This window comes from Arvicanthis niloticus, chromosome X, assembly GCF_011762505.2.
Source record: "Arvicanthis niloticus isolate mArvNil1 chromosome X, mArvNil1.pat.X, whole genome shotgun sequence".
Lineage (NCBI taxonomy): Eukaryota > Metazoa > Chordata > Mammalia > Rodentia > Muridae > Arvicanthis > Arvicanthis niloticus.
Window position 1 is genome coordinate 102,752,371 of NC_047679.1, and position 109,913 is coordinate 102,862,283.

At 41.0% G+C, this 109,913-nt stretch overlaps 1 protein-coding gene, 1 long non-coding RNA gene and 1 pseudogene across 7 annotated transcripts; 2 read left to right on the plus strand and 1 right to left on the minus strand.

Moving 5' to 3' along the window:
• Nucleotides 1–8,636: 8,636 nt before the first annotated feature.
• On the plus strand, nucleotides 8,637–9,321 carry LOC117694720 (large ribosomal subunit protein uL14-like; annotated as a pseudogene).
• A 26,462-nt stretch (nucleotides 9,322–35,783) lies between these two features.
• On the minus strand, nucleotides 35,784–44,427 carry LOC143435465 (uncharacterized). The gene is made up of 3 exons (XR_013105799.1): nucleotides 44,301–44,427; nucleotides 39,626–39,843; nucleotides 35,784–37,211 (listed from the first exon to the last, which is right to left on the minus strand). It is a non-coding gene; the product is annotated as an uncharacterized LOC143435465 (long non-coding RNA).
• Nucleotides 44,428–54,383: 9,956 nt separating this feature from the next.
• Xiap (X-linked inhibitor of apoptosis) lies at nucleotides 54,384–109,444 on the plus strand. Of its 6 annotated transcripts, XM_076918268.1 has the most exons (12): nucleotides 54,384–54,649; nucleotides 55,236–55,338; nucleotides 62,552–62,711; nucleotides 63,539–63,681; nucleotides 63,914–63,976; nucleotides 64,271–64,394; nucleotides 90,601–91,500; nucleotides 92,999–93,098; nucleotides 95,340–95,418; nucleotides 96,532–96,574; nucleotides 98,306–98,506; nucleotides 104,458–109,444. In XM_076918268.1, exons 7-12 carry the CDS (start codon nucleotides 90,633–90,635, stop codon nucleotides 104,649–104,651), a joined length of 1,485 nt encoding a protein of 494 aa, XP_076774383.1. In that variant the 5' UTR covers nucleotides 54,384–54,649; nucleotides 55,236–55,338; nucleotides 62,552–62,711; nucleotides 63,539–63,681; nucleotides 63,914–63,976; nucleotides 64,271–64,394; nucleotides 90,601–90,632; the 3' UTR covers nucleotides 104,652–109,444. The 6 variants fall into 6 exon arrangements, with proteins under 6 accessions (XP_076774383.1, XP_076774385.1, XP_076774386.1 ...); XM_076918270.1 differs by lacking the exon at nucleotides 62,552–62,711; XM_076918269.1 differs by lacking the exon at nucleotides 54,384–54,649 and having other exon boundaries at nucleotides 55,193–55,338.
• The last annotated feature ends 469 nt before the right edge of the window (nucleotides 109,445–109,913 follow it).

Sequence of the window (109,913 nt, forward strand, 5' to 3'; positions counted from 1 at the left end):
CAGTTCAGGTTATGGGGACAGGGACAGGTCCCACATAGTCTATACGAGAAATAGCAGAGCATTGCAGAGCGTGCTGAACACGGTGATGTGTGGCTAGTTCCTTAGCTCTTGGAAAATGAAGCCAGGAGAATCAGGAGTTTGAAGCCAGCTAAGGCTTCATAGCGACTGTGAGGCCAGCCTGGGCTACATGAGAGCAAAAGAAGAAGAAAAAAAAAACAGTGGTGTCCTTCAGGTCAGATCTTTGCACATTTTTTTGCCCCCATACAATGTTTTCTGTCTCCTTTCACTTTCCCTTCCTCCCTCCCTTCCTCCCTCCCTCCCTCCCTCCCTCTTCTTCCCCCCTTCCTTCCACTCTGTTTAAATTGAGCCAAGATTTAAAAATGAGAAGATTTCACTGTTGAAAACACAATCTGGATTTGTTCAGAGTCTCTTAGAAGTTAGGAAATATGGCAGCGCTCAACTGCTTTCCTGTGCAGCTACATCACAATAGCAGCTGCCTCTACTTCGTTCCATTCACAATTCCGTTCCAATGTTGGCTACCATTTACCACTGTGCTTATACTATTTGTTTTTCTCTCATATTAGACTATTTTTTCTGAGTCTATGCTTCCATGGGGTTATGTTTTTGGGGAAAAATGGGAGTTGTTTTTTCTATTTATTTTTGAGACCGGGTTACTTGTATCCCAAGCTGGCTTCAAACTTGCTATATACCCAACCAAGAATGATCTTGTACTTCTGATCCTCCTGCCTCCACCTCCCATGGAAATGCTGGAATTCTATGTATCTACAAGCAGCTTTAGTTTATACAGCACTGGGGATACAGCCCAGGACTTTGAGCATGGTCGTAGGCAAGTATTTTACCTCCTAAGATGCATTCTCCCGCTCTAGAGATGATTTACTTATACAAATAATAAATGTTCATCCACAGTTAAACGTATACATGCCCAGTCTGTGTATCCATTCATTTATCTGCAGACATCTGAGTTACTGATTTCCCACTACTCAGCAAATATGAGCCAATTCCTCCAACGAACGTAATCACATATAAATCCTATGTCTGTGCTCATTCAAAACACATCAGTATCCCCCTATATTGTGGTCATACAATATATGACTAACCCACTGCCCTTTAAGCTCTGAAACAGTATCTTTATAGACCACAAGCTGTGGTTTAGATATAGTTTTAGTTTAGACATGTGCTAAAGGTGTATGTGCTAGAATTTTGGTCCTCATGATGGATGTCTTGTTACTGTCAGTCTGTCTTAATCCAATGTCTCTGAGTCTTATTTAGAGAAATGAAGGACGATGCATAAGTAGGGAGGCAGCAAGGGATTTTATACCGAAACATAGAGTAAATAAACAGCAAAGGAACAATGGACTCTTTACCCAATGGATTTACTCAAGAGCCCTGGTCACTGGGTCTCCATTTTGCTGGTCCAGAAAGAAGAGTCGATTGCTAGGTGTTTAGGATTTCTATTGCTGTGATGAAGTGTCATGATCAAAAGCAACTCGGGGAGGAAAGGGTTTGTGTGGCTTACACTTCCATATCACAGTCCATCACAAAAGAAAGTCAGGACAGAAACTCAAGGTGGGAAGTAAAGCAGAGTTCATGGAGGAGTGCTGCTTACAGGCTTACTCCCTATGGCTAGCTCAGGCTCCTTTCTTATACACCATCTGCTCAAGATTAGGACCACTCACAATGGGCTGAGCCGTCCCACATCAATCATTAATGGAGAAAAGGTACCACGGGCTCGCCCACAGGCCAATCTGTTTGGGGCATTTTCTCAGTTGAGGCTCTCTCTTTCCAAACGACTCTACCTTGTGTCAGGTTGACAAACACTAAACAGCACACTGGGTGTGAGGCATAAGTGGTTTTCTGTTTTGATTAATAGGCTAAGGTTGTGTAAGCCTTTGTTCACTGTGCATGCCCTTTTTCAAGTATCATATTTTAATCTTATGCTTGCACAATCATGCATAGGCATAGAATGCATAGGCATAAGTGCCTTTCCTGAAAGTACATTCAGAGGGTACAGTTTGTCTTACTATACACATGTATCTAACACCAGTCCCAGGCTCGATTGCCCACTGTCTCTAGTTTTAGGATACATTGCAGAATGTGTTTAGCCACAAAAGACGGAGGTGGTAATGTGTTGCTAGGAAGCTATCGGGACAGAGTGACCAGTTGTTTTGTTTCAAGCAGCTTGATGTAGGTGAGGGTCTTGGATTGCTAAGTGCCTTGTAAGAAAGGGATGGGGAGAGCTCAAGCTAGGCGGAGCTGCAGGTTGCCATGCTATCCCTATGCTTGTCTGTCTCCATATGGAGATGCAGTGGAAACTCCAAGGGGTGGGGTTTAAAGCTAGGTATGGTGGTACATGCTTATAATACCAGCACAGAGAAGACAGGGGCAAGGCCAGCAAGACAGTGACAGAAATGAGGCCCTATCTGAAAATTACAAAACAAAATAAAAAAGAATCAAGGTGCTGGGCTGTGGTGGGGCACACCTTTAACCTCAGCACTAGGGAAGCCAAGGCAGGCAGATCTCTGTGTTCAAGGCCAGCCTGGTCTACTGAGTGAGTTCCAGGCCAGCCAAGGCTATTACACAGAGAAACCCTGTCTTGTGGGGGGTGGGGAGAATTAGTGGGGCTTAGTAAAAGACAGTTGTGCTGTCATAGCAGTAGGCTTAGAAGTGGTTTCTGTTTGTTGTGCATTATTACTTGTGAGTATGGGTTACTTATAAGGTGGGTTCAGCATCCTCAGCTCTCTCTGGCTTCTTTCCTCACTATTTGATCTCTGTTCTATACTCATACCATGAGGCCATCTGTCATGCTGTGATATAGCCAGAAGGCCCTCACCATAGCTGAGCACATGCTCTCCAACTTCCAAAACTTAAGCTAGATAAACCTCTTTTCTGTATAAAGCTATGAGCTCTGGGTATTTTATTAAAACAATACTAAAGACACTGTGACATAGAAATATGACATATTTTGACAAATCATATGATGGTGATTTGATGGTGAGTCTGTTGTTGTTTGTTGTTGTTGCTTTTTTGAGACAGGGTTTCTCTGTGTAGCCTTAGGTGTCCTGGACTCTTGGCCTCAGACATCCATCTGCTTCTGCCTCCCAAGTGCTGGGATCAAAGACATGCACCACCACCACCCTGCAGGTCAATCTTGATGGTAATTGGATGAGATTTAGAATCACCACAGAGGGCCAGGTGTGGTGGCAAATATCTTTAATCCCAGTACTTTGGGAGGCAGAGGCAGTAGGATCTTTTTGAAGCCAGCATGATCTATATAGCAAATTACTGAACAGCCAGGACTACATTGTCCAAAACAAAAAATGGAAATAAGTCTCTGGGTACATCTGTGAGAGATTATCTAGATCAGATTGAGGTGTGGAAAACCCACTCAAAATTAGGGTATAATCATTCTATGGGCTGGTGTCTCAGACTGAAGACAAAAGACAGAGAAATACATCATCCTCTGTTCCTGACTGACTGTAGGTGCATTTGACTAGCCATCTCCTGATCCTGCTGCTTCCATGTCATAATGAGTTGTATCTTCTAGAACAATACCTAAGTCATCCCTTTCTCATTTAAGCTGCTTTCTCATTTAAGCTGCTTTTTACAGGCACGTGGTTGTAGCAAGAAGATAAGTAAGTAGTATAAATATCAGCAAAACACATTATGGGCTATACTATATAGCCCTATCCCAGTGTGTGAAGGTAGGTCCTTCAGTGTATGATAGACAAACACAGAATCATAGCTTCCTGTGATTTACCCAACTATAACATAAATACCGACACTGGTTTTATTGATGGCTAGTTCACAGCAAACTAAGTGGCAACATGATAAAAGGGTCTGCAATCTAAATAATTAGCTCAGCCTTCCCAGACGTGGAATATGCATCATATATATGAATAAATACATACATGCATATATATGAATACATACCTGCATGCACATACATGCATACACAAACACACATGCATAAACTATGCATAAATACACAATGCATACATGCATAAATATGCATACATGCATACATGCATAGATATGCATACATGAATACGTGAATAAATATGCATATATGAATACATGCATACATGTATAAATATACATACATGAATGCATGCATAAATATGCATACATGCATAAATGCATACGTGCATAAATATACATACATGACTACATGCATAAATATGCATACATGCAAAAATATACATACATGACTACATGCATAAATATGCATACATGACTACATGCATAAATATACATACATATGCATAAATATGCATACATACATATATGCATAAATATGCATAAATATGCATACATGCATAAATATGCATACATGACTACATGCATGAATCTGCATACATGCATAAATGTATACATGCATAAATATGCATACATTCATAAATATGCATACATGATTACATGCATAAATATGCACACACGCATGAATATGCACATATGAATACATACATTCATGCATAAATATGCATGCATGAATATATACATAAGCATGCATATATGAATACATGCATACATGCATACAAGTATAAATATGCATATAGGCACGCATACTTATGCATATATGAATATATGCATAAATATGCATAAATATGCATATTTGAATACATGCATATATGCATAAATATGCATATTTGAATACATACATATATGCATATATGCATAAATATGCATATTTGAATATATACATATATGCATATATGCATAAATATGCATATTTGAATATGTGCATAAATATGCAACATGAATATATGCATAAATGTGCATATATGAATATATGCATGGATATGCATATATGAATATATGCATAGATATGCATGTATGCATATTTATGCATGCATGCATGCGTAAATATGCATAAATGTGCATGCATATTTATGCATAAATAAATTATGCATGAATAGTATGCATAAATGCATAGATATGCATGAATGCATAGGTGTGCATACATGCATAATGCATAATGCATAAATGCATGTATGCATGCTTGTCTGATTGTATATATGCATAATTGCATACATGCATGAATGCATATGTGTATAGACACATGAATACATAAATACATGAATGCATAAATATGCATATATGCATATATAATTATATGTATAATTATGTATTTTATTATATTATATTATTATATTATGTTTATCATATTATATATTATTATATAATTATATTATATGTTATATGTTATGTTTTATGTTTTATATTTTATATTTTATATATAATTACATAATTATATGTATTATGTTATATATTATATATTATAATTATATATGCATATATATAATTATATTGACTATATCATTTTTTACATAGTCCCTAATCTTTGCAGGAGGCATCTCCTATAGGCTACCTTTGAACATGGACTATTATATAGGGAGAGTGGCTGTATCAATCAATCTAGGTATGTCTATGCTGATTTTTGTCTCTTTTTTCTTTCTCTTTTAACTCAATGATTTGAAATCACAGTGATTTGACTAAGAGTTAAATTCTGTTGGTAGAATGCTGAAGAAAGAGCTCAGTGGTTAAGAGCACTAGCTACACTTGCAAAGAACCCCATTGAAGTTCACAGTGCCCACATTAGAAGGCTCAAAACCTGTAGCTCCAGGTCCAAGTGATCTAATGGCCTCTTCTGTCCTCTGTCAGGGGCAGCCCTGCTTATACACTGAAGGCCTAAAATCAGCCATAGGCCTAAAATCAGCAATAGGCCTGACATACATGCCTGCAAACACAAAGTCTTGGGTCTCTGTGGAAAAACACTGAAACAGATAGCTATAAGATATTGTAAACAGGCAGCTTTGGTGGAAATTTACCAGCCGGGATGAGAACAAGTAGTCATAGGTCTTGTGGATAGTCATAGACCTTGGGTAGCCTTGGTGGATAGTACCAACTTAGATAAGGACAAATGAATCATAGGCGGAGTCATAGTGACCTGTCCCTTAACCTTCACCCAGCTGACACTGTTCTGGAAGATATCTGTACTCCCCCTGAACACCTGTGCTCCTGCATCATCCCCTTCCCCACATCCTGCCTTTTTGTGTATATAACCCCTGTGTGAAAAAAGTAAAATAAGAGATTTGATCAGCCTATAGACAAGCCACTGTTCTTTACATCTGCCTGTTTCCCCCCTTCTCTCTTTCAGGTGACCTCCCGGACCCCTGTTCAATGCCTTGCTGGCTGGGACAGTCCTCCATGGGAATCTGTACTCAAGGGCACACACTCCACCCGTGACATATGTACAATTATGATTTATTTGTTTGTTTGTTTGTTTGTTTTAACATTTATTAATTTGTGTGTGTATGGGTGTTTTGCCTGCATGAATCTCTGTGCACCACGGGTATGCCTGGTGCCTGAAGAGGGCGTCAGATCTCTAGAACTGGAGTTACACAGATGCTTCTAAGCCGCCATATCCTCTGGGACGACAGCCTGTGTTCTGAACCATCTCTCCAACCACACATATACATAAAAATAAATAAATCCAGGTGTTGGTATGCATGTTTAGGCCCAGCGTGGAGAAGTAGCCTGTGAGTTTGAGATCTGCCTGGCCTACAAAATGAATTCAGGCCAGCCAGGGCTACAAAGTGAGACCCTAACTCAAAAGACAAAGAAAACAGTCCTTAAAATACTTACTTTTCATTCCTATTATACCTAATGTAGTTCAGAAAAATGGACTCTGTTCATTGCATTCAGCAAATTACAACTAGGCCAAGGAAGTGAGCTGGATCAGTGGGTAGTATTTGCTGTGAGGTCTGGTGATGTAAGTGCTAAGCCCAGGATCACATGTGAAATCACAGTACACCAGTACACTTATCTCTACATGCCTCTACACACTCTTCCTTTTTCTACTCTACAGTTTGTAACTTCTGCCTACAACTATGTAGAAACAACACTAAACAGGGTTTAGTTCTGTCCAAAATCTTAACTGAGGAATGGGGATGGAGTTGGGACAGTACTTGCTTAGGCTACACAAAGCCTTGAACTTATCCTCAGTACTACAAGAATAATAGTGTAAAATAAACAAACCTCCTGGTTGAACTGTCTCATTAATCCTAATCACTGATCCGTGAATACTGTGGAGGTGTTTGCATGCATAGTTATCTCATATGCAAATAACAAGAATTTAAATTTATCCTCTAAGAACCTTGTATTATTTTTACCTGCATACCATGATTGTTGTTCATTTTTGTTTTTTTTCAAACAGGATCTCATGTGCCTCACATTGGCCTCAAATGCACTATGTAGATCAGACTGGATTTGAAACTCCTGATCCCCCTTGCCTGTCCCCCACAAGTGCTGGGATTCCAGGTGTGCACCACCACACCTGGATAAGCTTATACTAATTTTATCCTTATCTTGTCATTAGAGCTTGTAGATGATTTCTATTTACATGCGTGCACATGTAGGTGTGCGGGTATGCACATCTATGTAGGTGCCAACAGAAGACAAAAGGGGGTGTCAGATCCCCTGGAACTGGAGTTAGAGGCAGTTCTGAGCCACCTGATGTGGGTTCTGGAAATCAAACTCCGGTCCTTCTGAGGAACAGCAAGCACTCTTAACTGCTGAGCCATCTCTCTAAGTCTCAGAAATCGATTTTTCAGGACTAAGTCTGGCAAATGAGAGGGCACTTCATGGCTGAAGAGGACCATTCTTAAGGATCTGCCACACCAGGCTCAGCTGGGGAACCTTAGGAGTCACCTCAATACCCCAAGCCCCTTACACAATCTAACAACAACAACAACAAAAAGGAGGAGGCTCAACTGTGCAGTGACACAATCCCACTGTGTGCGGTGACACACAACTGGGGAAATGATCTGCCTATCTCTTACCTGCCCCTTCCCCCACACATATCCAGGCTATCCTTCTTTTGTTATTCTTTATTAAGAAGTAATGCCCACAAACACATCCTCATCCTCCATCCTAAGGGTCTGTGTCCTGACTTCCAGGACAATGCAATCATTGCTACTATTTTTTTTTTTTCTTTTCTTCAAAGAAGTATATTTACTTGGCCAGGGGTTGTGGTGCATATCTTTGATCCCAGCCCTCAGGAGACAGATGTAGGCCAATCTCTGTGAGTTCAGTGGTGGCTTGGTCTGTACATAGTGAGTTCCAGGACAGCCAGGGCTACATAGTGAGACCCTGTCTCAAAAAACAAAAATATATTACATTTATGTTTTTACTTGTATGAGTGTGTGTGCATGTGAGTGTGTGTCTGCGTGCATGTGTGTATGCATGTGTGTGTGCCTGTGGATGGATAGATGGATGGGTCGGTGGGCGCAAGTGTCATGGCACATGTGTAGAGGTCAGAGGACAATCTAAGGGCATTGGTTCTCTGGTTCTACTGTGTGAGCCCCGAGGATCAAACTCAAGTCAGCAGTTTTGGTAACAGGGACTTACTTCACCTGCTGAAACATCTCATGGGCTTCTAAGTCTGTTTCAGAGTGCTGCAAAAACAGCCATTCCATCTTCCTCTGCCATCAATCAGTTTGAATTTTGCTGAGAATCTCTTTGCCACGCAGAGGGCAAAGGGGAATGCATTTTGTCCCATTGCCAAGAATAGAAAACAACAATGGCGCCTTTCCAACTCTTTCCGGACACTCAAGATGTTGAAGCGAGGACGCGGTGGGTCCTCCGGAGCGAAACTCCCGATTTCCCTGGGTCTTCCGGTAGGAGCTGTGATCAACTGTGCTGACAACACAGGAGCCAAAAACTTGTATATCATCTCTGTGAAAGGAATCAAGGGAAGGCTGGACAGACGTTCTGCTGCTGGTGTGGGCGACATGGGGATGGCTACAGTTAAGAAAGGCAAACCAGAACTAAGAAAGAAGGTACATCCAGCAGTGGTAATTCGACAACGAAAGTCATATTGAAGAAAAGACGGGGTGTTTCTGTATTTTGAAGATAATGCAGGGGTCATAGTAAACAATAAAGGCGAGATGAAAGGTTCTGCTGTCACAGGTCCAGTTGCAAAGGCGTGTGCAGCCGGGCGGTGGTGGCGCACGCCTTTAATCCCAGCGCTTGGGAGGCAGAGGCAGGCGAATTTCTGAGTTCGAGGCCAGCCTGGTCTACAGAGTGAGTTCCAGGACAGCCTGGGCTACACAGAGAAACCCTGTCTCGAAAAATAAACAAACAAAAAAAAAAAAACAAAAAAAAAAAAAAACAAACAAACAAAAAAAAAAAAGCAAAGGAGTGTGCAGACTTGTGGCCCAGGATTGCATCCAATGCAGGCAGCACTGCATGATTCTCCAGTGTATTTGTAAAATATATTCATTAAAAAGTCTTTGCTCTGAAAAAAAAAAACACCACCAACAACAAAACAAAAGCTAAAATGGTACAAACATTCAAACGGTGCTCAGAGAACCTTTGACATTTCTCAACCTTCAGCATCCCATGGAAACGGCAGAGATACACAAGAGCAGGATCTATGGCAGCGGATCTCCCTGCTATCCCTGCCTGTCAAAGACACACATATCACACAACTAGCAAGAAGGAAGACCTCATTCAGAACTGCAGCTTACCTAGGGTAACTCAGAGCCCATGGTGACAGAAAAATACTTGCCTTTGACAGTAAGGAATGGAACAGGCTCTCCATTTGACCCAATGCAGGCACATGAGGAGACAGCCTCCCACTCAGGGCTCCATGTACACCAAGCAAACCATCAAGCCAACCTTAGTCCTCCACAGATACTGTCTTCTGGGCTCCTTGATGTGGTCTCAGAAGTTCCCTAGATCACACAACTTGTGTGGCCTGAGTCTGCCCACATGTCTCCCATCACCCAAGAATAACCTGGCCGTTCATTCCTCTCTGTCACAGTGTGTCAAGGTGATGATCCTAGTGACTCCACATTCTTATTTATGGACAGGAACCCCCTGTCACTCATGACAGGAACCCCCTGTCACTCACCTCCAAGTCTCCCAGGACATAGCTACACAGAACTGGGTTCCTCTCCAGCCAGAGACCTGTGTCTCTGAGTCTTAGAAGACTCAGAGGGGAGTGGGTACCTGTGACCTGCACAGGTAAGTCCTGAGCTCCTACAGACAGACAGGAGAGGACACACATGCCAACACAGTGTTGTGTGAAACCTGAGGAGGGAGGAGACAAGAGAGGCTGTGAAATCAGGGCTGAGCCCCACAAGTGGCAGGCATCAAGATCCTGTCTGCTGCCTCCATGTGGGCAGTCAGTGTGAGTTGAAATGGCTTAGATGCGTGGGTACAGCCTTAGCCATCATGAGAGGCCTGGAGGGCCCTTGAAGTCCTGCTGTTAATGAAGGTAATTTGACAGGCTTGAGGGAGCAGGGGTGCCCGGGAGGCTGGAGAGAGCACAGTTAGCTGCAGCTCAAATGGTTGGTAGTGATGGCCCTCCAATTCCAGATCAAGTGATCAAGTGATGGCTTCTGAATGCCCAGAGCAGCCCACTTGTGGGGCTCATCCTCTCTTGTCTCCTCCCTCCTCAGGTTTCACACAACAATGTGTTGGCATGTGGGTCCTCTCCTGTCTGTCTGTAGGAGCTCAGGACTTACCTGTGAGATTTGTCTGTTGAGAATTCTCTGTTTAGTTTTCTTAAGTGGGTTATTTGGTTTGTTGGTTATTTGGTTTCTTGAGTTCTTTATATATTTTGGATATAAAAATATCTGTCGAATATAGTGAAGATGAATCTTGAAATTAACCAGAGTATTCTATCAAGGTTCTTCCAAGGACCTGGTCCAAATCAAAAAAGGAAATATAATAATGTGGTTTTACTTAGTTCTAATTGCGCATAATTCATACTATACATTCCTCTGTTTTAAGATAGAATTCTTTTTTATTTGGGAGGTTGCTGAAGATGGCACCCATGGTTATGTGCACATTAGGCAGACATTCTACCGCAGACACACACTTGGAGGTCTGTTTCAGGTTTTTGTTTGTTTATAGTGTATTCAGAATGTTGTGCAGCCACTATCACCATTTAATTCCAGAATATTTCATTACTACAAAAAAGAAATCCTGTATCTCCCCAAGTTTGCTCCATTCCGTGGCAACTTCTGATTTACTTTTTCTCTTTGTATTTTACTATTAGATACATTTCATTATTAGTGAACCATAATTATGATGCCTTACGGAACTGACTACTTTCACTTGTGCCCTGATTTTTTGTGGTATGTGTTTAATTTTTTTTCTATTAATAGGATAAAACACCCTGAATAAAAATTGACTAAAGGAAAAAAAGGGGGGTTTATCCAACTTAAACTTCCAGGTGCTGGCCCATCATTGAGGGGAAATCAAGAGAGGAACTCTTGCAGCTAGTCATATCACATCCATCGTCGAAAGCAGAGAGAAACAAATGCATCCTTGCTTCCTGCTTGCTCTCTTGCTATTCGGCTAGTGTTTTCTATTCTTATAATCATTTAGGATCCCTTGCCTAGGGAATGGTACCACCCACAATGGCTGACTCCTCCAATATCAATCAAGAATCAAGACTCTTTTCCATAGATGTGCCAAAGACTAACATAATCTAGACAATTCCAGGTGAGTCTAGGTTATAGCAAGTTGATATTTCTGACTAACTAGCACAATATGGCATGATGCCTTCAAGGTTCATCCATGTTGTAGCATATATGAGTACTAATTATTTTATAGCTAAATTAATTTCCATTTTCAAATACACTGAATTTTGTTTATCCACTCATCATTTATTGCCACTTTTGGTTTTTAAGATAATGTTTCTATGAATACTAATATATACTTTAATAGAAACATATGTCTTTATTTTTCTTGGGCATATACTTGAGAATGAAATTACTTGGTTATATGAGAACACTAGTGTTTTGAGGAATGACCAAAAAGTGTCTCCAAAGTTACTGTACTGTGTCATAGCCACCTAAGCTAGTACCCTTTCTTCTTCATCCTTGCCAGCATTAAAAAGTTTTTAGCATATGCCAGTCGAGTATCACAATGAACCGGTTTCATTATGACATCTTTATACACTCCTTTGGTGTATTTCCTGTTCACTCCCCATTATTTTTTTTATTAGCCCATCCTTATTTGTATCTACCTCTTTGATTTTATTGTTGCTGTTCTGTTCATTTTCTTTTTGAGACTTTGTCTTGCCATATAGCACAGCCTGACCTCAAATTCATAACATTCCCCATAGGTGGGATTTATATAGGCATCCTCTTCTATGAACTGCTCTCTCGTTCCCTCCCTCTCTCCCTGCCTCCCTCCCTCCCTGCCTCCCTCTTCCCCTTCCTCCACTTGCTTCCCTGTGTCTGTGTGTATGTTCCTAGTGGGTCTGAAGTGCTATCTCGAGGCTTTGGTTATCTCTTCATTGATAACTAATGAGTATCTTTTCATGTCACTAATACTCATTTTGTCTTCTTTAGAAAAGTGACTTTTCAGATGCCTTGGCCAGTTTTAAATAGAGGTCTTATATTTGTCCAATTAGAAGATTTCTTTAGGTATTTTGGAAGACAGAGTGTTTGAGTTCATTAGTGGAGTAATGACTTGTACCTGGCTTAGCTGCCATACCTCTCTCCCCCAGGGTTCTAGAGTTGAACTTTTGTGGTTTCAGGTTGCAAACAGAAAGTCCTCCCATAGGAGGACTGGAGCTTGCCCCTGGTTTCTTCAGACCCTTGCTAGGCCACAGCCTTTGTCTGTGCTGGGGGTTCTATATTCTTGCTCCATTGCACTTTTCCCCTGTAACAACCTTTATGTTTTTATTTTTGTTTGTTTGTTTTGTTGTTGTTGTTGTTTTCGAGACAGGGTTTCTCTGTGTAGCCCTGGCTGTCCTGGAACTCACTCTGTAGACCAGGCTGGCCTCGAACTCAGAAATCCACCTGCCTCTGCCTCCCAAGTGCTGGGATTAAAGGCGTGCGCCACCACCGCCCGGCAACCTTTATGTTTTTAACTGCCATCATGTTGGAGCCTTCAGATCTACTCTCGCAATCTGACTCCTTTTAGGACCTGTAAATAGGAAAGTGTGCCTGTTATCGGGCAATTTTTGGAAGGAGGAAAGCTGTGATACTAAGCTACAGCAGCACAGTTAAGAAAACAAGTATAATGTGACGCCTAGAAGCAAGAAAGGCCCAAGGTCAATCCAATCCCAAAGCATGCCCCTCCTTCATAAGGCCTTTCTGCCTGTCTTCAATTCCTGTCACGAAAGCAATCTCCCCCACCCCCTTGTTTTGAGACAGGGACTCACTAGATAGCCTAGCTGGACCAGAGTCCTTTATGTAGACCTGGCTAGCTTCCAATCCTAAAATATACCTGCCTCTGCCATCCAAGTACTGGAATTACAGGTGTGTGGCTCGTTTGAACTGTCAACTTGGGACAGCCTAGAATGAAGATTTGTCTAAATCAGGTTGGCCTGTGCGCATGTGTGTAGGAGACTGTCTTGGTTGTTAATCTAAGAGGGAAAGTGACCCCTAACTGAGGGGGAGTGGCAATATTTTAGGAACTAGGCCCAGAGCCATAGCTGTGGAGAAAGTTAGCTGAGCATAAGCAAGCAACTGAACCAGGATGCATTATCCCCTCTTTGCTCTTAACTATGGATGTGATGTGACTACCAACTTGAGTTCCTGCTTCTTGACCAGGACTGACTGTAACTTGAAACTATAAGCCAAATAACCCTCCTTTTCCCTAAGTTGCTTTTTGTCAGAACAACAGAAATGAAGCTGGAAGGCTTCTCTTCCCCTCCCTGTCTTCCTCCATCTCCTCTGTCAGTTCCATTGCCTGTATCTTGTTCCTCTTGCCTCTCCTTCCTGGAGGCCAGGATCCACAAGCATAAACATCTGGCTTTCTCCCAATCTCTTTGTTGTCATCTTGCCACCTTAAATACCCAGGTCCCTTACCCCACTATTTTACAACATCCTGGATAAAAACTCAGATCTTTGCCAGTTGTAATGGTGCATACCTTCAATCACAGCACTCAGAAGGCCAAGGCCTTCATATCCCTGTGAGTTTGAGATCAGCCTGATCTTCACAGTGAGTCCCAGGACAGCCGAAACTACACAGTGAGGCCTGTCTCAAGAACAAACAACTTGGACCTTAGCATTGACCTCTGTGTCCTGCCAGTAGCTCTAAAGAGTCCCCCTCAATTGCTTGCCCCACGTGGATCTGACAGGAAGTGTGATAGTGCAAATTCCACTCATGACAAGAAAGTGCTGGATACCTTTTCTGGGTTCTCAAACTCCACTCTCTGCCTTTCTCTCCCTCGCCCCGTGCCCTGGAAGTTTAGAATACCACAGTCTGTAGCCCATGAACTCTCTTGGTCACTGCTTCCACTTGGCTTTGCTCTGTGGTAGGCAGCATGCAGTGGCATCATCAGACTGAGTGCAGGAAAGAGCAGTCTGAGGATTTAGTACTGCTGTTCTCTTCATGCCCAGCCATGTGTCACATTAACTTTTCCTGGGACAACACGAACAAACATCTAGTCATATCAAGTAGGTTACTAATGACAGAGGAAAGAGACCATTTGATTCAAGCCTAGCTTGGTGAATCACTGTGTTAGGAAGACAGTGTGCCGGAAACATATACAAACAAGCGTGTGCTTTGCCACAATGTCAGAACTTATTAAATAAAAATAAATTCACAAGGCTTGGAAGATTTAATGACAGAAAGTTGTCATAAAATCTGCCTACCTTGGTAGCTTGGCAGTGGAAAATGCAGATTCCTTTATTCCAGTCTTATTTGCTAATATTAACACTCATCACCTAGCACACAGTAAACTCTCTCTCTCTCTCTCTCTCTCTCTCTCTCTCTCTCTCTCTCTCTCTCTCTCTGTGTGTGTGTGTGTGTGTGTGTGTGTATGTGTGTGTGTGTGTGTGTGCATGCGCCTATGTATGTATGTGTTCCAGAATGAACTGTTAAAGCAGGGTGAATAAAATGTTAAAGCAACAGTGGTCAAAAGGATCCAGAAGTGGGCTGAGAATCCTGTATAGGGAAGATAGTGAAACAGACTAGTGCTGGAGAAGAGCTGCTGGTAAAACCTGCTGGTATGTGTTGACAGTGAGATTGAAAAATCGAAGGCGAAAAAGCCAAATCAGATTCAGAATGGGAGGGAAACTGGTCCAGTCCAGGTCCAGATGGACAAGCGGATGGGCAGACAGTAGAATAGCCTCCATGAACTGTGGTGGAAAAAGCCACATATAGGAGTCATCGGTCCTTGAATGCACACTGGGTAGCAGATGATACATTAGTGTTGGGCCACATCATCCCAGCATTAGGTGTCCATCCCTTTATGGAGTACAAGTAAAGGAGTTACACCCTTTCCTTGATCTGGTATGTTTGATAAGTTCTTAGGCTTGGCTTCCCTGATAAGATTTTTAATACACCCAGGTGCCCGCACAGTTTCAAGTCTCCCCAATAAATGTATAGGTTGGTTCCTTTGCTGTTCCCAGGAATAAGTCACTATCAGTCTGTACTGGATGGGTGGTGCCTGACAGATGGTGCAGTTTCTGGGTCCACCCAGTGGTTGCAATCTTCCTTCTTCTTCAGAATAGAGTCAAAACCTGCTTGCAAAATGGTGTCTCCTACAGCCATGCATAGCCTGAAAATCCACTGTTCTATACAATACGGAATCACTTAGAATTGGGCATAGTCTGTTCTTTAACATAGTTTCATTTAACCGGGCTACTTATAAGAAAGTAAGTGGTTACCCACAGGAGCATGGACAGTTAATGGCAGGCAACTATACCACCAAAGGAAATGTTTTCTCTCCCCACAACAACCATTAACTGCTTATAGATCCTCTGGGAGGGATGGAACCTCAAGGGTTGTCACAAGAGCTCCCCTCTTCTCCACAAGGAAATGTAAGTGGGCCAAACACTGTGAGGGAGTCCTGTGGGAAAACACATGAATGCAGAAGCTCTTATTTCAAAGCAACAATGAGGATGCTATCTATGATGCCCCAGTGGGCATAATGGTTATTGGGTATCCCTTTCCACAGTTTCCTTTCTCACAAAACGTTAGTGTTTATTTTTTTCTCCTTTCTAGGTGAGGGTTAGTGTGCTGTCTAATCTTGGTTGTCAACTTAATTCCATCTAAAATAAACTAAAATCCAAGCAGGTGAGCAAACCAGTGATGAATTTTCTTGAATGGAGCATTTGGAGGTGGGAAGACCCACTCCAAATTTGGGCCATGCTTTCTGGTAGCAATCTACATGAAGGGATGCAGAGGAAAGAAGCTTTTGGCTTTTTTGCCTGCTTGCCCTCACTTTCACTAGCAAGTTTTTCAATCCTGCTGCTGAGACATTTCTTCTCTGGTATTAGAACCTACTTATTTGGGATTCCAACATAGACTGAACTGAACAACTAACACATTTTTTTTTTGGACTTTCCTTTGAGAGATACCATTTCGCTAGCCTGACCCCAGCCTGTAGGCCACTCCAATAAATTCATTTTTAATATATATTCATTCTATAAATTATGTTCCTCTAGAGTACCTTAAAAAAGCTAGAAATAACTTTTTTCTATTATAGCCCAGAAGACATTATGAGCTTATAGTGATTGCCTTCTCCGTACCTACATCTGCATTCAACTCACCTCAGATCTGCCCTTCGAATGAGCCATCCTGCCAGGACCCTGCCTTATACAAACAGGACAAGGAGGGGCCATAGAACTGGGGCTGGGTAGTACCACTTACAGTGAGTCTCGGGGGTCTACAAGTACTCAAATGAGCCATGGATTGAGACCCTAAAAATAGGCAAATACAAATCCTAAACAATGATGCAAGAGGCATCGATTATTACTTTCATTATTACAAGGTTCCAGGGCATTTTGTGGAAAAACAAGACAAGGCAGATAGGCTTCGCTAAATCTACCAGACCCTAAACAAAGAGGATGGCACAGAACCACTATCTGCCCCTACTTTTCCAACCAGGTTGTGTTCAGGGAGCTTAAGTACTTTCAGTTTCAGATTTCCCAGGAATGAAAAGTCTTATCTGAACCAGAAACAGAAAAAACCAAGATGGCATGGATTTTTTAGTAGGGCAGTGGCAATACTGGGTGCTGCCTGTGGGCTTGGTGATGGCTTTACCTTGTTCCAGAAGCAACTGGATGGCACTACCATGTAGCCTAAGTGGCTAGATGTGCTCCTGGAAGGACAGTAGTCATCTAAGATGAGGACTGTGAACCTCCTGCTTTGTGTTCATTTTCCATGGTTGCAATTCAAGCATGTCTGGGCATGTCTCATGACTTACAGAGGCAGGCAACTCAAAAGTGATTTGGCATCAGTATCAAATTGCACAAAGCCCCCGAGTAAATGAAGTTTCAACAGTGTGCATCTGGGGAAAGGATGGTAGCTATTTTTTATGGGTATTGACTTCCCTGCCTAGCCTCAGAGACATATACGTTGGCCCTGTGGAACAAGAAGTTGATGACAAAAAGCAATGACAAGGGCTGCCAGCTGCAGTTTGAGAATGTGGGAGGAGGACACTCCTGACATCCACCATGTGCAATTTCAGAAAGATGAGCATGTTTCTTGTGGCTAGAGAGATTTCTCAGTGGTTAAGAGCACTTGCTGTTCCTCCAGAAGACACAAGTTCGGTTCTAGGCACCTGTATCATTATGGCTTGAAACCATTCAGTGGCTCTAAAATTCTACTTTGAGAGGATCCAACACTTTCTTCTGACCTCTGCAGGCACCAGGCACACATGGGATACATTTAAGCAACATGCTTATGTGCTTACAAATAAAGCAGATAGTCTTTTGTGGAGTTTTATTTTTAAGTTGCTTCAAAATTTTAAGTAAGGGTATGGTAGTTGGCAGATGGAGGCGGAAATGCCACAAGTTGAAATCAGTCTGAGCTTTAGAATGAATGAGTTCTAGGTTCATCTGAACTACAAAGTGAAACTCTATCTCAATGTGTCCTGAATGCCACCCTCTAGGGGAAAGATATTTTAAAATGCAAAAAGACTTGCTAGAGAAATGAATAAGTGGTCAAAAGTGCTTACTACTCTTTCAGAGGGCCCGAGTTTGGTTCCCAGCACCCACAGTGGCTTACAACCACCTGTAATTCCAACTCCAGAGGATCAGATGCCTTCTTTGGTCTTCTCAGCATCTGCACTCACATGCACAGATCCATGTACAGGCAGGCACACATACACTATTAAAAATATTAGTTTCTAGGATTTTGTTAAGTGAATCAAAATGATGTTGCTTTCTTATGAGTGGAACACTTTCTAACAGGCCTGTGCCATGATTATTTCATGTCCTAAAGAAATTCATCTTTTAAGGCTGCATGTATTCTAAGTATACAGCAGCAGACTATAGGCTTCATTCTGTACTAGAAGGGGGGAATCTATAAAGGAAGTTAGTGGATCAACTGCTGAAGCTGGAATATAAGACGGCACATTAGATTAAATAAAAGTGAAACAATGTAAAATTGACAAAATAATGTAAAAATGCTAAGAGTGATAAAAATGTAAAATGAGAAAAGTTGATACTAGCCTGGTTATGTGTGTGTGTTGTGTTTTGTTTTTTCTTGAGGCAGAGTCTCGTTATGTTGCTCTGGCTGACTTAGGATTCTTTATGTAGACTAGGCTGGCCTTGAACTCAGGGATCTACCTGCCCCTGCCTTCTAAGTGCTGGAATTAAAGGTGTGCACCACCATGCTCAGCAACACTGTACTTTTTTGTTTGTTTGTTTTTATTTCTTTTTTGAGACATGGTCTCCCTCTATCGCCAAACCTTGGCTACAGAGTGTAGCTTATATACCCCAAGCTTGCTTATTAATTTGGGGCAAGCTTCTGACCTCAGTGTTTCAATTGCTGGGATTACAGGCATGAGCTACTACATGTGGTTTACTTTTTAGGAAACATGCATGGAAATACTTTGGGAGGCAGAGCCAGGATATATGCTACATTCTAATAGTTGAGAGAAGGCTCACAGACAGACGGATGGATGGATGGATGGATGGATGGATGGATGGATGGATGGATAGATGGATGGATGGTCAGTGAGGCAGATGGCTCAGAGATAGAGACATTTGCCACCAAGCTTGACAAGGTGAGTCCAATACTTAGTACTCACACAATGGAAGGTGAGAACCAACTCTTACAAGTCTCTTACAAGTTGTCCTTTGACCTCCAAATGGGCAACTCTCTCTCTCTCTCTCTCTCTCTCTCTCTCTCTCTCTCTCTCTCTCTCTGTGTCTCTCTCTCTCTCTCTCTCTCTCTCTCTCTCTCTCTCTCTCTCTCTCTCTCACACACACACACAATTTGATTTTAAAGGGAAAGAGAGAACAAGCACAGAAATGATAAATCACCTAGGGTAAAGAGTTACTAAGAAGTGATAGCTCAGTGATTGGTGTATAAGCATCCTTCCTCCTATTTTTCTTTTAGCCTTCTTCCCATAAATTTAAAGTTTTCTTCAAAGCCTAATGTGGTGTCTCACGCCTATAATTCCAGCAGTTGGGAGACCAAGGCAAGAGGACCACTCATGAGAGTGTGAGGTAAGTTTGGGCTACCCAGTGAAAAAGGAAATTTTCTGAATGAAAAGTAATGAAACCAATCTACAGGGCATAGAAAGTTGGCTCAGTGGTTAAGAATGCTGGTTGCTCTTTCAGAGGCCAGGTTCAGTCTTCAGCAACCACATGGCAACTCACAACCATCTTTAACTTTACCTCCAGGGGATCAAATGCCCCTTTCTGGCCTAGCATACTGTGTGCTTCCTCCACTAAACTCCATGAAAATAGAGAAGTGCCAATTTATTTGTTTGTGTAGTCCATGCTTGCCTTAAAGTTGTTGTGTGGCCCGGGCTCATTGTAATCTTCCAACCTCAGCTTCCCAAACTTTGAGAATATGGGCCGATTATCTGTTGTATTCACTGCCCTGTCTATGAGGATCTAGACAATATTCCAGAAACAGTACTCACAAATATTCCTTTTTTTTCCAGTGTTGATGGTGGAACCAGACATGCACACGTTATATGCACATTTATGCAAACAAAGTCTCTACACATAAAAGTGAAGCTTAAAGCAAAAACCCAAACAATGCCTTCATGAAAGCACCCATCATAGCATACTGTGACCATAGCTCCACTGTCGATGTGGACTCCAGAGTCTATGAGGAATCACACACAGATTGTATCTTATTCATACCTCGGGGTAGGAGAGTTTCTTCACGGGAAAGGAGGCATAATGGTTATAGTATGAACATGTGTTGATTGGTCAGAAGCATTGAAAAAAGGAATACCCCACAGAAAGGAGGTGGGCTGATACAGGCTATTGCCTAGGTAATGGGTGAGATAAGGGTTGGAGTAAGCTAAAACCTCTGCTGGTGTTCCCACCTAAAGCATCTCTAGGTGGCCTGATATTGCTGCCTCTTCCCTTCAGCCTCCAATTGCTACTGCTGGCACACCCCTGTAAAGTATGCGCTCTGGATTTCTCAGCTCTGACTGTGTGAAGGCTTTCCTAAGGTTCAAACGATTCCACGCCTGCTGTGTTGAAATTGACCATCTCCTGTTATTTCTCTAATTGAGCAGACACCCTGAAGTATGTGTGAACACTCCCACACCACCTTCACAAGGAGATATGATTATAAGCCATGGAGAGGTCACAGGATCTTCTGAGAAAGATGTCCAAACAAGTGTCTGCCTCATTAAGTCTGTTGCTAACAAAGGCAGTGACTCATGAGGAATCCATCCTGATTAATTGCTAATACTGCTGCTTTTAACTGTTTTTATTCACTCATTATTATTATTTTTAAGGCTTTCTAACCAGTGGTCTCTCTCTTTATTTTTTACTCATATATTAATTTTTTTTTTTGAGACAGGGTCTCATGTAGCCCAGGCTTAGATTCTCACCCTGCTGGTTCTACCTAGCAAACACTGTGGTAATAGGCATACACTGTCAGACCTGGATTTCACTCAAAAAAATTTTTTGAAGGTTTTTTTTTTTTTTTTTTTTTTTTGATCTGGAAGTATATGACTCAGTGGTAGTACACCTGCCTAACATACACAATACTCTGAGTTCATAAATGTTTGTGAGTATTGTTTGAGGGATGCTCTCCTTATCCTTATGGACATTGCAGGCAACTCCACAAATAATCATGGCTGTAAATTCAATACTTGGGAAGCTGAGGCCGTCCTCTCTACTGGAAGATGACAATGAGCTCCAGGCCAGCCTGGGCCACACACTGACTTCAAGGCCAGCATGGACTACACAGAGAGACCCTTCTGAAATTAACAACAAATAAAGCAGGCAAGTCTCTATTATCATGAGCTTTAGTGGGGGGAGCAGAGGGTACATGAGTGAGCACAGCAGAGATTGACTTTGCATGACTCAACATTTTGAGCTGGGGTTGTAACTTAGTTGGCAGTGTTGGCCCAGCATGCAGGAAACTAGTGAAAGACCCCCAAACAAGGACCCTCACCCAAGTCCGGACCTGCACGAACCCAAAGACACATGAGAAACCATCTTGATGCAATTGCAGAGGAGGTTTAATGACGCAGGAGATAGAGATTCTGACCCGGACCCAGGAAACTTGGGATATTTATCGGTAGGGGTTGGGGAGAGCGGGAAAATTTGGCGCGGTTACATATGATTGGTTGTACTTTCGCGAGGCTACACATGATTGGATATTTCAAACATCAGCAACTTGCAGAACTGGCAGAACTTGCAGAACCTCGGACCTCCCAGAAAAGGGAGGGAGAGAGAAGTAAACACCAGATAGCCCATTACTCACTTGGGCTTGTTTGGACTTGTCTGGGCACACCCTTGCATGCCTTTATTTTTGGTCACTCTGCCCTGCAGGGACTTAATATTTTATTATGACTAAATTTAACAAATTGTTGGTGGTTTTTGCTGACCATGAATTTTGTTATTGTTTCAATGCTGCTTTCAAATTTTATTTTCACACCAGGAGTACCATCCCCAGTACTGTACACCTGGACTTGAGAGATAGAGGCAGGAAGGATCAGAAGTTCAAAGTTATCTTCAGCTACACAGAGTTTGAGGTTAGAATAGAATACATAAGACTTGTCTCAAATATCATGTTAAAAATCTGAACATTTGAAAAGAATACGTATTCCTAAGTTGAAGACTCAATATTCTTAAATACTTTTATTTTTCCTTTTCCTCTCCTTCTCTCCCTCCCCCTCTCTCCCTTCCTTTCTCCCTCCCTCCCTCCCTCCTCCCCCACCTCCTTCTCTGTACTGAGGATTAAACTCAAACCTTGCCAGCATGCTAAGCATGTTCTCTGTCACTTAGCCAGGTTCCAAGATGTGATTTCTCTAACATAATATTTATTGAGAATTTCATACAATATATTTTGACCATATTCAGCTCCCACTACTCCCCCTAACTCTTCTTCCCAGACCCAAACATACCTTCCCACCTCTTCCTAACTACGCATGCTCTTGTCTTGTCTTGTCTTTTCTTTATATATTGTTTTATTGACAACGTCTCATTCTGTAGCCCTGGAACTTGTTAGACACATTAGCCTTGATCTCACAGAGATTTACCTACCTCTGCCTTCCAAGTACAGGATTAAAAGACTATGCCTACCTCGATATTTTTGAACGACGTGTCTTATGAAGCAACCATTTGCAACACCTAGGCAGGAGGCAGAGAAGCCACAGCTGATATTGCAGAACACAGGCTAACAAAGTAACCGGCTGTGAACACCCTTTTGCCTGACATGGTAAAGAAGAGATGGGCTTCTTGTACCTGCACTGGGAAACAGCAAGTATTCTCTGAAATGAGCTGGCAGACAGGAGGAGCTTCTTAGACTCAGAGGTGAAACAACCCACCAAATTAGCCCTGAGGAACTCATCCCAGGACAAGTCCCTGTAAATGCTGGCCAGTCCTCTCCAAAGGCCAAGCCAATGTGACAGCCAGAGGGTATGGAGCACTTCAGATGGACAGTAGATCTAGAGGAACAAATCAATAAAGGATATGCCTCAGGCACCTGCTGTCCTTTCCCCTTCACTTCAGCTCTGCTCTTTAATTCAGCCTGTCCCAGTTTGTGTACAGGACCTGGCTATGCAGGCTTGGTTGGTCCAGCACTTACTGTGCAACCCAGGTAGGCTTCAAATACATGGAAACTCTTGCCTCTGCCTCCTAAGTGCTAGAATTAGGAGCCTATGCTGCCATACTTGGCTTCTCAATCTGTCCTACACTGGACTTCAGCAGCTATAACTTTCCCATGTCATTAATTTCATATTATAAATTGAAGACCAAGCTCTGAAATCTCTAGTTCTTCAGTTTCCTTCATCCTTCACCCTATTGACTGAGATTTTTTTTTTTTGGTTTTTGTTGTTGTTGTTGTTGTTGACTGAGATGTTTTCATCGGCTAACCAGTTTAATTCCTGGTTCAGCAAGTGCCATGGAGTATGGAGGTCAGACATCAACATGTAGAAATACGTTCTTTACTTTTACCATATGACTCCTGGGGATTGATCTGAGGCCTTCAGCCTTGATGGGAAATGCCCCTACATGCTCAGCTATCTCCCAGGCCTAAGGAGCACTCATTTGTGGCTGACATGACTCCGTCATGGCTCTAGGTCTGTACAGCACTAACCCTCCCTCCCTTGCTGGCAACCACACTCATGAATAAATTAGAGTCATCAAAAACAAAGACACTGGACCCCAAACAACCTAAGTAAACCTCCCTCAATCAAAGTAAACCTCATCAGACGCCTAAGGAAAATGATTGGAGGAGTCTACATGAACTTGAAAAACTAGTATTTCTTGCCCTTGCTGGATGATGAAATTCTGAAAAGAAAAATAAAAAGAAGACTAGCTAAGAGCTCTGGCATGTATGGGAAAGATAAAGTCCAATTCCAGGGTATAGTTACCTCTGGAGTTAGGAGAAGTGATCAAAGACATTGAGAAGAGGCTTCAACTGGGGCTTGTCATCTTTATTTTTTGTTCGTGTTTCTTTGGGTGGGTGGTATTTTGTTTTGGAAAGCATCATGTGATATATCGAAGGCTTGCCTTGACCTTACAGTGTAGGATATGATGCTTGAATTCCTGACCCTCCTGCCTTCACTTCCTGTGTGTTGGGATTACAGGTATTTGCGCCATCAGGCTTGGCTTATTCAGTGTTGTGATCAAATCTAGAGCTTCGTGAAAGCCAGGCAATCCACCAGCTGAGCTGCCTTGCCAAACCTATATTTTTTTCAAAACATCTATATATTTGGGAGAATTATAAGAGTGTCACAGTTCACATATGGAGGTGAGAGAACAGATCACAGGAGTCTTTTTCCACCATGTGGATCTCAGGTTTCAAACCTAGGCCTTCAGGCTTGGTGGCAAGCACCTTTACCTTATGGGCCAACGTGCTGACTTTCCACACATTATAGTGTGCATTATTATATTTATTATTATATTTCCTTAAAGCAGGACCTACTCAAAATCTTTGCATTTAAAAATGGTCAGGCATCATTCTGTCTGTAAATTCAGAAGCAATCGCATATCTGGTTACATACAATTTTCTCATCCTACAAAAAAAACTTCAGTTTTTTTTTTTTAAAGACAATATCAGTTAATTTTCATTAAAATATTGATACCTAATTTTCATTAAAATATTGATACCAAATCTCATTTTTAAAAACATAGGAAATGTTAAACATCCAAAATGTGTCATTATGCATAATAAAATAAACTAATTATTTTTAAAAGGCCTCAGTTAATTGTTTTCTAAGGTCTAATTAGGGCAAATAGCCTAATATTAGCCATGTATTGACCAAACTGTCAATCAGAGAAGTACAGAGATCAGGCAACTTAGCTCTCCTTCCTGGTGGTTACTTGATCTTCATGTAATAGAACCGGTAGGTGTCAAAGCGAGAATTTCATTACTGCAACAGATGACAGTATATTTGAGAGAAGAGTTCCTCATGTCCCACAGCCTTTACTGTTCTACAGTACAATCCTTCCAATTCCACGTGTATTGGCAGAAGGGGCTAGGAAACAAAAGAAGGTCAAGACAGGTTTATAAAAGGGAGTGCCAAGTTAGCCACATGGTACAAAAACCTCATCTGAGGTCTGTCTGCCCAGTGAGCCAAAACAAGCAGGGCAGAGGTTACTGCCACTTTCACATGGTAATTTATTTGTTTGGGAGTGTGGAAAAACTAGTCTGGATAAGAAATAAAATCAGTTCTTTCCTTACTAGCACAAAGAACATCAACAGGAATTTCCGGCTGTGGAACAGAAAAAGTGCAAAAGTAATACTTAGAATACCTCCTAATTAGCCCCAACGAGCTAAAGAAAATGTCTTTCAGATTAAATATCTATGTAACTATTCCACTGTAGCAACAGGTTTGTGATTAAAAGAAAAAAAACAATCAAAGCCCCTTACGGACTTTTTATAAGAGAACAAGAAGTAGTGTATCATAGCAACGCGGTTTGTATTTGACAAGCAACTGCACTTTGTGATTCGTTTTGCTGTTGGTCACTTGTGGGTCCTCGATTTGACTTTTCAACAGTCACTTCATCTCCATGTGTGGCCTCTGACATTTCTTCATCTTCCTCTTCATCATGTATGTCTGTTGAAATGAACCGTCTAGCTAATTACATATTCAGTCCTTCGGCTTCCAATTCATTTCGAACTTTGCTTTTCTGGTTCTTGGGGAGAACCTCTCCACGGCCTTCTTGTTTTTAAATCTGATACTATGGGGATCTTACCTTTGGCAGCAGCTAAGAGACCTGCTGCAGTCATGACACCTTTGGCTTCTAAATCGCTATAGGTCTCCTCCTCATCACCTATCATATTACAGTGAGGAGCACTGGGTTCATCAATTTTCATCAGGAGATGCGTTGCCAGGGTATTTACTTCACCCCACTTCTGGGGCTTTGTCCTCAGTTCTTCCCTTGGGTCTATTCTCCCCAGGCCACCCGAAGGCGCAGGCATCTTGTTCTTCAGGATTTCCTTAATTGGTCTATTCGAGGCCATGGAGATCGCCTTCGCTGGTTACTCCAGATGTTGGCTCAGGGTCCCTGCTGGCATGGGGACCTGGAGAAGGGGTGGCTGCAGCTGAGACCCTCCAACCCACTGTGGAGCTGGCGTGTGTGCTGCCTCAAGCAGCTCCATCTGTTGTCTTGGAAACCATACCGGTGTCCCCTCACAACACAATGACCTATTTTACAGCCCACTCTGCACCTAAGCAGCTGGGAGCCCCTTGCTGCTGCCTACACTGTAACCCACGAGTCCACAGAGCAGGCCAACCTAGAGCCCCAGGATAGGAGTGACATAGACTCTGAAGCCCCCTTTATTATTTCTTCAGATGAAATTCTGGCGTCAGGTACAGTGGTACATTCTAGTAATCCGAGCAGTCTAGAGGTAGAGTTAGGAGGCTAAAGGGTGCAAAGCCCTCCTCAGCTATTTACTGGAAGCATGAGACCCTGTTGCAAATAAAAACTAAACAAAAACTTTGGTCATTCAAAACAAATGAAAACAACATTAAAAAAAAAAAAAAAAAAAAAAAAAAAAAAAAAAAAAAAAAAAAAAAAAACCAAGAACAGGTTCCCCTTCGTCCTGCTAGGGGACAGTCGTAGGCCATTTTCTAATCTCTAGCATCTCTCGGGGGGATAATGCTAAGAGGGGTTACATCATGAAACATCACTCCCAATGTTATGACCCACATATACACCAATATAAAACATTTCCTAGACAGACAATAGGTTATAGGCAACGTTTAGCCTTCCTTCAAATACTGCATATGCCTCTGCTGCATAGACCAAACTTCACTGAAACTGACACATGACTACCTCCCCTCTCAACACACATGCCCCTGGCTGCAAACGACATACCCACAGCAAACTCAGTCTATAGTATGGAGCTATGCCAAAATGAAGGTATTCCCAAGACAATAGCGGGGCACACACAGACCTCAACTGAGAACCTCACAGTATGGTATGAGTCCAGCCTCTGGCCTTTTGTGAATATACCAATTAGTGTCCCCAAATAAGAGCTGAAAGAAAATGTCTATGGTGTTTTTCTACCCAGATGAAGGCTTAAGACATGCCACCTCAAGGGCTAAATGGGGCATGGATTCATGGTCCAAAGGCCACACAATGCTAGGCTATTCCTCAGAGCAAAGCCTCCTGAGCTTCCTCTGCTCAGACACTGTCAGGCTTTCCAGTGTCACCTAGAGGGGGGTATATGCCCCTCTGTGCAAGGATTTTCCTGATCTCTTTTTGTTGCTGGCTTATAGCAACAAGGTCTCATTTTGTAGCCCAGGTTGGTCTTAAACTCCTGATCCTCCCCACCCCACCCCCTCAGACTTCCAGTGCTGGGATTACAGGCTTGTGTCACCATGCCTGTCTTATGCTGATGTTTGGAATGCAAAAGCCTGACTCCTGTAGCCTGGGCAGTTCTCCAGGCTTGGAGAGCTGGTAAGGTTGGCCCTGTGTCTCCCAGTGATGGGGCATTGCCTTGCCACTGCTCAGAAGGGTGCTGGGCCCTTGCATGGAGGGAGAGAGAGAGACAGAAAGAGAGAGAGAGAGAGAGAGAGAGAGAGAGAGAGAGAGAGAGACAGAGACAGAGACAGAGACAGAGACAGACAGAGACAGACACAGAGACAGAGACACAGAGACAGAGACAGACAGAGTCCTGGCTCCTGGCTGCTCTGGGCATTCAGAAGCCATCACTTGATCACTTGATCTGGAATTGGAGGGCCATCACTACCAACCATTTGAGCTGCAGCTAACTGTGCTCTCTCCAGCCTCCCGGGCACCCCTGCTCCCTCAAGCCTGTCAAAATTACCTTCATTAATAGCAGGACTTCAAGGGCCCTCCAGGCCTCTCATGATGGCTAAGGCTGTACCCACGCATCTAAGCCATTTCAACTCACACTGACTGCCCACATGGAGGCAGCAGACAGGATCTTGATGCCTGCCACTTGTGGGGCTCAGCCCTGATTTCACAGCCTCTCTTGTCTCCTCCCTCCTCAGGTTTCACACAACACTGTGTTGGCATGTGTGTCCTCTCCTGTCTGTCTGTAGGAGCTCAGGACTTACCTGTGCAGGTCACAGGTACCCACTCCCCTCTGAGTCTTCTAAGACTCAGAGACACAGGTCTCTGGCTGGAGAGGAACCCAGTTCTGTGTAGCTATGTCCTGGGAGACTTGGGGGTGAGTGACAGGGGGTTCCTGTCATGAGTGACAGGGGGTTCCTGTCCATAAATAAGAATGTGGAGTCACTAGGATCATCACCTTGACACACTGTGACAGAGAGGAATGAACGGCCAGGTTATTCTTGGGTGATGGGAGACATGTGGGCAGACTCAGGCCACACAAGTTGTGTGATCTAGGGAACTTCTGAGACCACATCAAGGAGCCCAGAAGACAGTATCTGTGGAGGACTAAGGTTGGCTTGATGGTTTGCTTGGTGTACATGGAGCCCTGAGTGGGAGGCTGTCTCCTCATGTGCCTCCATTGGGTCAGATGGAGTTCTTATTTCTGACTACAGAGCCAATAAGATGGATATAGTAGTCCACCCTGGCATGTGTGTCTTCTTGTATTTTGAGCTTGCCCAGGGGCGTGGGCCCACCTGTAAGTAAAGCCTCTACCCTGCCCCTCCCATTTCTCCCATTAAGTTGCTCGCCATTTTGGAATACTGAATCCAAATCTACTCTCAAACCATGTCTTTGGGATTTCTGCCCTGGCCTCTAGAACAGTGATTTCTTTGCTCTCCAGTCATTTTTTAAAAAGTCAGGTACTCTAATTTCTCCTGTAGGCCTCTCCCTTGCCACAGTAATTAAAAGTACTTAATTTGCAGATTTCCAGTGTTCATATTTAGAAGTAAACTTCCAGCTTACATGCATGAGTTCTAGGTATCACATGAAGATATATTTTTATTTCACTGAATTGTATTTATTATGTATGTAGGTGTTCATGAAGAAGCACACTTGTGGAGGGCAGAGAACAACGTGCAGGAGTTGGTCCTCTCCTTCCACCAAATGAGTCTCAGGCAATTGATTGGACTAAGCACTTGACAGCAAGAACTTTTACCCACCGAGCTATCTTTTTTGTTTCTTTGTTTTTATTTGTTTTTTTAAAGTTTTCCTGTACTGGGCCTTCTTGCCAGCCCTAGATATTATATTTTCTCCAACATTTGTATCAGCATATAGTAATTGTACCAAGTAATGTGTTTCATTGTGATGCTTTCATACATTCAAATAATGGACTTTAATCATATTTATGGCCATATTCTCTCTCTTGCTCCCTCCTCCAGCCCCTAGTACTGAGACCTGGGGCTTTCTGCCAGGTAAGTGAAGCTCTAATACAGAGTTGGATCCCACGACTTCTGTTTGCTTTTTATTTTGAAACCATCTCTCAATAAGTTGCCAAGTCTTGCCTTGAACTTGCAATCCTCTTGCCTCTACCTCTTGCAGAGCTGGAGTTAAAAGCCTGTATCATCAAACCTAGCTTCCTTCTTTCTTTTTTTTTAAATGTATTTTTAATTGGATATTCTATTATTTACATTTCAGATGTTATCCCCCTTTCCCCATCCCCCCCCACCCAGGAACTCCCTATCCCTTGCCACCTCCCACTGCTTCTATGAGGGTGTGCCCCCACCCACTCACTCCCACCTCCCCGCCCTCGAATTCCACCACATTGGGGCATCCGCCATCACAGGACCAAGGACTTCCTCACCCACCTATGCCAGACAAGGTCATCCTCCCCTACATATATAGCTGGAGTCATGGGTTCCTCCCTATGTGCTCCCAGGCTGGTGATTTAGACCCTGGGGGGCTCTGGTTGGTTGGTATTGTTGCTCTCCTCATGGGGTCACAAACCCTTTCAGCTCCTTCAGTCTTCTCTCTAACTCTTCCATTGGGAACCTCATGATCAGTTCAATGGTTAACTACAAGCATCTGCCTCTGTATTAGTCAGGCTCTGGCAGACCTCTAAGGAGACAGGTATATCAGGCTCTTGACAGCATGCACTTCCTGACATCCACAACAGTGTCTGCATTTGTTGACCGCACATGGGATGGATCCCCAGGTAGGGCAGTCTCCAGACAGCTCCTCTTCCAGTCTCTGTTCCACACTTTGTCTCTGTATTTGCTCCCTTGAGTATTTTGTTACTCCTTCTAAAGACTGAAGCACCCACACTTGGTCTTACTTCTTCTTGAGCTTCATGTGGTCTATGAGCTGAATCTTGGGTATTGAGAGCTTTGGGGCTGGTATCCACTTATCAATGACTGCATACCATATGTGTTCTTTTGTGGTTGGGTTACCTCACTCAGGATGATATTTTCTAGTTCAATCCATTTGACTAAGAATTTCATGAATTCATTGTTTTTAATAGCTGAGTAATATTCCATTGTGTAAATGTGCCACATTTTCTGTATCCATATCTCTGTTGAAGGACATTTGGGTTCATTCTTTCCAGCTTCTGGCTATTATAAATAAGGCTGCTATGAACCTAGTGGAGCATGTGTCCTTGTTATATGTTGGAGCATCTTCTGGGTATATGCCCAGGAGTGGTATAGCTGGGTCCTCAGGTAATGCTATGTATAATTTTCTGAGGAACCACCAGACTGATTTCCAGAGTGGTTGTACCAACTTGCAATCCCACCAACAATGGAGGAGTGTTCCTCTTTCTCCACATCCTTGCCAGCATCTACTATCACCTGAGTTTTTGATCTTAGCCATTCTGACTGGTGTCAGGTGGTATCTCAGGATTGTTTTGATTTGCATTTCCCTGATGACGACTAAGGATGTTGAACATTTCTTTAGGTGCTTTTCGATCATTTGAGTTTCCTCAGTTGAGAATTCTTTGTTTAGCTCTGTACCCCATTTTTAATAGGGTTATTTGATTGTCTGGTGTCTAATTTCTTGAGTTCTTTGTATATATTGGATATTAGACCTCTATCGGATGTAGGATTGGTAAAGATCTTTTTCCAATCTGTTGGTTGCCGTTTTGTCCTATTGACAGTGTCCTTTGCTTTACAGAAGCTTTGCAATTTGATGAGGTCCCATTTGTCAATTCTTGATCTTAGAGCATAAGCCATTGGTGTTCTGTTCAGGAACTTTTCCCCTGTGCCTAGGTATTCGAGGGTCTTCTCCACCTTCTCTTGTATTAGTTTCAGTGTATCTGGTTTTATGTGAAGGTCCTTTATCCACTTGGACTTGAGCTTTGTACAAGGAGATAAGAATGGATAAATTTGCATTTTTCTACATGAAGACCACCATTTAGACAAGCACCATTTGTTGAAGATGCTTTCTTTTTTTCCACTGGATGGTTTTAGCTCCTTTGTCAAAGATCAAGTGACCATAGGTGTGTGGGTTCATTTCTGGATCTTTAATTCCATTCCATTGATCTTCCTGCCTGTCTCCGTACCAATACCAAGCAGGTTTTATCACTATTGCTCTGTAGTACAGCTTAAGGTCAGGGATGGTGATTCCCCCAGAAGATCTTTTATTGTTGAGAATAGTTTTTGCTATCCTGGGTTTTTTGTTATTCCAAATGAATTTGAGAATTGCTCTTTCTAACTCGGTGAAGAATTGAGTTGGAATTTTGATGGGGATTGCATTGAGTTCCTTCTTTCTTTCTTAAAATCATAGGCTAGCCTACAAAACCCTCTCCCTTCTTTTGCTTCACAACATATTAATGCACACTCACACACATACAGAGAGAGAGAGAGAGAGAGAGAGAGAGAGAGAGAGACTATGCTCTTCATTTTAAATTATTTATTTTATTTTATCAGTATGAGTGAGTGTTTTGCTACATGTATGTAGTATGTGGACCATATGAATGTCCATGGAGGTCAGAAGAGGGCATATGGGTCCTATGGAACTGAAATTAGAAGTGATATGAGCCACTATGTGGGTGATGAGAATCAAAACTTGGTCCTCTTCAAGAGCAGCAAGTTCTCTTAATTGCTGAGCCATCTCTCCAGCCTCCAAATACACCCCTTTGTCTGTTAGGGGGCAGGGCCTCATGTACACTAAGTTGGCCTGAAATGCACTAGGTAGTCAAGGCTGGCCTGGCCCCCATCTCCACCATCTAAGTGCTTATTTCAGGCATATGCCTCTACTCACAGTCAAAACTCGGCCATTTACTATCCTAAAGTCCTTCATCCCGTTCTCCTTCTTGCTCATCAACTCCTCATTTCTCTCTTTCCTTTTCCTATTTACTGATGTATGTAAGAGACTTAATCATACAGCCTAGACTCTGGAGCAAAGTGAGACCTTCTAGAGTCTGTAATGGATCATTAATGGATGGCCCTCAAAGACCTATCCAGGAAAGAACCTTTGGGATTAAAGCAACCTGGTTAGGGAATAGTTGGCCAGCATCCACACTTTTCTTAAAACTTGCTATTTAATCCATGTAATAGAATTTGGGCGCTTTACATAAACTTTTGCGGCTCACAGGCTTCTGCTTTTCCAGATCCCTGCTTCTGTCTGTTCACTTACCCTGCCTAGGGCACACGTCCACCACACCTACTCCACCCATCCCACACTCTCAGTAATGAAGCCTTGCCCAACCTTTGTAAGTTTCCTCCACTGCAGCCATGTCCAACCAGGACTTTAACCTCTCCATGACATGTAGGAAAAACACTCATACATAGAAAAATAAATAAATCTTATTTAATCTTTTTTTTTTTTTTAAAGAGATGCCTACGAGGGTGTAGATATGGCTAAGTGGTAGAACACTTGTTGTTTTGGTTTGTTTTCCGTTGTGTGACAAACGCCATGACCAATAGCAACTTGGGGAGCAAAGGGTTTATTTCATCTTATAGTCTAAAGTCCATCATTAAAGGAAGTCAGGGCAGGAACTTGAGACAGGAACTTGGACTAGGAACTAAACTAGGCACTGTGGAGGAATGCTACCAACCAGCTTACTCCTCATAGCTCACTCCCAGCTTAAATGGTGGCACCAGGGCTTAAACCTGGGACTTCAGGCATGCTAGGCAAGCATTCTAGCAGTTGAGCTACATACTAATCACTTTAATTGCCTTAACAGTTTAATATAAACCATTCATGTATCAAGTGACAGTGATGCCCATGGTAAAAGATCATTTGGGAGGTTTGGTTTGGTTTTGGAGACAAGAGTATTGCTCTATTGTTGTCTGGGCTAGCCCGGATCTCAAGGCAGTTTTTCAGTTTCTCCCTCACAAGTATTGGCATGACAGGCCTCAGACACCATGCCTCGCTACAATTGTTATGTGATAGGTTTATTTCTTTTTATTGGATGTTTTGTTTGGTACTTATTTTTACTGTTTTGTTTTCTGAGGCTTGGTCTCATATAGCCCAGGCTAGTCTTGAAGTAGCCAAGGATGACCTTGAACTCCTGATCCTGTCTCTACCTTCCAAGCTCTGTGATTATAGGTGTACGTTGTCACACCTGGTTTCCGCATTACTAGGTATTGAACTGAAGGCTTTATGCATGATAGACAGACATTCTACCAGCTGACCTGCATTACCAGCCTCCTCCATTTTATTTTTAAGAAAAGATGTCATATTCTAGCTCAGGTTTCCCTTGAACTCTAAGCAATTCTCCTGTTTCAGCTCCCTGAGTGCTGGGATTATAGGTGTGAGCCAGGGTGCATTTAATGTTGTGACATTTAAATGAGATAATTCCTTTAAGCAAATAGCTCACATTAGGTGGTCAGTAAACGATAAAAGTAGGAGGCCCCTGTGAATTCTTCTGCACCTCACATGTCTGACCACCAGGTGGCAGCCTCCCACAGCTAAACCCTTCTAGGCACTAGAGAGGGGGCAAAGTACAAGAATGCAACTATTTTGTCCTTCTCCTGCTCCTGGTCAGAATACTCTGGTGCAGAAATTTCACAAGATAGATACTCTGGTGCAGAAATTTCATAAGACTGCTTCTGAGTGAGGACTCCCCTGTCTGAACAGTAAGCCCAACTTAAAGCCTTCTGACTCTAAGCATCATAATTCGGAAACAACAATAAGGTCAGGGAGCAGGAAAAACATTCAAGGTAGAGATGCAAAAGTAAGGTAATTTAGGCAAAGGCCGAGGGGAGAATGAAATCTATGGGAGAAAGTATAGGCTGTGAGAGAAGGAAAGAAAACGTTTTTACTCAGTCACCTCTCACAAAGCTTTATCTCAGCCCTTTCATTTAAGCCACTAGCAACCTGAAAGCCCCACCTCCCGGCCCCTGGCCACACATCAAATCCCCCTTTCATCTCTTTAATCCCACTGATTCTATAGCTGGCATTTTTCTCAGATACGTTTCAGAAAGAAGAAGAATTACAGTCCTTAGTAAAGAAGTCATCATTCTTTCTGAGTTTGTGCCTTTTCCCTTAGTATCCGAGCTGCCATGTTTCTCTAATCTCCCACTCTCCCCATCGGAAACTCTAGTTCCATTTTTGAAAGACCATCTTTTTCCTTTTTACAATAGCTTCTTTGACGTTACAGCTAACTAAGCTGCATATTTAATTTCCCAAGTGCCTAGTATTTTTTTTAAACGTTGGCGTATTTTTTTTTCAGGCTTCCAACAGGTTATTTTATTTTTAAGCAACCCACAGGTTTCCTGTGGGTTATTGACTTTGTGAATGTTAGCCTTAATTTTTCCTAATGTCTTATAACATGTGGCATACCTAAACAGGAATGGGCCTTGTTCAGACAGCATCCTGAAGAGGAAATATCGATTTAGTCTGCTCTATCTGGACAGAGACGTGGCTGTAACCATTGGTAACGCCCAACCACGTTTTAAGAGCCTTTTCCCTCACCCGAAAAGATCTCCCCTCCATGTTTTTCTTTTGGTGCTGAGAACGGAATGCCAGGGTTTTCATATGCTAAGCACAAGGCTCTACCACTCAGCTACACTCCTGCCTAAAGCCTTCTAAGAAATTCAGAGAGGTTGATTGAGAAAGGGGAGCCTCTCTGCTCCAGAAAGAACAAAATAACAAAACCGAAATCATCAGAATGCAAAGGCCAAAGCTGTCAACTTACCACTAATTCCTTCTCTTTCTCTCTCTTGACAAGATGTGGTGACTGGAGGAAGCAAATCAATTTCTAGAACAACATAAAGACGCTAAGAACTAAAAGCCAGTTACCTGAAAATAAGGTCTTATATTTTCTGCAAATCATAATGGACCAAGGGAGGTCTGCATCCTTCCTTTCATCCAAGACTTCTGCTGGCATTACTATCGTGAATAAAGAAATAGGCCTGTTGTGGGCATGGCTCTAAAGAGGATGTATCATCCCTTGTAAGGCTCAAGGAAAATTATGGAAAGTGGGGATAGGAAGTCTGTAATAGCTGGAGGCTAAGATGAAGGGGTATGAAATGTCATTCTCTAGACTCTATACAACTATTTTGGCTATTGACTGACAACTTAGTTGCTTGTACTGGGTCCATACAAGACAAGCTGTATCAGTAAAGGAAGGGGGAGGGGCTCCACAGGACTCCATTCTTGACCTCTGAAATACTGGCTATTGATAAGACTCTGCAAGAAGGGGAGCAGGAATCTTCTGGCAAGAACCAAACTAAAGAACTTGGCAAGAACCTACTGCCAAGTCCACCAGACTTCAAGAGATAGCTCAAATCTGAGGTCACACTGGAAAGCCCTGGTTAATCCCAGTGGATCCCAAAACAAAGAGTCAGGAATGAGCCAGAAAACTTCTGTGGGGAGATAAGGAGGAGAGAGGTGAAGGTGGTCAATATACACGTGCAAAACTGCCTTTCAAATTAACAGTTCAAAATGTATTTAGCTGCTTGTATGCATATGAGTGTTCTGAGTTACGTATATGTGTGTAGCCATGTGTGCCTGGTACCTGCAGAACTTACAGGTAGATGTGAACCACCATGTGTGTCCTAGGGACAGAACCCAAGACACTGAGCCATCTCTCCAGGCCAGAAATTTAATTCTTAGTGAGGAAAAAAAATAGGATTATAGGGAAATTACTCCATCACGGTGTCCTAGCCTTGCACATATCCACATAGGTAAATGTTGGACCCACACCCCACCTGAGTTCTGGCAGAACACCTTGTCCCCTGCTTCCTAAGAAAATGTCATGAGGCAGTTTTTCGTTGTTGTTGTCTGTTGGTAGGTTTTATGGTGTTTGTTTTGCATCCCAGGTTCTGATGAGAAACAGCTATTGCTGCCCTGTTTCCACAGAATTACAAAACTGCTTTCATGTGTTCATAAGAGTTTTGTGTGACTATAAAGTTCAAATTTGTATAAATGGATATTCCATAGAATGTAAAGTCCCAGCATATGATCTCTCCAAAGGTAGCCTCAATTGACATCCCCCAAAGAAGCACACCTCAGGTTCATGCTGCAGCCCCTTCCAGTTCACTGTAGTCCTCATTAGGATGGCGGGCAGGGGTCACAGGGAGAGGGCATTAGGTTGACTCTTATTTTTGCTATATATCTTAAATTACATAAACGTAGAATTGACTCGCATCTTTATAGACATTAATATACTAAAAGGCTTGGCTCTGCTTTGTCTTGAGTGTAAACTTTACAAGTCTTCACAGAGTCCATCCAGCCAGGTGTTAACTGTGTCCGAGGCATGACTGATTGACAAGCTCTGAGTTATCCTCCATCCTGGAGACTGTTGCTATTTTCACCTGAGGCTTCATTCTTGACAAGTATTCGATGTTAGTGGGAAAAAAGAGTGACATGGTCCATTTTTCTTGCTGTCATGCAAAATAGTCTCATTGCTTTTCAAATCTATGTTCTTCCTATTTTGTCCCTGTCACCAACTAATCGTGGGCTGAGTGACCTTTTACTCCCACACTCACTTAGCCTCTTCCACAGAGTCACGTGGTTGCAGGCATGTAGTAAGTAGTCCATTCACGCTGCCTTCTTACACTTAATACATTTCAGGCTCTGTGATGGCTTTCCCTGCTTTGGTAGCTTATTTCATTTTAGTGCCAAGAAGAGCCCATTGTCTGGATTTTGATTATTCATTTAACGATGAAAGGGCATCTTGGTTGCTTCCAAGTGTTTTGGAAGTTATGAAAAACACTACCTCATAAGGCTAGGTACAGTGATACAGGCCTTTAATCTGAGCACTTTAGAGGTGGGAATAGAGGGATCAGGATCCAAAGTCATCTTCAGCTACGTAAAGAGTTCAAGACACAAGAAAAAAAGCACTGCTCTAAATAATACATGTACAGTTTTTGTGGGAGCATCCTTTTTCAGTCCATTTGTGTTGCAGCCGGCTCCGCTCTACCTGGCTTGAGACAAAAGACTTTAAAAGCCTGGTTAGTTACTATGTTGTGGCCTGCTCCCCTCTGCCTGGCTTCAAACTGCCACTCCGGCCGGCCTTCCGGTCAGGGTCTAGACAGAGAGAGAGTGAGGATGAGGAGAAAAGATGCAAGGAATGGAGACAAGACAGAGGTTCTGATCAAGTCTCTTTATTTGAAGGGAAATCTAGGGTATTTATACACTTTTGCCACGCCCCTTGTAGGCACGTGGATATGACATAAGCCTTGGAGGCGTGGCTAACATGTGAATAGCTGCTTTCTAGCCGCTTTCTGCTAAAGGTCGGCTCCCAACACATTTGGGTAAAGGTCAAAGACCACGACTGCTGAGTTATACAGTAGGACAGTGCTTAGTTTTATAGGAAACTGAAGGACCCAAGCTCAGGAGATACTTTAGTACCCTGGGACCTACATTTGCTTTTAAATTATACACACATCCCTCCCTTGTCAGATTGCCCTTGGCAACCCTACTTCCTCTGTCTGCACTTAGTATATACCCTCAACCCTCTCCAAACAATGTATCTAGAAACTTCAGAACTCAACCCTGACTCCTGCATCAGACAACATGCACTCCTGTCTCTCAACGATGGTTTAAGTATCAATCAAATTTGGACAGGTTCTATTCAGGTGTATTCTGAGCATATTTAGATATAGAGAATGGAAGGATGAATCCAGTGTGAACTGGTTTAGGGTACATGTAAGGCAAAACTGAGTCCTCTAGTAACACTTTCAGGGAGAATCCTCTATCATCTTATACCGATATATAATTGGGTGTGCATATGATTAAACTAGGATGTATTATGGGAAGGGACACACACTGCAGAGAAATTATTATATAACTTTATCTAGAAATGAAAATAGAGAGTCACTCAAACTGTGTTCCTTAGTAACCAACTCTTCCTTCTCTCGAACCCCATAAAAGAAAGCTCTGAACAATAATTGGGGCCCTTGGGTGTCCTCACCCATGTAGCCTGATGCCAACATTTTAAAATTTTTATTTTTTTATTTTATGTTTATGAGGGTTTTCTCAGAATTTATATATGTGCAGAAGAGAACATCAGATTTCCTGGGACTGGAGTTTCAAACAGTTATGAGCTACCTTGTGATTACTGGGGACCACACCTTGGTCTTGTGTAAGACCAGCAAGCCGTCTCAGCAGGAGCACCAAGTCTTGACAGTGGGTATCTTCCTTGAATCTCTATTGTCAGTTTGCTTAATACAAAATGTTTTTTTTTTTTTTTTTTTTTTTTTTTTTTTTTTTCTTCTTTTGTAAATCTGTGTGAGCCCTTATTCCCAATAATTCTGAACAAGAGGCCAAGAAAACATTTGGCCCAGTTCTTCACCACAGGTAACAAAACATCAACAGTGAAAGAGAAAGTTCACACTACCCCCATCCCTGCCAGCATTTGAGGCTGTCCAGCTCTGGATTTTAAAAGGTTTCTCTCTCTCTCTCTCTCTCTCTCTCTCTCTCTCTCTCTCTCTCTTTGGTTTTCTGAGACAGGGTTTCTCTGTATAGCCCTGGCTGTCCTGGAACTCACTCTGTAGACCAGGCTGGCTTCAAACTCAGAAATCTGCCTGCCTCTGCCTCCCAAGTGCTGGGATTAAAGGTGTGCGCCACCGCTGCCTGGCTTGGATTTTGACAGTTTTAAAACAGGCTCAGTTATATTGAATTTGCACTACATGTGAGTTACAATGTCTGTCTTTCCACCCTGCTCTGGCATGTGACCTCTTCCTTGGCTAGGTAGCATTCAGGTCTGTGGCCTGTTTTGAGTTGAGGTGTTAGTCTCATACAGCTGATTTTTTGTTCGTTTGTTTGTTTTGTTTTTCAAGACAAGGTTTCTTTGTATAGCCTTGACAGTCCTGGGACTCTGTAAATCAGGCTGACCTCGAACTCAGAGATCTGCCTGCCTCTGCCTCCCAAGTGCTGGGTTTAAAGGCCTGCGCCACAACCACACAGCTGTTTTTCTTTTTCCTCCTCCTCCCCTTCCTCCTCCTCCTCCCCCTCAACCTCCTTTTCCTCCTCCTCCTCTTCAACCTCCTCCTTCTCCTCCTCCCTTTTCTCCTCCTCCTCTTCTTTTTTGAGACAGGGCCTCACTGTGGCTGGCCTGGAACTCAACCCATTTGCCTCTATTCCTGAGAGTTCATTGCATAGTATGGATCTCGATTTCAATCTCCACCCCACCCCCTTTTTTCTTTGCAAATATTTCCTCCTATTCTTCAACTTGTCTCACTCTCTTGACCCTGTTGTAGAACAGAAGGGTTTTTGTCTTGTTTATTGAAGCTTTGGGATTGAACCTAGGGCTTTGCACATGTTAAGCAAGCGCCCTCACTTTGCTGTTGAGCTATGCCCTCTTTTCTTTTTCTGTTTCAAGACAGGGTCTCCAAATGTTGCTTAAGCAGGCTTGAAATTCTGGTTCTCCTGCCTCAATTTTCTAAATAGCTGTGATTATAGCCCTGTGACACCAGGCCCAGTCAGAACAGATATCTTACCTTCAGTTAGATCTTTCATGGATTACGGTTTTCTATCTAAAAAGTCAGTAGCAGGGCTGGATAGATAGCTCAGCAGTTAAGAACACTGATAGCTCTTCCAGAAGGCCTGAGTTCGATTCTGGGCACCCACGTAGCAGCTAGCTCACAATGGTCTGTTCCAAAATGATACAACGCCCTCTTCAGACCCATGTGGTCACTGCATGCACATGGTGCACCGACTAAGGGAAACACATACATAAAACAGAAACAAAACTCAAAAGAATATAAGTAAAAAGTCAACAGCATACCTAAGGACCATCCAAATTTTCTCTCATGTTAGTTTTTTTTTTTTTAAATTGCATAGGACTATAATCCATTTTCAAATACTTTTGTATCTAGATTATTTTAAAAGAGTTGTTCTTACTTTAAAATTTTTTTATATTCATTTTTGTTTTATGTTATGTTTGTGAGTGTTTATCTGCATATATGTATGAACACCCAATGTTTTCCTGGTCAGAAGAGGGTGACAGATCACCTAGAACTGGAGTTAAGATTATTTGTGAACCACCATGTGATCCAGGGAACTGAATCCTAGTCCTCTGCAAGACCAGCAAATACTCTTAAACACTGAGAAATCTCTCTACCTCCTATTCTTAATTCATCATTATGCACATCTTTATGTGTCTATGTGGGGGCATGTGCAAAGGAGTGGAAGTGCCTTCAGAGGCCAAAGGCCATCAGAGCTACTGGAGTTGGAGTTACAGGAGATTGTGATAGCCAGACACTGGTGTTGGGAACTAAACTCAAGTCCTCTCCAAGAACAGCAAGCTCTCTTAACCGATGAGCCATCTCTCTGACCCCTAGTCCTGTATCATTTATGGTTCCTAGATTTTAATAGATATGTAAAATCATACATCTTTGTATATGAGACAGAGAGAGAGACAGAGAGATATAAAGAGACAGAGTGTTTGTGTGTCTGTATATTTGTGTATATGATACGTGAAAGGAGAAGAAAAACTGTCTAAGGGAGATAATGAGAGAAAAAGGAATAGGGGATAGAGGAGAAAAGGAGTGATAGGAACACAAGGTAGAATAGACTGATGTGTGTGTATGTGTGTGGTGTGTATGTGTGTACATATATAGATAGATATTAGAGCTTAAAAATTGAAAAAGTCGATGTTATAAAAAGCACACACACATACATGCATAGGTAGATAGATAGATAGATAGATAGATAGATAGATAGATAGATAGATATTTTCAAATGCTTTGTTTTGGGCAGGAGTACAGTTTGGGTTTTATGAGGCAGGTCCTCACACATCTCTGGTTCAGCCTCCAACTTGGTATGCAGCTCAGAATGTCCTTGATGACCGCCAGCCTCTGCCCACAATATGCTGGTATGACAAAGTGTGTGACACCAATGGCACCCTGAGATGTTTTGAAATTAGTGTCAGTGGGGCAAACCAAGTTGCAATAAACATTTCTGCACATGTTTCTTTGGGCACATGAAATTGTGTGTTATACTCTGAGATGCACTTTGTGAACCACCAAATCTGGACCCCTTCAGCATCACTAGCTATTGCTAACTTACTCTCCAACACAGCTTTGCCACTACATCCCTGTATCATCAACGCTTTGCATTGTTGGATTTTGTGTCTGCCACGCTAATGACGTGAGCTTATCTCTCATCACTTCTCTCAATATTTTACTATGTGAAATTTTAGACACAGGTAAAATTTGAATGCAGGGAGTAACTAGTAAGTATTCTGTCTTAGTTGCTTTTGTGTGTAATCCCACTAACCATAATTCAGTCTATTTTATTTTGTTAGAACTTTCAAAGTAAATTAAAACATCGGTGCTTTTTTGTTTGTTTTGTTTTGCTTTGCTTTGTTTTGTTTTGTTTTGATTCAGGGTTTCACATATCCAGGCTGGCCTCCAACAAGCTACATGGCAAAGGATGACTTTGAATTTCTGATCCTCCAGTCTGTGCCTCCCAAGTGTCAAAATTACAGGGGTGTACCACTATTCCCAGTTTATACTTGCTAAGGCTGGGACCCATGGTTTTGTGAATGTTAGGCAAGCACTCTACCAACTGTGCTAAATTCTCAACCTCTTTTTTTCAGATTCAGACAGGACTTTTGGTATGTAACCCTGGCCAGCCTGGAACCTGCTGCCACCTGAGTGCTAGAATTACAGGTATATGCCATTTTACCAAACATCAGTATGATTTATCCCTAAACACAAGTATATGATAAACTTGTGTGTAGTGATTGACACCTGCAATTCCAGCATTACAGATGCTGAGGCAGGAAGATCACAAGTTCAATGCCAGCCTGGTCTATATCTTAAGATCTTGTTGGAAACAAACAAAAAGACAGACATGGTAGAGCAAGCTTATAAATCTGCATGTAGGGTACAGAGGCAAGGGGATCCAGAATTCAAGGTCATCCTACTACATAATGAAGTTAAGGCCAGACTGAGCGATATAAGATATTTTATATCTATATACTGTCATAGAGATACACTCAATATCAATATCTATCTATCTATCTATCTATCTATCCCCCCCCCGTGTGTGTGTGTGTGTGTGTGTGTGTGTGTGTGTGTGTGTGTGTGTGTAGAAAATAGTTTGGATAATATACTGGGTTTTCCTGTTCTGGATACTGTGTACTGTTTTGTGGATAGTTTCTCTCATTCAGTGTAATGTTTTTGAGATTTGTCAAGGTTGTCACATCTACAGGAACTGATTCCCATTTACTGTTGAGTAGAATCCTACTTTATTAATATTCCAGGTTGTTTATCTGCTTTCCCAGTGATGGACACGCTTCTCTTTTTCGTTTTAGAGTATGATAAATGAAGCTGCTTGTCATTCTTTTTGTAAAAATCCATTTATTTCCTGTGTGTGTTCATCTGTGTGGGTATGTGTACACCATAGTTTGTCTGTATATAAAGGTCAGAGACTAACTTGTGAGGGTTAGGTCTCTGTCTCTGTCTCTGTCTCTCTCTGTCTCTCTCTGTCTCTCTTTCTTTCTCTCTCTCTCTCTCTCTCTCTCTCTCTCTCTCTCTCTCTCCCCCATGTGGGTTCCAGGAATTAAACTCTGATCATCAGGTTTGGCAATAAACTCCTTTACCCCTGAGCCATCTAGCTGGCCCACCTCATCATTCTTGTAACCCCTTTTGAGGACATAGACTTTCATTTCTCTTTGGTTTATTGTGTGAATTTTGCCATTTATCTGCTTACTAGTAAACCTGACCGTATTTTAGGGTATCCAGAATTCACTCTGTGTATTTTTTTATCCATATGCTTTGCTGGCTTTTGATTGGGTTGTTTGTCTTTTAACATTTTTATTCTCTGAAGCTCTTCTTCTGGATGCTAATCATATCATGGGTCGCTAATAGGTTGTACATATCCTGTCGTTTTACTTTGTTTATGTACTTTTCTTATGTAGAATTTAAAATTTTGAATGCAGTCAAAATCTATAATTTTCTTCCATACTTTATACTTGAATTTATGTAATATAAAAAAATCTTAAAATATGAGGTATATTCTTAATATTCCCAAAGGGTATATAAAGACTTTCTAAGGTATACAATCACACAGATGGCTTAGCCTACTGTAGTAACAATCACTACATATACTAATCCTACCACTGGGGGAGCAGACAGAGGAGAATACGAAGTTAAAAGACAGCCACAGGGGCTGGTGAGATGGCTCAGTGGTTAAGAGCATTGACTGCTCTTCCAAAGGTCATGAGTTCAAATCCCAGCAACCACATGGTGGCTCACAACCATCCATAATGAGATCTGATGCCCTCATATGGGTGTCTGAAGACAGCTACAGTGTACTTACATAAAATAAATAAATAAATAAATTCTTTAAAAAAAAAAAAAAAGACAGCCACATACATAGTTAGACTGGAGTGTTTTACATGAGACCCTACCTCAAAAAGGACAAAAAAAAAAAAAAAAAAAAAAAAAAAACATCTGGGGCCACAGCTCAGTTGGCACAGTGCACACCTACCCTGCACAAGGCCATGTCTTCGATCCCAGAACTCCATAAAACCGGGTGAGGGGCTGGGGAGTTGGCTGAGCAAGTAATGTGAGTTTGCCTGAGTTACATCACCAGATCTCACATGGCGAAGGAGAGAACCGACTCCAACAAGCTATTCTTTGACCTCCACGTGTGCAAAATAAATAAATATTAACAAACAAACTAAACAAAAAAATGGGAAGTGGAGACGGGGGAATCAAATGCTCATGGTTATCCTTGAATCTTTAAGTTCAAGGCCAGCCAGGGTTTTTCCAGGTGTTTTTTTTTTTATTTATTTATTTGTTTTGAGTTTTGTGTAGCATAGGCTGGCCTTGGACCAGCTACATAGCTGAGAATGACTTTGACAGGCAGGTACCACTGTGTATGCTTTTATGAGGTACTGGGCTTAGAACCCAGTACATTGTGCATGCTAGGCAAGTGCTCTAACAACTGAGCCATATCCCCAGCCCCCTTTTCTCAGCAGAGCCTGTGTGACGTCCCCATTCAGTTTCCCTTCTCGTCCCTCTATTCACAAGTGAGCCTGCATCCTTTCCCCACAAGTTGAATCATGCTAAACCTCTGAAATCACACTCGAATCAGATGTAAAGCCTCTAACAAACTAAACAAAGGAGCAAATCAATATATCGATGTTCAAAGTGTACATACTGTCAGGCCTGGTGGCGAATGTCCTTAATCTCAGCATCTGCAAACACGAGCCAGGAGGCGCAAGAGTTCAAGGCCAGTCTGTCAACTTCTCCATTTGTTTAAAATGTTTCACAATAACACATCAAAGGGATAAGGAACAAACAGTATTGATGTAGAGAAAGCTTCCCCCCCCCCAGTTGCATCCCCCCCTCCCCCGACACAGTGGAAGAGAACCGACTCTGGAAAGCTGTCCTCTGACCTCCATAAGACATGGTACTTGTACACACATGAGAGAGAGGGGGCAGAGGGAGAGGGGGGGCAGAGGGAGAGAGAGAGAGAGAGAGAGAGAGAGAGAGAGAGAGAGAGAGAGAGAGAGAGAGAGAGAGAGAGGGAGAAATGGCTAAGCAGTTAAGAGCGCTTGCTACTGTTCTAGAGGACTAGAGTTTGGTTGTAGCTCACAACCTCCTGTAACTCCAGCTCCAGGGGATCTGAAACCCTTTGCTGTTTTCTGTGGGCATGCATATACATGTGAACAAAAATAAATCTAAAAAGGTCAGGGATGGTGACACATGCCTTTATAAAAAAAAAAATTACAGGCCAGCCAGGGCTACATAGTGAGACTCTGCAAATATCTTTAAAAAATTATTCTTAGAGCTAGAAAGATGGCTCAGCTGTTAAGAATCCTGGCTGTGCTTCCAAAGGATGCAGGTTCGATTCCCAGCACCCAAATGTTAGCTAGTAACTTTCTGTAACTCCATTTCCAGAGGACCCCAGTCCCCTTCTGACCCCTTCAGGACATGCATGCACACAGTATGTAGACATGCAGGCCAAGCACTCATACATATAACATGAACAATACATATTTTTAAAAATTAAATTTAAAATAAGCAAAATTGAATGAAAATAGACTTCATAAGTGAGCTAGTAGTAGTTGCTTACAAAGGCTATATTAATATGCTTTCATTTGAATTGAAAATAAAGTTAGATTGTTTAAAAATGCAAATCTCAATTGGCAGGATTTGTTCTGAACAGTCAGACTGATTCTGTCAATGAGATTATATACTGTGCTATTTCTATACATTAATGAATGTAAGCAAGCAGTTCCGAGGCATTAATGAACATATATTCAAAGCACAAGGGAAGATGGGAGCATTTTATTTTAAAGTCTACAGCGGTAAAGATTGCTTCAAATTATCAATAGCTTCTTTTCAACACTATCTGACTATATCACAGGAATTAACCGGTCTCCAAGTGAGACGTCAGAGGAACTCAACTATCAGTCACTTAATTAGCTTCTTGGTATAGCTCCTAGAAACTGTAAGTCCATGGAATGAGTGACAAATAGTTTGCAGTTCCAGTGGATTCCATTCATTTCTTTTCACCAAATTTAAGGGAAAGTCTAATTAAGTAGATAACAAAATATCATTTCTGATAGGTCACTGTGTGTCTTTTGTGCTTTCTTTTTTGCCAGAAGACTCAGGAAGAGTTCAGATAGGTAAATGGCATTGCTGTTACAACATGCTATTCCCATTTTCTTATGTGTTTGAACAGGTCTCTTGATGAACTACGTCTAATAGAAACAAAGGTAGGACCTGCAGCGATGGCTCAGTGGTTAAGAGCACTGACTACTTTTCCAGCGGTCCTGAGTTCAATTCCCAGCAACCACATGGTGGCTCAGAACCATCTGTAATGGGATCCAATTTCCTCTTCTGGCATGTCTGAAGACAGTGACAGTGTATTCACATACATAAAGAAATAAAAAAGTAATACATACATAAATAAATAAATAAATAAATAAATAAATCTTTAAAAAAAAAAAAAAAAAAAAGACTGCCTTTGTTCTAATTGCCATAACCAAATATTACAGACCGGGTAACTGAAAGAAGGGACAGTTATTTTCTCATTGCTGTAGAGGATAAGGTACAGGACAGAAGCCCAGGCCTAATCACTGTCAGGTAATGGTGCAGGCTTCTGATCCCTGTGTCCCCACATACGGATTCTCACACAGATCTTTTTACAGGGGCACCAATCCCATTGTAGCCCCTCCCCCCACACACACATACTCTCAGACCTCTCATTTAAACCTGATTATTTCCCAAAGGCCTTATATTCACACACCCAGGGGCAATCATGCATTCAACATATAAATTTGGGGAAGAAATAATTCAATCCATACATTTCTTTTATAAAGCATAAAATCACAGTACATTAAGATGAAATCCCATGGGGTAAATATAGTGGAAAAATGAATTAGACTTAAAGGTGATTTATATAAACTTTCTATTATTGTTATTGTTTTGATGATGATTATGTTTTTGAGACAGCATCTTGCTATTATGCATCTCTATGTAGACCAGCTGGCCTCAAACGAACAGTTTTGCCTGCTTTGGCCACCTAATGCTGGGATTAAAGGTATGTACCACCATGCTCAACTTATTTTTGCTTTTTTTAAAGTTAGCTTTAGGTAACCCAGGCTATCTCAAATTTCCTATGTATTGAAAAGAAACTTGAACTTTTGATCCTCTTGCTTCGCACATCTCCCGAGTGCTGGAATTATGAGCATAGCCCAACTGTGCTCTACTGTGTGTGATTGGTTTTCAGAGTAGTAATATATTTTTCAAAGTATTAGGCAGGGTGCGGTGGTACATGCTTGTAATTCCAGCTCTTGGGAGATAGAGGCAGAAGGATCAGGAGTTCAGGTTCATTCTAGGGTAATTTAAATTAGATGCCACCCTGGGCTATAGGAGACTTTATTTTATAAGAAAGAAAAACTCAAGTGTGGTGCTGTGCTGCACATCACTACTTAAGGTCCAGATAGCTCCTCCGAGCTTGGTGCAAAATGGAGGGCTCCTTGTTCTTAGTGAGGCTTCCTCTTCTCTGCCTGATCTGGGGAGCTGGGCCCCCAATCTTCTACCTAAGGAATGTCACATAGTCCTTGGCAAACTTACAAGTTCAACTTCCTCTTTCCTGATAAGAACCCACCCAGTAAGTACTTAGGATTCCTGGAATGCCTCTTCGTACAAATGAAGCATTCACAGTGACTTTAAACTCAAGCCAATGATTTCATTTACCCTGAAAACTGCTTTCCACTCTCCAAGATTTATATATAGCCCTTGGTCACCCCAAATAAAGTGTGTGTGCGCAAGCTAATATTGTCTAAGAGAGCTGTTTCATTAAAATCCTTGGCAAAGCCCCCCCCCCCCCCGCTCCCCCCCCCCCCACACACACTGCACTCACTCCCAACCTAACCAGGATCCTGCAGACCAGACCGGACCTGTTCTGTACTCTGCTTCATCCTTCCAGACTGGTGTGCAGCAGTGCCTGGATACCCTGAAGGCTGAAGGAGGAAACAGGACACGACACAGAACCACAGCGGAATTCCAACACACATAGCACAGTGCAGCATCCCTGTAATCATAGCACTTGGGAGGTTTGTGAGGCAGGAGGATCACTAAAGATTTGAGGCCAGGCTGGTCTACAAGTACTAGGGTAGTCGAGCCTGCCTACGAGGCTGCATGTTAAGACTCTGGTTCAACAGAATGAACACAAAAATATCTTTACCTTTTATAGAACTAGGGGTTGAACTCAGTCCTTCACATATGCTAGGCAAGGATTCTCCCACTGACCAACAACCTTAGTCCTTTACTCAGCAACTGGTTATTGCTATGTTACCTAAGTTGGCTTTGAACTCCTGAACCTAGACAATTATCAAAATCCTGAGAGTCAGAACTATTGGCACATCCTAACGCCCAGCTAAACTTATTTTTAACTGATATATAAAAGCACAAAAGTGTGCATACTTATTGGACATCAAGTGATAACTAAAAGCATTTTATATGTGTTTAAATCATGATAAACTATATCTTCTATCAGTTTCACTTTTTTAGTGAAATTTTTCAAAAGCCTGATTTGTTTTGTTTTGAGACAAGGTCTCATTGTGTAGCTCCAGCTGCCTTCTACCACACAAAGATCTTTCTGCTTTAGCATCCAGAGTGCTGGAATGAAAGGCATGTCATCACATCTGACACACTAGAAGTTCCTATTCAAATGCAATTTAGTCACCCATTGATTAACCCTTCCCTAGCCCTCTCAATCTTACTCTCTCCACTCCCTGCTAACAACTTGTATGAGACCAATTCTGTCTTCTCTGTGTGGCTTATTTCACTTAACATAATTATCTCCAGTTCCATTCATGTTGTTACAAATCACATTTTTATTCAATCATCAGTTGAGGGTTAGAGAGCTAGCTCAGTGCTTAAGAGCACTGACTGTTCTTCCAGAGGTCTTGAGTTCAATTCCCAGCAACCACATGGTGGCTCACAACCATCTGAAATGAGATCCGATGCACTCTTCTGGTGTGTCTGAAGACAGTGACAGTGTACTCATATACTCATATAAATCTTTTTTTTTTAAGATAGCTACTTCCTATAAAAAAAATCATCAGTTGATAGACACTCAAGTTATTTCTGTTTCTCAGTTATTATGAATACTGCTGCAGTTAATGTGCAATCTAACATGCAATGTAGATGGCCCAGCAGTGGCATTGCTAGATCATATGGTTGTTATATTTTAAATTCTCTTAGGAACTTTCTTTTTCTTGTTCTTGTCCTTGTCCTTTTCTTTTTTCTTTTCTTTCCCCCAAGACAGGGTTTCTCTGTGTAGCCCTGGCTGTCCTGGAACTCACTCTGTAGACCAGGCTGGCCTTGAACTCAGAAATCCGCCTGCCTCTGCCTCCCAAGTGCTGGGGTTAAAGGCCTGCATTACCACTGGCAGGCATTTGTTTACTTGAAACTGTGTAACTCAGCATAGATCCTACTGTTCTGGAACTCACTGTGTGGACCAGGCTGGCCTTGAACTCCGACATCTGCCTGCTGGGATTAAAGTCACAACACCTGGCATGTTAGGAACTTTCATAATGCTTCTTCTTTCTTATATTTTTGGTTGTGAGCCTAGCCTCTCCAGCCCCTCTAGCCCTGCTTCTTCTTTCTTTAGATATGGTCTTATCCTGCAGATTAAACTGGCCTGCAACTGATTATGCAGCCCTGGCTAGCCTTAAACTTGTAGCAATTCTTCTGCCTCGGCCTCTCAAAAGCTGACATTACAGGCATGTGACCATGTCTCCATGCCACTTTCCATAATGACCATGCTAGTTCACATTTATGCCAACATTGGTACCACCTACATAAAAAGGTTCTCTTGTCCCTATATCCTCATCCTCATTGCTAAATTTGATTTTTTTTTTTTGAGACAGGTTCTCTTGTATCTTTGGTGAGCCTCAAGCTCACTATGTAGCTGAGGATCTTGAACTCCTGACTCTCATGCCTACATTATACTAGTGCTGGTATTGCTGGCATGTGTCACTGTGCACAGCTTTAGGAAGTGTCAGAGATTAAGTCCAGGGCCTTGGGCATGCCAAGCAAGTACTCAACTAAACCCCAGCCCCAACCCTTGATAGTTTTTAAAATAATTATGTGTAAGGGTCTGAAGGGATATCTCGTTATGGCTCTGATTTCATTTCCTGATGATTAGTGATGGGGAGGGTTTTTTTTTTTTTTTTTCCACATACCTTTAGCCATATTTTTGAGCCAGGGTCTTACTATCTTACTATGTAGCCCTGTATATCCTAGAACTCACTATGTAGACATGGCTAACTTCAAATTCACAGAGATCCTCCTGCCTCTGATTCCCAAAACCTGTGCCTTTAGCCATTCTTGTATCTTCCTTTGAGAAACTTCTGCTTAGACATTTTTTTTTTTACATTTTATAATTGAGTTGTGTTCTTTTTTGCGTATTTGTTTTTTGAAGCAGAGCCTTACCATGTAGCCCAGGCTGGCCTCAAACTCACTAACTTTTTTCAACAAACTGCCAGGTGCTAGAATTATAGGTATGCTTCATCAGGCTCAGCTTAAGAGCATGTCTTTTAGAAACACTGCTACTCTCTCTCCTGAGAACTTTCTTATTTCCAGGGTTACTGCTAAATTCCTTTCCATTTCTTCCCTCAAATCCTTTCACTATATTATGCTGTCATAGTGATTTTCTAAAAGGTAACTTCGATTTAAAATTCCTTGTGATGAGCCAGGCAAAGTGGTTCAGGCCTGCAATCTTAACACTTGGGAAGCTGAAGCTTTGGGATCACAAGTTAGAGCACAGCCTGTCTCAAGGAAACAGAAAATACAACCAAACAAAGCACAAACCTAGGGATTCTTTGGATGTTTTTGTTGCTATAGAAACACTCCTAAACCTCACTGCACTTTAAGCCAGGTCTGGTGATGGATACCCGTGCTCTCAGTTGCTTGGGAGGCTGAACCAAAAAGGTGAAGCCAGTCTAGGGTATATAGCAAGTTCAAGGGCAACCTAGAGACACCTTGTTTCAAAATTAAAAAAAAATTAACTTAGGTGTGTGTGTGTGTGTGTGTGTGTGTGTGTGTGTGTGTAGGTCAGAGAACAACTTTGAAAGTCAGTTCTCTCTATGTACTATGGGATCAGATTAGGGACTGAACTCAAATCATCAGGCTTACAGGGTAAACACTTTTTCTATTTTTATGTTTCTGAATGTTTTGCCTGTGTATATGTATGGGTATGATTCGAATACAGTGCACATCGAGGCCAGGATAGGGAGTCAAAATACCTGGGACCGGAGCCACTGTGTGATTTCTAGAAACCAAAACTCAGGTCCTCCACAAAAAGAGTGAGCTCTTAACTGCTGAGCTATCTCCCCAGCCGAATGAAAGAAAGAACTTCGGCCATAGCTGTTTTGTTTTATTTTGTGGTTCTGTTTTATGAGATAGGAATTCATAAGGGCTTACCTTGAATGCTTCATCTTCTTGTTTCTACCTCCTAAGTGCCGCAGTGGTCCATACCTGCTTTACTTGATGCTGGCACAAGCATTCTACCAACTAAGCTGTATTGCATCCTCAGTCATTCTTTTTATTCGTGCTCTGATCACAAACCCACCAGAACGCCAAGCATGCAGCATGGTCTTTAGTTTGGTTCTCTTTAAAGCGATCTACCACTCATCTACCAGAGCCCACTCCTGCAGTGACGTCTGTCCGGGGGAGCCAACAAGAGGGGTCTTGGACACAAATCAAAGGAGACTATATTAGACTTCATTCAGCATTAATCTATTTTTCAATATAGGGTCTCATTAGCCCAGGATGACCTTCAAGTTGCTATATAGCCAAGGGTGGCTATGAACACCTTTTTTAGTTCTGGATTTGTCAAGACAGGGTCTTACTGTGTAGCTCTGGCTGTCCTGGAACTCAGACAGACTGGCCCCGAACTCACAGAGATCCACCTGCCTCAGCCACCTAAGTGCTGTGATTAAAGGTGTCCACCATTAAGCTGGGCCGTGGCTCTGAGCTCTTGTTATCCCTGTGTCTGTTTCCCAATCACTAAGATTATAGGTGTGCAGCATCGAAGCTTGCTAAGACTTCCATCTTGAAGGACAACTAAGAATTGGGTAAATGAAGCAGTGAAATTTAAGCTGACAGGTCAGAACATAATAAAGCATAGGAATGGAGCAAAATATCTTGTACACTGGAATGGCAGTTAATGACTAGAGTAGAACTGCTGACATTTACTGTGTGTTTACTGTGCTCACATCATGTTAATTGTGTTACATAGTGACAAAGGCTTAGTCCTTAATCAAACTGGGGTCTGCCTCCTCTCAGACACTGGATGGTGTCCTAAGTCCAGTTAGTCCAGCTTTACTAAGAATTTGAGTCTCTAGCAACCTCCACCCTCAGTATCTGATCAAATCCTTCTGTGCTCGTCACTCTGGTCAGCCTGCAGCAAGAATACCGGTAGATTTTACATTTCCTCTTGGTAGTTTTCCGTTTGTTGACCCCTAGCCTTTCCTTTGGCTACATACTGCTTTTCTTCCTTCCTATGCTTGAAGCTGAACCTAACTTCCTTCCTCTGCTACAAAATTCCCTTGCAGTGGTCACCCCATGCAGCCTTTCTTTAACAGATACCATGAAAAGTATTTTAACAATAGAAGATCATGTCTGTTCTTCATGTAACCTCTATGAGAGGCATAATTTGTTAATAGCATTTCACTAAATAGAATCCTGGAGATCGAGAGTTGGAGTTTCCTGAGGATTCAATATTTAAAATCGTTGAGGGGGAGAGAGGATACGAGTGGCAGAGGCTGGAAAGAACTACTCGGGGCCAGACTCAAACATTTTGTTTTAGTCCTATTTGGGCTGCCATAACAAAAATACCAGATACAAAACTTGTTTGGTCTTAGGTCAGAAGGCTAGAAGTCTTGTTGTTGTTGTTGTTAAAGGATGAAGTCTCAGATCAAGGTGTGAAAGTTCACATTCTTTCTAAGGTCTTGGTCCTTGGCTTGCACATTGCCACCTTCTTTCCTAGGTACTCATATGGTCACCGTTTATGTGCATCATTGATATTTCTTTTAATGGCTTCCTCTCTTATTATAAAGACATCAATCAGGTATTATTAGGCTCCACTATGACAGTCACACTTTAACTTAGATACATCTTCAAAGGCCCTGTCTCTAAATGTAGTCACATTCTTAAGTACTAGGAGACAGGGATCCAATATATAAATTGGGGGAGATACAACTAACTGCATCGATACATGGCTCTGTAAAGGATTTGAACTTTAATCTAAAGACCAGTTATTCTGAAGCCTGCTGGTGAGTCAGAATCACCGGAAGATCTTTGGGGAAACGACTAATTCCAGGATATGATTCAGATTCAGTCACTATGTTCTGGGGAAAAGTTTAGTTCCTCGGTCATTTCCAGTTGATTCTGGTGCAGTCGGGTTTTTCTCTCTATCCCCACTCCAGGTACCAGGAATTAAGCGGAGGCCCTTGCATGTGTTAGATAAGCACTTACCACTGAGTTATATCTTCAGCCCTTTTTAAAATTCCGAGAGCCAGGCTGAAGAGATGGCTCAGTGGTTAAGATCATTTACTGCTCTTCCAGAGGTCCTGAGTTCAACTCCCAGCAACCACATGGTGGCTCACAACCATCTGTAATGGGATCCAATGCCTTCTTCTGGTGTGTCTGAAGACAGCTATAGTGCACTCATAAAAAATTATTTAAAAAATAAAATAATATAAAATTCTGAGGTCCAAGCCAGGTGGTAGCAGTACTACAGAACTCTGGAGGCAGAGGTAAGTGGATCTTTATGAGTCTAAGGCCCGCCTGGTCTACAGGGTGATTTCCAGGAAAGCAAGGGATACACAGAGAAACCCTATCTTGAAAAACAAGCAAGCAAGCAAACAAACAAACAAAAAAATCTGAGGACCAGCAAAGTGGCTCAGTGCAGTGGGTGGCTCTGTGGAGAACAACCACTGGACTTGCAAGCCCGATGATGGTCTGAGTTCAATTCTTAGATTTCTAGATGATGATGGAGGGCAAGAATCAACTCCTGAAAGTTGTCTTCTGACTTCCAAACCCAGAGCATTGCACACAAACACCCATACTCACACGCCACATGCACACAATCACAATGACATAAAAAAAGTAAAAGTTGTAAAACGAAAAAAGGTGACAGACCGAAAGAACAAGTGTCTAAGTGTTAGTTAGCAGACACCAAGTCAGTTAGCACACACTAACTGAGACTATTCACATTTAAGATATGAATCCACTCAGCTCTTTGGCTTCTAGTTCATATTCTTTCTATCTAAATACACATCTCATTATCCATATTGACCCCCAATAAGCCATCTTTCCTCCTGGATTTTAACTCCACTAGCTTTTGCCTTCCAGACTCACAGGGCCAATTCTCTGACCTTGGGTCTGTTGTGACATTGTTGGCTCTTTGAACACTGAAGAGATTGGGTATAGCCATAGGACTGGTCTAGTATATAGAAATCTTGGGTGGACTTTTCCCTTAGTTTGAGATGACTCTAGGAGCTTTTCTCCCCACCCCCAAACTGTATGACCCTGGAAGATAAAGGCAGGGAAGGAAAGGGAGGGCTAGGGAGAGACAGCAGTTTTGTCAGCACAAGATAAGGAATTTTATGACTACACAAAGAGAGGAAATTGCAGTAGCAAAGAATGTGGGAAAGGTTAACAACGCAGACACCAGAGCAAAAGTCAGGAGACAACTAGGTACAATTGGTCCACACCTATAATCCCAGAAACTCAGGAAACTGAAACCGAAGTCACAGGAGGAATTCTGAACCAGTCTGGACTAAATATGAGAGCTTGTTAGGGAAAAGAGAGAGAACAAGAAAGCAAGAGAGGGAGCTAGGGAAGAACTAGTAAGAAATCAAAAGGGAGAGAAAGGAAAGGAAAGAAAGAAGCCAGGAGGCAAGAAAGTAGAGGCCAATTGATCACCATGAATGATCTTCACAAAGGCTGCCCTCTGACTGATACCAGCTTGATCCTTGGCAGGTATGTACCGCTTCCTGGAAAAGGACACAAGACAACAGTTCTAAGGGCAAAGTGTAGGCTCACTTGGCTTCACTTAAAGCAGTTCTGCTTTCCATCTACTATATTTGGGCTTCATCATATAACTTTTTGCATAAAGGTTTCAATGCTAAACCACTCTGATTGTTCAGAGCAGGTAACTGCTGAGCTTGACCTTTGATAAAACCCTGTTGTCACTGAGGTCTGGTGAGTTCTGTCAGTTCTCTCTCTATCTCCTGCCTTTAGTCTCCAAAGCTGTGTCCTGTCTCCTATGTACAGCAAATGCTTCTGGTTGCATTTGATTCTATCTTTTACCTTTCCCTCATTTCCTATGAATCTTATGCCATCCATTTTTTTTTCTACTGTGTGACAGCATAGTAAATGTCTGTTCAAATCATTTAGTGGGCCTGTAGTGGTTTGAATATGTTTGGCCAGAGAGTGGCACTATTTGGAGGTGTGGCCTTGTTGAAGTAGGTATGGCCTTGTTGGCGGAAGTGTGTCACTGTGGGCCTGGGCTTTAAGACCCTTGTTCTAGATGCCTGGAAGCCAGTCTTCTCCTCTTTGTCTTCAGAACAAGATGTAGAACTTTCAGTTTCTCCTGCATTATGACTGCCTGGACACTTCCATACTTCCACCTTGAAGATAATGGACTGAAACTCTGAACCTCTGAACCTGTAAGCCAGCCTCAATTAAGTGTTGTCCTTATAAGAGTTGCCTTGGTCATAGTGTCTGTTCACAGCAGTAAAACCCTAAGACAGGGCCACTGGCAGGGTTTTCTCTATTTTTGTTGTTGTTGTTGTTTTGTTTAGCTTTAAGGTCTCATATATCTCAGACTGGCTTGAAACTTACTATGTAGCCCATTTTCTATGTAGCCTTGAACTTCTGGCCTTCCTGTCTTCACCCCCTGAATAATAAGATTACATGTGTATGCCATCATGCCTAACTTTGGACACTGTCACTTTTATCAGTTGCAGTCTAGTACCTTGTATACCTTTCTCCAATATTTTCCTTAACTTAGAAAAATTCCAAGCAAATATCCTTGTACAGGGAAGGGTAAGCTCTCAATAGATTTTTTTTTCTAATTTAACATTTCTATGGGTCTCTGGACACAGAACCTAGACATCACATTTCATAAGATCATAACCCCTAAGGGACAACTCACTAAGTGTGGTGGTTTGAATATGCTTGGCCCAGGGAGTGGCACTATTAGGAGATGAGACCTTGTTGGAGGAAGTGTGTCACTGTGGGCGTCGGCTTTGAGAACCTCCTCCTACCTGCCTGGAAGAAAGTCTTCTAGCAGCTTTCAGATCAAGATGTAGAACTCTCAGCTCCTTCTCCAGCACCATATCTGCCTACATGCTGCTGTGCTTCCTGCTATGATAATGGACTGAATCACTGAAAGTGATTCAATTAAATGTTGTCCTTTATAAGAGTTGCTGTGGTCATGGTGTCTCTTCACAGCAATGGAAACCCTAACTAAGATACTAAGTATTTACCAAGGGTATGAAATAGCCATGAAATGCTTGTTCATTCATTTTACAAATACCTGCTGAACCCATACCATGTCAGATGCTGTTGTGAGTACTTGTATCTGTGAACAACAGAAAGATCTCTGCTCTTTGTAATGTTTTTTTCCCTGCTTTCTTCCTTTCTTGTCTCCTTATTTGCATATACTGCCTCTTCCACAGATACAGATACACAAAATTAAAACTATTTTTAAAAGAAAATAGTAAAATATACAGTATATCAAAAAATGTGGGAGATGGATAAAAAATAGCAAAGGATTATGAACAAGGCACATAATATTGTAAGTATGAAAATGTCAAAATAAAGCCTCTTATTTTGAAAGTTAAATATAAAAATATTAAAAAGGAAAAGACCAGAGCATGGTGGCACGTCTTTGATCACAGAACTTGGGGGGGGAGGGTAGAGGCAGAAGGATCTCTGTTAGTTTGAGGCCAGACTGGTATACTCAGAGAATCAGGCCAGCCTGAACTATGCAGTGAGACCCTTTCTCAAAAACAACAACAACAACAACAAAAAACCTAGAAAGAAAATAATAGATTGTGGGGAGCCGACAGAAAGTGGCTTGAAGCCATCCTTGAGCCATATACCCTGATAAGAGACTTGATTATATCAGCCTGCAACAGCTGAGCACACTCTGATACCATCTTGCTTTAGATACCCAGGATCTTCTCTTGGCTGTGTGAGACTTAAAGGTGTGTGACTTAAGGGCGTGACTTAGAGATCAGAATTTTTTGTTTGTTTGTTTGTTTTCGAGACAGGGTTTCTCTGTGCAGCCCTGGCTGTTCTGGAACTCACTCTGTAGACCAGGCTGGCCTCGAACTCAGAAATCTGCCTGCCTCTGCCTCCCAAGTGCTGGGATTAAAGGCGTGCGCCACCACTGCCCGGCCTAGGGATCAGATTTAGAGACAAGCCCTAAGGGCATGACTTAAATGTGTGACTTAGAGGCATGGCTTAGAAGTGAGACACATAAAAGGCGAGAGGCAGACAGAAGAGTTCAGTACAACTTGCAGTTAGTTATTAGGCAACAGATTATTAGGCAGACAGAAGAGACAACTTGGAACTAGGAATTAGGTTAGAGAGTACAACTTGGAGTACAACTTGGAGTAGGAGTTAGGCATTGAGGAAGAAGACACTTGGACTAGAGAACTCAGAAGAAGATTATTCGGTATTAGGCACTTGGCACTTAGAGGAAGAACTTGGAATTAGACATTAGGCACTTAGCACTTGGAAGAAGTAACTTGGAACTTGGAGGTACTAGGGACTAGGATCTAGGAACTCAAGACTTGGGACTTGGAGAGAAGAGAGACTGAAGAATAAACGGGATTGAATCACACTCTGTCTGGTCTCCATTCCTCACGTCTGTCCTCACTCTCTCTCTTGCTGAACCCTGACCTGCAGACCAGAGCAGCTTGGGGCAGTGTGGGCTCTAACAATTTAGCCCCCAAGGCTTTTGTCAGTGCAGCAGAACGGTCCGAGACATTTTGGCCCCCAAACATGGGGTAGTGCAATTATCAACATTTCTGGCCCCCAAGTGTGGGGCAGCTCGGGCCGTGACAATAGATGCTGTTGAAAATGGAAAATATACAGTAGGGGAAAGAAGACTAAGGGCACTGGAAGGGGAATTATACATTTATTTCCATTCCTTGGAACAGTCCTGGGGTCTGATGGACCACTGCTACATGTCTAGCTTTATTAGTTCTAAATATGGTGGTCACTGTGGGCCTTGTGGAGATGGTGACAACCAAGTCAACATGACAAAGTAGGCGATAGGCCAGCCATAGAAATATTGGGCTCCATGAGAAGTCAGTGTTCCAGGCAGAATGAGCAGCAGGCACTGAGGCATGAAAGCAAACGACAAAAAGGTGAGGGTGGTGGGAGGTGAGGACACGGAGATCACAGGGGTGAAGTCTGCATAGGAGTTTTTATTACGTGTCTATTGCTATGTAATAGATGTAATAAATTACTCGGAAACTTAGCTACTGAGAACAAAATCCAACATTGTCAGGCTAGGAGAGAGGATAACTCAAGAAAAGTGCTTGCTTCACAAGCATGAAGACCCGACTTCAATACCCAGAACCTATGGAGGTGACATGGCATGGTGACTTGGGCTTGTAATACAAACACCGGGGAGGCGGAGACAGGTAGATTCCCTGGAGCTGATTGGCATAACGGTTAGCTCCAGGCAAAGTGACTATCTATCTCCAATACCAGCTAGGCAGCTCCTGTATTAGTTTGCTCCTCTATTGGTGTCATAAAACCATGACCAAAAGCAACTTGGGGACACAGGGGCTTTTTTTCATCTTACAGTTATAGCTGCTCATGGAAGGCAGTCTGGCCAGGAACTCCAAGGCATGAACCTGGAGGCAAAACTGAAGCAAAGACCATAAAGGAATGTTGCTTACTGGGTTGTTCTCATGGCTTTCTTAATTTATTTTTCTTTAATAAAACCCAGGCCCATCTGCCTAGGGGTGGCACCACCCACAGTGGCCTAAACCCTCCCACATCAACCATTAGTCAAGAAAATACCACAGAGATTTGCCTATGTGCCAATATGATGGAGGCATTTTCTCAGTTGAGGTTATCTTCCCAGGTGATTCTAGCTGTGTCAAACCTAGCCTGAAGTTGTCCGGCCCACATACAAAAGAAAGGAGAAAGAAAAAAGAAACTGCATACAAATTCAGGAGAGAGGTTCATATGGATAGTTCTAGCTTTGGTTCTCAAGAGGTTATATGATTTTATTTGGGAAAGTTAGTCTGCTTTTTTGTTTTGTTTTGTTTTGTTTTTGTTTTTGAGACAGGGTTTCTCTGTGTAGACCAGGCTGGCCTCTTTCTCTGTGTAGTCCTGTATGTCCTGGAACTCGATTTATAGACCAGGCTGGCCTCAGTCTCAGATCTGTCTGTCTCTGCCTCCCAAGTACTGGAATTAAAGCAGTATGCCACCACACCCAGTTTATTGATTTATTTTTTTAAGACAGGATCTCATCTGTATCTGTATCTAAAGCTGGCTTTGAATTCACTATGTCATTGAGGATAACCATGAGCCCGTACCTCCCAAGTAATGGAGTTACAGGTGTGTACCACCACACTAGATTTATGTGGTGCTGGAAATCAGACTCGGGGCTTCATGCATGCTAGGCAAGCAATTTACCAGCTGAGCAACATGACAAGTCTCAAGAGATTGTAGTTATTTAACTGAAGTATCCTCTTCAAAGTGTCTTACATGGTCAGGAAGGTGTGGTTGCTAGCTGGTCCAGAGAGAGAAAAGATGAGAAAAGCTTAGGACTTATTTTCTCCTCATTAGGGTTATTTGGATCCTGGGATGCTCTCTTGCCTTCCTCCTTCCCTTCCTTTCTCTTTTTCTCTCTTTTGAGTGGGGTTTGAGATTGGTAGCCCAGGTTGGCTTCCTATGCAGGTAAGACCAATCTTGAAATCCTGGTCTTCCTGCTTACAGCTCCACCTCCAAGAACTAGACTACAAACATATGCCAACTGTCTGTCCTTTCTGTCTGTCTGTGTCTGTCCTTTCTTTCTTTTCTCTCTCTCTCTCTCTCTCTCTCTCTCTCTCTCTCTCTCTCTCTCTCTCTCCCCCTCTCCCCCTCTCCCTCTCCCTCTCCCTCTCCCTCTCCCTCTCCCTCTCCCTCTCCCTCTCCCTCTCCCTCTCTCTCTCTCTTTTTCTTTCCTGTTTTACTATGTAGAGCAGGCTGGCTTCAGATTCATAATCCTTGAATAAACCTTGGCTTCCTGAGTGTGTTGGGATTACAGTCATGAACCATCACAGCTGGCTTCACCTTCTGTTTAAGTACTCAAACCAGGCCTGGCTTACTCCATAGCAACCAATCCCAGAGAGGAAGGCAGAATGCACAGGCCTTCTATGTCCTCACCTTCTATGTCACCCACTGCTACTTCTGTATTCTATCAGTCACACAAGCCCTAATTCTATGCAGAAAAAAAAACACATGCAAGCACATGACTACTGGTGACTACTGAAAGATGAAGATTGTTGGACATCATTATGGTGGCTGGCACCATAAATTTTAGTGGTAATAAGAAATCTGGTGACTTTTTTTTTGAGTGAAATGGAGAGCCAGTGAAGAAATCTAAACAGAAACAATGATCTGGATTGTGGTTTATGTGCATGCATCACTGGCTGTTGTGGGAATGAAGTGGAAAGAGAATTGAGAAGAGCTGTTAGGAAGGTTCTGCATGCAAGGAGAGAGGTGGGCTCGATGAAGTGCTGGTGACGTTGATGAGAACCTTGGTATTCTGGACATGCTTTCCTAGTATGCACAAAGCCTGCATTCAATCCTCAGAGCAGCATAAACTGGGCATGGTGGTGCACACCTAGAGTCCAACAGCAACAGGGAGGTAAAAGGTGGCCTTAGAAGATGGCTCAACAGGTAAAAGCATCTGATCTTATAAGCCTGGGAACCTAAGTGTGACCTGTGGAACTGATGGGTGAAGTGAAAAACTAACTACTGAAATAGGCCTAGAGGCCTCCATATCCTGTATAAGCCTGCACTTATGTCTCTCACATACCCACATTAATAATAAAAAAGAAGAAGAGAAGTTCCAGCTCCATCTGAGAGTCATGAGACTCTGTCTTGGGGAAAAAAAGAGCTAGAGAGAGGGAGCAATGGGTAAAGGGGCAGAGTTTGATCCCTAGAACCCAAATGGATGGGGGAAAAGGGTCATCTAGCAAGCTGTCCTCTGACCTCCACACACATGCATGTGCTTTCATGAATCAATGTAAAACTTGTAAAAGATGACTCAGTGGTTTTCCAAAAATGACTTGGACATAGATTCTTTCACGAGTGAGCTTACTCCATAAGACAGCCCAAACATTTATCCAAGTGGCTGTATTGTGTGACATAGCACACTGTGCACTGTAAGAAAGCACTCACTCTAATGATGGAGTTACATGAAAAAAAGTGCTAAAACTGGACAGTGGGGATGGTTACACAATAATGGAAATGTCCTCGATGCCACTGAACTATGCACTTACATCAGGTCCCAAAGAAACTCAGGAAAGTCTCACTCAGTACCCGTGGCTCCTCTCAGCACGTCAGACCCCACCCTCACTCTCAACCTCTCCGGTCCAGAGGCTGGACTTTGATTTCCTTCCTCCTCCCTTCCCCCTGCTTCACATTCCTATACAAAGCTGTCATTTTGATCATGCCCTTTCTCGATCCCGGACTACTCTTTGGTCCACTCGCCTTTTTCCTCTTCTTTCTTCTCTTCCTCTTTCCCTCTTCCCCTCTCTCCTCTCAAGGCCTGGTTCAGTCTGAATTTTTCCAGATGCTTCTAGCTGAATTCTCCAATAAAATCCTTCTCCTTAACCATCCTGTGGAGTAGTCATGTCCCCATCTTCATTCACTTACAGTGGTTAAAACAAAATGGCTAAAAGAGTGAATTTATGTACATTTCACAGTAAAAACAGTGTTAGCTCTTTGGGTGTAGTGGCTTAAGATCATCTTGGCACTCAGGGGGTTAAGGCAGAGGATTGCCATGAATATAAGCCCAGCTTGGAATATGTAGCCAGATAAGGCTACATAGCAAGGCCTTGTCTCAGCAGATATGGTGGATCACTCCCAATTCTCAGGCAAGAAGAACAGGAATTCAAGGTCATCCTTGGCTACATAGCAGGTTTGCAGCCAGCCTAGGATACATGAGGTCTTGATTCAGAAAAATCCAAGCCAAACAGTACTAGCTAGGTGACATAGCTGGAGCTTGCAATTCCAGCAGTCAGAGACTGCTACATAAGGTTTACTGGTTTCAGGCTGGCCTGGTCTACACAATGACCTCTGAGATAGCCTGGGCTATTTAGTGAGATCCTGTCTCAAAAAAACAAAAACCAACCAAACAAAAAAACAAAATAAAAAATCCCAAAACAAAATAATAAAGATTCCACAACAACACTTTAAGTTTAAAGAATAAAAGATAACAGAAACTGAGAAAATATAATCTTCAGGTAAGGGAACTAGTTTCAATAAATCACTAGAAGGTAGGCAAACTGGTAAGAGCCAGGACAAGGTAAGTAGTTCTCTTAGAAGACACCATCTCTTACAAGACATCATATACTGTCTTGGATGAGAGTGGACTTAGTTAAGGCTAAGAAGATTTACTCTTATCCTGAAGTCAGAATGGAAAGATTTAACTCAGCTTTATGCAAGCTAGACTGGGGGAAGGGAGAGCAAGCTGAAGAACAGAGAAATCAGACTGAGCAATGGTCAGGAAGACCTGGGGTTGAGTCATACTATTCAGCTCCCACAGAGGCGAGTACAATTGACTTCAGCCTCTTTTAAATGAGGTTTATCAAGACAAACGAGGGTAGCCTGGGACATTTTTTTTTTTTTTTGAGACAGGGTCCCTTGCATCTCAGGCTGGCCTCAAACTTCCAACTGAGGATGACCTTGAACTCCTGATCCTTCTGTTGATAAATTTGAAGGTGGCTTCGTAAGACTTCCATCTAAAGAGAAAAAGATAAAGCTTTACTGGCTTACATACTTAAGAGTGTTCTGAGAGGTGAGATCAATATTTGCTTGCAGTTGTTTTGTTGGCAGTGGTGGGGTTGGAATTCAACCTTGCATGTGCTGGACAAGTGATCTACTACTGAGCTACAGTACCAGCCCTTGGTTGAAATTACTTTCATTGTAGTAAGTCAGATATAATTCTCAGAGTTATACGAGCACACCTCAGGGTCTGGGACACAGATGGCTTAGTGGGTAAGGGCATCACCACCATGTCTGAGAACATTAGTTCTTTTTCCCTACAACCCACATGCTGGGAGAGAACAGACAAGTTGTCCTCTGACCTCACACAGTAAATCAATGTTATAATTTTTTTTTTTTAAAGATTGCATTAGAAGGAAGATCACATTAACAAAAGTTTAAGAACCAAATGTATTTCTTTTTCTTCTTTTCCAAGTTCCTTTTCATCAAGGGCAGCATTATTTAATCAGGCAGATGCTACTCATGATCTTCTCCTTTTAAATATACCCAATCCATCTTAGTATACTAGCCATTAAGAGTCGAAATTCCTGCAACCTAACTATATAGGTTTATCTGACAACCCTACAAGCAGATAGCATGATCACCATTTTGTGTACAGTCTTCTTGTACACCCTTTCCATCCTTGTTCTATTATCTCTCTTTGTTCTTCACAAATGATCTCTCACTCTCTTTTTGTCTCCCTTTCTTGTCATTCCTTCCATCTTCCTCTATTTGGAAACAACCGACTCTCTAATCTCAGTTTACGTTTTTGTCGGGCGGGTGATACTGGGATAATTATTTCCACCGGGTCTCAGTTTTCCACTGTAGGGTGGAATTTAATAGAGGTGTCCTGCCTTCCAGGGTTTTCAAAATAACAGCAAGGAACATGTTATATACGTAGCAGAGACTCTGGTATCCGGCGAGAACTCAATGTACTATTACCTTTCCCCCTCGGTTTTTAATCTTCTTACCTGTATTCCCCTACTCCTCACCCTAGAGTCCAGGTAAAAGCTGGGGGCGTGGGGGGGGGGGAGGAAAAAAGTCCTGGATGCTAAAAGAGGAAATGCTTGACTTGGGGGCGGGGACTGTGAAGTGACCTGTGCGCATGTGCAGCCGCTGGGTCAGGCTCTGGCTTGGAGCTGGGGAGGCGGGGGTGGGGGGGTGGGGGGGGTCGGGCTGCATAATGAGGAGGGTTGGGGATTTTTTTTTTTCGATGCCCCTTTCCGGCTCCGGGAGGCGGCGGGACCTTAGCGGTCCCCGAGCGGGCGCGACGCTAATAGAGGCCGCTCGGCCTGAGAGGTATGTTGGAAGATGGCGGAGTGGGAAAGAAGGAGGGGCTCTGCCGGGCGGGAGCAGAGCTCCGGGAGGGGGGGTGGAAGGGGGAAGGACATGGCCTGAGGCCAGTGGCTGGGCGAGCCCGGGAAGCTGGCGGACTGCATCGGGTGTTTTTTTTTTTTTTAAAGCCCTGACGTGGATGCACTTGGTTCCGGTCTTCGAGTTTTCTCAGACGGGACTGTCCTGCCTGGGAAGGCCAAGGGAGGGAGGGAGGGAGGGAGACAGACAGACATAGTGACTTCCGTTTCCTTCTCCTAGGCCGGGGGCCCGCCGCCCAGCAGAGTTGTGTTTTCCTGATCCGGGCTCGCCGCCCCTCCTCCGGGACCCTCCCCTCGGGAACCGTCGCCCGCGGCGGTTAGTTAGGACTGGATTGCTTGGCGCGGTGGGTACAGCTCTTGTGAGTTTCCCGCCCTCCCCTCTTCTCCCTCTGCTCCCCTCTCCTCCCTTCCCCTCCCTCTTCTCCCCAGCCTCTCCTCCTCTCCCCTCCCCTAGCTCTCCTCTCCTCTCTTCTCTTTTCTCCCCTCCCTCCTCCCCCTCCTCCTCCCCCTCCTCCTCCCCCTCCTCCTCCTCCCCCTCCTCCTCCCCCTCCTCCCCCTCCCCTCCCGCGCCTCTCCTCCCCCGCCTTCCTTCTCCCCCTTCTCTCTTTCCCTCCCTCCTTTTCCTTTCCCTCCTTTTCTTCCCCCCTCCCTTCCGCTTGGGCTAGCTCTGCCTTGTTGGGCGGGAAGGCCGCGCCCGCCCGAGGGGAAAGCTGGACTGGGCTCCTTGTCCAGGTTCCCGGGATTGCCCGTGGAAGCCGTGGGTAGGGTGGCTGGCTTCAAGCCTTCGGGTCAGCCTCCTTAAACTTCGTGACACCTAAGGTAAATCTAGTTAAATGGTTAAAAAAAAAAAAAAAGATACGACCAACCTCCCTGCCCCCCAATCTGATGCCTTGTATGGGGCAGGGTGGTTTGTTTCTGGCAAGGGCATGTGAACCCGAAATAATGAGGGCCAAAGAGCTTCCAGAGGAGGAAGTAACTGGCATTTTTGCCTCACCTTGGTCACTTCCCCAGCATATTTCTGAAAGCAAAAATGTCACTTTGGACTTTCATTTCCATTACTTTTAACTCCACAGTTTACTTGAGTTGTAGAATGTTTTTTTCTTTTAAGCGAGGGGAGTGGTGATTGCTGAAACTAAGCAGTGGCTCTCCATCTCCAAAAAAGAAAGCATAAGCCTTGGGCGAAACAAACCTCTCAGATTTTAATAATCTACTTTGCCTTCAAGTACAATGATAGCACTACTTCTGACACCCCATCTGTACCTTGATAGTGAACAAATCATAAAAATGTACTTTTTTTTTTTAGACTGGAAAGTGCTATAGTATTTCTTTTTTCTTCCCATTTTCTCCTTAATAGGATTATTATTATTTTTTTTTTTGTAGCCAGTTCAAGAGAACACTGTTAAGGGCCAACCATCTGAGAATTACACCATTTTTGAGTTGGGAAGGATCTCAAGTCAACTCTTGTTTTACAAAGCAGAAACTAAGACCCAGGGTTTCGTAACTTGTCTAAAATCACCATGCTAGTTAGGTTAGAGCTCAGATTTTCTGGCTCCCTGGCCACCCCACTCTTGTTGCTTCATATAAGCTCTAAGCAAAAATCGTCTAAGTATATTTAACATTTCTGTATAGCGTAATACTACTTTGTCTCAATGTCTGCATCATTTTCAGTGTACTGAACATATACCTGGGATTGTTACACCCCCCCCCCCCATTAAGAATGGAAAACATTTTAGGCCACATAGATTTATACCTACAGACACAAAACCACAAGCTTATATCTATTTGGATTGGGTCACATGGTTCCTCGAAAGAGATACAGAATAAAAAAATGGTAACCTTGGTCACTTCTGAAGAAGAGGGATGGAAAACTTTGCTTTTCTCCTGTGCCTTCTGTGTTTGAATATTTTATTATAAACAAGCTTGATTTTATTCCAAGAGATTTTAAAGCTGATATAGATGTATATCAACATAACTATTTGCAATTGGTATTTCTGAACATCCATTTGTCAATAATTTTTATTGTAAAATCTAGTGTGGCTTATGTTGTCTTTAACAGAACAAGCTTGAATTCTTGAGTGTTTATGTTTCTCTTTTGGCTTTTACCTATTGTTCTGAATTCATGTGAAATGGTAAAAAGGTTAGTCTTTGTTTTTTAAAAATATGGTAAGCTTTGTGATTATCAAATAGTATAGAAAACTATGGAATTCAGATATTAAATTTAACATATAGATAACTCTGACTCACAGAATCTTTTGGATTAACATCACTTTTGAAAAAGGTTATGCATGTAAAGATTATATTGGTGTATATAGCTCAGTGTGGTACAGTAAGTACTTGCTTACCATGTACAAGGCTCTGGGTTTGACTTTTGAGCATGTCAAAGAAAATGTTCAAAGTTGATCAAAATACATTATGTGATTTGTGACACTAACATAACCCAGTAGTTTGTACAATGAATGTACGCCAGTAGAAGAGAAGAGGAGGAAAGCAAGCTAAATGTGTGGCTCTTACCTGTAATCCCAACACTGTGGAGTCAGTGCAGGAGAGTTGCAAGTTCAAGTCAGCCGGGGCTATGTAGTGAGACCCTGCCTCAAAAGCAAAGTTGGGTTGGACAGATGACTGTTTAAATGGCCTGGCTGCTCTTTCAGAGGACACAGGTTCCGTTCCCAGCACTCACACAGTATCACAGCCTGCAGCTCCAGGCCCAGAGCATCCAGTGCTGCTTTTGGCTTCCATGGGTACTGCGTGCATGTGCTACAGATATATGCATGCAGGCAAAATACCCCTACGCATAAAATAATAAAACAGACACAGGGCTCACACTTGTAGTAACCTGTGCATTTGGTAGGAAGAGGATGAAGAGTTCAAAGCCAGCTTGGGCTACGCCATATCCCGAACAAGCAGAATCAATAAAACTTGTATATTGCAGGGCCTTGTTTGGTACTTAAGTGTTTGCTTTCTGTGCCCTTGTTATCCTCATGCATGTTATACAGTTTTAAAAATGGTAAATGTTTTGAGTTGGAAGTAAAAGCCTCAAAGGGTTTAGGGGTGTATATCAGTCCAGCATAGTATATACTAGGCTCTGAAGTCAGTATCTAGAACTAAAGGGGAACAAAAAGTAAGACTGGACAGACATATCTCCAGTGTTGAGTTCTGTTAGGCTAAGGAAGACTCCGGTGAAAAAATGAATTGCTCATGTTAGCAGACCGGTGCCTCCATCCTAGTCAAGAACTCCCACAGTTAATGGTATTGCTTTCTAGTGCATTCAATGAGACCAACTAAGGTAACAAAGTGATGCTAGCTAAAAGTTACTCAGACATACTTTAGTGGGCAAGCATTCTACGTAATGTGCCAGTTAATTCAGTATAGCACTGAGAATTTTGACATAAATGCCCCCCCGTAACTTTCATTTTGTACATTAATTTACTTAGCATATTCCCTGTATTTAATGATTGGAGACTCTAAATGTAACAATGAGATTTCACTGGTTTTGCTTGATCTAACAGTTCAGTCTAGCAGTAAGTTGTGGTAGGGGTCTAAAGATGAGTAGATACCACATACAGTGATACACATTTGGAATTTTTGTACTTGGCAAACTGAGGCAGGAAGGTAACGTTTTCCAGGACAACCTAGGCTTCGTATTGAGAGCTCCCATCTCAGAAAAAAGCACTCAAAGATGAATATGGTAAAGTGCCCGTGTTATTTTGAGGCAGGAAGATTATAATAAGCTGTCAATTCTAAAGTTGATCTCTGGAGTAATCTGTTAATAGTGTTATGTAAGCTGTTAGCATTGTTTAAGGACAGTGTGCATGTCCATTTGAGTAGACAAACAGAATTAGAAAATGAGAGATTGGTATGGAACTTAATAAATAATCATATACAGTGGAAAATACCCTGAATTGGATGCCATGGGACTTTCCTTTGCTCTTCGCTTTATTTCCACTCAGACTCAGCATCTCCCATGTTTGTTTTGTTTTTCACAAAATATGTTTATTCTGTTTAATTCAGAACATTAAAAGGGTAGTTTTTTACTCCAAAGATTCTAAATTAATTAGATTTTAAATTATTTTATTTTATTGAGACAGGGTTTCTCTGTGTAGCCCTAGCTGTCCTGAAACTCCCTCTGTAGATCAGGCTGGCCTTGAACTCACATATCTGCCTGTCTGTGCCTCTGAGTGCTAGGATTAAAGGTGTGTACCACCACCAGTACAACCACCGCCACCGCCACCGCCACCGCTGCCGCCCTGCTCTTAGGTTTTAGTTTGCTTTTTGTGGCAAGGTCTTGCTTTGTAACTTAGGCTGGCATGGTCATGTAGTAATAGCTGTACTGGATGTGGAAGCAGAAGGATCTAGGTTTTGTTTGTTTTATTGTTTTTTTTTGCAGAAGGATCTCTTGAGTTTGTGATTTTAAGAACAGCTATGCAACAGTGAGTCCATGCCATTTTTTTTTTTTTTTTTTTTTTTTGAGACAGGGTTTCTCTGTATAGCCCTGGCTGTCCTGGAACTCACTCTGTAGACCAGGCTGGCCTCGAACTCAGAAATCTGCCTGCCTCTGCCTCCCAAGTGCTGGGATTAAAGGCATGCACCACCACCGCCCGGCCATGCCAATTTTTAAAAAGCCTTATATCAGTTATATTTTAAAGAGCCAAAATATAAGAACAAGGTGGAAGTAGAAACCTTAGTAACTTATGGTTCCTCACGGTGACCTTCAACCGACCCTACCCTCCCTTTGCCTTACTCAGGCTTTAGTTTCCTGAGTGCTAGGTGGGTGCTACCACACCCAGCTTTCTTTTGTTTAATTGTATATATTTAATAATAATGATGTTGTTGGCATTTTGAGGCTCTGAGTCTTCTCTGTATAGTCTTGGCTGTCTTGCTGTTTACTGTGTAGGTGAGGCTGGCCTTAAACTCACAGAGATCCTCCTGCCACTGCTTCCTGAGTGCTGAGATTACTCCCAGCTCTCTGGCATTTAATTTTAAACTTGTTTTTTTGTAAGTCTCAATGGCAGTTGCTGGCCTGTTCTATTCTGTGTTATAGGATAGATTCTGTGTTCTAGAATGGGATTCAAAGGGGGAAGAAGCAAGCTCAGGGGTTTGAGATTAAGAGAATTTTTGGGAGCTCGAAAACTGTGGGCAAATAAAAAGTTTGTAGAGGTAGTGCCAAATATTAAAGCATAGGTAAATATCAAAGCACAGATACTGAACTGACTTTCATATAGCCCCATATGGTGACGCACACCTTTAATTTCAGCGCTCAGGACGCAGAGGCAGCTGGATCTCTTGAGTTTGAGGTCAACCTGGTCTACAAAGTGAGTTTGGGGCCAACCAGAACTATCTAACATACCACCTTTTCTCAAAAAGACATTGACCGTCATATCTAGTTCTTGGTAATAAGAATAATTATTGGGCTGGAGAGGTGGCTCAGTGGTTGAGAGCACTGGCTGCTCTTCCAGAGGTCCTGAGTTCAATTCCCAGCAACCACATGGTGGCTCACAACCATCTGAAATGGGATCTGATGCCCTCTTCTTGTGTGTCTGAAGACAGCTACAGTGTACTCATATAAATAAAATAAATAAATCTTTAAAAAAAAAAAGAATAATTATTAAGCCAGGATTCATCGCTAAGAGCACTTGCTGCATTTCTACAGGACGAGTTGGGTTCCCAGCACTACATTATGTGTGTCACCTTCCTTTAACTTCTCGGGGGCCGCTCCATACTCATGGCATAGATACACATACATTTAAAACCTATTAACTGAGTGGTTCTGGTTGTACAAAGAAATTTCTTGGATTAAAGTGAAAGTTAAAACTTCCAAGGTGTTCAGAGTAATCCAAAAAAGAGTGTTTTCTAGATTCTGATGAAGTAAATTATTGTACTAGACATAGCAGTTTAAGCCCAGATGTGAGTTATAGGTTTCATCAGTTTTGTGTAGCAAAACCAGATTTGTCTCCATTTTAGTGGATCTTAGCATGTTTTTTTTAAAGTATTTTTTGTTATAGTATAATTTTAGCAATGTTATTTTGATTTAATTATGATTTCATATACATTCTTATTAAGAATGCATTAAGTTCACCATATTTTTAGGCTTAATGTGTTGTGTGTGTGTGTGTGTGTGTGTCTGTCTGTCTGTGTGTGTCTCTATGACATGTACATGTGGGTACATATCCCATGGTATATATGTAGAATTAGTGCCTTTCATCCACCTTTATGGTGATTTTAAGGCAAGCTGTTTTACTCAGTGAAACATCTTTCAAGCCCTGTTTGTGTTTAAAAGTATTTTGCCTGCCTGGTTTTCACTATATACCTCAGGGAGGCCTTGAATTTGGGATCCTCCTCCCTCAGCCTCATGTGGTGTACTTTACCTACTCTACCTGGTTTATGATCTGGTTGTATGGTTATTTTCAAGAAGATGGTAGATGGTGAAAAACAATTACTGATCGTAGAGTGCCTTAGAAATAAGTAACTCTGATCCAGACGGTTGGACTGAGTGAATTCAGACTTTGTAAGTTTTGAGGATGACAGTCTGCTGTGTAGCCCAGGAGGTACTTTTTTGAGACAGCGTCTTTCTGTGTAACAACTTTAACTGTCCTAGAACTCATGGAAATCTACCTGCCTCTGCCTTCTGAGTGCTGGGATTTTAATTTTAATCACCATAGATGGAGAAAACAAGATACTCTTCAACAAAACCAAATGTGCATTCCACCACTGCTAGGACTCGAATTCTTAATCTTCCCTTGTAGCTTCTAAGGATTATTTGTTAAATGGAGAAAAGGATGGGAATTACAGTAATTCCATTATTCATTATGAGCAGAGACAGGAAGACCTTGAACTCATAGACAGCCTTAGCTACATAGTAAACCCTGTCTCAAAGTGAACAGGCTAAGCCTCTCACCTTCCTTTTTTTTTTTTTTTTTTTTTTTAAGTTTTTTGAGACGGGTTTTTATGTGTAGCCCTGGCTGTCCTAGAACTCACTCTGTAGACCATGCTGGCCTCAGAAATCTGCCTGCCTCTGCCTCCCAAGTGCTGGGCTTAAAGGCGTGTGCCACCACCGCCCAGCAGCCTCTCACCTTCCTATGTCATCTGACTTTTCATGCTGTAGAGCATTTCCCAAGCACAGAAAGGTTAGAAAGCATCCCATTCTCATATACCTCAATAGAGTCTGCCAAGAATATTTATAGGAATTTCTTTATAATTCTGTTAGTCACAAGACCTAGGTTTGCACCTCTTTTCCTTTTTGTCTTTCATTTGCCACATTACCTGCAGGTAAGCATTTAGCTATATTATGGTATCAAGGAAAATAAAAATTTCAAGATAGTGTTTGGTACTCAGGGACATTGAATGTGTACTTTAAAGTCTAGGTTATTTTTACTGAGGTAGATTACTTTGTTTATAAGTTAAACCCCAGACAGAGCTAGGCCTGGTGGTGCATGCTTATAATACAAGCACTTGGTTATGAAGGCAGGAGTTCTAGGCCAGCCTGGAACACATAGTAAGTTTTAAGTCAGACTTTTTTTAAAAAAGTAAAATAAATTAAGTGAAAATAAAACCTAGACAGGATAAACCTATCAAATGTTTTTATAGTGGGGAAAAGAAAAAAAAGAAAGTTCCCATTAGGAATTTGTTTCAAAGACCTGACATGGTGGTACACACTTGTCATCCCAGCACTCAGGAGACCTAGAGAGGAAGATCACAACTTTTGAGGCCAGCCTGCTACATACATATGTGGCACCATCACAAGGGGATGGGGGAGGGACTCTATGAGGGGGGACCAGGAGTAAGTAAATAGACATATAGCCAGGCATAGTAGCACCAGTCTGCACATTCGTAATCCCAGCACTTGGGAGGAAGTGGCAGGTACATCAAGAGTGCTGATCAAGATCAGTGCTGGGGGAATCAGTATGAAAAGTTGGTTGCCAGCAAGCCTGACACCTGAGTTAATCCCGAACCCACGTGGTGAAATTGGGAGCTGGCAACTGGAAGGTGTCCTCATTTGCAGTGCCCCACCAATAAATACAAAAGTAAATGGGACTTAAATCGTTTTAAGTTTATGACCTCCCTCCTGCTGTAAAACAAATACATGGCTAGCCTGGACTATGTGAGGCCCTGTCTCAAAAGTAAACAAAATAATTTGTTTCAGTACTTGCTTGAAAGTGATTCCTAGCATGAACATAAAATAAAAAGACTGTATTCCAGGGTCTAAGACTACAGCCCTAATGGAATGTTTTCCTCGTGTGCATGAGCCTTGGATTCTATCCCAAGGATTGAATAATAATAATTTATTATTATTATTTATTCTGGGAATTTCTAGGGTGAGTAATATAACCCATTTACCAAATCATCCACTAAATGAATACCCAAAATGGCATTGTGGAATCACCCGATTGTAAGTATTGTATCTTAATCTGTGAAAGGAGTGATTTCTGCTATCCTGTTCAGCACATAGTCAATTTTATGAATTGTTTTTTAATATTTTGAGACCATCTCGTTTTTTTTTTTTTTTTTTTTTTTTTTTTTTTTTTTTTTTTTTTTTTTTTTTACCTCCGACTGGCCTGGACTTCACAGACGTTTGCTGTCCCAAGACATGTCCCAGCTCATTGTGTGCAATTTAGTTTGTGAATGTCTATAAATGTACAATAGACATTTGAATTTTCAGTATAATTGTATTTCAACCACTGCCCCTTTATAAAAAGGGATATGGGGAATAAAATGAAAAGTAAACAAAGATAAGGTTATTTGAGGTACATTTTTGGCTAGAAGAGACATAATCCTTTGTGCATATTAAGTCTCTAAAATCATGTCCCCCTTTTCTTTTTCTTCATTCATTCCTTCCGTCTGTCCGTCCGTCCGTCCGTCCTTCCTTCCTTCCTTCCTTCCTTCCTTTCTTTCTTTCTCTTTTTGGAGACAGAGTTTCCCTATGTATTCCTGGGGGAGTGCCCTAGAACTCACCATGTAAACCAGGCTACCCTCAGATCCACAGATTTGCCCGCCACTATCTCTCTAGTGCTAGGATTAAAGGTGTGCATCACCAAGTCCTCCTAATTATTTTCTACAAGGCAATAAATGAATGGTTAGAGATCAGTTAAAAATACTTTTCAACTTGAAAACTAATGAGCTAGATTCAAATGTGACTTAGACCTTTAGTACCAGTATTTTGTAAGCTAAAGCAGGGGACATTGAAGGCCAGTCTAAGCTACATAGTGAGTTCTAGGCAAACCTGTTCTACAGAGAAAGATCCTATCTATCTCAAAAATAGATTTCCATCCCCTCCAATAAAGTAGCAATCAGAAAGTAACTGGTCTTTTAACCCGTTTTATGTCTGAGTTTTTCCCATCTAAACAGTGGATCAAAAGGCATTTGTTTCCTGACAAGTGTCAGAAATGTGACCTGTTCATCACTGAGGCTTTACATTTCTTTATCTTCTCTGTCTCTTGTCTAACCTGATGATCAACAATATTGACATCAATTTACAATTTCTCCTCTTGTATGTTTTCCTCCTAGACAGTAGCAAATTGGCAACAAATCCCAGGTAGCAAAGTAAGGAACCCATCTTTCTCTCTTCTCATAATTTATGAAAATTGTCTTCAAGAAACAGTCAAAGCCTGGCAGTGCAAGGTCTCAATACTCAGTTAATTTGGTTAATGTATTCACAGATGAAGCATTTTGACATGGACAGTAGCCAGATGACACTCTATCTGGTAGGCAGGATTGTACAATGGCCCCCTGACAAATTAAGAGTCTACCTGCTTAGTCTTTTGATTAGAATTCAGAATGCTTGCTGGATAAAATTTAAATGGTGACAGAAGGAAACAGAAGAGAATAAATCGGCAATAGCATTACTCAGAGATACCTTTTTGGAGGTGGAGGAGGAAGAGTTTATTGCTTTACAGGTTGCAGTCCATCATCCAGGGAAGCTGGGGCAGGAACCTGGAGCTCAGCCTGCTTTTATATTAATTAATTAATTAATTAATTAATTCACTTCAGACCCAGTCACATCCCCCCCGCCCCCCAGATGGCTCAGCTGTTAAAGGCTGGGCTCATAATCAAAAATATAAGAGACAACATTTTTTTTAATGATAGGGTCTCATATTGTGGCCCAAGCTGGCTTGGAAATCACTGTATATCCTAGGCTCACTTCAAACTGAGCAGTTTTTCCTCCTTCAGCCTTCTCAATGTGGAAATATGCTTGGGAGTCACCATGCCTTGCAACAATAGAATTTCAGTGTATGACATTGCTACTTTATGCTTTTATTATTGGGTTATATAGTTTATTTCATCATCATCATCATCATGCTGGGGCTCCCAGGACTTCATGCATGCTAATTAGGCATTGTACTAATTAGGCATTGTACCAATTAGTTATACCCATCCTTTTTACTTAATAGAGTATCCTGACTATATGTCTGTTATAATTTAGTATTCATCTAAAACCTGAGCTTTTGGGGGCTTTGCTGTTGTTTGCTGCGTTTCTGGGGGTGGAATGCTTATGCATGTGGGGCAGATGTTCTACCCTGACTACAGTACTCCTGATCCTACAGTCTAGGATTTGAGTATTTTTAATGTGTGTGGTTTATAATGTTTTGCAGGGGAGAAGACGGGTGGATTGGGGGACATATGTGCCACAACGTGCATGTGGAAGAAGAGGGATACTTTATGGGATCAGTTCACCCCCTTCCTTTCTTTCTGCTTTTGCCTAGGAACTGTAGATTAAACTAGGTTACCTGAGGAGCCATCTCACTTGTCCAACCTAAGTTTATAGTGGTTTATATGGTTCCATATTACCTTAGTACTGTCTTCTGTTTAATGGGGGGGGGGGGTAGGCTTTTTGTTGTTGTTTTTAAGAAAGGATTCTCTCTCTCTCTCTCTCTCTCTCTCTCTCTCTCTCTCTCTCTCTCTCTCTCTGTGTGTGTGTGTGTGTGTGTGTGTGTGTGTGTGTATGTAGACCAGCTGGCCTTGAACTCACAGAAATCGGCCTGATTCTGCCTCTTGAGTTCTAAGATTAAAGGCATGTGCCAACCACTGCCCAATGAATATTGTGGTTTTGTATGTTTATAAATAGCATTTTTTTTTTTTTTTTTTTTTGGTTTTTCGAGACAGGGTTTCTCTGTATATCCCTGGCTGTCCTGAAACTTACTCTGTAGACCAGGCTGGCCTCGAACTCAGAAATCCACCTGCCTCTGCCTCCCAAATGCTGGGCTTAAAGGCGTGCGCCACCACTGCCCAGCTAAATAGCACATTTTTGAGCATTTTTACATGTACCTTTTACATTATTTCTGGTGCTGACAATTGAACCCAGGCCCTTGTATATGTTAAGCATACTTTGTAGTGTTAAGATGAGCCTATATACTGTTTTTTTTTTTTTCTTTTTGAGACAGGGTCTTCTTGCAGTCCTCACTAGCCTCCACTTTAGCAGGACTCAGCTAAGTTAGCCAATATGGTGGTTTGAATGAAAATGGCTACCATAGACTCATAGGGAGTGGCACTATTAAGAGGTGTTGCCTTGGTTGGGGAAAGTGCATCACTGTGATTATGGGCTTTGAAGTTTCTGAAGTTCAAGTCAGGCCCAGTGGCTCTCTCTTCCTGCTGCCTGCTGATCCAAATGTAGAATTCAGCCGGGTGGTGGTGGCGCACGCCTTTAATCCCAGCACTTGGGAGGCAGAGGCAGGCGGATTTCTGAGGCCAGCCTGGTCTACTGAGTTCCAGGACAGCCAGGGCTACACAGAGAAACCCTGTCTCAAAAAACCAAAAAAAAAAAAAAAAAAAAAAAAAAAAAACAATAAAAAAGCCATATGTAGAATTCTCAGGCTCTTTCTCCAGCACAGTATCTCCTGGATGCTGCCATGCTTTCTACCTTGATGATAATGGACTAAATCTCAGAACTCTAAGCCAGCCCCAGTTAAATGCTTTTTTAAAATAAGAGTTGCCTTAGTCACAGTATCTCTTCACAGCAATAGAGCACTAAGATAGCCATGATCTGGTTTTATTTCCCTGAGTGTAACCTATTAGTGTGTTTTTGTCTGTTGTCCCATACCTTTACATGTTTTTGAGTTACAGTGATTTGTGATACTGATCTTTGACAAATAAGGTAAAAATAGCATCATGTCACAATGAAACCCATCACATTGTATAGGAATTTAAAAATTGTTTTGACAACAAATGAGACTTAACAGTTTTGCATACATTTATGAATCTTTATAGTACCTTTGTGCAAATATTTTGATTTTCTGTTTACATGTTCATCTCTTTCTTGTAGAATTATAAGTGAATTCATGTCTTTCCTTAAAGCCACTTTTGGTTAAAAAAAAAAACCAATAGATTAAAAGAAGGTACTGACTGATACAGGATCCCTTTCTACCTGAGAGCATTTAATATTGGTGTGAAAAACAAATAAAATAGAAACAGATTTAGACAGGGTCCTCCCTTTTAAAATTGCATTTATTTAGAGAGTGAGTATACGTATACGCACCCACATGGCATGGCACTAATTTTGGAGATCTGAAAACAACCTTTGGGAGTTGTTTCTCGCCTACCATGTTGGTCCCAGGGATCCAACTGATACCACCAGGGTTGATGGAAATTGCCTCAGGCCATTCTATTTGTATACATTTTTAATTCCTATACAATGTTATGGTTTTGTTGTGACATTTTCATACATATGTATGTCATTTTACTTTGTTTCTATTCATCCTTGTCTCCTACTGTCCCCTCTCCCCTCCCGGTTTCCCCAGTCACTTCTCTCTCTCTCTCTCTCTCTCTCTCTCTCTCTCTCTCTCTCTCTCTCTCTCTCTCTCTCTCTTTTTGGTTTTTCAAGACAGGGTTTCTCTGTATAGCCCTGGCTGTCCTAGAACTCACTCTGTAGACCAGGCTGGCCTCAAACTCAGAAATCCGCCTGCCTCTGCCTCCCAAGTGCTGGGATTAAAGGTGTGCGCCACCACTGCCCGGCCACTTCTTTTTTTAGGAGAGTCTTACTATGTAGCTTTGGCTGGCCCTGAATTCACAGAGGTCCACCAGCCTCTGCCTCATGAATGCTAGGATTAAAGGTGTGTGCCACCATAGCCAGCTCACATTTACTCTTGATATTGTTGATAGTAACAAGAGCAGGTGTGCTGATTCACAGTTTGTAATCCCAGCACTCAGGAGGCTGAGACTAAAAGGTAACTTTGAGTTTGAAGTCAGTGCATGCTAAACAGTGAGTGAGTCCTATGCCAAGCAGAATTATACGCTAAGTCCTTTCCCCCGAGCTCAAAGTTCCGCAGTGAAGTGCACAGCTAGAGAGTCGGGAGCTCTGCAGTCCAGTCAGTAATTGGGCTAATGAAATCAATAGATGGTTCTCAAAAGGGGAAATATAAATAGCCAATAAACTCAAAAGTGTCCACTATCAGCCATCAAGAAAATAGAAATAAAACAGCACTGAGATCCCGTTTTACATTAGTCAAAATGGCCATTTTCAGTGTAGATTATTTTTAATATTTCCTCTAGATAAATTCATAGACAAAGTGTCTAAGATGACAATATTCATGTTTAAAGTTTGTTTTTTGTTTTTTACATATACTGCCAGGATACTTTCCAGAATACTGGGCCAATTTTATTCTTTTTGTGGTAACTATTTGATAGAATGTTTTTATTAATTTGAGAATATCATACAGTATATTTTGACAGTATTCACCCCTACTCCTCCTTTTACAGAATGACAGCTAGTAAAACAAGAAAAAGTAGGAAATGTTGAGACTTGGAGTATGGAGAGAAGGGAGCCCTCACTTGCTGGGGGTGGGAATGCAAATTAGTCTAGTCACTATAGAAACCTGGAGGTTTGGACTAGAGAGATGGCTCAGTGGTTAACAGCACTGACTGCTCTTCCAGGGGTCCTGGGTTCAATTCCCAGCAACCACATGGTGGCTCACAACCATCTTCAATGGGATTTGATGCCCTCTTCTGGTGTGTCTGAAGAGAACAATGGTGTACTTATATACATAAAATAAATAAATAATTTAGAGACCTGTAGGTTTCTCAGAAAAGTAAAACTAAAATTGTTCTTTTCTTTTATTTAACATAGGGTCTCTGTGGTCAGAGATGTTCTTGAATTCCTTATTCTCCTGCTTCCACCTCCCACGTGCTGGGATTATAAGCATGTGTCGACACCCCTCACTTTATTGAATTATTTGCTTGTATGTTTATTGAAGCAGGTTCTCATTCTGTAGCTCAGGCTGCTCTGGTACTCTCTGTAACCCTGCTGGCTGGGAGCTTGTGGCTCTTCTCCTGCCTCTGCCTCCCAAATAGAGTTAAAGGTGTGTGCCACTACTGGATGTCTAAAGACTTTTTAAATACATATACATGCTTCTGTATTCCTAGAACATTTCTGGAAGATTACATAAGAGGCTTGTGAGAGTGATTGCTTCTAGGAAGGGCCCTGGAGGTTTAAGGTCTGGAGTGGATAGATAGAACTTGAATTGTTCAGGTAGTTTATGTCTACTTAATGGCTGTTTTTAAAGTCAAAGTCACACTGTAAAACAATTAATTAGTCTTTTTGTTGTTGTTGTTTTTTTTTTGTTTTTTTTTTTTTTTCGAGATAGGGTTTCTCTGTATAGCCCTGTCTGTCCTGGACCTCACTCTGTAGACCAGGCTGGCCTCGAACTCAGAAATCCGCCTGCCTCTGCCTCCCAAGTGCTGGGATTAAAGGCGTGCGCCACCACCGCCCAGCTCAATTAATTGTTGTTAACCTTATTTGAAAATAGGGTTTTCACAGAATGATCAACTTAAGATGATGCCATCAGAGTGAACTCTAGTTTCCTCTGGCTTCCTTGGCTGTCTTGGAACTCCCTATATAAACCAGGTTGGCCTTGAATTCACAGAGATCTTCATGCCTTTGTCTCCCAAGTGCTGAGCTTAGAGGTATGTACCACCATTCCCAGCAAAGTTACTTCTTAATATATTTTTAGCATATTGAAAAAATATCCTTCAAATTTGAATATTTTGTTCATGGTTTTAAATAGCAGACAATTATTATAGAAGCATCCATACATAATTAATAGACCATAGGAACATTTGTTTCTTTCTTATATTCTTATTTTTGTATGTAATTATATTTTATTACTTGTATGCATGGTACCATAAATATTAAAGCGTTATGGCAAAAAGAAAGGTATTCTAAGTGTGTATTTGGGGAGTGACCTATAAACTATCAATGACAGGTAGATACTACATAGTTAATATTTATTATCTTATTATTTTATGTATTTGAGTGTTTTGTTTGCATGTATGTGTGTGTATCACATGAGTAACTGGTATCTCCAGAGGCAAGAAGAGCATTGGATCTCCTGGAACTAGAGTTACAGACAGTTGGGAGCTGCCGTGCTGGTGCTAGGAGCTAAACCCAGGTCCTCTGAAAGAGCATCCAGTGCTCTTAATCATCATATCTCATGCCTCCTATGTGTTTTTGTTTAAGTTAAGATAGTGTTTGTAGTATAATATTACTAAAAGTCAATCCAGTCTGGCTGAGAATATAGCTCCATGACAGAGCACTGGCCCCCAATATGATCCACAGTAGATCATACACAACAAAAAGAAGAGAATACAAAGTCTTTGTGTAAAAACATATACCAGATTTTCATTTGTAAAATTATTTTTCTGTTGGTAGATTTTGTATCTAAAAAATTATGGTGCTGGAACTCATTAAAAGAATAGAAATGTATGCCAGGCCGTGGTGGCGGCACGCCTTTAATCCCAGCACTTGGGAGGCAGAAGCAGGCAGATCTCTGAGTTCTAGGCCAGCCTGGTCTACAGAGTGAGTTCCAGGACAGCCAGGGCTACACAGAGAAACCCTGTCTTGAAAAACCAAAAAAAAAAAAAAAAAAAAAAAAAAAAAAAAAAAGAATATAAATGTGTTAGACATAGTAGTCTGCAATCCCAGTTTATGAAAGGCTGAGGCAGGAGGATGGTGAGTTTATTGCTAGCTCTAGACAAACCTGGGCTGTATAATAAAACCTTGTTTCAACTCTCTCCTTGCCCCCATAAAATAAATGCACACCAGAAGCTTGAAACTATGCTGTAGGCCTATAATCCTAGCACTTAGCGAGCTTAAGAAGTGGATTACAAGTTCAGTAGCTTGCTTGCACTACAAAACGGGGTCAAGGTGAGTCTGCTGAGTGATAGCTACCCAGTTTCAGAATTTAGAATGGACTAGTGAGATGGTTCCACAGGTAAAGTATTGCTGTGTCAAGACTACATATGGAAACCCAGACTCTAAAAATCAAACAGAAAAGAAATAAAAATGCAACCAGACATGGTGGTGCACATCTTTAGTCTCAGCACTCAGGAGGCAGAGGTGGGTGGATCTCTGTGTTCAAGACCAGCCAGAGCTACATAGTGAGACCTTGTCATAAAATAAACTAAACAATGGGGGCTGATAAGATGGCTCAGCAGCGAAATGTGCTTTGCTGCCAAGTCCCTGAGTTCAATCCCTTGGGCACACATGATGAAAGGAGGGAACTGATCCCTGCAAGTTCTCTGATTTCCACATGCATGTTGTGGCGCAAGCTCCCTGACCTACAAAATAAATAAACCGAATTTTTAAATACAGTGTGGTACACATCCTTAAACCCAGCGGTAAGGAGATGGCAGCCAAAGGACCCAGAGTTCAAGGCTGCCCTGGACTACATAGGATCCTGCCCTCCTTCCTCATTTCCCTGTTTCCCTCAAAAATAAAATAATAATGATAATGGTGGTGGTGGTGGTGGTGGTGGTGGTGGTGGTGGTGGTGGTGGTGGTGATACTTGGAAACATAAGAGCAGAGATTCTCAGTACTATGAGAAAGAGAGATAATTTCAAGCTATTTCACACTAGAATTTATGTGTTTAAGAAAAAAATAACTGGGCTCTGGAAAAATCAGTTAAATATGCAAGCACTTAGGTCAAAGATGTCATAGTCCTTTCAGCATCATTCTGAAAACACCGTACTGCACAGTTTCCACACCAAAGACAACAAATTAAAACACAACTAATTTATGTGGTAAAGGCACATAATTTTAAGTCTTTTTAGACTTAAAATTGACCTTTTAATAATTGCTAAATGATTTTAATATTTTAAAAGCTTTATTAAAATGTAATTCAGCTGCTATAAAATTAAAGTATACATTTGTGGAGCTAGGTGTGTAGCTCAGTGGTAGAGCATTTGCTTAGCATGCATGAGCCTATGAGTTTCATCTCTAGTACCATTAAAGGGAAAATACAAAGAAGTGTATGTGCTGTTCTATGGGTTGAGTGTGTTCACAGAGTTGGGAAGTTAGCAGCACGATCTAGGGTTCAGCCCTGCTGCTGCCAGCACCTGCTTTCCACTTGCACTTACTCCCAGTTCATCCTTCAGTTGTCAGTAGCCACCAATACAGCTCGTATGCTTGTGCTGGGTTCCCATACCTAGTCTGGGAAACTGGTATCCAAGTTCAGCTTGAGTTTATTTTCCTTCTCATTCCTCCTTTTTTGGAAGGACTGGGGACTGAACGTACACAAGTGCTCTACAGCTAAGCTCCACCCACTTTTGTTTTAGTTGAGACAAGTTTGCTATCTCTCCTTGGCTGCCCTAGAACTTATTATGTAGCCCAGGACTGGCATCACAGTGCTGTCCTGCTTCAGCCTCTTGCATGGTGGGATTACAAGTGTGACATACCACGCCCACTCTGAAGGTCATAAAAGATAATTTTACAAGACCTGTGATATTCTCACTTAGAAGACAACAGTGGTTTCATAATGTAATTGTTTTAGCTTCTGATGTTTTATTGGGAGCATATGTCTTAAATTCTGTGCCTACACCACTTGTTAAACTCACTTAATGTGAGGCAGGGAAAGTATTCTTTCAGTCTCAAAACTGAATTTATTCTTCTGTTAGGGTTTCTAGGCTTTCAGTTGTAGGAACACCTTTAGCCAGTAGCATACTACTATTTTCTATGAAAATATGATTTTCCTTTCTGGTTGACATAGCGTTTTATATAGCTCAGGCTACCCTCAAAGTCGTGTAGTGGAGGCTGGCTTTAAAATTGGTATGTAACCCAGGCATGCTTTAAACCTGTGGGCTTGCTGCCTCCGTCTCCCAGGTGGTTGTACTTCTATGCATGAGCTTAACATATACTATTAACTTCTAAGACATAAACAGCTAACATTCTTCTGTTGTGAGCCAGACCTCTTGAAACAAACTGAGATATAAGGATCCCTGAGTTTTTTTTGCCTAAACTCTGTGTTCTATTCCCTTAAGCTGAAACCATTGCAGATAGTATTTACCGCATTGATTATAAGTGGGAGGCGTATGTTAAGTTTATGGGAGAGCATCCACATCTATAATAGAAGACAGAAGTCTAAAGACTTAGAGCACACCAGTGACTACATACTGGCTTTCTGTGGTTAATAGAACAAAGTGAACCAGTTAAAACATGTTCTCTCCCCGACCCCCACACCATGTCTGCGAGAGTGCATGTGTAGAGGTCAAAAGGCAACCTTGATCCTCTCCTTTCACCTTGTTCAAGACAGGGTCTCTTTGTTGTTTTTCCAGTATGTGTGCCGGGTTGGCTGGTCCGTGAATTTCCAGGGATTCTACCGTTTCCACCTTCCGTCTCACAGTAGGATCCCTGGAATTCCAGATGCTTTCCATATATTTGTCTCACTTTTATGTGGGTTCTAGGAATTCAAACTCAAGTCATCACATTTGCATGGCCATCTCCCAGGTCAAGTTAAAACATTTTGATTTTCTAAATAACAACATTGTATCAAAGTAACTGTTTACTGCTTCTCTATTCCTCTGTATAAGAATCCTAAACAGTAGGTTGTAAGTAGCTTTAAGATAGGTAGCTTTAAGTAGGTGAATAATAGCTTTAAGATAGTTATCGTTATTAACTATCATTACTAATTATTACCATTATTAAGTCTTCCTGGATGTCTGCATGACCGACTAAAATGTTAACAGATCTCTTGTGAACATTTTACAGTAATCAACAAATTGCTTAAAATTTCCAGGTTTTGCCTTTTTTAAGTGAAATTTGGTGCTGACCTTGTTCTTGACATCCACAGTTAATGCTAAGCACTCCCTTAGGAGTGACGGGCAGGCTTACAAGCACCTGTAATGTATGTGCCTGCAGATGCAGCACCTTGGCTTCTACTCTTCTACTAGCACTTTCCTTCCTTCCTTCCTTTCCATCATCCATCCATTTGTCCATCCAGCCATCTGTCCTTTTTTTTTTTTTTTTTTTTTGGTTTTTTCTTTTTTCTTTTTGTTTTTTTGTTTTTTGTTTTTCGAGACAGGATTTCTCTGTGTAGCCCTGGCTGTCCTGGAACTCACTCTGTAGACCAGGCTGGCCTCATACTCAGAAATCCGCCTGCCTCTGCCTCCCAAGTGCTGGGATTAAAGGCGTGCGCCACCACTGCACAGCTCTTTTTTTTTTTTGAAGTAAGGTCTATATCCCAGGCTGGCCTATAGCCCTGGTTGGTCTTGACCTCCCAGCAATCCTCCTGCCACAAACTCCCAAGTGTGATTCAGGAATTAATCACCCTGCCTGCCTTTAAAGGACATTTTGAGATAAAGATCATGTGTTGTATTGTGAGCATTACAGTACACACACACACACACACACACACACACACACACACACACACGAGACACAGGTCTCATAATATAGGTTTGTCTGTCCTGGAATTCACTATTGTAGACCAAGCTGGCCTCAAACTCACAGATACCCTCCTGCCTCTGTCTTCCCTCCTAACTGTTTTTCTATTAGCTATAATCATGTCCCAATAAAGTTTATCATCTTCAATACTGCCACTGTGATACTGTCATTGTACAAAGCTAACATAATTTTCAATTTATTGAATATTATATCTTGGGACTTGATCATTAGTATGCTTTAATATAGAAGCAATCTGTTTTATATCCTGTCTTATATCCTTTCTCACATTCAAATAATTTTTATTCTACATGTTATAATAAAAATCTAGAAGAAAAAAAAACATTTGTATTATTTGCAAGTAGTAAATTGGCAGTGGTTTTGTTTCTTTATGTCTCAATCTACTTCCTTTGTTTCTTCTCTAGGTTAGCAATCAGTCCTCTGGTCTTAGCACTTGCCCATAAGTTTTCTTCACACAGCTGACTAGGATGTGTGTCTGTGTATTTTACTTTAGTGGGGAAGACAGGATCTTGTGTAATCAAATTGATCTTGAACTCACTAGTAACTTAGACTCCTGACTCCACCTCCTAAGTAGTAGGATTAAACATATGTGCAACTAATTCCAACATTCATGTCTGTTTTAAACATATTATACCATCATTATAAAATCTTCCCAATCTGTCACAAAGGCATGTACCATTGCTCGCTATTCCATTATGTTACATTGTTGACTTCCATAGTACTGTTTTCCCCAATCATTTCCCTCAGGATTTTTGTCTGTCTTCCCTCTTATGGCAAAGCTTTCTTTGACATGTGTTCCCTGCTTTTTCCATTTCTGCTTAGTACAAAGCCTGAGTATACTGATAACAGAGAAGCCTTAAACTATCTCAGCATACTCTATTGCATATCAAATCTTTTTCTCTTGTTATGTTTTTCCAATAGGCATATACCCTGTATTTTCTATATTCACAGATCTGTGATTTTTTTGTAGAATTATTCTTCTCTGCCAACCCCAGGTTCCCCCACACACACTTCTCTCTCTCTCTCTCTCTCTCTCTCTCTCTCTCTCTCTCTCTCTCTCTCTCTGTGTGTGTGTGTGTGTGTGTGTGTGTGTGTAAGTTACTGCATGCAATATTTGAGAGGCATACACAGGCGAAGTGTGTGATTAGAGGTGCAATTTGGTGGAGTTGTTTTCTGACCTTTACTGTTACATTGATTGTCAGGATTTAACTCAAGCCACAGACGTTGTGGGCTAAGTGCCTTTACCTACCAAGCTCTCTCTCGCTCTAGCTCCCCAGGTTTCTCTTGTTTGTTACTTGTCTTTCACTTTTAGCTCATGTGGTAGCTCACTTTTGGCAGTCTTCTACACCCTACAATGTACATGCAGTATTCATTCAAATACTGCTTTCTAAGCCTGTGGAACCTAAGCCAACAGCACGGGGTTCATCCCTGAGGAAGTGGTGTCTCCATTGATTGACTGATTGATTGATTGATTGAAACAAGGATCTTAAACTCACCTGAAAGTCACCATCTTCCTGCCCCAGACTCCTGATTGCCAGGATTACAGAGTGAGTTTCTATATCCACTTTAAAAAGTCTCCTCTTGGAAGCTTCACAGAACGATGCTCCTATAAGAAAGACAGAATTTCACATATCTAGAATGGGATGAATAATTGAACTCACAAATGTCTGCCATGGTGAAATGAGACCTTTAATTTTATGTTTTGATTGTATCAAGAAGTAAAACATTACCTCAGAGAAGATAAATTTCATCATTTTGTTTATGTTGGCCATTTTTCAGGAATATTATAGACTTGAAATGCTTAGTCTTCTAGTCTATACTGAAGTCTCACTTTATTTTATTCTATTTTATTGTTTGATTTTTTTTTTTTTTTTTTGAGATAGAGCTTCTTTGTATCAATCTCTGCTGTCCTGGAACTTGCTCTGTAATACAGGCTTGTATGGAGAACTGCCTGCCTCTGCCTCCAGAGTGTTGGGGTTAAAGGCGTGTGCACCACCACTGCCCGGCCTGAAGCCTCTTACTGATGGAAAGGACTCATATTCTCAACGGCAACCCAACTCATTTTGTACTGCACTTGACTTTTAAAAGTTCATTCATATGTGGTGCTAAAATGTTTTGGTTATGAGGCAGCCAGAGGGTTCATCAGGTAAAACCACATGCTGCCAAACCTGATGACCTGGTTTTTTTTTTTTTTTTTTGGAGTCCATTTGGTAAAAGGAGAAAACTGGCTTCTGAGAGTTGTCCTCTGACCTCCACACATGTGCTGCACGTGCACGCGCACACACACTTTAAAATGCAAAAAATAAGTAACATGTATTAAGTATATACATCGGCTTTAATTCCACTGTAAAGATACACTGAATTTGAATTTCTTTCCCACATGTCAACCTTCCTTCTTTTGGGATAAATAGTCTTGTTTCTTCCAACCATTCCTTGTATACTGTTATCTTGAATGTTCCTCTAGGACTTGAGAAATTGTCAGTGTCTGTCCTAAAGTGTGTTAGGAACTGGAGGTAATATTTATAATGTATCTGAATTGCATATGAATGTTCCACATCTGGAGACTAACATAGTTTGAAGGCTGTGGGTTTTTTTGCAGCCATGTAATGTTGGCTTGTAATGAATTTGCAATTAACTAAAATCCCAAGGTTTTAAACTGGAAGTTCGCCTTTATGTGACTTCATTCTAAATCATTTGTTGATTTCCTTAGTTATGCAATACTTTTTAAAAAAGCAATATAAAATGTTGCATATTTCTGTAGTAGGTTTCATCTCACTAGCTTATCAACTAGCCTTTTGTTTCTTTGAATCTTTTATATCATTATCCAACTTACCATGCTGATTCAATAAAGAACTTTGAACATTATTGTCAGAATATTTTGAAACATCTGGAAAATGATATTTAAAAGTATCTAAAACTGTATTCCAAAAAAATTTCTCAGAGATAGATAAAAGCCAGCTCTTAAGGGAGATATGAATACTAGTGAAAATTGGCAAACCCACACAAGCCTGAAGGCTATTGTCATTTTTCAAGAGAAGCGTCTTTTAAAATTACTCAAAGGGAATTGATGTTCTAAGACATATTGTGCTTATATAATGCCCAAAGTTCTGTATAAATCTTCCCAAGATTCCAAAAACAAGACAGTGTGACCATTCTGGGTTTTTTGTTTGTTTGTTTTTTTCAGACTTGGTCTCATTATGTGGCCTAGGCTGGTTTCTAATCCAGTGTTCCCTGCCTCAGCCCCGTAAATCCCTAAATGTATTCTTTTAAATATATATCACCCACATGGCAGCTTACAGTTGTTTGTAACTCTAGTTCCAGGGGATCCAACATCCTCATAAATCATTTTATTTTTATTTCATGTGCATTAGTATTTTGCCTGCATGTATGTCTGTATGAGGATGTTGGATCTCCTGGAACAAACAACTGTGAACTGCCATGTGGGTGATAGGAATTGAATGAACCCAGGTCCTCTGGAAGAGCAGCCAAAAACTGAACTGCTGAGCCATCTCCCCAGCCCTTGAAAATATTTTAAATTGACAGCAGTAATTGTATAAGTATGGGATACAGTGTGGTGTTTCATTACATGGGAAATATATGTTAAATAAGATCAGTAATTTTCATTGTCTCTTCAGACATGTTTTTTTTTGCATTAAGAATATTCAAAAAGCTTGTCTTTTAACTATTTTAAAGTAGTCAGTTAATTATTGTCAATCATAGTTTTCCTAGTTTACTACAGAACATTTAGTAACAATGGCTCAGTGGCTAAACCTTATGCTACACAAGCATGAGAACTTGAGCTTTGATTCTTAAGACCCAAATAAAAAAAACCCAGGAGGAACCAGGATCTCCAGAGCAAGCTGGCTAGTTGACTAGACATATCAGTGAGGTCTAGGTTTTATTTAGAGATCTTGTCTCAATGAATAATGTGGACCAAAAATTTGGGGTGATTCCCAACATCAACCTTGGGCTTCCACATGCACAAGCCTGCACCTATTCATATTTACCCCACACATGAAAACATGGAAAAAAGAAAAGTTCCATATCCTGCAGGGCTTATTGTTACATACCTGTAGTCCTAGGACTGTAGAGGCTTCGGCAGTAAATATGAGGCTGGCCTGGGTTACACAGTGAACGCTGTCTCCAAACAAAAAGGAAAACATTGTAAGGTACTTCTGTTCAGCTACAGCACCCTTAGGCCCATTGACCATCCTGTTTCCACTCAGTCTCCCTCCATCCAGGTTCCCTTAAGCACTGTTCTGTGAGGTTAACCTTTTAGCTTCCACATATGTACCTAACATATTTCCCTTCACATAATGTCATTCATTTCCATTCATGTTGCTGCGAGTGGCAGAATTCTAATCTTTTTAAGGCTAAATATTATCTGTGTATACCACATTTTCTTTGTCCATTCAGCAGTGGTCAGCCAAAGCTGATCTCACATATACACGGTGCTATGATAAATGTGCAAATGGAGGTGTCTCTTCAACATACTGATTTCATTAGCCTGGACGTATGCCCAGTGGTGAGACTGCTGGATCCTGTTTTAGAGCTGTCTCTGCTTTGTTTGTTTTTGAGATTGTGTATCGTCGGCTGGCCTAAAACCTTGTTATGTAGCTGAAAATGAGCTTGAAATTCTGATCCTCTGACTTCTACCTCATGAGTTCTAAGATTATAGGTGTGCTGCCGCACCCAGTTTTTGTAGTGCCCAGGGCCTTTGAGCATGCTAGTTAAGTACTCTGCTACTTGAGCAATGTCCCCATCATTGTCTACTTGATTTTGAAACTTTATACTTTTAAACAAGTGTATTTGCCTGTGTATGAGTGGGTGTGTGCACATGAGTGCAGGTGCCAAGGCCAAAGGGATTAGATCCCCTGAAGCTGAACTTCCAGGTGATTGTGAACAGCTGGATGTGCCTATGGGTGCTGAGAGTTGAACTCGGCTCCTCTTAACTGCTGAGCCCTCTCTCTAACTCCTAACTCTGTCTAGTCTTTGAAGTGGCTCCATTTAGGCCTGGAGAGATGGCTCAGTACATGTGGAGGCAGAAAAAAATTCCTTGGAGTTCATCTGAGAGATCCTGCCTCAACAAAGTGAAGAGTACTAGAAGATGATAGCCACTCACATGAATGCATGCCAGGCACACCTTCATGTTGTATTCCATAATGGCTGTTTATGGAACTGTTTGCAGGTCCCTGTGTTCACATCCTCAGCAGCATTTGATAGTTTTGTGTTTCAGATAATAGCTATCCTAATAGGTGTGGGTGATACCTCACTGCGGCTTTAATGTTTATTTCCCTAGTGTTTGGTGTGATATTGATGTGTTTTCATGTGTTATTTGGCTGTTTGTATGTCCTCCTTTGAGACTATACCCAGTGCTTTCATTTTTACATCAGAATCTTTCATTTTTTACTATGTAATTATTTGAGTTTTAGCCATTTGTTTATTTTGCATTCAGCAGACATACTGAGGACATTATGGCAATGTGAAATATTCTAGAGAACCAGTTTTTTTCTGTAGCTAGGGTGACCGACCACATGCTCTTCTGCTTTGCCTAAGGCGACCATGATTTATGCTGCTGTCCTTGTACAATTATTAGTAGCATTATTTTCTACCTTCAGACCTGTTGGAGGACAAACTATCTTGCCATTCTTCCTAGAGCCCAGCTGACTTCTTTTGGTATGTTATTTGGGTTAAACATTACACAGTTGTAATTTGGCAGCTCCAGTGAGGCTGCTAAATTCTCTTTCATTCAAACAGATTGTTCCTTGACCAACAGAAGTTGATAGCAAAAGTAACTTCAATTAATATCTGTAAATATTTAGAACGTTTCTTAAGGCATTGTCTGCCTGGCAGTTTGGATGTGTAAGGTATGTCTGTGTCTGTGTTTCTCCCCTCTATGTGTTGTATGTATATGTGTATACACATAAAATAAGGAATGATCCACTTCATGCAAAAGTGGACTCTACACATGAAAATGAGAAGCATTTGATATTCTTAACATGCTGAAACCAATATTGTAAATACTTACTTTTTTGTTTTATAATATTTTTAGTCCTTTGAGAATTTTATACATTATATTTTGATCATAGTACCTACCTTCTCAGGTTCTCCCAGATCCACTTTTTTAACTTTGTGTGTGTGTCCTTTTTTTAATACATCAAGTTTCATTTGTGCATCCTATGTACTCTTAAGCATGGCATTCACTAGAGCACCTTTGTTTTGCGAAGCAAGAAAGTAAAAATATTTTTTTTAATTGATGCATTAACATTCTAAACATCCATCTGTTTTTAAATAGTAAAAAAATTGAACTTTGATGCCTTGAATATGTAATGATTCATTATAACAATTATGCATAGTCTTTAATAATCTGCATATTTTATGCTGCTCTCATGTTTTTCCTAATTAATGACTTCACGTGTTTAATATTTATAATTTTTCTGTGTCATAGTTTCCATATTTATATGAAATGAATAATTAAGATCAGTAATTCTGCTGTTTGTTTATATACTATTTCCATCAAAAGACAAAATGGGACTCAGTTGCGGCTCATTGGTAGGGTACTTGCCTAAAGTGCAAAAGGCCCTGTGATGGCTCCCCAAGACTACAATAAATAAGCAAGAGAGAAACAGGCTGGGGGTGTAGTTCTGTGTTAGAGCATGTGTTTGGCATTATGTGAAGCCCAAACACTGAAAATGGAGAACAAATAAAAGCACAGACTTTAAAACTCAAGTGGTTTGGTAATGTACAACTCTAGTGTTTAGAATTAAAATGTGTCTTAGTGATTGTGCCATTATTTTTATCTCATTACTGGATAACATATTAGTTCTTAGTATCAGAAATATAGTCCTTATATTTTGTGTTTTGAAGTTCCTAATGCAATGTTCTCTTTTTAGAAAAGGTGGACAAGTCCTATTTTCCCGAGAAGATGACTTTTAACAGTTTTGAAGGATCTAGAACTTTTGTACCTGCAGACACCAATAAGGATGAAGAATTTGTAGAGGAGTTTAGTAGATTAAAAACATTTGCTAACTTCCCAAGTAGCAGTCCTGTTTCAGCATCAACGTTGGCACGAGCAGGCTTTCTTTATACTGGTGAAGGAGACACTGTGCAGTGTTTCAGTTGTCACGCGGCAGTAGATAGATGGCAGTATGGAGACTCAGCTGTTGGAAGACACAGAAGAATATCCCCAAATTGCAGATTTATCAACAGTTTTTATTTTGAAAACGGTGCTGCACAGTCTACAAATCCTGGTATCCAAAATGGCCAGTACAAATCTGAAAAGTGTGTGGCAAACAGAAATCATTTGGCTCTTGACAGGCCGTCGGAGCCTCATGCAGACTATCTCCTGAGAACTGGACAGGTCGTAGATATTTCAGACACTGTATACCCAAGGAACCCTGCCATGTGTAGTGAGGAAGCCAGATTGAAGTCATTTCAGAACTGGCCAGACTATGCCCATTTAACCCCCAGAGAGTTAGCTAGTGCTGGGCTCTTCTACACAGGGATCGATGATCAAGTGCAATGCTTTTGTTGTGGTGGAAAACTGAAAAATTGGGAACCCTGTGATCGTGCCTGGTCAGAGCACAGGAGACACTTTCCCAATTGCTTCTTTGTTTTGGGCCGGAATGTTCGAAATGAATCTGGTGTGAGTTCTGATAGGAATTTCCCAAATTCAACAAATTCTCCAAGAAATCCAGCCATGGCAGACTATGAAGCACGGATCGTTACTTTTGGAACATGGATATACTCAGTTAACAAGGAGCAGCTTGCAAGAGCTGGATTTTATGCTTTAGGTAAACTTCACCAGTAAATTACTTTCCAAATGTCACAGGGCTCCTAAAAAGAAAATCTTCTTTGGTTTGCTCATTATCAATACCATTCTTGGAACTCATATGTTAAATCTTGAATGTAACTACTGGATTTATGTTAAAAGGCTATGCTTTTATGACTTAGATCTGTGTTCAAGTAATTCTTGATTGGGGGAGGTTACAGTTGAGAGAGAAAAGATAGAATGAATTCCTGATAGATAGTGGATCTATTAGTAATACCAATTGCCATTTATTGAACATCTACTTTGTATGCTCAAAATACTACATGGATTTTCTCTAAGCTTCACCACAATCCCATAAAAATAGGTAGCATTAGAGAATTTAGTTTGATTCATGGTAAATTGACATCAAGCCTAGCATGGTACCACATACCTGTAATTCCAGCCATCTGTCAGCTGAGGTAGAAAGCATGAGTTTGAGGGCAGTTTGGGCTACACCGTGATACCATCTCTCAAAAAGCCAACCAAACAAAAATGAATGTTTACCTTTAAAGTATCCACCACATATTTGGAAGCTGCCTGTACTGCTTCAGAGTATGTTTCCAACAATTCCTGTGCATGTCTCAAGAAAAGGAGGCAGTGTTATGGCTTCTAGGATTGTTTTAATCTGCATGTCTGACTCAGTTTAGAGAAATAATGCCAAATTCAAAATATAAAGTGTTTTAATTATATAACATAGTAATCTTTTTTTAGATTTATTTTCTATATGTGAGTACACTGTCGCTGTCTTCAGACACAGCAGAAGAGAGCATCAGATCCCATTACAGATGGTTGTGAGCCACTATGTGGTTGCTGGGAATTGAACTCAGGACCTCTGGAAGAGCAGTCAGTGCTCTTAACTACTGAGCCAGCTCTCCAGCCCTAAAACATAGTAATCTTTTTTTTTTTTCAAGACAGGGTTTCTCTGTGTAGCCCTGGCTGTCCTGGAACTCACTCTGTAGACCAGGCTGGCCTCATACTCAGAAATCTGCCTGCCTCTGCCTCCCAAGTGCTGGGATTAAAGGTGTGCGCCACCACCGCCCAGCATAACATAGTAATCGTAAAGGTCTCTTTCATATCAGAGAGCTGTGTCCTTAAAGATAGTTACCTTGTAATTTATGCTGAACTTTATTATTGTTAACATTTAGAATATAACTTAAACAGATTTCAGTTTGATGAAGTAAGTTTAATAGTGATGGTCCAAATGACATACACTAAAAAGAATGTAACAATTGTAGTTTCTAACATAAATACTGTGATTTTACTTTTATTGTATTCTATAAAGCACATTATATTGAAGATGATGAATTTGGTATGTATTTTCCTTCAAATGACAAAGATCGTATCTAGATGGAATGTGAATGTTGTCTTTTAAGTCATGAGGTTTTCTGTAACTTAGACACTCCTTAAATGTTAGAATGGACATTTTTCTGAAAACTTACACTTGCACAGAAACGCATAGTTTTACTTGTGTATTTTCTTAGGTGAAGGCGATAAAGTGAAGTGCTTTCACTGTGGAGGAGGGCTCACGGATTGGAAGCCAAGTGAAGACCCCTGGGAACAGCATGCTAAGTGGTATCCAGGGTAAGATCCTTAATTGTTCATTCAGTACTAGGCAAGTTGGACATCGTGCAGTGGAAATATTTGAATTACTTTTCACCTCAACTATTTTTGCCTTCACTATGGCTTGAAATTCACACCAAGTTTACAGAAATGGGGTCACCTACTTTGTAGGCAAAAAAAAAAAAAAACCCACCTAAGACTTCTGGTAACCAAAACATTCACTGCTTATATGTCATATGATACTTAAGATGATTCTATTTCTAAAAACCAAATTATTAAAATGTATACTTTTTATTTAGCATAGTATATAAAAATATGTACTTTTTATTTAGAAGTAGGCTCTTTGGAGATTGGCATGAGCCCATGGTGTCATGAGAAGTCCTGAAGAATGGTCATAATGTTTGTTTATTTTTTAATTTGAGACAAAGTCTCACATTAGTTCATGTTGACCTGAAATTGCCTATGTCTTCCATGCTGGCCTCTATCTTGAAACCCTCTTGTCTCGGTCTCTTTGTCATCTTGCCTCTGTAAAGTAGGCAACTCTGTAAGTTATGTGAACTTCTAATGTATAAAATAATGCAGCTTTAAACATTAGAACAATAATTTGAAAAGAACCTTTTTAAAGCAACATTCAAGTTAAATCAGAAAGCAAACACTAAAGTTTTTAAGTGTTCAGTACTAGTTTAAAAAGGTTAACCATTTTGAACTTGTAAAAAATGTCAGTATTGCCCGAATGGTAGTGGTGACAAATGGCTTTAATCCCAGCACTCAGGAGGCAGAGGCAGGTGGATCTCTTGAGTTTGAGGTCAGCCTGGTCTATGGAGTTCCAGGACAGCCAAAGCTATACAGAGAAACCTTATATCAAAACAAACAAATAAATAAGTAGTAACAATTCAGTGTTAGAGTACTAATTTAATAGCTTCTTTTGCCTGATTTTAGTTTTGTTTGTTTGTTTGTTTGAGATATGGTCTTGTTATGTAGCCTTAACTGGCCTGAAAATTCCTATGTAGATGAGGCAGTCCTCTAGCTTCTGCCTCTTGAGTAATCTAGAGGTGTGGTACCATGCTTGTCCTTTTTGTTTGTTTCTTCTTTGGGATAATATCTCTTGTAGCTCAGGCTGGCAAGAATTCACTATGTAGCCAAAGAAGGTGCTAAAGTTCTGATCTTGGTTTAATCTTCTAAGTGCATATAATTCAGGCTGGGCAGTGGTGACGCACACCTTTAATCCCAGCACTTGGGAGGCAGAGGCAGGCGGATTTCTGAGTTCGAGGCCAGCCTGGTCTACAGAGTGAGTTCCAGGACAGCCAGGGCTACATAGAGAAACCCTGTCTTGAAAAAACAAACAAAAAAAAATGTGCATATAATTCAGGTGCTTGCCACCATCCCTGGCTAATAACTTCTTCAACTTTTTTTTTTTCATTTTCTTTTTTGTCATAGACTATATATATAGCCCAGAGTAGCCAGGTTTTTATATCAATCTCCCAAGTGCTGAAATTACAATCGGATGCCACCATACTTGGCTCCTAATTTAGTAACTCTTACTTGAAAATTGAAAGTTCTCAAATTGCATGTGTAATAGCATTATTTTAGTCTTGAAGTTACAGATGGATAAGGAATTGGATAGTAGTGCTTTGTGGCTCCTCAGAAACAGTGAATGAAGTTGAGGCTTTTAACCTCAGCTACTTAGGAGTCTGGTGAGAGTGGATGGGAAGTTCAAGGCATACTCAAGGCCAGCCTGGATTTCCTAGAAAGACCCTATCTCAAATAAAAAGCTGTTTTTAAAAGACTGGGTGATTTATGGTTATTCCTGCTTATCATCCTAACACTTGAGATATGTAGGCAGGAGGATTAGAAATCAAAGGTCATGTTTGGCTATGGAGCAAATTTGAGGCCAGCTTCAGAATGGCCTCTGATGGGAACTGATGTTATAGTTCAGTGATGGAGTACCTGCTCAGCATGCTCCCCTGTAACACATACAAAAAGACAATAAGAATGAAAAGATTGGTTTTACTATTTGTTGGTTTGTTGCATGGGTGGGGGATGTACATGAAATAATGCACAATTAGAGTGTAAATATAGCCTGGAGGAGTTTGTTCTCTCCTGTGAGCTCCTGAGATTGAAGTCAGGCATCAGACTAGTCAGAAAGTGCCATCTCTCTGGCCCCAAAAAGATAGCTAATGGAATTTATATGCTAGAGCCTGCCTTCACTAATACTTCACTAATTTATCAGCTAGTAGAGTTTAATTTTCTTTAATCTTTTAGGTGTAAATATCTATTGGATGAGAAGGGGCAAGAATATATAAATAATATTCATTTAACCCATTCACTTGGGGAATCTTTGGTAAGTTGCTTATTGTGCAATATATTTTCAAACTCTATATCATTTTTTCTTTTGTTTTCATTATTTATTCACTTTACATCCCAACATCCACCCCCCATTCCCCAGTTTCTCCTTCACACAACCTCTCCCCCCATTCATTCCCCCCCTTTTCCCTGAAAGGTGAAGGCCCTCCCTGGGTATCACCCCACCCCAGCACAGCAGGACTAGTAGCATCTTCTCCCACTGAGGCCAGAGAAAGGAGGGCCAGTTAGGGGAACAGGATCCATAGGCAGGCAACAGCTTTTGGGACAGCCCCCACTCCAGTTGTTGGGAGACCCACATGAAGACTAAGCTATACATGTGCTACATATGTGTGTATGTGTGTGGGTAGGTTCAGCCCATGCTTGCTCTTTGGTCTCTGGGAGTTCCCAAGGTTCCAGGTTAGTTGACTCTGTTGGTCTTCCTGTGGTTTCTGTGTGTGTGTACATACGTGTACACACTGTTTGTTGTACAGGCAACTGAGGAAACCATAAAAGGGCATCAGATCCCTGGAGCTAGTGTTACAATAAGCTGCCCAATATGAATTCTGGGAACTGTGCTCTGATCTTCTAGAAGAGCAGCAGGTGTTCTCAACTGCTGAGCCATCTCTTTAGTAACCTTTTAGAAGATTATATAATACTTAAGATTGCAAAAATAAGGACAAGGATATACATAGCTTTTACCTTTTCTGGCTAGTATAAGCAAGCCCCTGGGTTCAATCTCTACTAGGACAAAAGATGTGCTGATGTGTCTGAATTGACACACAGGGAAGTGGCAGTCAGAGCATTAGGAAACTAAGAAGAGCCTTAGCCTGAAGTGGGAGTCTAGAGTGGACATGACTGTTCTACCCTTAGCTTTTAGTTGAGTTGGCATTTTGTTTGTTCCCTCCAGGGAGTCATTTGATTTCATTGGCCCTCAGCTTCTTGTCTCTAAGGGGTGATCATTTGACAGTCTTACCTTCCTTCCATTTTGTTATGAATAGTAAGGTTTTTGAATTAGAATAAAGCCACTTTGTTTTTAAGTTTATTAACTTTTCAAATTGAGATAATTGCTTTCTGCTAAAGTGAATTCTTACCATTCATATTTCTATTTTAGGTAAGAACTGCTGAAAAAATGCCATCAGTAACTAAAAAAATTGGTAAATATGCTTATTAAAAATAAATCTGTTTAGTTTTATGGCCAATTTATTATACTATGGTTAATGAAGCTTCTGTAAATTTAAGAATTTAATGAAGTGCTTATAATTTTATACCAGATAGTTTTGTAGTGAGAATGTTAATAGAAAGCGAGGTGCTGTGGTGTAAATCTATAATCCTAGCACTCACAGTGTTAAAGCAGGAGAATTCTGAACTTGTGGTCAGTCTGGATTGCATGGCATGGTTTTAAGAAAGGAAGGGAGGGAGGGAGGAAGGAAAATGTATTAAAGCAACAAAGATATTAGAAGTTTAGTTTATATTTTTAATTTTCATTTATTTATTTAATATGTGTTGGTGTTCCGCCTTCATATATATATGTGCTATATGAGTGCTTGGAGAAGGTGTCAGATCCCCTGGAGCTGAAGTTAAAGGTGGTTGTGAGCCACCATGTGAGTGCCGGGAATTGAACTCAGCTCATCTGGAAGAGCCAGTATTCTTAGCCTCTGAGCCATCTCCGTAGTCTATCTACTGTGTAGGCCAGACTGGCCTGGACCTCTCTCTGTCTGCCTCAGTCTCTTTAGTGCTGGGATTGTGGGTGCGTAGCCCCACATGCAGCTAAAGCATGGTGTTTGTTATTGTTTGGTGCTAGCGACTGAGCCCAGTGAATGGTAAGTACTCTTGAGCTGCAGCTCAGCAGTTATTCCTACATTCCCCTGAAGAAACAAACAGGTGATGTGATCTACCCATGGCAATGGTATCATTTTGTTTTGTTTTTAGAGACAGGATTTCTCTGTGTACCCCTGACTGTCATGGACTTGCTTTGTACACCAGGCTAACTATAAACTCACAGAGATCTGCCTGCCTCTGCCTCCCAATTAAAGGCATGCACTATTATAAATTGTTAATAGATCTAGTACTATAAACAAGGTCTTCTAAATTCCATAGCATATTGTAGATGTAATTTTTAGTGGGGTTATGGATGGGCTTTTGGTGGTGGTAGAGTAGAACAGAGTCTTTCTATGTATCTCAACTGTCCTAGAACTCAGTTTAAAGGCCAGGCTGGCGTCAAACCCCCAGATACCTTCCTGCCTCTGCCTCCAGAGTGCTAAAATTAAAGGTGTGCGCCACAACACCTGACACTGGTGTTCTTTGGAGTTTTGATTTGCCTTTTGTGGGTTTTTTGTTTTGTTTTTTAAAGATCTCCTTTTTCAGTTTCAAAGAAAGCTTAATTTAGAGTATCTGGTGAGTCCCTATTCCCTAATGCTGTACCATCATCTGTTTTGTGTGTCACAAATTACAAGGCAGGAGAATACTATAAATGTTCTTGAAATATACTTAAAATACACAGCTACGTTACATTATTTGGAATGGATTTGGTAGCAGGCATAAATAACAAAATTAAAGAAATTGTTTTTCTCTAGCATGCCTCTTTTTGTGTGATTTTCGAGATAAGGTTTCCTGGATGTGTTGGAACTTTCTCTATAGATCAGGCTGGCCTAGAACTCAAAGATCTGCCTGACCCTGCCTCCTGAGTGCTGGGATTAAAGTTGTGTACCACCACTGCTTTTCTTTTTAACGTTGGGAATCAAAGCCACAGCAATACACATAGTAGGCCAACCCTCTACCGCTGAACTCTTCAGCCGCATTATAGTCTCAGATCCCTAAACTGTTTTACCATTGTGTTAATGAAAATACTTCTACTGTGTTCTTTCTCCACGCAATGTTGATTTCAGATGATACCATCTTCCAGAATCCTATGGTGCAGGAAGCTATACGGATGGGATTTAGCTTCAAGGACATTAAGAAAACAATGGAAGAAAAAATCCAAACATCTGGGAGCGGCTATGTATCACTTGAGGTTCTAATTGCAGATCTTGTGAGTGCTCAGAAAGATAATATGCAGGAAGAGTCAAGTCAGACTTCATTGCAGAAAGGTATGCATTGTTTTCATAAGAAAAATTACCTTGCAGCCCATTCACTTCCCTTCTAGTGTCCCCTATAGGATAAACATTTTTACTTTTTTATTATGGTAAACTTGAAACATAAACAGAAGTGGAAAGAGGAAGGGGTTGGCTTCAATAATAAGCAACTCTTTTTCCATCTTAAGTCTCATCTGTCTTTTTGGCCATAGTAAATGTCTGTTTTGACATATTCAACATATAAGTATATTTTTTAAGTGTACTCTTAATGCTGCTGTGTTTCTCAGGCTACTATAATAAAATTCCACAGAATAGGTAGTTTAAACAAAATACATTTGTTTCTTACAGACTGGGGAGTTCAAATGTAGGTCCCCCTGCAGATTGTTGACTTCCCAAAGTAGTGTGTATATCATGCTAGTAATTCCCCCAAGAGTTCTCATGTTCATGACTTTATTAAACCTAATTGTATTCATGCATTGCTTAACAGTGAATATGTTTTGCGAGATGTGTTGTTACATAATCTCATCATTGAATGAACATCATCACATATACTTACACAAGCATAGATGGCATATGTCTGAACCACTTGTTGTGGCCTCTTCATGCAATCCAGATACTTTATTATAAACATGAGATGCCACGAGGCTGCTGTTGACATGATATGGTATATTATTTTATGGTAGTTGATTTATATGGAGGAGTAGATTCTGTTAATAAAGTATGCAAGGTAATATGTAAACCAGTAGAATAGTGTTGGGTTTTTTCATCTTCAAGTTTTATCAACTGTATGTTATGCTTTCATATGACTAGCAACTTAGGAAGTTGGTTAATACCAGCATTATTACAAACACGTGATGCATTATGCCATAACATTAGGAACAATATACATGCTTCTCTGGTTACCAAAGCATTGTTCAGTAGCACATGACTATACTTCCCAAAGCCTTTCCTCTGAGCATCACTGTGAATGTAAGGAACACAAACATTCATTCCCTATCACTTTTTCTAATCACACTAGACAAAATTAATTTCCTAAATCCTAAATAGGTGGTCTTAATACCCCTCCTTTTTTTTTAGTGCTAGAAGGTAAGCTCAGGGCTTATATGTTAAGCAGAAACTCTACCAATGAGGTACACCCTCACTTCTCTAATCTCTTAAAACATTTTTCACTTGATCCATTTTAATAAAGATCTAAAGATTCACTAGTTTATTCATCTTATTTTCAAATGTCTCAATTACATATATTAATTATATATATAATGATAGGTTTAATGGTGTTTCGTACATGTACTTATATTCATCCTCCATTCCTTCCACTACTCTTCTGATTTCATGCATCCTTATACCCTTTTTGACCCAGTGAGTGCTAAGGGGCATATAAATTTGTGTGTGTGTGTGTGTGTGTGTGTGTGTGTGTGTGTGTGTACACGTACGCTTATGCTTGTACACATAACATGTAAAGTCCAGAAATCAACCTCAGGGGTATGGGAAAGAGAGATAAGTAGATCCTCAGGGATCCCTAACAAGCCAGTCTAGCCAGTTGGTGAACTCTATGTTCAGAGAGAGTCTCTGTCTCAAAAATGATATGGAGGAGCAATTTGACAAAGGTAACTGACATAAGTCTCTACCCTTCTTGTACATAAGCAAGCACACTTATATACACAGGCATACAGCAGACACAGAAATACAGATATGGATACACGGGTTTTTTTTTCTAGATTCGACATACTTATTATTGAAAAAACCAATTAGCTTATGTGAAACAGAAAAGCAAATTAGAACTCCCAGTTTAAATATGACCAAGTGTCTAGTGGTCCAAACATTCAGCTCCATCTGATAGGAATAACATGTGACCGTGAGTGAGCATAAATCCTGAGTCCCACCACGTATGTACATTCTTACAGCCCCGATTTCATTCTTCTCTAGAGTCTTCTCTTGGAGTTAAACCTGACTATGTTACCAGTGTTTGTCCAAATCCGTTAGGTAGTATTACCTTTGTACTTGGCCAGGAATCTCTTGATTCCGAAAGTCTTCTGAGAAGACAAGGCAAAAAACAATCAGAAGTATCATCTGTGGATAGTGTAGGAAGGGTGCATACATTTTTTTTAATGCATGAAAGGAGCTGCACAGGTGGCTCAGTAATCTTAAAAAAAAGTATAGTATTCTTGCAGAGTACATAAGTTTGGTCCCCAGCTTCCACATTGGGTAGTTTACAACTACTTGTAACTCCAGCTACAGGATATGTGACACCTACTTGTAAAGTCCATAAGCACCTGCACATGTGTACATAGACACACACACACACACACACACACGATATTTTAAAATAGGCGAAGAGCAGAAGTTCCTAAGCTGCACATAGTAGTCCTAGCATGTCTCTATTCTCAGCTGCTTTGGAGGCTGAGGTGGTAGGATTACTTGAGCCTAGGAGTTCAGGGCCAGTCTGAGCAACATGTAAGACCCTATCTCAAAGTTTTAAATAATATACTAAAAATATTAGGAAGTAACCAGTCGGTGGTGGCGCGTGCCTTTAATCCCAGCACTTGGGAGGCAGAGGCAGGCGGATTTCTGAGTTCGAGGCCAGCCTGGTCTACAGAGTGAGTTCCAGGACAGCCAGGGCTACACAGAGAAACCTTGTCTCAAAAAACAAACAAAAAAAAATATTAGGAAGTAACAGCAAATGTTATCTAAATACCAAGCTTTTATTGCTATGTACCTGGAACATCCTTATCTCAAAGTGGGCCTTGTGGGAAAATTTCCTAACACTCCAGAGGCGGACACAGGTGGGTGGGTCTATCAGAGTTCAAGGCCAGCCTGGTGTCTATATAGCAAGTTCCAGAATAGACAGCTGCTTATAGAGACACTGATTCAACAATAACAAAAAGATGTCATAGGCAAGGATGTAGAGTGCAATAGTCACCTTTGTATTGTAAAGTAATTACCAGCCAGGCAGTGGTGGCCTTTAATCCCAGCACTTGGGAGGCAGAGGCAGGCAGATTTCTGAGTTTGAAGCCAGCCTGGTCTACAGAGTGCGTTCCAGGACAGCCAGGGCTACACAGAGAAACCCTATCTCCAAAACAAAAAAAGAAAGAAAAAAAATAATTACCGGGGGTAAATTACTAGTCAGAAGCATCCTTAGTATATAGCTGATTAGAAAAAGTATAACTGATGATATCAGTGTTTGATTTCATTCCTGTGGATCTGTAAGATGGAATCAAAATCAAACCTACGAGGAATATTAATTCCTGGGCATGATGATCCACACTTAGAATCCCAGCACTCTAGAGATTAAAGCAGAAAGAGTTATCACTCATGACCATTTTAGGCTATATAGCAAGACTCTGTCTCAAAAGGAAAGGGGTATTGTATTCTCAGCTATTCCTCAGCTGATGAGAGCTTGTATAGCATGTGGATAACCTAAGATTTCATCTCCAGCACAGCAAAAGCTGGATGCAGTAGTATATGCCTTTAATCCCAAAATTTGAGAAGTATAAACAGGAAGGTCAGGAGTTCAAAGTCAGCTTTGGCTACATAATGAGTTTGAGGCCAGCCTGGGATATATGTGACCCTGTGTTAAAAAGAATAAGTAACAGAAAAGCAACCTAGACTGCATTAGTATGCTTCCATTATTTCAATGAGCAACCAAAAATACAGCAGATAAGCTGCTTCCAGAGATTTTTTTCTGTTTTCTTTTTTTCTTTCTTTCTTTTTTTTTTTTTTTTTTTGGTTGGGGGAGGGGGGCTGGAGACAGCTCTGTGTGTAGCCCTGGCTGTATCTCAAACTCAAGAGATCCACCTGCTTCTACCACACAAATGCTGGGATTAAAGGCATGAGCCCCCACACCCAGCCTGAAGGCTGTTTCTTAAGAAGAGATAAGAACAATCTTTTTGTCCCCTTCTTACCCAGATAGCTCAAATGTGGAAGTACCTCTCTCTGATTCAAAACTCCTCACCAACTCTCAGAACCCTCAGAATCAAGTCTTAACTCTTCCATGGTTTACCTCATCCTTAAGGGTCAATTCTTGCTGACCTTCTGTACCTGATATATTTTCCTTCATGCTCAATTACCAGTTTTTATTTATGCTCTTATAAGCCATGTTGTGTCTCTTGAAGCATGCTTCAGTCATTTCTTTCACATTCGTATAATACCATTGTCACTGTAGCATGCCATAATTTCCTGTTTACTTGTGTTCCTGACTTGTCTGTGAATATTGTGTGCCTAAAATGTATGTATGTATTATTTATTGTATACCAAATGCCCAAGTAAGTAAGTGTTCAATGAGTGCTTGTACTTGAATGAAATTAAACCATTGCTTTCCAAGCATGTTTTGGAAATAATGTTCCCTCTAAGGCATAAATGCCATAAAAAGGAGTGATGGCAGGCATTGTGATGCACACCTTTAATCCCAGGATTCAGTAGGCAAAGACAGGCAGGTCTCTCTCTTAGTTCCAGGCTAGCTATGGCTACGTAGTGAGACCCCGAATTTTGTTTTGTTTTGTTTTGTTTTTAAAAGGAGATCCACAGATAAACAGGGAAATGCATTGTGTTTTTATAATGGGATACATACAATAAAGTAGTTCCCGTGTGACTAGCCCTAGAATTTAGTAGAACCTAGCAGTGCTAGTACAATGGTTGCGCAGTGGGTAAATTGCTTCCAAGCCTGAACAGCTAACTTGAGGACTATAGACCTCAAGAGAACCAACTCCTCAAAGTTGACCTCTGCACTTTGACACATCTGCCACAATGTATGCACTCACACAACTATAAATAAATGGAATGAATTATTTCTTAGAAAGAAAGGAAACTTGTTTTTAAAAAATGACACAAGAGGTAAGTACAATGAGGGGTAAAAAGTATCCTGAACTTCCAGGATTGCTGACTGCCCACCCCCAACATATAAACACCCCAAAGAAGGAAAAAACCTTCAAGTAATTCTCATTGGAGGCCAGATTTATAAACCATTAGTATACAGTAATTACAAATATAGTTAGAATATGTAGCCGGGCAGTGATGGTGCATCCCTTTAATCCCAGCACTTGGGAGGCAGAGGCAGGCAGATTTCTGCGTTTGAGGCCAGCCTGGTCTACAGAATAAGTTCCAGGACAGCCAGGGCTATACAGAGAAACCCTGTCTCGAAAAACCAACCAAACAAACAAACAAACAAAAAATATGTAATTTATTTGGAGTAATGTCTAGCATATAATATTTATGCTCGATTACTGTTGGTTGTTGTTGCTGTTATCATATATGACTACAAATTACAGTTTTATGCCATATTTGTTAGCATTTCACAGAATCTGTTTTGGCAAAGGTTCAACTATGCAGCTACTTCAGTATCCTCTATATGCTAATCACACCCAAATGTTTTTGTTTAGATACCCTGCCAACATCTAAAATATACTTGAAACTGTAAAGCCTTTACCTCCCTTTCTATTTCCAATAGTTCTTCCGGCCTCCTTGACACATTAACAAATGCAACTTTAGTTCCTCTTTCTCTGTCCAGGCCTCATATCTAAGCACTAAATCCTACCTGTCCCACTGTAGAAGAATCCTTCAAATAGACCTCTTCCTGGAATTACCCATGCCTTTTAATATGTTTGTACATTTACTTCATCCTTGCCTTTTCTGCCTGGTAGTTTGTTGCCTGTACTTAAATGTCACCACACCACCAAAGTCCTTCTTGTCATGATGCCTTCCCAACCACCCAGACAGAGGAAGTTGTTCATCTTGCCCTAGAGCACTTTGTATGTAACTTGATTATAGCACGTTCTGCTTTGTACTTACCCTCTCTAGCTGCCCTCACAGCCTCTCCCACTAGCATCCAAGCTACTTAAGAATTTGTGCTATGTCTGAGTCATTTTCATGTCTCCCAGGACTTGAGTGTCTGGCACACAGGAGAGGTTCAATGTCTCAACGAATTTAAACAAAGCCAAAAACTAGTATATGTTGTTTCTCTCTTTATACAGACGTTAGTACTGAAGAGCAGCTAAGGCGCCTACAAGAGGAGAAGCTTTGCAAGATCTGTATGGATAGAAATATTGCTGTAGTTTTTGTTCCCTGTGGACATCTGGTCACTTGTAAACAGTGTGCTGAGGCAGTTGACAAATGTCCCATGTGCTACACAGTCATTACGTTCAAGCAAAAAATTTTTATGTCTTAATCCAGCACCACAGTAGGCATGTTATGTTCTTCTTACTCTAATTGAATGTGTGATGTGAGCGAACTTTAAGTAATCAGCAATGCATTCCATTAGCATCTGCTCCCAAATGGAAACAAATGTTACCAGCACTGTTTGGTCTAAATGGGGAATTTCTGCATCATTTATCCAGTGTTTTACTCTCGTGAAACCTTAGACAAAGAAGCATTTTATAACTGTTCACATGTATATTTGTTGTACACTGATTTGATTTCTGTGTATAAGTGAATTAATCACCTGCAGTTTTCATTCCTTTTGCATAAGCTTGACAAATGGAGTGTTCTGTATAAGCAGGGAGATTTGATTTAATCTGCCCAATTACTTTAATTTGCTTAGTGTAAACGGGGAAAGAACTGTTCCACACTGGTGGGAGGATAAACATTGTTTTTAGATGTTTGTTTCTGTGTTTTAGGATTCTGCCCATTTACTTGGAATTTATTGGAATTATAAATGTACTTACATGAATATTTTTAAGTGATTTTACCATCTCCTAAAAGGTATTTAGTGGTAGAGTACCATCTAACCAGCATGTACTGACATGGAAAGGCAACACAGATATAGTAAGTGAAAAATACAAGTGGCAAAACATTGTATCTAGTTAGAGCCAAATCATTGTGTGTGTATTTTGTATCTGTACAGGACAAAAAGATTTGGAAAGATAAGTATCACATTCTTAAATGTATTTTTTCTTCTGGGGGGTGGGGGAATGGGTCTTAGAGGGGCTTATAGAGCCTTTTACTTTTTTTTCTGTTTGAAGGTTTTATAAGTATGTATTACTTTTATAATCAGAATTCTTAGTAAATATTTTGCTGATTTAAAGGCTTAGGCATGTTCAAACGTCTGAAAAACTACTTATCGCTCAGTTTTAGTTTTTCTAATCCAGGAAGCAGGCCAGTTAACTTTTCTGGTGCCAATGTGAAATTTGAATGTTTTTGTTTTACCTGCTTTGTGGATGAAAAATACTTCTGAGTGGTAGTTTTCTGACAGGTAGATCATGTCTTTTTATCTTGTTTCAAAATAAATATTTCTGATTTTGTAAAATGAAATATAAAATATGTCTCAGATCTTCCAATTAATTAGTAAGGATTCATCCTTAATCCTTGCTAGTTTAAGCCTGCCTAAGTCACTTTACTAAAAGATCTTTGTTAACCCAGTATTTTAACCATCTGTCTGCTTCCGTAGGTAAATGTAGAAGCTTGTTTGTATACAGCTTGTAGTTTTAGTGTAAGCTCTCCATGTTGAGATTCTCAATGTCATTTTGTGTCCTAAAAGTTTCATGTAGTTTTTGCTGTTAGGATGATTAAGATGTATATAGTACAGAATGTTCAGTCTTTGATTTTTTTTTTATGTTTGTTTGTTTTCTTAACTAGTAATGGTAGTGGATACTTTAATAATATCTTCTTAAGATCCTTAAACCTTGGAAACTGTAACATACTGACAAGAGTAGTTTGAATATTTTTAACAACTTGTATAAGTCAATATGAATACAATCAAAAGCTAAAATGATTCATAGAACATGGGATTTACCTTAAGTAATTATCATGTAATGAATGGTCTGTTTTACTACAGAGAACAGTTTGGGAGCAAAACTGTTACAATTTAGACTTTTTGTTGTATTTTCTAAGAGAAAGAGTATTGTTAGGTTCTCCTAACCTCTGTTGACTACTATGGTAAGTAATGTTATTTTAATTGCAAATTTAAATAGAAACCAACAGAATTAAGTAACTGACTGCCCTTTTTGCTCTTTGTTGTTGGTGGGTTTTTTTTTTTCCATGAACATCCTTAGTTCTGTGTAGTGTCTTCTGCTTAGGTTCAGTTATATAATCGTTAGGTTACATTTGATCTAAGTTGACTAAGATTTCAATTTCAATTTCAATTTATATTTCAAGCATTCTACCAGAGAATAAAGGTGTTAATTTTAAAAATGTTTCCAAGGCACTTCAGGTACAAGTCATATAGGTAGTTTGTTTAATCTAGTTATTAGCCAAGGACTTAAGGATTGAATGTTTTCAGATAAGGCTTTTCTTGTTCTCAGAGCCTCAGTTCATTAAAACTCTTTTAAAACCTGTGTGCTGAGAGTTAAGCAAGACCTCTTTTCTTGTCTTCAGGAGTTGCGAAATTGAATCCATGGAGCTGATGTGGCTAACAAGTTTATTTTAGGAATTGTTTAGAAAATGCTGTTGCTTCAGGTTCTTAAATTCATAGCACTCCAGGTCTAATCCAATTATTGGAGACTTAACCAGAGTTGGTCTGAAATCACACTAACAAGAAAGCACTGGATCCCTTCCAATATGGTGGTGTAAAAAAATGGTCACTTGGAAGGTCACAGTATAACCAGATCTGAATCACCACCCCTGAGAGAGTTCTCAGTGTCTGTGTGTTAATGTTCTTTTTCTGTATAAAGTTCACTCTAGGATTTTGAAGTAACCACCCATGTTACTACATATTAGTCATGTGAAATTTGAAGTTATTTTGCAATAGTTACTTTTATTTGTTATTTACTGTGTTGATCAAAAGTTTTGTGAGTGTTTAGCATTTATTAAAGTATTCTCTTTCCTCCTAGACTTTTGCCTCTTCCTGTAGTTAGGGGTAGAGGTGAGGTGAGTGTACTAAGTGAATAGAGTGTGATTTCGCTATGGTAGGATAGTTTGTTGTCTTGTTATTTCAGTGTGTTTTTATCTGTTTTTATTTTAGTAAGTAAGATTTATATTTTTGAGCTCTCTGAATGGAAACTGCCACTCTAAATTTGCTGCATGCGTTGTTCCTAACTAGACCTAACTCTTATTGTACTTCTGAGTACCTAGATACTAAATAAAAGAAGAGGAGAAATGAAGTAGACTGTCATTGTCATTAGAGAAAGGAGAAAAGGGATGGAGAAATATGTGACAGATACCATTTTAGTCAGATCTTCTCTTTTCAAAAAGGTAGCCATGAGTGAAGAAAAGAACTAGTCAAATAGTCTTGACGACCTGAATTCAGATCCCCAGAACCCACATAAAAGCTGAGTGCAGCCAGGTGGTGGTAGCACATTCCTTTAATCCCAGCATTTGGGAGGCAGAGGTAGAGAGATCTCTGTTGGTTTGAAGTCAGCCTTATCTACAGATAGAGAGAGTTCCAGGACAGGGAACCTTGTTTCACAAAACCAAACCAAACAAACAAACAAACAAACAAGTGCACTAGCCCAAGTATCTGTAATTTCAGAATGCCTACATGAATCAGGAAGTAGATAGGAGAATGTCCAGAAGCTCATGGTCAACTAATGGATTATGTAGTAACAAAGAGGCACCATGGTAAACCATGGGCGAGGGCCCACCAACATCCAAAGGGTATCCGCTGCTTCCACACATGCACCATGACAGGTATCCACTTACACCAGACACATACACAAAAGAGAGAGAAAAAAAAACAATTAACACAACCATCTTCCAAGATGATGGAACTCAAGAACATCTTATACTCTTAAGTGTTAACTCTCATCCTAAAAACTCCATGGGTTTGTCTGGATGGAGGATCTTGGACTAAAGCATAAAAGAGGGCCTGGAAAAATAAGTCAGCTGTTGAGAATCCTTGCTGCATTTTCAGAGGGCTTAGGTTCAGTTCTCAGCCTCCACATGATGGCTCACAAGGGCATGTAATTCCAGCTCTTCTGGCCTCCAGGGGCACATGCATGCATGTACACATACAGTCATACATGCCTACACATAAAATAAAAATAATTTTTAAAGCTTAAATGAAACTCTTATGTTAATTTTTACTCACTATTATTTGTCTCGCTGGATGCTTCTTATAACAACGCTATAAATTGTAATAAATAAATAGTTCAATCCTTTAAAATATTTACATTCCTTTTACAAAAACTAGAAAAATTATTTTTTACTAAGTTCAGTTGAGTTTTTCTAATAGAAACAGTCAATTTATTCCCATCTTAATAGTTTAGTTTGGCTCTGAAACATTCAGCACAATGTAGATTTCTCCCTTACATAATAAAGTCACAGACTATCAGAGCTAGATATGACCTTAGAAAGTCACTTATTCACACCACCACCACCTTCATTTTATTGTCAAGGCAACTACTCACAAGGACAGGTAATTGGTGCAAAGTTATATAGCTAACTAGTGATAGATTCCTTACTGGGACATAGTTTGAGGTTGAAAAGCCTCACCATACCAGCCACTTGTCCTGGAAGTCTCAGGGGTTTTTCAACTATTCATTCTATAACACTCTTTTCACTGCATAATAAGTGGTGCTTTATCATTTCTACAGTAGGACAGTTGTTGATAGTTTCAAATTAAACAATCTGACAGTGGTATGCTGACAGTGAATGTTTGAGTGGTAAAGTTCTCTTTTGGAGGCTGAAGTTTGCAGATGTGAGTACAGCTGTTTGACATTTACTATGTGCTTATGTTTTATTAATGAGCATTTAAGATTACTGTGTAAGTATATTTTATCACTGTCTATACTTACCAACAAACTTGCATTTTTAATTTGATGTAATAATGGCTTTAATGTAATTTCTGTTTTTGCATTTTTGTTATACTTTACCTGAAAGAATGACCGATTGTTTTGCCATGTTTGTGTACTATATTTGTGAATATAATTTTATGACTCCTTTTGTTCTTTTAATGGATACCTTTCTTTCATCATGGAATCTTATGAGCATTGCTTTCTGCTCTATAATCTGTCATTTGTTGTAGACTAAAGCTTATTTTTCTGTGAATAAGACTTATTCAATAAAGCACTATTCTTTAAAATGTTATCTTCTTTGTATTTGATTTTATTTGTTTTGTTGAGATACGATCTCATGTATCAACCCAGGCTACTGGCCTTAAACTCAGTATGGATGAGGGTGGCCTTGAACTTCTTCTGATCCTCTTTCCTCTACCTCCTTAGTGCTGGGATTACCTGATATATGAAGCATTGAGGGTCAAATCCAAGACTCCATACATGCTAGGTTCTACCAAGGTAGATTGAACTCAGGTAGGACTTGACAGCAGGTCCCCTTATCCCCCGAACATGCTTACAGGCACATGCTCCGCTCTGTGATACATTGTACACATAAAAGTAGTCAGCCAGGTGGTAGTGGTCTATGGCTTTAATCCCAGCACGCAGGAAGCAGAGGCAGGCAGATCTCATGAATTCCAGGACAGCTAGGGTTACATAAGAGAAAACTGCTGCAACCCTGTTCCCAAAAAAAGTAATGAATCTTTTAAAAAATATATTAAAGT

What these genes read in the sequence shown, in the direction of transcription:
- Xiap (XM_076918268.1), top strand. Translation starts at nt 90,633, where the DNA reads ATGACTTTTAACAGTTTTGAAGGATCTAGAACTTTTGTACCTGCAGAC. An exon ending in CATGCTAAGTGGTATCCAGG is followed by an intron (nt 93,099 to 95,339) that starts GTAAGATCCTTA and finishes TTAATCTTTTAG; the next exon opens with GTGTAAATATCTATTGGATG. An exon ending in ATCAGTAACTAAAAAAATTG is followed by an intron (nt 96,575 to 98,305) that starts GTAAATATGCTT and finishes TGTTGATTTCAG; the next exon opens with ATGATACCATCTTCCAGAAT.